Source organism: Polyodon spathula, chromosome 9 (assembly GCF_017654505.1).
Source record: "Polyodon spathula isolate WHYD16114869_AA chromosome 9, ASM1765450v1, whole genome shotgun sequence".
NCBI classification, from domain to species: domain Eukaryota; kingdom Metazoa; phylum Chordata; class Actinopteri; order Acipenseriformes; family Polyodontidae; genus Polyodon; species Polyodon spathula.
This window is the reverse complement of record NC_054542.1, coordinates 15,795,133-15,909,556: the sequence shown is the minus strand read 5'-3', so window position 1 is coordinate 15,909,556 and position 114,424 is coordinate 15,795,133. Positions and strand designations below refer to the sequence as shown.

The 114,424-nt window shown below is 40.9% G+C and overlaps 1 protein-coding gene across 1 annotated transcript; it reads left to right on the top strand.

Annotated features, from left to right (window-relative positions):
* Positions 1-27,954: 27,954 nt before the first annotated feature.
* Positions 27,955-113,528, top strand: LOC121321046 (heat shock transcription factor 2 binding protein). Its single transcript, XM_041259958.1, has 8 exons — positions 27,955-28,045; positions 47,147-47,250; positions 48,160-48,309; positions 62,124-62,256; positions 68,101-68,218; positions 96,282-96,385; positions 108,611-108,645; positions 113,403-113,528. Exons 1-8 carry the CDS (start codon positions 27,955-27,957, stop codon positions 113,526-113,528), a joined length of 861 nt encoding a protein of 286 aa, XP_041115892.1.
* The last annotated feature ends 896 nt before the right edge of the window (positions 113,529-114,424 follow it).

Genomic DNA, 114,424 nt, shown 5'->3' with positions numbered 1-114,424 from the left:
TGAAACAAAACACACAGTAGGACGACACCATCAGTAATAATTGTAGGCAAAGTTCTTTAGGCATTTCAAGGTTAGGGGAACAATGTATTGATTTCGGTCACTTACTTTCTAATTGGGGAGTCCACCTTTGACAGGAAAGAGCATTATCATGTATTTCACATGAAAGGCGTATCATTGTTGAAATAAAACACATAGTGGGATATCTCCAAAAGTAATGACTGCAGACCTAATTCTGTTGGTATTTAGTTATTGGGGAAACACACTAGTGATTTTAAGGTAGTTAGCTTTCAATCGCCTAATCTGGTTTTTGGAGGAGATGGCATTGTCATGTATGTCACAAGCGATGTTTGATATAGTTGAAACAAAACACACAGTAGGACGACACCATCAGTAATAATTGTAGGCAAAGTTGTTTAGGCATTTCCAGGTTAGGGGAACAATGTATTGATTTCGGTCACTTACTTTCTAATTGGGGAGTCCACCTTTGACAGGAAAGAGCATTATCATGTATTTCACATGAAAGGCGTATCATTGTTGAAATAAAACACATAGTGGGATATCTCCAAAAGTAATGACTGCAGACCTAATTCTGTTGGTATTTAGTTATTGGGGAAACACACTAGTGATTTTAAGGTAGTTAGCTTTCAATCGCCTAATCTGGTTTTTGGAGGAGATGGCATTGTCATGTATGTCACAAGCGATGTTTGATAATGTTGAAACAAAACACACAGTAGGACGACACCATAGTAATAATTGTAGGCAAAGTTCTTTAGGCATTTCAAGGTTAGGGGAACAATGTATTGATTTCGGTCACTTACTTTCTAATTGGGGAGTCCACCTTTGACAGGAAAGAGCATTATCATGTATTTCACATGAAAGGCGTATCATTGTTGAAATAAAACACATAGTGGGATATCTCCAAAAGTAATGACTGCAGACCTAATTCTGTTGGTATTTAGTTATTGGGGAAACACACTAGTGATTTTAAGGTAGTTAGCTTTCAATCGCCTAATCTGGTTTTTGGAGGAGATGGCATTGTCATGTATGTCACAAGCGATGTTTGATAATGTTGAAACAAAACACACAGTAGGACGACACCATCAGTAATAATTGTAGGCAAAGTTGTTTAGGCATTTCAAGGTTAGGGGAACAATGTATTGATTTCGGTCACTTACTTTCTAATTGGGGAGTCCACCTTTGACAGGAAAGAGCATTATCATGTATTTCACATGAAAGGCGTATCATTGTGAAAGAAAACACATAGTGGGATATCTCCAAAAGTAATGACTGCAGACCTAATTCTGTTGGTATTTAGTTATTGGGGAAACACACTAGTGATTTTAAGGTAGTTAGCTTTCAATCGCCTAATCTGGTTTTTGGAGGAGATGGCATTGTCATGTATGTCACAAGCGATGTTTGATAATGTTGAAACAAAACACACAGTAGGACGACACCATCAGTAATAATTGTAGGCAAAGTTCTTTAGGCATTTCAAGGTTAGGGGAACAATGTATTGATTTCGGTCACTTACTTTCTAATTGGGGAGTCCACCTTTGACAGGAAAGAGCATTATCATGTATTTCACATGAAAGGCGTATCATTGTTGAAATAAAACACATAGTGGGATATCTCCAAAAGTAATGACTGCAGACCTAATTCTGTTGGTATTTAGTTATTGGGGAAACACACTAGTGATTTTAAGGTAGTTAGCTTTCAATCGCCTAATCTGGTTTTTGGAGGAGAGAGGCATTGTCATGTATGTCACAAGCGATGTTTGATAATGTTGAAACAAAACACACAGTAGGACGACACCATCAGTAATAATTGTAGGCAAAGTTCTTTAGGCATTTCGAGGTTAGGGGAACAATGTATTGATTTCGGTCACTTACTTTCTAATTGGGGAGTCCACCTTTGACAGGAAAGAGCATTATCATGTATTTCACATGAAAGGCGTATCATTGTTGAAATAAAACACATAGTGGGATATCTCCAAAAGTAATGACTGCAGACCTAATTCTGTTGGTATTTAGTTATTGGGGAAACACACTAGTGATTTTAAGGTAGTTAGCTTTCAATCGCCTAATCTGGTTTTTGGAGGAGATGGCATTGTCATGTATGTCACAAGCGATGTTTGATAATGTTGAAACAAAACACACAGTAGGACGACACCATCAGTAATAATTGTAGGCAAAGTTCTTTAGGCATTTCAAGGTTAGGGGAACAATGTATTGATTTCGGTCACTTACTTTCTAATTGGGGAGTCCACCTTTGACAGGAAAGAGCATTATCATGTATTTCACATGAAAGGCGTATCATTGTTGAAATAAAACACATAGTGGGATATCTCCAAAAGTAATGACTGCAGACCTAATTCTGTTGGTATTTAGTTATTGGGGAAACACACTAGTGATTTTAAGGTAGTTAGCTTTCAATCGCCTAATCTGGTTTTTGGAGGAGATGGCATTGTCATGTATGTCACAAGCGATGTTTGATAATGTTGAAACAAAACACACAGTAGGACGACACCATCAGTAATAATTGTAGGCAAAGTTCTTTAGGCATTTCAAGGTTAGGGGAACAATGTATTGATTTCGGTCACTTACTTTCTAATTGGGGAGTCCACCTTTGACAGGAAAGAGCATTATCATGTATTTCACATGAAAGGCGTATCATTGTTGAAATAAAACACATAGTGGGATATCTCCAAAAGTAATGACTGCAGACCTAATTCTGTTGGTATTTAGTTATTGGGGAAACACACTAGTGATTTTAAGGTAGTTAGCTTTCAATCGCCTAATCTGGTTTTTGGAGGAGATGGCATTGTCATGTATGTCACAAGCGATGTTTGATAAAGTTGAAACAAAACACACAGTAGGACGACACCATCAGTAATAATTGTAGGCAAAGTTCTTTAGGCATTTCAAGGTTAGGGGAACAATGTATTGATTTCGGTCACTTACTTTCTAATTGGGGAGTCCACCTTTGACAGGAAAGAGCATTATCATGTATTTCACATGAAAGGCGTATCATTGTTGAAATAAAACACATAGTGGGATATCTCCAAAAGTAATGACTGCAGACCTAATTCTGTTGGTATTTAGTTATTGGGGAAACACACTAGTGATTTTAAGGTAGTTAGCTTTCAATCGCCTAATCTGGTTTTTGGAGGAGATGGCATTGTCATGTATGTCACAAGCGATGTTTGATATAGTTGAAACAAAACACACAGTAGGACGACACCATCAGTAATAATTGTAGGCAAAGTTGTTTAGGCATTTCAAGGTTAGGGGAACAATGTATTGATTTCGGTCACTTACTTTCTAATTGGGGAGTCCACCTTTGACAGGAAAGAGCATTATCATGTATTTCACATGAAAGGCGTATCATTGTTGAAATAAAACACATAGTGGGATATCTCCAAAAGTAATGACTGCAGACCTAATTCTGTTGGTATTTAGTTATTGGGGAAACACACTAGTGATTTTAAGGTAGTTAGCTTTCAATTGCCTAATCTGGTTTTTGGAGGAGACAGCATTGTCATTTATGTCACCAACGATGTTTGATATAGTTGAAAGAAAACACACAGTAGGACGACACCATGAGTAATAATTGTAGGCAAAGTTCTTTAGGCATTTCAAGGTTAGGGGAACAATGTATTGATTTCGGTCACTTACTTTCTAATTGGGGAGTCCACCTTTGACAGGAAAGAGCATTATCATGTATTTCACATGAAAGGCGTATCATTGTTGAAATAAAACACATAGTGGGATATCTCCAAAAGTAATGACTGCAGACCTAATTCTGTTGGTATTTAGATATTGGGGAAACACACTAGTGATTTTAAGGTAGTTAGCTTTCAATCGCCTAATCTGGTTTTTGGAGGAGATGGCATTGTCATGTATGTCACAAGCGATGTTTGATAATGTTGAAACAAAACACACAGTAGGACGACACCATCAGTAATAATTGTAGGCAAAGTTCTTTAGGCATTTCAAGGTTAGGGGAACAATGTATTGATTTCGGTCACTTACTTTCTATTTGGGGATTCCACCTTTGACGGGAAAAAGCATTGTCATGTATTTCACATGGAATACGTATCTTTGTTGAAATAAAACACATAGTGGGATATCTCCAAAAGTAATGACTGCAGACCTAATTCTGTTGGTATTTAGTTATTGGGGAAACACACTAGTGATTTTAAGGTAGTTAGCTTTCAATAGCCTAATCTGGTTTTTGGAGGAGATGGCATTGTCATGTATGTCACAAGCGATGTTTGATAATGTTGAAACAAAACACACAGTAGGACGACACCATCAGTAATAATTGTAGGCAAAGTTGTTTAGGCATTTCCAGGTTAGGGGAACAATGTATTGATTTCGGTCACTTACTTTCTATTTGGGGATTCCACCTTTGACGGGAAAAAGCATTGTCATGTATTTCACATGGAATACGTATCTTTGTTGAAATAAAACACATAGTGGGATATCTCCAAAAGTAATGACTGCAGACCTAATTCTGTTGGTATTTAGTTATTGGGGAAACACACTAGTGATTTTAAGGTAGTTAGCTTTCAATCGCCTAATCTGGTTTTTGGAGGAGATGGCATTGTCATGTATGTCACAAGCGATGTTTGATAATGTTGAAACAAAACACACAGTAGGACGACACCAGGAGTAGTAATTGTAGGCAAAGTTCTTTAGGCATTTCAAGGTTAGGGGAACAATGTATTGATTTCGGTCACTTACTTTCTAATTGGGGAGTCCACCTTTGACAGGAAAGAGCATTATCATGTATTTCACATGAAAGGCGTATCATTGTTGAAATAAAACACATAGTGGGATATCTCCAAAAGTAATGACTGCAGACCTAATTCTGTTGGTATTTAGATATTGGGGAAACACACTAGTGATTTTAAGGTAGTTAGCTTTCAATAGCCTAATCTAGTTTTTGGAGGAGATGGCATTGTCATGTATGTCACAAGCGATGTTTGATAATGTTGAAACAAAACACACAGTAGGACGACACCATGAGTAATAATTGTAGGCAAAGTTCTTTAGGCATTTCAAGGTTAGGGGAACAATGTATTGATTTCGGTCACTTACTTTCTAATTGGGGAGTCCACCTTTGACAGGAAAGAGCATTATCATGTATTTCACATGAAATGCGTATCATTGTTGAAATAAAACACATAGTGGGATATCTCCAAAAGTAATGACTGCAGACCTAATTCTGTTGGTATTTAGTTATTGGGGAAACACACTAGTGATTTTAAGGTAGTTAGCTTTCAATCGCCTAATCTGGTTTTTGGAGGAGATGGCATTGTCATGTATGTCACAAGCGATGTTTGATAATGTTGAAACAAAACACACAGTAGGACGACACCAGGAGTAATAATTGTAGGCAAAGTTCTTTAGGCATTTCAAGGTTAGGGGAACAATGTATTGATTTCGGTCACTTACTTTCTAATTGGGGAGTCCACCTTTGACAGGAAAGAGCATTATCATGTATTTCACATGAAAGGCGTATCATTGTTGAAATAAAACACATAGTGGGATATCTCCAAAAGTAATGACTGCAGACCTAATTCTGTTGGTATTTAGATATTGGGGAAACACACTAGTGATTTTAAGGTAGTTAGCTTTCAATCGCCTAATCTAGTTTTTGGAGGAGATGGCATTGTCATGTATGTCACAAGCGATGTTTGATAATGTTGAAACAAAACACACAGTAGGACGACACCATGAGTAATAATTGTAGGCAAAGTTCTTTAGGCATTTCGAGGTTAGGGGAACAATGTATTGATTTCGGTCACTTACTTTCTATTTGGGGATTCCACCTTTGACGGGAAAAAGCATTGTCATGTATTTCACATGAAATGAGTATCATTGTTGAAATAAAACACATAGTGGGATATCTCCAAAAGTAATGACTGCAGACCTAATTCTGTTGGTATTTAGATATTGGGGAAACACACTAGTGATTTTAAGGTAGTTAGCTTTCAATCGCCTAATCTGGTTTTTGGAGGAGATGGCATTGTCATGTATGTCACAAGCGATGTTTGATAATGTTGAAACAAAACACACAGTAGGACGACACCATGAGTAATAATTGTAGGCAAAGTTCTTTAGGCATTTCGAGGTTAGGGGAACAATGTATTGATTTCGGTCACTTACTTTCTATTTGGGGATTCCACCTTTGACGGGAAAGAGCATTGTCATGTATTTCACATGAAATACGTATCATTGTTGAAATAAAACACATAGTGGGATATCTCCAAAAGTAATGACTGCAGACCTAATTCTGTTGGTATTTAGATATTGGGGAAACACACTAGTGATTTTAAGGTAGTTAGCTTTCAATCGCCTAATCTAGTTTTTGGAGGAGACGGCATTGTCATGTATGTCACAAGCGATGTTTGATAAAGTTGAAACAAAACACACAGTAGGACGACACCATCAGTAATAATTGTAGGCAAAGTTCTTTAGGCATTTCGAGGTTAGGGGAACAATGTATTGATTTCGGTCACTTACTTTCTAATTGGGGATTCCACCTTTGACGAGGAAAGAGCATTATCATGTATTTCACATGAAAGGCGTATCATTGTTGAAATAAAACACATAGTGGGATATCTCCAAAAGTAATGACTGCAGACCTAATTCTGTTGGTATTTAGATATTGGGGAAACACACTAGTGATTTTAAGGTAGTTAGCTTTCAATAGTGTATTCTAGTTTTTGGAGGAGACAGCATTGTCATATATGTCACCAACGATGTTTGATATAGTTGAAAGAAAACACACAGTAGGACGACACCATGAGTAATAGTTGAGGCAAAGTTCTTTAGGCATTTCGAGGTTAGGGGAACAATGTATTGATTTCGGTCACTTACTTTCTAATTGGGGAGTCCACCTTTGACAGGAAAGAGCATTATCATGTATTTCACATGAAATGAGTATCATTGTTGAAATAAAACACATAGTGGGATATCTCCAAAAGTAATGACTGCAGACCTAATTCTGTTGGTATTTAGTTATTGGGGAAACACACTAGTGATTTTAAGGTAGTTAGCTTTCAATCGCCTAATCTGGTTTTTGGAGGAGATGGCATTGTCATGTATGTCACAAGCGATGTTTGATATAGTTGAAACAAAACACACAGTAGGACGAAACCATGAGTAATAGTTGTAGGCAAAGTTCTTTAGGCATTTCGAGGTTAGGGGAACAATGTATTGATTTCGGTCTCTTACTTTCTAATTGGGGATTCCACCTTTGACGGGAAAGAGCATTATCATGTATTTCACATGAAATGAGTATCATTGTTGAAATAAAACACATAGTGGGATATCTCCAAAAGTAATGACTGCAGACCTAATTCTGTTGGTATTTAGTTATTGGGGAAACACACTAGTGATTTTAAGGTAGTTAGCTTTCAATCGCCTAATCTGGTTTTTGGAGGAGATGGCATTGTCATGTATGTCACAAGCGATGTTTGATAAAGTTGAAACAAAACACACAGTAGGACGACACCATGAGTAATAATTGTAGGCAAAGTTCTTTAGGCATTTCGAGGTTAGGGGAACAATGTATTGATTTCGGTCACTTACTTTCTAATTGGGGATTCCACCTTTGACGGGAAAGAGCATTATCATGTATTTTACATGAAATGAGTATCATTGTTGAAATAATACACATAGTGGGATATCTCCAAAAGTAATGACTGCAGACCTAATTCTGTTGGTATTTAGTTATTGGGGAAACACACTAGTGATTTTAAGGTAGTTAGCTTTCAATCGCCTAATCTAATTTTTGGAGGAGACGGCATTGTCATGTATGTCACCAGCGATGTTTGAAAAAGTTGAAACAAAACACACAGTAGGACGACACCATGAGTAATAGTTGAGGCAAAGTTCTTTAGGCATTTCGAGGTTAGGGGAACAAAGTAGAGATTTGGGTCAGTTAGCTTCCACTTGGGGTTTCTATTTTCAAGAAAATCAGGATTGTCATGTATTTCACTAGCAACGTTTGAGAAAGCTGAAACAATACACACACTGGGACCTCACCAACAGTAACCATTGCAGGCGAACGTCTGGAATTTCGATGTTAGGGGAGCACAGTAGTGATTTGGGTCAGTTAGCTTTCACTTGGGTTTTCTACTTTTCAGGTGAAATCACATTGTCTTGTAGTTGAGAAAAATACATTACAGCAGTGAATCAAAACATAATTAATCAAAACGCATGGCTGAAGACATGGTGCACACGGGAATGCTTCACCTATCTTGATCATTGGACCACATTCTACAACGAGGACTATCTGTATAGACGGGATGGACTGCATTTAAATAACAAGGGAACTAGTCTACTCGGAGAAAAGATCCTCGAGCAGGTTCAGAAGCATTTAATCTAGAAAGGAAGGGGGGAGAAATCAACAAAAAAACAGAAGGGAGACCGCATCAAAACAAGAAAAAAAACTCAGGTAAGACAACCATTAAATGTATTTATCTAAATGCTAGAAGTATCAGAAACAAAATTCTAGAACTTGAAGCTACTGCACTAACAGGTAACTATGATGTGATAGGTGTTACAGAAACGTGGTTATCTGAGAGTGATGGGGACGAATATAATATTTGTGGGTATACACTGTATAGGAAAGACAGGCAGGACAGAAGAGGAGGAGGGGTAGCGCTATACATAAGAAACAGTCTTGAAGCCCAGGTGTTAAACCTGGACAAAGAAAATAAAACCGAATCAATATGGGTCAGAATAACAGACAAAAATTCAAAGGGCATAATAATAGGAGCATGCTATAGACCGCCAGATTCAGACGGTGAGCACAATAATCTGTTATACAATGACATTAGAAATGTGTGTAGCAAAGGAGAAGCCATACTAATGGGGGATTTCAACTTCCCCCAAATAAAATGGGAAAACCCAATGGGTAGCGCGAAGGATGAAATAGAAATGGTGGAAATGACAAATGACTGCTTCCTAACACAATTTGTCAAGGCACCCACTAGAGGGGAGGCATGCCTTGATTTAGTCTTTTCAAATAACGAAGATAGAATAACTAAAACAGAGGTCAGAGAACCACTGGCAAACTCAGACCACAACATGGTCTCATTTGAAGTGTTTGTTAAAACCCCAAAAGTAAAGACTAAAGCTAAGGTTTACAATTTTAGAAAAGCAAACTATGAAGGTATGAAACAGAGACTAACAGAAGTAGATTGGAGTAAAATAGAGAAAACACCCACAGAAGAAGGATGGTTGTTCTTCAAAAATGTAGTACTAGAGGCGCAAAACAATTATATCCCTAAAGTAGACAAATCTAAATGTAAAACTAAATTGCCAAAATGGTTTAATAGATCAATTAAAAAAAATATTCAGCGAAAAAAGGCACTTTACAGAGCATTAAAAAAGGACCAAAAAGAAAGTACGCAGAAAGAGTACACAGAACTGCAAACGCAAGTCAAAAAGGAAGTTAGAAAGGCCAAGAGAGAAATAGAAATGAACATTGCTAAGGGAGCTAAAACCAATTCCAAAATGTTTTTCCAATATTACAACAGCAAGAGAACATTCAAAGAGGAGATTAAATGTTTAAGAGATACAAATGGCAAAATCGTAGAGGAAGAAAAAAAAATAGCAAATATGTTAAATGATTACTTTTCACAAGTTTTTACAAAGGAAGATACTGACAACATGCCCCACATGTCATCCAGTTCCTATCCAGTTTTAAATAACTTTAGCATAACTGAGGCAGAAGTGTTAAAGTGACTAGGAGCTCTTAAAATAAACAAATCCCCTGGGCCGGATGAGATCCTCCCAGTAGTACTCAAAGAAATGAAAGAAGTAATTTACAAACCGCTAACCAAGATCATGCAGCAGTCTCTTGACACAGGGGTGGTACCGACAGACTGGAAAATTGCAAACGTAATACCGATCCACAAAAAGGGAAACAAAACTGAATCAAGTAACTACAGACCAGTAAGCCTGACTTCTATTATATGCAAACTTATGGAAACTATAATAAGATCCAAAATGGAAAATTACCTATATGGTAACAGGGTACTGGGAGACAGTCAACATGGTTTTAGGAAAGGGAGATCGTGCCTAACTAACTTGCTTGATTTTTTTGAGGATGCAACATCGATAATGGATAATTGCAAAGCATATGACATGGTTTATTTAGATTTCCAGAAAGCTTTTGACAAAGTCCCGCACAAAAGATTAATTCTCAAACTGAACGCAGTTGGGATTCAAGGAAACACATGTACATGGATTAGGGAGTGGTTAACATGTAAAAAACAGAAAGTACTGATTAGAGGAAAAACCTCAGAATGGAGTGTGGTAACCAGCGGTGTACCACAGGGATCAGTATTAGGTCCTCTGCTATTCCTAATCTACATTAATGACTTAGATTCTGGTACAGTAAGCAAACTTGTTAAATTTGCAGACGACACAAAAGTAGGAGGAGTGGCAAACACTGTTGCAGCAGCAAAGGTCATTCAAAATGATCTAGACAAGATTCAGAACTGGGCAGACACATGGCAAATGACATTTAATAGAGAAAAGTGTAAGGTACTGCACGCAGGAAATAAAAATGTACATTATAAATATCATATGGGAGATATTGAAATTGGAGAAGGAATCTATGAAAAAGACCTAGGAGTTTTTGTTGACTCAGAAATGTCTTCATCTAGACAATGTGGGGAAGCTATAAAAAAGGCTAACAAGATGCTCGGATACATTGTGAAAAGTGTTGAATTTAAATCAAGGGAAGTAATGTTAAAACTGTACAATGCACTAGTAAGACCTCATCTTGAATATTGTGTGCAGTTCTGGTCACCTCGCTATAAAAAAGATATTGCTGCTCTAGAAAGAGTGCAAAGAAGAACGACCAGAATTATTCCGGGCTTAAAAGGCATGTCATATGCAGACAGGCTAAAAGAATTGAATCTGTTCAGTCTTGAACAAAGAAGACTACGTGGCGACCTAATTCAAGCATTCAAAATTCTAAAAGGTATTGACAGTGTCAACCCAAGGGACTTTTTCAGCCTGAAAAAAGAAACAAGGACCAGGGATCACAAATGGAGATTAGACAAAGGGGCATTCAGAACAGAAAATAGGAGGCACTTTTTTACACAGAGAATTGTGAGAGTCTGGAATCAACTCCCCAGTAATGTTGTTGAAGCTGACACCCTGGGATCCTTCAAGAAGCTGCTTGATGAGATTTTGGGATCAATAAGCTACTAACAACCAAACGAGCAAGATGGGCCGAATGGCCTCCTCTCGTTTGTAAACTTTCTTATGTTCTTATGTTCTTATGTAGTGGGAGATCACCAAAAGGAAATACTAGAGGCCAAGTTATTTGGCATTTCGAAGATAGGGGTGCACTATAATGATTTTAAGGCAGTTAGCTTTTAATAAGGTATTTTAGTTTTTTGGGGAAACTTTATTTTCATGTATTTCACTAGAACATAACAACACAAGAACGTTTACAAACGAGAGGAGGCCATTCAGCCCATCTTGCTCGTTTGGTTGTTAGTAGCTTATTGAACCCAGAATCTCATCAAGCAGCTTCTTGAAGGATCCCAGGGTGTCAGCTTCAACAACATTACTGGGGAGTTGATTCCAGATAGCAAAGAGATATAGGTATATCTCCAATATAAATCAAAATTACTTCCTAATAATTTCATACAGCAGTTTAGTCTTGAGTGGATGCTGTTCATCAGAAGTTTGGTATACTGGTATACTCCAAGTAATCATTATGTTTCCTTCCAAGTTATCATTATTAATCATAAAATCATTATGTTGATGATTAAGGAAGATGTCCTTTTTGTGTTACATTTGTCATGAAATACAGCACTTGCATTTTTAATCTTTACACAGCGCATGTATCCAATTATTTGTTACTTAAAAGTTTTCACAAGTTTTCACAAAGGAGGATACAGACAACACGCCCCACATAACAACCAGTTCCTATCCAGTTTTAAATAACTTTAGCATAACCGAGGCAGAAGTGTTAAAGGGGCTAGGAGCTCTTAAAATATACAAATCCCCTGGGCCGGATAAGATCCTCCCAATAGTACTCAAAGAAATGAAAGAAGTTATTTCCAAACCGCTAACCAAGATCATGCAACAGTCTTTGACACAGGGGCTGCACCGAAAGACTGGAAAATTGCAAACGTAATACCGATCCACAAAAAGGGAAACAAAACTGAACCAGGTAACTGTAGAACAATAAGCCTGACTTCTATTATATTCAAACTTATGGAAACTATAATAAGATCCAAATCGGAAATTAACTATATGGTAACAGTATCCTGGGAGACAGTCAACATGGCTTTAAGAAAGGGAGATCGTGTCTAACTACCTGCTCGATTTTTTTCAGGATGTGTGGCAATGTTGCCTGTTGGAAAACATGGATCGAGAATTGATTAGCAGTTTGCTACAATGTGGACTGGCAGAGCTACACTGGTGTTTTTTTCAGAAAAGAGACTAATATTTCAGATAGCAGACTATTTGGTTCAAACTGTATGTACTGCTAACAATTGATAGAGCCCTTGCGACTACAAGCTTCTTGCCCAGCATTGACTGCAAGCTAACAAGCTAACAATGCTGTGGACCAGAAGGGGCCAGGCTCTAAGACTTTTGGAATGCAAAGCATAAAGGGGCTAAAAGGCTCCCAGGGACTGGCGTTGGACCCAAAGAAATCCAAAGAGATAATGCCACTGGAATCAGGGTTTCAAGAAGATGACAAAAACCTGATGTATGGACCTTTTGGGGACCAGGGGTCTGAAGAATGTACTGAGTTCAGAGATCGTCACACTAGACTACACACAGACACACACAGTAAATTAAACATATGGTAACAGAATAATGTGCTGTACCTTTGCTATTGGTTAAGTGTCAGAAAAAGAGGAGGTGGACCATCTATACAGAAGGGTATTTAACATCATGCAAAAATTAGAAGGACGAGTATTCTGTTTGTCCTGTACCTGGGACCAGACTCCCTGCATATTTCAATAACAACTGATTGAAGAAAAGGACTCTCTGCATTTTCTTGAATCTACTTACTCACCATCCTTTTTTTTAAGTTACATCATTGTCCCGCCCCTGTGTGTATTTCGGTGCTATATGTTACTTGTAGTGTGTTAATGTTGGTGTATCTTCATTGGTACACGGGATAATATGGTAATATGGGATATGCGCACAAGTGTTTAACATGTATATTTCTATTTAGGCACAAGGATTGCACAGCACATCATGTGCAGGTAAAATATGCGAGCATGGGGAATTGCACTTTATTAATTCATGTGCAGTTGTACCGAGGCTCCAATTGATTGCAATCGAGTCTCGGTACAGCTGCATAAAAGCAGCATGTTTCACTCACTCTGGTTGTGTGTTCGGTGAGTGGAGAATGGGATTGGAGACGGAGGTTATAATAATCAAAGTAAATAATAGCAGCTCACAGTGTTTGTCTGTGTAGTTCGTTTTTGTTTGTTTTGCTGCCAGTGCCGTGTTTTGTTTGTCTTTACAACCTTTTGTTTTTTGTCTGTTCAATTATTAAATGCTGAGCCAAAACAATCGCTCAGCTTCACCAAACTCCACCTCTCTGTTTATCCTGTGTTGGTTCCTGGTTCTGGTCTGACGTCACCCACTACAGCCGTCTTTGTGACAGGATGCAACATCGATCATGGATAATTGCAAAGCATATGACATGGTTTACTTCGATTTCCAGAAAGCTTTCAACAAAGTCCCGCTAAAAGATTAATTCTCAAACTGAACGCAATTGGGATTCAAGGAAACACCTGTCCATGGATTAGGGAGTGGTGAACATGTAGAAAACAGAAAGTACTGATTAGAGGAGAAACCTCAGAATGGAGTGTGGTAACCAGTGGAGTACCACAGGGATCAGTATTAGGTCCTCTGCTATTCCTAATCTACATGCAGCAGCAAAGGTATTTCAAAATTATCTAGACAAGATTCAGAACTGGGCAGACACATGGCAAATGACATTTAGAAAAGTGTAAGGTACTGCACGCAGGAAATAAAATCTGCATTATAAATATCATATGGGAGATACTGAAATTGAAGAAGGAATCTTTGAAAAAGACCTAGGAGTTTTTGTTGACACAGAAATGTCTTCATTTAGACAATGTAGGAAAGCTATAGAAAGGCCAACAAGATGCTCGGATATATTGTGAAAAGTGTTTAATTTAAATCAAGAGAAGTAATGTTAAAACTGTATAATGCATTAGTAAGACATATAGTGAGCTGTAAATGACATATTACTCAAATTATTAGTATCTCTCAGTACAAAGACATAGACACACAGCTTCAATTGCAGCATACCCGTGACTTAATCCACATCAAGTAGACTAAAACACGGACTAGAAAATCCTGCAAATCTATCTAACTAAATCCTGATTGCAGCGTACCAAACAAAGGATCCCGGTACCTGGTTTAACTGATCGGAACAAATGGAACAAGCTACATCAATAATGAGGACTAACATACAGCTCTGGCCAAAAATGTTGCATCACCAGCAATGGTTGCCAACCCTGGTTCCATTTCAAGTTAGCTATAACATTTTATAAATAACTTGTACTCTGCAACTGTTTAAGAGCTGAAAACAAGTAAAAGGTCTAATTAAGCAAATTAAGGGTCTAGTTAAGTAATTGAAAGCTCAGTTGGAATGAAAACCAGTTGACACAGGGGGTCCCCAGGACTAGGACTGGGAAGCCCTGATGTACAGTAACTATCATGTGCCACGCTGCCATGTAAGAGGTCTATGTAAAGTTTCACTAATTCTAAAGTTAGGACAGAGCATTTAAAGAGACTTACTATCAGTTTTTTTTCATTATCACATGACTATTAGAAATTGTGATTTTTTACCATTTCAAATTCAAAATGTGGTGCTACATGTTTATATTTATAGTAAATGTGTGAACAAAAATATGGGGATGTAGAAAATAATACAATTTACTACTATTATTTATAGTAATAGTCATAGTAGTAGCAGTAATATCTGTTTAAAGCCATAAGTTATATTTTTCCAGAGTTTACAGTGCAGTGGCTACTGAAAGTCTAAAACTTTGTTAGTTATTCATAGATCAGATGTAAACCTTTAATCTACCCAACTTTTTCTATTTATTGTAAACTTTTGGTCTCCTCTTTTATTTTGCCACCAAAAGCCCTCAATACGACTACAGACTTATTATGTACAATTTAGGGTATTTATTTGTTATAAATAGTTGTTAACGTTTACATTAGCTAGAAAAAGTTAAAGGTTTGGTTAACTAAGAATTGAACTGGAATTCAAAAACTACACAGTTTAGCATACACAGCATGTCATAGACACGACTTATGAAGAATAAACCTTAAGTCTTACAGCAGCAACTCTACTGTAACTCCGAAATCTATCGAGATTGTAATATTTATTACCCATGTCTCATACCATATTGATAAATAACTACACATGTGTAGTAGGCTATATTTCATTCAGGCATAAAGTGCAGTGTTATCCTTAAAGAATAGGAAAAACTGGATATTAAGTATAGTGATATTGCTCTTTAGTGAATATATTCATACTACACACTACACTTTAAAAGTAAAACACATACCTGTATGAGGTTTAAGAAAACAGAACTGAATGAGATTTCTGTCTAGAATACCACCCGTGAATCGTCCGTCATCTTGTACAGTTTGGAACAGGTTCATCCAGACTGAACATTTGGTTTTCTCAGTATACCCTACCATGACTCAGTGCACTGACTTGCTGTGCTAAGTCCGTAAAGAAAGTTAATTTCACCAGCAAAATAATCTGTGTGTTCCCTTCTTAGAAACTCTGCATTTGTTCAACATGACCATTTTCAGTACCCCTGTCAGCACGCATTTGTTCAGGGCAACCACCTTTAGAAGTTATTGATTCAATAAAGTAATTGGCAATAATGTTAGTTTACCTACCATAAACCTGGTTCCATGAAAGAGAATATGGCCACCAAAACATTGTTACGGGATATACGCCTGCCTATTGGTTGGTGTCACTGACCTCGGTGACCCCCTCGGTCTCGCCTCCCAAGGGTACATATCCGTCACACAGGGGAGCTCATCCTCTTTTCATGACGAAACCGTGATCGTGATCTTCTCTTTCAGGGAACCAGGTTTTTACGGTAGGTAAACTAATGTTCCCTTTCAATTCGAAGATGGCCACCAAAACATCGTTATGGGAAAACGAGTACCAAAGCCGTCGCAAGGGAGAGAAGAAAGGCAGCATACGAGGGATTCCTAAGCCCTGCCTGACCGAGGTCAGCAGTGCGAGAGTGCAACCTCAAGGACCCTAGTGCCTGTTGAAGGCAATGAGGGATTGTCACAAAGACGGCCGAAGTGGGCGGCGTCAGAACCAGGAAAGGAATACACACAGACAGGACGAATGAAATGAAACAATGATGGTGCCTGCTTGCGCCAATTTATTGCTCCAGGCGGCGCAAGCCAGACAATGGCCCCAGGTGAAGCAGTGCCGGCATCAGCCCCAGGCGAAGCAGAGGAGAGACAAGCAACCCCAGGTGAAGCGGGACCCTCGGCGACCCTAGGCGAAGCAGAGGAGAGACAAGCAACCCCAGGCAAAGCAGGACCCTCGGCGACCCCAGGCAAAGCAGAGGAGAGACAGGCAACCCCAGGTGAAGTGGGACCCTCTGCGACCCCAGGTGAAGCGAAACCCTCAGCGATCCCAGGCGAAGCGGAGGAGAGACAGGCAACCCCAGGCAAAGCAGGACCCTCTGCGACCCCAGGCGAAGCGGAGGAGAGACAGGCAACCCCAGGCAAAGCAAGACCCTCTGCGACCCCAGGCGAAGAGAGACCCTCAGCGACCCTAGGCGAAGCGAGACCCTCAGCGACCCCAGGCGAAGCGGAGGAGAGACAGGCAACTCCAGGCGAAGCGGGACCCTCAGCGACCCTAGGGGATAAAAGAGACAAAAGCAGCCCCAGGCGATGCGGAGTGGCTGGCAACCCCAGGGATGAGGAGTGGCTGGCAACCCCAGGCGAAGCAGTTCCAGCGACCCCAGGCGATGCGGAGCGGCTGACGACCCCAGGCGATGCCAGGCAGGCATCCTTAGGCGAAGCGAGGCAGGCATCCTTGGGCGAAGCGAGACAGGCATCTTTGGGAGAAGAGAGGCAGGCATCCTTGGGCGAAGCGAGGCAGGGAGTCAGGACAAGCTCATGTGCTGGCCCTCTTCGTAGCCGCTGCAGCTGGGCCGTTTTCCCCCGTGCTCCCCTCAGCAGACTATGTAGTGACTGCTGAGGTATGCCAGCATCAAGTCCTGGTAATCTTTCTTGTACAGGGAGAGGCAACTTCTGCTCCTATCCCCCTGATGGTGATGGAGGCAGAGGCAGCTCCAGCTCCTCTCCTCGTGAGGGTGGGGGAAGTGATACCAGCAGGCATTCATCCTCTGCTGGTGGAAAGGGACCCAGCAGGCATTCACCCTCTGCTGGTGGGGGAAGTGATACCAGCAGGCATTCACCCTCTGCTTGTGGACGGGGACCCAGCAAGCATTTACCCTCTGCTGGTGGACGGGGACCCAGCAGGCATTCACCCTCTGCTGGTGGACGGGAACCCAGCAGGCATTCACCTTCTGTCGGCGGACGGGGACCCAGCAGGCATTCACCCTCTGCTGGTGGAGGAGGCAGAGACAGCTCCTGCTGCTCTGCTTCTGGTGATAGAGGTGGCAGAGGGGGAGGCAGCTCCTGGTGCTCTGCTCCTGCCAGTGGAGGTGGGAGAGGTGTGTAGTCTCCTGGCAGCAGAGGTGGGAGCAACATGTAGTCTACCCTTGTTTCAGGGGACTGATCCGGCTCTCCCTCTCTTGCAGGGGACTGGTGTGGCTCTCCCTCTGGCTCTGGAGGTAAAACCAGCAGGCATTCTTCCTCTGCTGGTGGATATGGGAGCGGTGGACGCTCTGCCTTCCTCTTCCCTTTTCCCCTCTGCCTCCTCCTCACCTTCCTCTCCTGGGCCAGTTCCTCCTCTCCCTCTTGGTAAGGGCAGCGCACCACGGGGTGCCCGAACTCCCCACAGGCAAGGCACCAGCCTTAGTCCTCTAGACCACCGAGGAGGCCTTCCAGATCCTGGTAGCCATCTCTCCAGTTCCAGCCTTCCATTTTTTTTTTTTGATTGTTTTGCACAAAAACACCTCTCCTGGTCTGATGCTTGGAGGCGCTGTTTATCCCACCACGTGTCACAAGGACGGACGAATGAAATGAAACAATGATGGCGCTTGCTTGCGCCAGTTTATTGCAAAATAAAAGGGTTGAACAAACAGAAACAGGACACGGCACTCTACGCCAAAATAAAAGAGACAAACAAAAATGGACTATACTTAACAAAACGGTGCACGGACAGACACACTGACAAACACGGTGAGTTTTGAATACACAAGTATCGTGCTGGTCCCACCAGCACACAATAGCAATTGTTGTAAACAATTTCTACTCTCTACTCTCTCCTGTTCTACACTCACCGAACACCCAACTCCAAGTGGGTGAAAACATGTTTCTTTTATCAATCATTCAATTGGAGTCTCGGTAAACTGCACGTGAATTAATAAAGTGCAATTCCTCGTGCTCACATATTATTACTTTTTACTTGCATGTGAAGTGCTGTGCAGTCCTCGTGCCTAAATAAAATTATACACACGTGAAACACAGACCTGTTTATATCCCATGTACCAATGCCTATACATCAACATTTAACACACCACACGCAACATATAACAGAAAAATACACACAGGGGCGGGCACTTTGTTACAGGGATCTATCACATTCAGGTGATAGAACCTGGAAAATCTATACAGGGTAGCCCAGCTAGCAGCATCACAGATTTCAGCTATGGATGCACCTCTGAAGAGGGCCCATGACGTAACCACACCTCTCGTAGAATGTGCTGCTACCCACCCAGATGGTGGTAAGAATAAGAACATAAGAAAGTTTACAAACGAGAGGAGGCCATTCGGCCCATCTTGCTCGTTTGGTTGTTAGTAGCTTATTGATCCCAAAATCTCATCAAGCAGCTTCTTGAAGGATCCCAGGGTGTCAGCTTCAACAATATTACTGGGGAGTTGATTCCAGACCCTCACAATTCTCTGTTTAAAAAAGTGCCTCCTGTTTTCTGTTCTGAATGCCCCTTTTTCTAAACTCCATTTGTGACCCCTGGTCTTTGTTTTTTTTTTCAGGCTGAAAAAGTCCCTTGGGTCGACACTGTCAATACCTTTTAGAATTTTGAATGCTTGAATTAGGTCACCACGTAGTCTTCTTTGTTCAAGACTGAACAGATTCAATTCTTTTAGCCTGTCTGCCTATGACATGCCTTCTAAACCCAGAATAATTCTGGTTGCTCTTATTTGCACTCTTTCTAGAGCAGTAATATCTTTTTTTTATAGCGAGGTGACCAGAACTGCACACAATATTCAAGATGAGGGCTTACTAGTGCACTGTACAGTTTTAACATTACTTCCCTTGATTTAAATTCAACACTTTTCACAATGTATCCGAGCATCTTGTTAGCCTTTTTTATAGCTTCCCCACATTGTCTAGATAAAGACATTTCTGAGTCAACAAAAACTCCTTTCATAGATTCCTTCTCCAATTTCAGTATCTCCCATATGATATTTATAATGTACATTTTTATTTCCTACGTGCAGTACCTTACACTTTTCTCTATTAAATGTCATTTGCCATGTGTCTGCCCAGTTCTGAATCTTGTCTAGATCATTTTGAATGACCTTTGCTGCTGCAACAGTGTTTGCCACTCCTCCTACTTTTGTGTCGTCTACAAATTTAACAAGTTTGCTTACTATACCAGAATCTAAATCATTAATGTAGATTAGGAATAGCAGAGGACCTAATACTGATCCCTGTGGTACACCGCTGGTTACCACACTCCATTCTGAGGTTTTTCCTCTAATCAGTACTTTCTGTTTTCTACATGTTAACCACTCCCTAATCCATGTACATGTGTTTCTTTGAATCCCAACTGCGTTCAGTTTGAGAATTAATCTTTTGTGCGGGACTTTGTCAAAAAGTATGGAAGGACTCCAGTTCCACAGATTGATTCATGTGGAAGACTGAAACCACCTTGGGGAGAAAAGCTGGGTTTGCACGCAGTGACACTCTACTAGCATCATCCCAAATATGCTTGCAGGAGGTGATAGCCATTGAGGAAGGCTGTCTTCATGGACAAATACTTCAACTAAATGGAGTATATAGGCTCAAACGGGGCCTGTGCGAGAGCCTCCAGTACAATCTTCAGGCTCCATTTGGGAAGAATAGCTCTCCTAGGAGGGTGCAACCACCAAGTGCCAGAAAATGTGCGCCTGGGGAAACTGAGTCAACGGGGGCATGGCAAGTAGAAATAGCCACTAGGTATACCTTCAGTGTAGAAGGTGATCTACCAGCCAGGTGATTTTCCACACCCGGAACATGCATCGCCCGAAGGACAGCAGGTTCCCTTGTGCCCAAATCAGATGCCTATGCGTGCATCAGAGTCCAACCAGAGCCCCACATATGTTGTGCAATGGACCAGCATCAGCCGACTCTTGGCATCATTGATGGTGAAGCCCAGCCTCACTAGATGCTCCGTCACCAATACCGTGTGGGCCACCGCTCCCCCACGCGACTGGGAACAGATCAAACAGTCGTCGACGTAGTTCATCACTCTAACCCCTTGCAGACACAAGGGGGCGAGGATAGCATCTACGCACTTTGAAAATGTACAGGGAGCTAGGGAAGACGCTGCCCTGAAAGGCAAAGCAGAGATATTTCCTGTGCTGTGGACGAATGGGGATGTGAAAATATGCGTCCCTCAATTCCACTGTAGTAAACCAGTGGCCTGGCCGGACAAACTGGAGTCTGTGATGATGAGTCAACATTTGGAACCTCCTTTGTTTCAGAAACCGGATGAGGAACCGCAGGTCAGGATGGGGCGAAAGCCACCGTCCTTCTTCGGCACCAGAAAATATCTCGAGTAGAACCCCTCCCCGAGAGATGTGGGGTCTATGAGACAAATGGCGCGCTTGTCCAGCAAGGCTACCACTTCCACTACCACTACCACAGTCTGGAGCACCGAGCCCTATAGCGGATCGTTCACGTACGTAGTCATGGCGCTGCAAAAAGGAGGAGGTCCCAAGCGAAACTGAAGCGTACAACCGTATTGTGCGGTTGCAAGCACCCATGTATCGTTGGTGCAAGCGCGTCAGTAGTGCAGCTGATGTGCTGTAAACTGGGTCTGAGGCCTCAAGTCCTCAGGGGCCCTGCCGGGGCGGCTCAGGCGGGGCAGGCTGAGGTCGAGTGCCCTGGAATCGCCATCTAGGGCCCTGTTGTGTGGGCTGGCCATGGCCGCGCCCTCTACTTTGCGAGAAAGTCCCATCCCTCGACTGAGATAAGGCCTGTAGGCGATGCCTAAGGTTGTGGGAACTGGCATCGTCCTGGTGACTGTCCGCGTCGGGGGCAAGTGCCAGTGGCTCGACCTACCCCGCACTGGAGCTGGGGCAACTTGCTGAGACACCTTGCACTCTCAGAGAAAACGCTGTAGGATCTCCTCCACTACTGGACCAAAGGTATGGCCTGGCGATATAGGCGTGTCTAAAAGCGCAACCTTATCGGCTTCAGGCACCTGTGTCTGTGACAGCCACAGCTGTCTGCGTGTGACCACTAGTCCTGCCAAAATCCAGCCCAGGGCCTGCCCCTGCAGGCCGGAGATCTGGAGCAACGTGTGACAGCAATCGCAACTCTGTGGCCAGCGGCTCTGGGAGCGGGTCATCACGCAAGATACAATCCATATATGCAATCAGCATACTGGACGTATTGGTCAAGCGGGTGCTCTGGGTCCACGCCACATACAGTACTGTGAAAAAGTATTTGCCCCCGTCTGATTTTCTGCATTTTTGCATATTTTTGACATGTTATCAGATCTTCAACCAAAAGCTAATATTAGATAAAAGGGACCCTGAGTGAACAAATAACACAAAACTGTGATATTTATTTAATTTATTTATTAAAGATAAATGCAACACCCAATGAAAAAGTAATCGTCCCCTTAGACTCAATAATTACACCACCTTTAGCAGCAACTGCAACCAAACGCTTCCTGTAGTTATTGATCAGTCTCTCACAGCGCCGTGGAGGAATTTTGGCCCACTGCTTCATGCAGAACTGCTTCAACTCAGTGACATTTCAGGTCCTGCCACAACATCTGAATGGGGTTTAGGTCTGGACTTTGACTAGGCCATTCCAAAACTTTAAATTTCTTGTTCTCAACCATTCTGATGTAGACTTGCTTGTGTGTTTCAGATCATTGTCTTGATACATGACCCAGCTGCGCTTCAGCTTCAGCTTGCGGACGGATAGCCTGATTCAAGGTTCCTTCAATGGTGGCAAGTCGTCCAGGTCCTGATGCAGCAAAGCATCCCCAAATCATTAAACTACCACCGCCATGATTGACTGTTGGTATGAGGTTCTTACTGTGGAATGCAGTGTTTGGTTTTTGCCAAACATATCGGGGCCCATGTTGGCCAAAAAGTTCCACTTTTGACTCATCTGTCCACATAACATTGTCCAGAACTCTTGAGGATCACCCAGGTGCTTTTTGGCAAACTTGAGATGACCATTCATGTTCTTAATGAGCAATGGTTTCCGCTTTGCTACTCTGCCATGAAACCCATTTTTGCCCAGTGTCTTTTTGATGGTGGAGTCATGAACACTGACCTTAGCCGAGGTGAGAGAGGCCTGCCGATCCCTGGATGTTGTTCTAGGGTTCTTTGTGAATTCCTAAATGATTTCATGCCTTGCTCGTGGAAAGATTTTGGCAGGACGGCCACTCCTGGGAAGATTCACTACTGTCCCAAACTTTCTCCATTTGGACAATATGGCTGTTGTCCAGGGGACCTGCAGGTACGCTGCCATCCGCCCCATGAGCCCGGGCATCGACCCTGACAGTGGTGGCGTGCTGGTAACCTGAGGTAACCTCGGAATTAGGGACAGCGTTCATTGGGAACTCAGGTTGCACCTCGATCTCGATCTCCGCTGGAAAAGCGGACTCCCCCCACGAGGCAGCGTTAGCGATCACGTCCTCGTCAACGTGGTCGACCCCCTCATCCTTTTCTCCCATGCGGAGGTCAGGGGGAGGTGCAGCAACTCTGGTGGCGCCTGTTGCCTCTCCAAAAGCTCCATGATCCGGTCGATCTGAGCTTTCATGTCCATGATATCCCGTGCTTGCCGGGACTTCTTCAGTAGTCTAGCCGTAGGTGACTGGGAGAAACTACCGGTGAACACGGACGCCAGCACACAGGGGATCTCCCCAGAGGGGCTCTGTGACCGTCATCAGGAGGTGTGGCTGGGAGGGGCCCGCAGCAGGGGAAAAAGAACGCCCCCATGTCTCCAGGCGTCTAGCGAGCACTCGAGGCTGAAAAGCCGCGCAAACGTCACAAGAGCCTTGTAGGGCTGTAGAAGTGTGCTCAGGGCCTAAGCACCAGGCACACATGGTGTATTTGTCCTCCTGTGCAGTATTAGTCCCACAAGCCTCATGGAAACCAGCCCTGCTCAACATTGTAAGCCTGCGTGCAACGTGTACCGCGCACCACGTTTCCCAAGTACCGTGCAAAGTTGGATACTATACACACTGCGTGCACTGAAGCACCGCGCCATGCGCATCGAGCACCAACACACTGCGTGCACAGAGCACCGAGTGTACAGTGGTCACTAAGCACTGTGTGTACCACGCACACCGAGCGCCGTGTCGCACCTAGTATAATGCACACCGGGTGCACCGAGTACTGTGCAGCACCGATTCCCATGCGCACCAAGTGCACTAAGCACGGGGCAGCAGGTAAAGTGCGCACCGCATGCACCGAGAATCGCGTACATAGAGTGCCGTGCAGCACCAGTCTAATGTGCACCATTTACACCGAGTACCGTGCAGCGCCTGGCACTGTGTGTACCGCATGCACTGAGTGCACCGAGTACCGTGTAGCACCGACGCACTTTCCTGTAGCGGTATTGCGAGTCAATAAGCACTGTGCGCACTGTGGTACCTAAGTAGCACAGGCTTAGTCTTGCACACCGCGGTATTTAAAAAACACCAGGGCAGCTATGCAACGGTGTCTACCCTGATCACGTTGTCACACACCTGAGCAGCGTGTAACGTACAACAGGGGGACACAAGCCGCAGCAGGCGATTGACTGGTACAACACACAAAAATTTACAATAATATAAGATATATTACAGTACGGATGGGGGAGAGCACACTGTCTATTGGATTGAAAGCCTACACAAGGCTGACGCAGCCTGCGTAGATCTCAACTCAGCAACGGGGCAAGCCTCGGTGAGGAGTATATCGCTAGTCCGGCTGTAAGCAGCCGCACTGCAGATGGTCCTCTGCACAAGCATGGGGACGCGCAGCTAGAATTAAAACAACAAGGCCCGACCGGCGGTCTGCAGGAGGCTGGTGGGCTAGCTCAACAACAAGGACAAGGCAGGCCCAGCCCCATGGAGTAACAGCGCTCTCCCAAGTAAGAAAGGGTGACACACACAGTTCTTAACAATAATACTTACTGTTTCACAGTCAACTAAAAGAAGACAGACAGAGAGAAGCAACTCGACACGCGTAGCGAGCAGGTGATAGAGGAAACAGAAAAAAGGCTACGACTTAAGAGCTACTGATTCTGTAAAAGCGGCAGAGCCAGCTTTCAGCACGAAGTGCAGGGGAACCAGTAGCAACTATATGGTAACAGGGTACTGGGAGACAGTCAACATGGTTTTAGGAAAGGGAGATCGTTTAGGAAAGGGAGATCGTGCCTAACTAACTTTGCTTGATTTTTTTGAGGATGCAACATCCATAATGGATAATTGCAAAGCATATGACATGGTTTATTTAGATTTCCAGAAAGCTTTTGACAAAGTCCCGCACAAAAGATTAATTCTCAAACTGAACGCAGTTGGGATTCAAGGAAACACATGTACATGGATTAGGGAGTGGTTAACATGTAGAAAACAGAAAGTACTGATTAGAGGAAAAACCTCAGAATGGAGTGTGGTAACCAGCGGTGTACCACAGGGATCAGTATTAGGTCCTCTGCTATTCCTAATCTACATTAATGATTTAGATTCTGGTACAGTAAGCAAACTTGTTAAATTTGCAGACGACACAAAAGTAGGAGGAGTGGCAAACACTGTTGCAGCAGCAAAGGTCATTCAAAATGATCTAGACAAGATTCAGAACTGGGCAGACACATGGCAAATGACATTTAATAGAGAAAAGTGTAAGGTACTGCACGCAGGAAATAAAAATGTACATTATAAATATCATATGGGAGATATTGAAATTGGAGAAGGAATCTATGAAAAAGACCTAGGAGTTTTTGTTGACTCAGAAATGTCTTCATCTAGACAATGTGGGGAAGCTATAAAAAAGGCTAACAAGATGCTCGGATACATTGTGAAAAGTGTTGAATTTAATGTTAAAACTGTACAATGCACTAGTAAGACCTCATCTTGAATATTGTGTTCAGTTCTGGTCACCTCGCTATAAAAAAGATATTGCTGCTCTAGAAAGAGTGCAAAGAAGAGCGACCAGAATTATTCCGGGCTTAAAAGGCATGTCATATGCAGACAGGCTAAAAGAATTGAATCTGTTCAGTCTTGAACAAAGAAGACTACGTGGCGACCTAATTTAAGCATTCAAAATTCTAAAAGGTATTGACAGTGTCGACCCAAGGGACTTTTTCAGCCTGAAAAAAGAAACAAGGACCAGGGGTCACGAATGGAGTTTAGAAAAAGGGGCATTCAGAACAGAAAATAGGAGACACTTTTTTACACAGAGAATTGTGAGGGTCTGGAATCAACTCCCCAGAAATGTTGTTGAAGCTGACACCCTGGGATCCTTCAAGAAGCTGCTTGATGAGATTTTGGGATCAATAAGCTACTAACAACCAAACGAGCAAGATGGGCCGAATGGCCTCCTCTCGTTTGTAAACTTTCTTATGTTCTTATGTTCTAACTCAACACTGAGCTTTTTAAGAAGAAAAAAGGGCTCAAAGCAAAACAGAGAGGTCTTACCATACCAATCTTGAGAAGCAAAAAGAGGATGAGGCTACCCTGCGTGACGGTTATGTATCCTCGGTAGGTGGGACCGAGGGGAGGAGGCCTATCGGCAGCTTTGATAGAAAGAGCTCAGTGACACCCACCAATAGGCTGACATATAGCCCATAACTGTGTTTTGGTGGCCATCTTCGAATTGAAAGGGAACTTTGGGGTCATTATTGGTTGTGAATGCTTTCATCCAGATGACATAGCGACTGATTCCATCAATGCAGCCATTCATTATGATGCTATACGCCTTAAGCTATACGAATCCATATGCCAAATAGCATTTGGACCTCTGTATTGACGTCTTCTTAATCGGTGAGCTCTTCTGAGTTGCACACCCTGTGTATCAATGACATTCAGCACCTGTCGTATGGTATCCTGTGTCTTTTTCAACCTGATAAAAGAAACAAGGACCAAAGGTCACAAATGGAGATTAGACAAGGGGCATTCAGAACTGAAAATAGGAGGCACTTTTTTACACAGAGAATCGTGAGGGTTTGGAACCAACTCCCCAGTAATGTTGACACCCTGGGATCCTTCAAGAAGCTGCTTGATGAGATTCTGGTCAATAAGCTACTAACAACCAAACGAGCAAGATGGGCCGAATGGCCTCCTCTCGTTTGTAAACTTTCTTATGTTCTTAAGTTCTTACAACAAGCCCTCTTTGGATTGCTCATAGGTTTAACCATTGATATAGGCTTGCATCTGCCCAGCTTTCTCAATTTCATTTGTAGGAAAGCAGACACACCGAACAAATCTTAGTAGTTGCCTTTCAATGTCATGACATCCCTTACTGAATGGGAAGAGCCCTATCTGACCGCCAATCACTGAGCATATATAAAAAAGCTGCCCTATCAGGGCCCTGTCGTAAGGAGGAAGTCCCTCCCACCTCCTGCTGAAGAGGGACATCCTCACAGTAGCAAATCGCCATTTTCTCTCTCACTTCTTTGTCTGAATTGTCAAATTTAATTTCATCCACGGTAAAATCATGCTTTCGAGTGAATCGGCTACACAGCCCGGCATCGACCTCGCTTCTACCCGCCGACTTCAGGCTTGAAACAACGACTACCCGGCCCCAATTCACACGCACTGGTGTGACCATCTTCGGCGCTGGCTATAGCCCAGCACCAACCACGTTCCCCATCGGCACCGACCGATCTGCACCGACAACGCTCTCCTCGGCACTGACCCCAGTACAAATTGACTTGGCACCGGTGTGTCCACCTTTGGCGTCATCTACAGCCTGGCACTGATCACAGCAGCATCGCCTACGCATGCGCCATGTCAGTGCGTTCCACTGGATCCTCCACTGGTTTTCACCAGTGTGATCAGTGTGCGGCGAAGCTGCCTAGACGGGACGAGCACTTGTCCTGTGCCAGATGCTTGGGGCCAGACCATGCAGCCAAAGCACTGGCGGGTGAGTTGGACTGCTCTCCATGCAGAAAGTTCTCCAATAGAACTAAGCACAGCAGAGTAGCCCAATGCATTGGCTATACTGGTCCTGTACCAGACATAGCTGGCTGAGAGACTGCAGGAGCGGGCAACAGAGGCGGACACAGGGGAGTTACTGGCGGTAAAAAGAGAGATGACCGACCTAATGGGGGAGTTAGGTCAGGCATCAGGCAGGTCTCTAGCAGCACTGATAGCTGCGGGCAGACACCTCTGGCTAACCCAGGCCAAGGTTGTTGAGACAGAGAAGGTAGCGCTATTAGATGCCCCCATTACACCGGGGCAGACATTCGGAGCGACCATTGATGTGAGGCTTGAAAGGTCCTGCAAGGTCACAGAGGTTGCTTTGAAGTCACAAGGCTTCCTGCCTACTGTCGGCACCAATGTGGCCTCACAGCCTGAGGGGGCAAGAGGGCCTGAACGCCGTCCGCCACCCCAAAACATACAAGCAGGCAGAGGAAGAGCCGACGGCAAGTGACCACCACTGGCCAGGGGTAATCGGCTCTCCAGCTGGAGACCGAGACCGGGGCCTAAGAAAGACCCGCCCCCTCCCAAGCCCAAGGGAGACCGCTGAGGGACCCTGGCTTCCACCAACCCCCCTCACAAACGGACTGACCAAAGACAACGACCCATGGCAAGGCTGCACCCAGAACTCCTGGGTGCTATCCACAATGAGACACGGATACGCTCTACAATTCCGCTTAGGTCCGCCACCCTTCAAAGGTGTGCTCCTCACCACTGTCGAACCAGCGAGCACGATACTCCTTCAACAGGAGATCGCCAATCTTCAACAGAAGAACGCTGTGAGCTTGGTAGATCCAAGTGATGCCCTCAGCAGCTTTTACTCCCGGTACTTCCTATGCCCAAAAGGGGCGGTGGTTTCAGACCTATTCTGGACCTCAGGGTCCTCAATTTGTTCCTCAAACAAAGGAAGTTCAACACGTTGACAGCACAGTGTATCTCCCAGTCCGTCCAACCGTCTAGTCCGTTCACATTGATCGACCTGTAAGACACTTACTTCCATGTCCCGATCGGTCCAGCGCACAGAAAGTATCTGCGCTTTGCCTTTAAAGACAACGCGTATGAATTCTGCATGTTGCCATTAGGCCTCTCGCTGGCACCCCGCACATTTTCAAAGTGCATGGATGCACCACTGACTCCACTCAGGCTGCGGGGTATTTGGACGATTGGCTAGTTTGCACGCATTCCAAAGCACGCACAGAGGCGCACACAAAACAGGTCATAGATCATGTGACGAAGCTAAGGCTCTCGATACATCAACAGAAGAGCGACTTCTTACCGGCTGAGAAGTTTCAGTTTCTGGGGATCAAACTGAACTCTGTGAGCATGCTTGCCTCACTGTCGGAAGACAGAATTCGGTCGTTGGAAGCCACACTCTTCCTATTCAGAGAGGATGCAATATGCGCCTTGGATCTCGCCTTTGATCTCCCCTCGGATCCCCTCACAGAAGAGAAGTGGTCACTACAGACGCCTCCAGCCTGGGCTGGGGAGCGGTCTAGAATGGGAGAGGAATAAGAGGTCAGTGGAAGGGACATTGGCAGCAAGCGCACATGAATACCCAAGAGCTGCAAGCAGTGAACCTGGCGTTATCTCATTTTCGCCAGCAGTTAGTGCACAAACATGTACTGGTCTGGACGAACAATACCACAGTGGTAGCCTATATAAACCACCAAGGCGGCCTGCGCTTGCTGGGCCTTCACCAAGCAGCGCACAGACTCCTGTCCTGGACGCACAGAAACTTGCATTAAATCAAGGTGGTTCACCTCCCCGGTGTGGACAACAAGGCAGCAGACCTCTTGTCCAGAAGAGCTCCAGACAGCTCGGAATGGTACAACAGATTTGGGAGAGGTTTCAACCTGCATGAGTTAACCTCTTTGCCACAGCCGAGTCCACTCATTGCCCTCTATGGTTCTCCATGGAGGGAGACGGGGGACCCCTGGGAGTAGACGTGCTAGCTTACCCCAGGCCACAGGGGTTCTTGTATGCATTCCCTCCACTGCCATTATTACCCCTGACACTAGAGAGGATCAGGGTTGAGAGAGCACAGGTTTTGCTGGTTGCACCCAGATGGCCGAGATGCCTCTGGTTTGCTCTCCTCTCCGACATGTTGTTGGATCAGCTGTGGCAGCTCCCGCTGCAAAAGGACCTCCTGAGCCAAGCGGAGGGGCTATTATGGCACCCGAACGCAGCCCAGTTCCAACTCCAGGTCTGGCCGTTGAACGTAGCCGTCTATTCAGACGAGGTTTGCCAGATGCGGTAGTAGAAACACTACAGTCTGCTAGGGAGCCGAGCACTAGAGACCAACAGTCATATAAATGGAAAGTTTTCCAAGACTGGTGCCTTGTTGAAGGTCAGATCCTGTGACCTGCCCTAATGAGACGATATTAACCTTCTTACAACACCTGTTGGTTGCAGGAAAATCAGCATCCACTTTGAAGGTATACCTGGCAAATATCAGTGTGCCATGACAAAATTGACGCGGTGTTCCCTGGGGCACATTTCCTGGCAGTGCAGTTTCTTAAAGGGGCTCAGAGGCTTCATCCTCCCATGAAAGGTATGGTCCCCAAGTGGGATTTAGAACTGGTACTGCGGGTCTTTATGGGTCCCCCATTCGAGCCCATGGCGTCAGCAGAACTGCGCCCTGTTTCATTGAAGGTGATGTTTTTACTAGCCATTATATCTGCCAGACGAGTAGAGCTTCATGCGCTGTTCATTGATGACGCATACATGGCTTTCACGGGAAATGACTTGCGGGTAAAATTAAGAACAAATCCATCCTTTTTTGCCAAAGGTGGTATCCTCATTCCACATCAACCAACCAGTGGTTTTGGAAACTTTCAGACCTCCCCCGCATGAGTCAGAGGAGGGCCGTAGACAGCATACACTATGCCCAGTTCGGGCTCTGCGCTTTTATTTGGCTAGGACGGCGTCCTGGAGACAGTCCAACCAGCTGTTTGTCTGCTATGGGTCCCACTCTAGCGGTCAGGCCCTTTATCGAAGCAACGTCTAGCAGATGCGATACGTTTGGCATATGAACAGACAGACTCCGTTACTGGGGGACATTACGGCCCATTCTACCAGGGGCCAGGCAACTTCGTGGGCTTGCCTTCATGTTGCCTCCTTAGATGAGTTATACATTGCTGCTACATGGACAGATAGTCAGACATTTGTGCGTTTTTACCGCCTTGATGTTGCAAACCGAGCGAGACCCTCTCTGGGCTCTAGGGTGTTGCAGCAGCATGCCTTTAGGTGTCATCTGGGCTCTGAGGCTATCACCGTGGGGCTGTACTATCGGTAATCTGGAACCACGACAGCTTTGGTACAGCTTCCCATTCAGTAATGGTTGTCATTCAATTGAAAGGGAACATTAGGTTATTACCATAACCCTGGTTCCTGAAAGAGAATGACAACGATTACCCTTTGAGGTCGTTTTCCCAGCTGACCTCTGTTTTCCAAAGAAAATGGCCATGTGCTACTTACTATGTGGAAGTCCCTCTTCAGCATGAGGTGGGAGGGACTTTCCCCTCATAGCAGGGCCCTGATAGGGCAGCTTTTTTATATATGCTAAGTGATTGTAGGTCAGACTGGGCTCTTTGTTATTCTCTTTCAAGGAACCAGGGTTATGGTAATAAGCTAATGTTCTTTCTCCTGTACGGTCCAGGTTTCTTCAGTAATCTCTTTAAAGTTATAATTACACCGTGTCCATGTGCAAGCATTGCAAGTACGGATGTATAAAGTACAATGTTACAAGATAATTTCTTTGAGGCATTTTGTGAAGTACGGTATAGAACCAAAAAAATTTAGACTTTAAAAGACGTAATTTCAACTTTAAAAGGCAACATTTCTATTTTTTTTCTCTCACATGGTCCTGGCGCTCTTCCGTAGAAGTGGGTAAACGCTGATTTGCCCTAATTAAATTAAAATTAAAATTAAACTTCAAACGTTTTTGCGTGGGGCTCTCGAGATCGGTTATGTAGTGTGACCGATCCGAAGCACGTGCAATACTCACCTTCCGCCTCCCCAATATTTAAATAAACAAATATAAAATATTTTAAAACTAGTAAGAAATTACTGTGCGAGACTTGGCAACATTGAGGTTATCAGCGACTTTTTTTTTTTTTTTTTTTTTTTTTTTTTTTTTAAGACAACGCTGTTTGTTATTTCCTTGTATCTGTGCATGCGCAGTTAGGAAATACACACTACTACTAGAGACCTACAAGACCATGAGTACTGTTAAAACGCAAGCGGGAAAGAACAGAAAACAAAAGGTAGATACGTCTAGTTGACATTTTTTTTTAATACATCAGTTTAATGTTGTTTTGGAGAGTAACTAAGAAATGATATATTTGTATTATTAAGTTACCAAGGTACATTTTACGCGCAGGCCAAGTCAGTTTAATTCAATTCTGCCCGACGTATCGGTATCTGTAAACGTGTGTGTGTGTGTGTGTGTGTGTGTGTGTGTGTATATAATATATATATATATATATATATATATATATATATATATATATATATATATATATATAAAAACGGATTCATTTGGCAGTAAAGCTTGATATCGAACTAAACAATGTAAGATGACATTCGGGTCCAGCAAAAATTATCAATCAACTGACACAGCAACATCGTTTTTAAGCCTGTGGTGATGATACGAAGTGAGTCGGTATTCTGACTGTGTGACAAGGTGTTATATTTTTTGCTGGTGTAGCAAAATGAACAATTTTCATAAATTATAATTTATTAACGAACTACTGTAAAATGTTGCTTACGTTTCGTTCCCTTTTGTTGAATGAACTAAACTTACATGACTCAAAGCCTGAATTTGTAAACTGGCTAGCTAAGTTACTAACGATGTGTCATATGCAGTGCTCAAGATTTACTTTAAATAGTTTTAAATGTTCGTTTTATGTCCAATGCACATTAGCCTAGTCTTGGCTTCCTTACATTGACTTCCAGATAATTTGTTTTAAGGTCCTGTTTGGGACCTATTATAGAGGCATAAAATATTGCCTCATTGGTGTTCATGATTTTGTTGTACAGCATAAAGTATGCGTGTGGTGTTTTTCAAACAAGAGATCCAAATGGATTTTACCGATAAATTAAAATTGTTTACTCGAGTCATTTAAATACGTTTAAGATACTTGATTTTTCCTTGAAGTTCCTTCATCCCAAAAGCAATTATGTCACAGTTTAGTCATGCATGTGCTATCATTTTTGTGTAATTGATTTGTAAAGCCTAGCTGGGAGTCCTGTACACTTGAAATCCATACTAATTTAAAACAAAATATTTCTTTGTTAAACAAAAACCTGGACTGTGCAATTCTAGTGAAACTTTCTTCAGGGTTTTTTTTATTTTTTTTACTACGTTATCATAATCTGTAGGTATATGGATAGTGTTTGTTCAGCTGTCTCTCTGTATGTCACACTTAACATTTTTACACCTATCTGGATGAAACTGGAAAAGGACATTCAGTTTATAAGAGTATCAAAATGTGAGGGTATATGGAGAGGCACTACTTGTCTGTCTGTGTCACTTTTACATCTGGAGAGCACTTGGTTTGTATATTCTTTATTGGGAACTGTCGAATCTGGGGGTAAATGATTGACACATGTCTTTTTTAGAAGTAGGGCCTACTTTGGGCCACCCTTAAAAACAATAAAAAATGTTATCAATGACAAATGAAGGAAACTGAACACTGTTGAAGAACTTGCAATCTTAATGTGATTACTACTTTTATAAATTGTCTATTTTCCCTGATTGTGTTTTATTATTTTTTCAGGATTCTGGTAGCAAAGAGGAATTTGTTAAAGTACGGAAGAGAGATTTGGAGAGGTTAACTACAGAAGTAATGCAAGTTCGAGATTTATTACCTAGGATATTGAGCGGTAATTTGTTTGAAAGTCTTCTCAAACTGAGTTCTGCAGAATCAAGTGAGTTTTTTTCCCCTTGATGTGTTTAATTACATTTAAACTGGATTATCCCCGTTCTCTGGGAATGTTCAGCTACCTGTAGCTATTTTGATGTGAACATTTTTCCTTTTCAGAATCTGTATACAGGTTTACACAGCTGTCAGGCAGAACATTCTTCATTTTCAAAGGAAGGCCTCAGTGTGTAACAACAACAAAACTTACTGACTACAGGAGGCCACTTGGTCCATCAATGATTATCTGGTTATTAATAGCTAATTCATCCCATATAACTGATTCCCATAGCTAATTGATCAACCAGTATTCAGACTTTAAAATAATCATACAACTGTGCACCAGTGTTTTTGGTACATGCAGTGTGAAATGGTTGCCCTAAGACCAGTGCTCCAGCTAAGCTGCATACTGGGTGTTTTACTTGTCGAAAAACTATGAATTACACATGGTATGTAAATTTAATGGATAAAGAATATGCATAGCAATTTTGCTGCACAGCTTGAGTGCATGTTATCAAGCTTCATGTACTTCATTGATTTCCAAGTTGACTTGGAAAGGGAGATGTACAGAAAACAAAATAATTATAACAGACTAGTACTAATGGGAGGAGACTCGGTGAACGCAGCAACTAACTACACCAAGACAGGACTAAATGATGACTAAATAAGACCAAGTTTTTGTGCACTAGTTCAAATTAATGTTTCTAAAATGTAAGGGTATAGTTAATGCATACCCCATAAGTTAGCATTATGTACTGTGTTTATTGGAAGTACTTGTGACTTCAAGGTAATGTTGCGTTTATGCACATTGGGCAAAGTGGTGGCACTGGCACTGTTCACGCACTTTCAGACCATGCAGAATTTTGGTTGTCAGTGGATCTCGTGTTGATGTTAAAATTTAAAAGGGCAAGTGATCACAGAAGACAGGTGAACTAAACAAAAATTAAAATATGCAACAAACAACATTTGTATTTCACAATTGCAATAGTACACATTGCTTTAATAATTGATCTCCTAATGAACTTTTTGAACAACACACCGCTTAATCAGTTTTACAATTCATTTTTAAACATTATGGTATTGTTAGGAAAACGAACATTATCCATTTCTAGAAACACAATTGAAAGCTTTAAAAAAACAACAACCTCATAGCCATTTAAACATATTTTACAGTAATCTCACCATATCGATAACTCACCCCTCGTTGTAGTGATGTATGAAAACAAAACCTATGTGAGAAGGGTAATGAGAAAAGCTGAAGCTTTAGGAGAGTGGCAACACATTGGGTTGTGCTGCTGTCTATGGAAGGCCATCCGGGTGAAAAACGTGTTATTTAGTACATTGATCAAATATTTAGTACGCATATTGATTTGGACTAATCGAATACATAAAATAGCATGTGTTAGAACAGGTCGCGTTAACGTAAAATGCTGTGTCCTAGATGTAAATTAAATGAAAAATATTTTGTCTTATGTTTCACGGGACGCAGACAAAAATACTACTTTTTTTTTTTTTAATGGAAAAGAATTAAAACAGCATTTACCAAGTACACTCCAATCCTGATAGCATTAAGCCTGAGTACTGTATTGCTTTTCAGACGTTTTTGACGGTCGGACTAGTAAATGTGTGTCAAAATGGCAAAGCAGATGTCGATCGGGAGATTATTTTATAAGCAGTCAGCATCTAATGAAAAAGATCAGCAGCCTTCTACTTCTGCAGGAGAGTGTGTGAATACATCAGTGACCAAAGCAGCAGGCAATAATGCAGAAAAACGTAAGCGAAAAATCCGTTCATATAGCTTTGAATGGGAGAAGAGATACTTGTGGCTTGTTTATCGAGATGGCAAAATGTCCTGTCACATTTGTGAAAAAGCTGTGCAGAAGAATACATATACACGCAGATGTACAGATTTTCAAGAAGCTTCACTTAAAAGGCACAAACATGGTGATGCTGTTATAGGAATGCAAAAAAAAAAAAAATGAAAACGCTTGTAGATGAAGATAAAAAACAGAGCTCAGAATCCCGTCTGATTACCATGCGGACAGTCTGTTGGATGGCGCAATAAGAAATAGCAAATGAGAAGTTCTCTTCTATAATGCGACTTCAGAGCTTAAATACAAACCTCATACTTGATGATTTATATAGACACCACTCATCTGTGACAAACATGCAGCAAGCCTTAGCCGAGTGTAAGGGAAGAAATTATCCAGGAAGTAAGTGCAAGTCCTTTTGTTGGAATTTTGGTTGACGAAACAGTCAGTATAAATATTAAAAAGAAATTGATTTTTTATATACGCTACATGAAAGACGACAAAGCTGCTTCTCGGCTTATTGGTAATTTTGACATGCCTGATGGTACTGCTGAAACTATAACCAGTACAATTAAGTGTGTTCTACAACAGCGTAATATCCCAATAGTTAAAGTTGTCGGCTTTGGGTCTGATGGAGCAGCTGTGATGACCGGGACAGTGTCTGGGGTTAGCACTCATTTAAAACAACTGAATCCCCGAATGACATCTGTGCATTGTACAGCACACTGTGTAGCACTCGCCTTTGCAAAAGAAAAGAAAGATAGCAAAGCACAAAAAATTCCATTAAAAAAAAATACATATATATATAATGTGCGTGTTTGTATGTTTATGTATGTGTTTGTCGACATATATGTATGTGCATTTTAACTTAGTTTAACCTATTTAATTTATATAAGGTCAGAAAGCTAAAATAGGTTTTAAGCTTAGATTTAAAAGTGGATACTGTAGGTGAACCCCTGACATTGTTACTCTGCTTGCCGCTATGAAAGACTCCAAGAACTCAATCGAATTCTTGATGAAGGAGACTTCAGGAGTTTAAAAGAGCCATGTTCCGTGCGTTGGGTGTCGCTTAGCAGAGCAGTGGAAGGAACAGAAAGAAATTGGCCTGCTCTTGTACAGCAGTTATGTGAAGATGCACGGGCCAATGCGACAGCAGAGGGTTTACATAAACAAGTCTCAACCTACAGCTTTGTAACAACCACATACATGTTACTTGACGTGATGCTCATCATGGACAGACTCAGTAAAGTCTTTCAACTGGAGAATGTAAACCTTGGCCTGATCAAACCGTCAGTAAGGACAGCTTTAGATTTGCTTATCGATTTACTTACCTCTAGCGATGACAGAGAGGCAGACTTTGAGTGAAAGATCAGAGACCAGCACTTCAAGGGACATAAACTTAAGTTCTCTGGTCAGACTAATATAAGCAACTACAAAGCCACGAGACTGGAATTTATTCAAGAACTCAGATCAAACCTTGAGAACAGGTTTCAGCCTTCTGACACGATCAATGCTTTCGATATTGTTTTTAACCCAGTGGCATTTCCGACTGGCGGTGGGGAACTACTTGCCTACGGAAAAGAAGCTTTGGAACATCTGATTAGTGTTTTTACTGCAGAGACCAAGGCTTACCGCCGGTTAGAGATGCTGACGACCAAAGAAATTAAATTCTGCCCTTTAATCTTGCAAGAACCACGGCGGATTGAACTTCACACTTACTTGTCAGGCATGGGCAACAGACTGCAGATATTTTCCCACAGTTTTCAAGACTTTCAAACATATCCCTTGTCATACCTGTCTCTACAGTGGAATGTAGAGATGGGGATTGAACATTTTAACTTCACATGAGCAATTGAAATATTCACTGGTACTGCAGAAAGGCACAAATTTTGATTTATAACGGGAAACATTTTTAATTTTTTTATTTATACTAAAAGAATGAACATTCATAGTACATGGGTGTACTCTTTGACTGTTTTTAAAGGATTTTGCTCATATTTGTAAATGTATTCTTCCTTATTATATGCGCCACTGTTGCTAAGAAAGAAAAATGATGCAGCTAAACTGCTCTATACACACTTCTCATTAAGAATACAATTGTGATATTTTGTGAACGCTTTCAGATAGGATTTTCATCGTTGACTCAAGGGAACGTTTCTAATTAAGAACTACAGGATACAGTGACAAACATTCCACGATCAGACCCTCAAGACGTGTTTTTCTGATAACAAACAAGCTGGAACTCAGAGCAGCTGATTCAAATTCAGCGCCGTTTTGAGACACGGGGAAGGGAGGAGACAACAGAACAACACAGCTATAAATGAGGCAGTCTTCCCAGCGACAGCGAGTGGAAGCGACAGCGTGGGAGAAGTACAGGCGTGGAAAAGTGCAGAGCAGTTTAGAAGCAGGTTGAAAGCTGCAGAAGAAACTAAATTTCCAAAAAATAGAAAAATTAACATAGTCTTAAAGCCAGTAATCTGTGACACCTGCATGATGTGGGAAATCTGAGAAAACCGAGCAGAGCTAAACCAAGTGTGCGTAAAGTACCGCACGATCCAGGACTTGCATAAACTAGTAAATGTGCTAGAAATGGATCTGGAAGAAATGAGACAGCAACAGGATCTTGAGGAACTGGCACACCCACAATTCATAGAAGTCTGTACCACCACTAACAGACTGAAAGCCACCAGGGAGATAGACGGTCAGAACAGCTGGGTTCAGGTAGGCAGAAGCAAGGAAAAAAAGAAACTTTGTCAAACACCACCACCAGAAATCAAAACATCCAACAAATTTGAGCCACTTCAGAATTTGGATGAGCAAAACCAACATCAAGAGAATGAAAGGAACAACATCCAGGACCCTATTGACAGTGGTGGCCAGACAGCAAAAAGAAGGGAGTTCATGATTGTTGGGGACTCCATATAGAGAAACACAGCAAGTTCAATTTGCACTTTGGACCCCCTTACTACAATAGTGTGCTGCCTTCCGAGCCTCTGTCACGCACATCACTGAGAACGTGGACAGGCTCCTAGAACGAACAGGAGATGACCCGGTAATAGTTGTCCACATTGGTACAAACAGAGAGACCAAAGAGACAGACCAAAATCCCTGCAGAACAAATTCAGAGAGCTAGGAAGGAAATTAAAAGACAAGACCAAAACTGTGGTATTTTCTGGGATACTGCCGACACTGTGCAAAGGACCATATGGACAGCTAGAAATAATTAATCTAAACGCATGTCTGAAGACGTGGTGCACACGGGAAGGCTTCACCTATCTTGATCATTGGACCACATTCTACAACAAGCACTATTTGTATAGACGGGATGGACTGCATTGAAATAACAAGGGAACTAGTCTACTCGGAGAAAAGATCCTCGAGCAGGTTCAGAAGCATTTAAACTAGAAAGGAAGGGGGGAGAAATCAACCAAAAAACAGAAGGGAGACCGCATCAAAACAAGAACAACAACTCGGGTAAGACAACCATTAAATGTATTTATCTAAATACTAGAAGTATCAGAAACAATATTTTAGAACTTGAAGCTACTGCACTAACAAGTAACTATGATGTGATAGGTGTTACAGAAACTTGGTTGTCTGAGAGTGATGGGTATGAATATAATATTCGTGGGTATACATTGTATAGGAAAGACAGGCAGGACAGAAGAGGTGGAGGGGTAGCACTATACATAAGAAACCGACTTGAAGCCCAGGTGTTAAACCTGGACAAAGAAAATAAAGCCGAATCAATATGGGTCAGAATAACGGACAAAATTCAAAGGGTATAAATCATAGGAGCATGCTATAGACCGTCAGATGGCGAGCAAAATAATCTGTTATACAATGACATTAGAAATGCGTGTAGAAAAGGAGAAGCCATACTAATGACGGATTTCAACTTCCCCCCCATATGAAATGGGAAAACCCGACGGGGAGCACGACGGACGAAATTGAAATGGTGGAAATGACAAATGACAGCTTCCTAATATGATATGTCAAGGCACCGACTAGAGGGGAGGCATGTCTTTATTTAGTCTTTTCAAATAACGAAGACAGAATAACTAAAACAGAGGTCAGAGAACCACTGGCAAACTCAGACCACAACATGGTCTCATTTGAAGTGCTTTTTAAAACCCCAAAAGTAATGACTAAAACTAAGGTTTACAATTTTAGAAAAGCAAATTATGAAGGTATGAAACAGAGACTAACAGAAGTAGATTGGAGTAAAATAGAGAAAACATCCACAAAAAAAGGATGGTTGTTCTTCAAAAATGTAGTACTAGAGGCGCAAAACAATTACATCCCTAGTAGACAAATCTAAATGTAAAACTAAATTTCCAAAATGGTTTAATAGATCAATTAAAAAAAAAAATTCAGCGAAAAAAGGCACTTTACAGAGCTTTAAAAAGGGACCAAAAAGAAAGTACACAGAAAGAGTACACAGAACTGCAAACGCAAGTCAAAAAGGAAGTTAGAAAGGCCAAGAGAGAAATAGAAATGAACATTGCTAAGGGGACTAAAACCAATTCCAAAATGTTTTTCCAACATTACAACAGCAAGAGAACATTCAAAGAGGTAGTTAAATTTCTAAGAGATAAATGGCAAAATCATAGACGAAGAAAAAAAATAGAAAATGTATTAAATGCTTACTTTTCACAAAGGAGGATACGGACAACATGCCCCACATGACAGCCAGTTCCTATCCAGTTTTAGATAACTTCAGCATAACCGAGGCAGAAGTGTTAAAGGGACTAGGAGCCCTTAAAATAAACAAATCCCGTGGGCCGGATGAGATCCTCCCAATAGTACTCAAAGAAATGAAAGAAGTTATTTACAAACTGCTAACCAAGATCATTCAACAGTCTCTTTACACAGGGGTTGTACCGACAGACTGGAAAATTGCAAACGTAGTACCGATCCACAGAAAGGGAAACAAAACTGAACCTGGTAACTACAGACCAATAAGCCTGACTTCTATTATATGCAAACTATAATTAAATCCAAAATGGAAAATTACCTATATGGTAACAGTATCCTGGGAGACAGTCATCATGGTTTTAGGAAGGGGAGATTGTGTCTAACTAAGGCTGCTTGATTTTTTTGAGGATGCGACATCGATAATGGATAATTGCAAAACATATGACATGGTTTATTTAGACTTCCAGAAAGCTTTTGACAAAGTCCAGCATAAAACATTAATTCTCAAACTGAACGCAGTTGGTATTCAAGGAAACACGTGTACTTGGAATAGGGACAGGTTAACATGTAGAAAACAGAAAGTACTGTAGAGGAGAAACCTCAAAACGGAGTGAGGTAACCAGTGGAGTCTGAAGGGATCAGTATTAGGTCCTCTGCTATTCCTAATCTACATTAATGATTTATATTCTGGTATAGTAAGCAAACTTGTTAAATTTGCAGACGACACAGAAATAGGAGGAGTGGCAAACACTGTTGCAGCAGCAAAGGTCATTCAAAATGATCTAGACAAGATTCAGAACTGGGCAAACGACATTTAATGTGTAAAGTGTAAGGTACTGCACGCAAGAAATAAAAATGTGCATTATAAATATCATATGGGAGATACCAAAATTAAAGAAGGAATCTATGAAAAAGACCTAGGAGTTTTTGTTGACTCAGAAATGTCTTCATCTAGACATTGTGGGGAAGCTATAAAAAAGGTCAACAAGTGCTCGGATATATTGTGAAAAGTGTTGAATTTAAATCAAGGAAAGTAATGTTAAAACTGTACAATGCATTAGTAAGACCTCATCTTGAATATTGTGTTCAGTTCTGGTCACCTCACTACAAAAAAGATATTGCTGCTCTAGAAAGAGTGCAAAGAAGAGCGACCAGAATTATTCTGGGTTTAGAAGGCATGTCATAGGCAGACAGGCTAAAAGTGAATCTGTTCAGTTTTGAACAAAGAAAATTACGCGGCGACCTGATTCAAGCATTCAGAATTCTAAAAAGTATTATCAATGATGACCCAAAGGACTCTTTTGACCTGAAAATAGAAACAAGGACCAGGGGTTACAAATGGAGATTAGACAAAGGGGCATTCAGAACAGAAAATAGGAGGCACTTTTTTACACAGAGAATCGTGAGGGTTTGGAACTAACTCCCCAGTAATGTTGTTGAAGCTGACACCCTGGAGTCCTTCAAGAAGCTGCTTGTTGAGATTCTGGAATCAATAAGCTACTAACAACCAAACGAGCAAGATGGGACGAATGGCCTCCTCGTTTGTAAACGTTCTTATGTTCTTAACGAACCACTTCACTAAGAGCTGAATGTATGTACAGTGCTAACTCTGCTTAATTCGAATCTCTGGGGACCATACAAATAGTTTGAAATGTGCAAAATTCAAATTAAAGAAATTATTGTGTGGACATTTAGAGCTATTTCCATAGTAAATGTGCAGAAATAAGACACAGACGTTACTGTATTTTACGTTGATGTTTTTATTTATTTTTTCTTTCTGAAATCAATGAAATAATCACACATTACTATTTTAAAGTGCAGCATTAGTTATTTATAAATTATCTGCCATTACATTGGCGCTTTCAATGCAATTACATAGCTGCTGTACTGTAGCCTAACTGTAGTCTTATTCAGAAATACTGTTCAAAAAAAGAAATGCAACAGTAACAATTTTAAACGGTAACCGGTACTGTTACTACAGTAGTACTTTCCCTAACAAAAGATCCAAGTTGAACAACAAAACAAAAATATTGTACAAAGAGCATTTTCTTAAAATAATAAAATAAAATCTACAACAGAATAAGTGCCTGTATCTTGAACTGTAACGTTTCTTGCAGTTGCTCTGTTAACATTGTTACAGAAGCTAACTACTTAAACTGCAAAAGTAATCTAACATTAGTTGGATGGTACCTTCACGTCTTTGAACATCTTTCCCTATGGAAAGTGATAGGAGACGACAAAATAATAATTTAAGAAAAGAAGCGTTTTTTCTTTTCTTAGGAGGTTCCACGTTATTTTTCTTCAGCACTGCAAATCTACTATACACTATAGGCGCCATTTTTTTTTTTAAAGGGACAGCGCACATATAATGACCGTACAACTTAATTAATAAAATTGCCTTGAGAGGGTTCAGATTTGATCCCAAACATGTACAAAATGTATGTTAGGGAATTTTTATAAACTTTGATTGCTGTGTATTATTAATTTTCCCCCAAATTACATGTGCAAGTTTTTATGAATATTATTTCATTTTCTGAAAATGGGCTTTGGGGGGCCACACCAAACATCCTCATGGGGGCAGCATTTGGCCGCGGGCCGCACTTTGGGAACCCCTGCTTGTTTCATCCATTGCTTTCAAGTGCTATATCAGCAATTATTTGTGATGATTGAACCATGTTTTCTTTGGAAGCCTTTATAGTTGCTAGCAACTCTAGTTAATTTAGTTCCATTATACTCAACGGTTCCTTGAAGCATAGACTTTTGGTCCGCTGGTTTGGAAACTCAATCCGTTGAACTGTCTAGTAAAAACTCTACTCTCAGCAGTCTTCAATCCCACTTTTGGATCAAACTCGGCAACAAAGCTTTCAATTCTTGATAGAATCAACAAACAGTTGCAACAAAGTCTCCAGTCCTCAGTATAGGATCCACAACAGCGCCCGTCCGCTCTGTCTGGTTTGTCTGATAAGTCGCTGTAAGTTTTATGGCAGTCCTGCAGCCGGGCCTCCGTCTCGTTGCCTGTGGTAGCTGACTCGCTTGCAGCTTGCTTCCTTGTCTTGGGTCCGTTCTCAGGCAGAGTCCCATCTGGATTTGTTTTTAGGCAGAGTTGCAGCTGTGCTTAGCAGAGTGACAGCACCTTGTTCAGAATTTGATGTGGAGCGCAAAATGTTCAATTCCGTTTTGATTTTAATAGTATTTTTCACTCTGCTGATTAGCTACTTTCATGAGGTCATTTGTGTATCTTGCCTCTTTAAACTCCCAGTCCTTTGATGTTTTAATGCCCTTTTCCACCGGGTCATCGCTTGTTTATGTCTTCCTTGCATCAAAACGATTGTTGTGGCACGTGTGAATCATCTATATGTAATTTAACTGTCCGCTCAGCCTAATCCAGTTCAGGTGCCAGTCCTCTAATCAGTAGGACATATAGTTCATATAGTATAGGTCTGCAAACCAGAGGCCCATTTCTCAAGACACAGCAGTTTGCCGTATTTCTCAAGACACACAGTTTCATTAATAAATCCAGTTAAATTTCTAATACCCATTCATGTATTATCAAATTCAGGGAATATGTCCTACACACCCCACTGCTGAACCGATAAAGAATGGAAGGCTCTTTTTTAATGCCTACCCCATTACCATTAAAGATTGTAGAGTATTTATTGAGATACTCTGACTTCAAGGTAATGCATTTTACCCCTTAAAGATACATTTTACTCTCGGTGTTAAAATTAGAGGGCAAATTATTTCCTGAAAACCTTATCATAACTGACAGATGAAGTATTGTCTGTCCAATACAAAAATACAAAAAGCAAGAAAAGTGGATATCGAATCGTGCACGTATTTCAATATTGATAATTTTGAAGTCTTTTGAAGCCAAAACACACAAATATAACTAGAGTTGCTAGCAACTATAAAGGCTTCCAAAGAAAATATGGTTCAATCATAAGAACATAAGAAAGTTTACAAACGAGGAGGAGGCCATTCGGTGCATCTTGCTCGTTTGGTTGTTAGTAGCTTATTGATCCCAGGATCTAATCAAGCAGCTTCTTGAAGGATTCCAGGGTGTCAGCTTCAACAACATTACTGGGGAGTTGGTTCCAGACCCTCACGATTCTCTGTGTAAAAAAGTGCCTCCTATTCTGTTCTGAATGCTCCTTTGTCTAATCTCCATTTGTGACCCCTGTTCTTGTTTCTTTTTTCAGGTCAAAAAAGTCCCTTGGGTCGACACTGTCAATACCTTTTAGAATTTTGAATGCTTGAATTAGGTCGCCACGTAGTCTTCTTTGTTCAAGACTGAATAGATTCAATTCTTTTAGCTTGTCTACATATGACATGCCTTTTAAACCCAGAATAATTCTGGTCGCTCTTCTTTGCACTCTTTCTAGAGCAGCAATATCTTTTTTGTAGTGAGGTGACCAGAACTGAACACAATATTCAAGATGAGGTCTTACTAATGCATTGTACAGTTTTAACATTACTTTCCTTGATTTAAATTCAACACTTTTCACAATATATCCGAGCACTTGTTGACCTTTTTTATAGCTTCCCCACATTGTCTAGATGAAGACATTTCTGAGTCAACAAAAACTGCTAGTTTTTTTCATAGATTCCTTCTTTAATTTTGGTATCTCCCATATGATATTTATAATGCACATTTTTATTTCTTGCGTGCAGTACCTTACACTTTACACATTAAATGTCGTTTGCCCAGTTCTGAATCTTGTCTAGATCATTTTGAATGACCTTTGCTGCTGCAGCAGTGTTTGCCACTCCTCCTATTTCTGTGTCGTCTGCAAATTTAACAAGTTTGCTTACTATACCAGAATCTAAATCATTAATGTAGATTAGGAATAGCAGAGGACCTAATACTGATCCCTGTGGTACACTGCTGGTTACCACACTCCATTCTGAGGTTTTTCCTCTAATCAGCACTTTCTGTTTTCTATCACAGCAGCTTCTGCTTTGCAAGCAGGTTTGGATGGTGATAATATCTGCCAAGTGTCAGATCAGTCACTTAAATGGTGCCAAAGAAGAACATTTCGGGAGGTTTCAAGAAGAAATGCGGCACACTGCCATTTCGGTTTAACACCAGTTTCTTAAAAGTCAGTTGTATTGCTACAAGGATGATGTGTGTTAAGTTTTGAGTTAGTCAAATAAATCGTTTGTCAACTGAGGCAGTTTTGAATTTCAAATGTAAACTTATAACTGGTGGCCATCTTGTTTTATAAAACCTCACCTTTTTCACATTTGTATCCCATTGTTACTAGGACCATAACTACTAAGTTTGGAGTTTGTTGGTCAAACGGTTTTCAAACAGCAGCAGATTCTTGTTCAGGGCGCATTTCAATAAGATTTGTGGCAGCCATTTTGACATAAAAATTTAGCAAACTTGATGTGGGTTTGGATGCTGATGATATATGCCAAGTGTCAGATCACTCGCTTCACCGGTTCCCAGGAAGATTTCGAAAGGTTTTAACGAAAAAATCCGTCATGGTGCCAATTGCAGGGACGCAGCAGCACAATTTTTTCAGCATCTGACAGCCAATGTAGCCAGCTTGTTACCTGCCAAGTCAGAACCTGATCAGTCACGCAGTTTCGAAGCAGCAGCAGTTTAAAGTTTTGGGAAGAAAAAAAAAAAAATAACAATAACAAAAACAATAACAATAGGCTTCCCAACCGCCCACCAAAACTCACAGACCAGGCAAGGAGGGCATTAATCAGAGAGGCAACAAAGAGACCAAAGATAACCCTGAAGGAGCTGCAAAGCTCCACAGCGGAGATTGGAGTATCTGTCCATAGGACCACTTTAAGCCGTACACTCCATAGAGCTGGGCTTTACGGAAGAGTGGCCAGAAAAAAGCCATTGCTTAAAGAACAAAATAAGCAAACATGTTTGGTGTTCACCAAAAGGCATGTGGGAGACTCTCCAAACATATGGAAGAAGGTACTCTGGTCAGATGAGACTAAAATTGAGCTTTTTGGCCATCAAGGAAAACGCTACGTCTGGCACAAACCCAACACCTCTCATCACCCCGAGAACACCATCCCCACAGTGAAGCATGGTGGTGGCAGCATCATGCTGTGGGGATGTTTTTCATCGGCAGGGACTGGGAAACTGGTCAGAATTGAAGGAATGATGGATGGCGCTAAATACAGGGAAATTCTTGAGGGAAACCTGTTTCAGTCTTCCAGAGATTTGAGACTGGGACGGAGGTTCACCTTCCAGCAGGACAATGACCCTAAGCATACTGCTAAAGCAACACTCGAGTGGTTTAAGGGGAAACATTTAAATGTCTTGGAATGGCCTAGTCAAAGCCCAGACCTCAATCCAATGGAGAATCTGTGGTATGACTTAAAGATTGCTGTACACCAGCAGAACCCATCCAACTTGAAGGAGCTGGAGCAGTTTTGCCTTGAAGAATGGGCAAAGATCCCAGTGGCTAGATGTGCCAAGCTTATAGATACATACCCCAAGAGACTTGCAGCTTTAATTGCTGCAAAAGGTGGCTCTACAAAGTATTGACTTTGGGGGGGGTGAATACTTATGCACGCTCAAGTTTTCAGTTTTTTTGTCTTATTTCTTGTTTGTTTCACAATAAAAAATATTTTGCATCTTCAAAGTGGTAGGCATGTTGTGTAAATCAAATGATACAAACCCCCAAAAAATCAATTTTAATTCCAGGTTGTAAGGCAACAAAATAGGAAAAATGCCAAGGGGGGTCAATACTTTCGCAAGCCACTGTATTTCCTGGTCTTTACATCATCCACATGTCACCCTTACCACAGCCTATATAATAAAATACAATACTCCTTTTAAAACTAAATATTTGTAAATACATGCTTTACATAAGTCCAGTAGAATGAACCTTTTAATTATTCAGTAATTTAAAAGCCCTTCTATTTCATTAGCCTATATTACAAAAATACCCATGTCTAGCTATATCTATGGTGGATGTTGCCTAGGTCATAGTAATTGACTTTAACTCAGTTGTGTTTTTTTTTTGGTTTTTTTTTAAATGTGTAAATATGTGTATGTGTGCAGTATTCACGTTTTTTCATTCTATACATAGGCCATTGAATTCTAAATCCTATAACATAACAAACCCTCTCTTTTACCTTTACAGCAATTTACATGAATAACCACATGATTGAGCAACTGAAACACGACTGTGACCATTTACAGTCTCGACTAGAGGCGGCTAAGGCAGAATGCCATGGAGAAAGAGAGGTAATCATGCATGCTGCAGAGACTTGGTTGTATTCCACAAGGAGGGACCTACATAAAAAAACTTGTACCACATCTATTTTTTTTTAATTTATGTGAAAGTTCAACATAAATAATTTAATTTCATTATTTTTTTTGTTGTCACATTTTTCGATTCTGTGCCACTAGTCGTTGCCCGTAGGCATACATATGTATTCTTACTAGTAGCTTGTATGCTGTAACATTATTGAGTTCAAGTTTCTTTTAACACTGTTTATTTTGTGGCTACATTCTTAAATTGTCTTCATTCAGCATAACTTATCGAGAGTGTTCGATTTTAGGTATATATGCGTGTGTGTCTGTCTCTGTTTACATTCTTATACATGCCTATGTATCTGTATACAGTTATGGCCCAAATCACCTAGAATTCAGTGATATATAATTTATATATATATATATATATATATATATATATATATATATATATATATATATATATATATATATATATATACATAGTTAGATCATTTTATGTTTTATTTATCATCATGTAATCAAATAAACTATAAAATTATATTGCAAAAGTGTACCGGAAGCCAGAATAGTAGTATAGTATTTCATGGTAGATTTCAAAATGTCAAATTTTTTAATTTCTCAGTTTATTGTTAAGTATATGGAAAACTACAAAGGGGCATGTAGCTCATTATGTTAACATACATTATTAAGCAGGTTTCTTTTGACTTTATGAAGCCAAATTTGTTAATTCTATAGGGTGATGCAAAACTTTTGAACAATGCTATACAAGTGTACATAATATTCCAGCCAAATTCAAACAAAGAAATATGTTGCTCGACTATGTGGGTTGACAGTGCTAGTTGCTAGCACATATTTGTTACTAATGTGGTAATTGAAAATGTCCTGCATTTTTTTCAGGAGAAGCAGGTTTTCAGAGACCAGCTAGGAGAGGCCAGGTTCCAGCTTCAGCAGCAGTCAGAGTACTGTAATAAGATGGGGTCAACAGTTTGCACTCTACTTTGGGGTGCAACTAGAAATGTAGAAGCTGTGAAGAATATCCTAAGTGGGGTAGGTGTCAGACAAGCGAGACAAGAGTATTGCCTGATTCCGAAAGATGCCGAGACAACCATACCTCTATTAAATTCAACTTTCATTCCTTTTTGTTTATCTATTTTGCCACCTCAACTGCAATTTGTTCTTGTCTTGACCACCACTCTGAAGCATTGAAGTCTCCTTGCAGTCCACTGAAATGTAGGTTGAGTTCTTCTGATTTCATTGGTGGTGTACATTATCAGTAGTGTTTCTGCATTTTCTGTTTTTATCTTTAAAAAAAAATTCTGGGAATTTTTCAGAGATTATTTTACATATATTAAAATAGGGATAAAATGGGAACAAAATAGTTTTTAATTGAAACATCGGTAAAAATTGGGGCAAAAAACTTTACATGTGGAATATGATGAGGAGCATTTCTGGTTTCTGATTAGGTTCAATGGCCCTGGCATGTATGATGAAGCAGAATCTGCAAGTGGAAGCCACATTTTCCCAAGTTAGCTGGTACTTTGCGAATGTTTGGGCAATCGCTGTGCTGACGAAATAGTATCTACAGAAGGTATGAACATGACTTCAACACAAAACAAGCCATGTTTATTCACCTTCAAATCATAAAAGAAATTTGACAACTAAAGCATCACCATTTTCTGTCAAATATTTATGATTAAGATTAGATTAAGATTCGGCGTTAGGCAGTGTTTTACTACAGACAGTACTTTCGCACAAAGTCACCAATACCCCCCTCTCTGCAATAAACAGTGGCTGTCCAGCAAAGCAAAGCACTCTGACAAACTCATTAACACAGTGCCCGCCCCTGTGTGTATTTCTGTGTTGTACGTTGGTGTATAGTCATATGTACACTGGATGTAATGTGGGTTACGAGCACAATGTATATTTGTATTTAGGCACTAAGGATTGCACAGCACTTCACGTGTAGGTTAAAGCATTTAAGGATTGTACAGCACTTCATGTGCAAGTAAAAGCATTTAAGGATTGCACAGCACTTCACGTGCAGGTAAAAGGTAATAATGTGCGAGCACAGGGAATTGCACTTTTATTAATTCACGTGCAGCTGTACCGAGACTCCAGTTGAATGATTGATCCGTTTTGTTTGTCTCTGTTTGGCTAAAGTGCCGTGTCCTGTGTTTTGTTTGTCTTGCAGCCTTTTGTTTTTCTGTTTGTTGAATCATTAAGAACATAAGAACATAAGAAAGTTTACAAACGAGAGGAGGCCATTCGGCCCATCTTGCTCGTTTGGTTGTTAGTAGCTATTGATCCCAAAATCTCATCAAGCAGCTTCTTGAAGGATCCCAGGGTGTCAGCTTCAACAACATTACTGGGGAGTTGATTCCAGACCCTCAATTCTCTGTGTAAAAAAGTGTCTCCTATTTTCTGTTCTGAATGCCCCTTTTTCTAAATTAAATTAAAAAATTAAAATTAAAATTAAAATTAAATGCTGAGCGCAACCAAGCGCTCAGCTTCACCAAACTGCACGTCTCTCTGTTTATTCTGTGTTGGTTCCTGGTTCTGGTCTGGCGTCACCCACTACAGCCGTCTTTGTGACACGTGGTGTTAGAGTGGGATTTGAACCCAGCCTCCATTTGGAGACCAGAACTGGAGCCGCAGTTTTTGGGGGAAAAAAAAAAGACTGCTGTGTTTTTTTTTGTGTTTTTTGAAAAAAAAAATTAAAAAAAGGAAGGCTGGAGAGACTGCTGCACTGAGCTAGAGGAGCTCCTCGGCAGTCTGGAGGACCAAGGCTGGTGTCTCGCCTGCGGGGTGTACGGGCACACGGTGGTTGTCTGCCCCTTCCAGGAAGAGGAGGAGGAACCAGCCCAAGAGAAGAAGGTGGGGAGAAGGAGCAGGAAAAGAAGGGGGAGAGGAAAGCTGCAACAGCAAGAGGAGATCGGGGATGACAGCTTGAAGGCCTTTTTCAAGTACCTTCCGGCGGAGTTGTGCCTCGGCTGTGGGGTATATGGGCACGCGTTGGCCCTATGCCCCACGCAATACACAGAGGGGGAGGAGCCCGTGCGTCCAGCTCCCAGATGAAGAGGACTGTGAGTGTCCAGCGCCCAGACGGGGGGGACCGTGAGCGTCTAGTGCCCAGAAGGGTGGATTGCGGGAATCCAAAGCCCGAGGGACAGCTTTTTACATCTCCACCAACAGAGGAAGAATACCTGCTGTTTTGACCTCCACCAGCAGAGGAAGAATACCTGCTGTCCCCATCTCCACCAGCAGGGGAAGAATGTCTGCTGGTTTCGCCCCCAGAGCAAGAGGGAGAGCCGCACCAGTCCCTGCAAGTGAGGGAGAGCCACACCAGTCCCCTGCAAGTGAAGGGAGAGCCACACCAGTCCCCTACAAGTGAGGGAGAGACGCACCAGTCCCCTGTAACAAGGGTAGACTACATGTTGCTCCCACCTCTGTTGCCAGGAGTCTACACGCCGCTCCCGCCTCCGTCGCTAGGAGGCTACACGTTCCACCGCTTCCAGGAGCTGCCTGTACCTCCACCGCCAGGAGCAGAGCAGCAGGAGCTGCCTCTGCCTCCGCCACCAGCAGGAGCTGCCTCTCCCTTCACCAGAAGGACCAGGACTGGATGCTGGTGGTCCTCAGCAGCCCTTACATAGGTGGCTGAGGGAAGGATGGTACGATGGTTGCAGGGTACGAGGGAGAAGTGGAGCTCCCGCTGCCACCTCTATGGTCAGGTGCTCCCCTCCTGAGGGACCGCTGCTGCCTTCGCCTGGGGTCGTCGGAACTGCGTTACCAGGGGTGGCCGTCAGCTCTGCTTGGCCGCAGGGGTCAGTGTGGCCTGAGACCCTAGAGGGAGCTGCCAGCTATGGAGAAGGGGGGAGAGGTCAGGAGACTACTTCCTCCCCGCAGCAGTTTCGCTGCCGGAGATCTTGGAAGAAGTCTGGAGACCACCACCCCCAGCAGCCTTTTCGCTGCGGAATTGCCCCGGCTGATGGAGTCAGCCTGGGAGCTTTCAGCACATCTGCTGACAGCCGCACCGTTGGCAGCATTTCTGCTGCCAGTGGTACAGCGGGAGGAGAGATTCGGCCCACTGTCAGCACGTCTGCTGACAGCTGGCCAGTAGCTGCCTGGCTACTGGCAACATTGCCGCCCATCAACCCCTTAAAAGTCCCTGTTCTTGGCCCAGGACTTTGGTCGAGACTTTTGGGATTTTAAGGGGGGATGTGGCCATTGAGGCCATGTGTGCTTTGCACAAGGGGGGGGTATATGTGGCAAACTGCCCGCCCCTGTGTGTATTTTGTGTTGTATTGTGTGTGTTAATGTTGGTGTATAGTCATTGGTACATGGGATATAGACGGGTCTGCGTAACACGAGTGTTTAAAATGTATATTTGTATTTAGGCGCGATGATTGCACAGCACTTCACGTGTAAGTAAAATATAATGATATGTGAGCACGGGGAATTGCTTTATTAATTCACGTGCAGTTGTACCGCGACTCCAATTGAATGATTGATTAGCAATTGAGTCTCGGTACAGCTGCATAAAAGCAGCATTTTTTCACTCGGGATTGTGTGTTCGTTGAGTGGAGAACAGGATTGGAGATGGAGGTAATAATAATAGTAATAATAATAGTAGTTAAAAATATCTGCTCACCGTGTTTTGTTTGTATAGTCAGTTTTGTTTGTCTTTTTGTTTTGGCGAAAGTGCCGTGTCCTGTGTTTTGTTTATCTTGCAACCTTTTATTTTCTGTCTGTGCACTATTAAATGCTGAGCAAGACATTCGCTCAGCTCCACCAAACTCCACCTCTCTTTGTTTATTTCCTGGTTTCTGTTTCTGGTCTGACGTCCCCCACTCCAGCCGTCTTTGTGACACTGCCTAATACACTGCTGATTTTAAAATGTAATCTTCATATAAAATAAATATGCGGTCATGTTGCTGTTGACAGTATACACTGACTAGCAAACTTCCTTCTTCTTAAAGTAACTTGCTGTAAATGAATTAACATATTTTTTATTTATTTACATGTTCAATATTCTATTATGTATGTTAAGTGTGTGCAAATTTATTAAAACAACCCTGTACATTTTGTAATTTGATTTATTGTACAATGTATAGCACTTACAAAAAATGAACGTAGTATATTTTTGACAGTTACCATACCGTAAAAATTTTATACTGTCACATCCCCATATGGCATTTGAACATAAATATAATGTTGCTAGTTAAAATATTTACATTTAGTAAATATTGTTTCTGTAATAGTAAGTAAAGCACCTGAAGACACATAATTCAAACCTATTCAAACCTATCAGAATGTTTATAGACATCACTTGGCTCATTGTTGGCATTAAAAAGCAGGAAAACCTAAGACTTATATTACAATAGTTCAGAAAACCAAATGTCCAGCACAGTTGTGAGAATTATATTTACAGTCTTCCACTAACACAGTAGTTCAGTCTACAAATAAAGCTGTTTTGAAAAGACCTGTTTATCTTATTGCTGGCATTTGCAATGACAACAAAAATATGAAACAGTTTAGTAACAGTCCAGCAATGTCATAGAGAGTAATCCTATGTACAGTACTCCACAAATTAAGTTTAGAGTTTTACTGGCATTATAATAATAACCAGAATAAAATATGAAACACTGATAGGTTGACTGCTATGTATTGCCCGAATGTAATTTAAATAGCGCCCCTTTTAATATAAATGCATAATTAATCCTCTCAATTGTTTCTTTCCTAACTCTAGTGTTATTTGCAAGAGGCGTGTCTCCAGACAGAATAAGAACATAAGAAAGTTTACAAACGAGAGGAGGCCATTCGGCCCATCTTGCTAGTTTGGTTGTTAGTAGCTTATTGATCCCAAAATCTCATCAAGCAACTTCTTGAAGGATCTCAGGGTGTGAGCTTCAACAACATTACTGGGGAGTTGGGTCCAAAAAAAGTGCCTCCTATTTTCTGTTCTGAATGCTCCTTTGTCTAATCTCCATTTGTGACCCCTGGTCCTTTTTTCTTTTTTCAGGTCGAAAAAGTCCCTTGGGTCGACATTGTCAATACCTTTTAGTATTTTGAATGCTTGAATTAGGTCGCCGCGTAGTCTTCTTTGTTCAGGACTGAACAGATTCAGTTCTTTTAGCCTGTCTGCATATGACATGCCTTTTAAACCCGGAATAATTCTGGTCGCTTTTTTATAGCGAGGTGACCAGAACTGAACACAATATTCAAGATGACTTCCCTTGATTTAAATTCAACACTTTTCACAATGTATCCGAGCATCTTGTTGGCCTTTTTTTATAGCTTCCCCACATTGTCTAGATGAAGACATTTCTGAGTCAACAAAAACTCCTAGGTCTTTTTCATAGATTCCTTCTCCAATTTCAGTATCTCCCATATGATATTTATAATGCACATTTTTATTTCCTGCATGCAGTACCTTACACTTTTCTCTATTAAATGTCATTTGCCATGTGTCTGCCCAGTTCTGAATCTTGCCTAGATCATTTTGAATGACCTTTGCTGCTGCAACAGTGTTTGCCACTCCTCCTACTTTTGTGTCGTCTACAAATTTAACAAGTTTGCTTGCTATACCAGAATCTAAATCATTATTGTAGATTAGGAATAGCAGAGGACCTAATACTGATCCCTGTGGTGCTCCACTGGTTACTACACTCCATTCTGAGGTTTCTCCTCTAATCAGTACTTTCTGTTTTCTGCATGTTAACCACTCCCTAATCCATGTACATGTGTTTCTTTGAATCCCAACTGCGTTCAGTTTGAGAATTCATCTTTTGTGCGGGACTTTGTCAAAAACTTTCTGGAAATCTAAATAAACCGTGTCATATGCTTTGCAATTATCCATTATCGATGTTGCATCCTCAAAAAAATCAAGCGGGTTAGTTAACACGATCTCCCTTTCCTAAAACCATGTTGACCGTCTCCCAGGACCCTGTTACCATATAGGTAATTTTCCATTTTGGATCTTATTATAGTTTCCATAAGTTTGCATATAATAGAAGTCAGGCTTACTGGTCTGTAGTTACCTGGTTCAGTTTTGTTTCCCTTTTTGTGGATCGGTATTACGTTTGCAATTTTCCAGTCTGTCGGTACCACCCCTGTGTCAAGAGACTGCTGCATGATCTTGGTTAGCGGTTTGTAAATTACTTTTCATTTCTCTGAGTACTACTCATCCGGCCCAGGGGATTTGTTTATTTTAAGACCACCTAGTCCCTTTAACACTTCTACCTCTGTTATGCTAAAGTTATTTAAAACTGGATAGGAACTGGATGACATGTGGGGCATGTTGTCAGTATCTTCCTTTGTAAAAACTTGTGAAAAGTAATCATTTAATATATTTGCTATTTTTTTTCTTCATCTACGATTTTGCCATTTGTATCTCTTAAACATTTAATCTCCTCTTTGAATGTTCTCTTGCTGTTGTAATATTGGAAAAACATTTTGGAATTGGTTTTAGCTCCCTTAGCAATGTTCATTTCTATTTCTCTCTTGGCCTTTCTAACTTCCTTTTTGACTTGCGTTTGCAGTTCCGTGTACTCTTTCTGCGTACTTTCTTTTTGGTGCCTTTTTTCACTGAATATTTTTTTTAATTGATCTATTAAACCATTTTGGCAATTTAGTTTTACATTTAGATTTGTCTACTTTAGGGATGTAATTGTTTTGCGCCTCTAGTACTACATTTTTGAAGAACAACCATCCTTCTTCTGTGGGTGTTTTCTCTATTTTACTCCAATCTACTTCTGTTAGTCTCTGTTTCATACCTTCATAGTTTGCTTTTCTAAAATTGTAAACCTTAGCTTTAGTCATTACTTTTGGGGTTTTAAAAAACACTTCAAATGAGACCATGTTGTGGTCTGAGTTTGCCAGTGGTTCTCTGACCTCTGTTTTAGTTATTCTGTCTTCGTTATTTGAAAAGACTAAATCAAGGCATGCCTCCCCTCTAGTCGATGCCTTGACAAATTGTGTTAGGAAGCAGTCATTTGTCATTTCCACCATTTCTATTTCATCCTTCGCGCTACCCACTGGATTTTCCCATTTTATTTGTGGGAAGTTGAAATCCCCCATTAGTATGGCTTCTCCTTTGCTACACGCATTTCTAATGTAATTGTATAACAGATTATTGTGCTCACCGTCTGAATCTGGCGGTCTATAGCATGCTCCTATTATTATGCCCTTTGAATTTTTGTCATTATTCTGACCCATATTGATTCGTTTTTATTTTCTTTGTCCAGGTTTAACACCTGGGCTTCAAGACTGTTTCTTATGTATAGCGCTACCCCTCCTCCTCTTCTGTCCTGCCTGTCTTTCCTATACAGTGTATACCCACAAATATTATATTCGTCCCCATCACTCTCAGACATCCACGTTTCTGTAACACCTATCACATCATAGTTACCTGTTAGTGCAGTAGCTTCAAGTTCTAGAATTTTGTTTCTGATACTTCTAGCATTTAAGATAAATACATTTAATGGTTGTCTTACCTGAGTTGTTGTTCTTGTTTTGATGCGGTCTCCCTTCTGTTTTTTTGTTGATTTCTCCCCCCTTCCTTTCTAGTTTAAATGCTTCTGAACCTGCTCGAGGATCTTTTCTCCAAGTAGATTGGTTCCTTTTTTGTTTAAGTGCAGTCCGACCCGTCTATACAGATAGTCCTTGTTGTAGAATGTGGGCCAATGATCAAGATAGGTGAAGCCTTCCCGTGTGCACCATGTCTTCAGCCATGCGTTTAGATTAATTACACTATGTAACACAATTTTTGTTCCTGGGTAGTAAGTGTTATTTCTTAATTGCTTTTGCCTCAAAAGTTTAGAAAATGGCTATTATTCCCCACAAACTTTGCTTTTGTGACCAGGACAGTGATATTTTGAAATTGACCTATTTCCAATGAGAAAACGGGCGAATTTGTGTCTTCGTTCACATAAAGTCAGAAAAAACAACATATGAATCCAAATTAATATGTATTTATACTAAAGTAATACAAAAATGACTACAAAAGATTTAGAAGTGAGTAGTTTTTCGAGATTTACGATTATACTGTAAATCACTTTCACGATTCAGCCCCCAAATGTAGTCTCCCATCATGTTGGTAGCGGCGTTCAAAGTCCAGTATATCCTGGTGGAAGCCAGTATATCCTGGTGGAGTATGCTCCCATGTTCTCCTTGAATTTATCAAGATGAGCATCAAGCATATGGACTTTGAGGGACATCCTACAGCCCATTGTGCCGTAGTTCTTCACCAGAGTCTCAACCAGCTCCACATAGTTTTCGGCCTTGTGATTGCCCAGGAAGCCCCGAACCACTGCGTCAAAGCTGTTCCAAGCCGCTTTCTCCTTAATAGTGAGCTTCTTGGGGAATTCATTGCACTCCAGGATCTTTATCTGTGGTCCGACGAAGACACCGGCTTTGACCTTTGCCTCAGACAGCTTAGGGAAGAAGTCTTGAAGGTACTTGAAGGCTGCCGACTCCTTATCTAGAGCTCTGACAAATTGTTTCATAAGGCCCAATTTGATGTGCAGCGGTGGCATCAGCACCTTCCGGGGGTCCACCAGTGGCTCCCACTTGACGTTGTTCCTCCCCACAGAGAACGCGGTCCGCTGTGGCCAGTCTCGCCTGTGGTAGTGCGCCTTGGTGTCCCTGCTGTCCCAAAGGCAAAGATAGCAGGGAAACTTGGTAAAACCGCCTTGGAGACCCATCAGGAATGCCACCATTTTGAAGTCTCCTATGACCTCCCAGCCGTACTCGTCATACTTAAGGCGTCCAGCAAGGTGTTGATGCTGTTGTAATCCTCTTTGAGGTGCACCGAGTGAGCCAGGGGAAGAGACGGGTACTTGTTACCATTATGGAGCAGCACGGCTTTGAGGCTCCTGGATGAGCTGTCAATGAAGAGGCGCCACTCTTTCTGGTTACAGGCGATTCCGATTGCCTCGAACAGACTGGTCACATTGTGGCAGAAGCAGAGCCCATCTTGACGGGTGAAGAAGCTGGAAAAAGGTTGGTGACGCTTCCTCTGATCTGCGACTTGCACACTTTCATCAACAAGTTCCACTGCTTGAGCCTAGACGTCAAAAGCTCGGCATTGGACTTGGTGAGACCAAGATCTCTAATCAAGTCGTTGAGGTCTTTTTGGTTGGGGTAGTATGGGTTTCTCTCCTCAGCTCCACCTCTGAAATTGTCATCTGGATCTACAACGTCTTCCTCGCTCTGACTTGCTGCTCTCTTCTAAAGATGGCTGCTCTCTCTCCGGAGGAGTGGGTACAGGGAGCTCATGGCAGTGTGGCACCGGGGCGATGGATGAAGGAAGGTCCGGATACGTTATAGCAGGTGCATTCTTGCCAGTCTGACGTTTGGAAGGGTCCACCATGCAGAAGTAGCAGTTGCTTGAGTGGTCAGTGGGTTCCTGCCAAATTCTTGGGATAGCAAACTTCATGGCTCTCTTTTACCCTCTGTACCATCCTACAAAAATACATTTATTTCACCCATGACTAATGTGTAAGAGATTCTCGCAACATTTTTCATATATGATATATTTTTTCAATAACATTGAAAATTTTGTAAAACATTTTAAAATTAAAAACTTTTACAATTTAAAAAATTTTAACAAATTTTATAACATAAAATTCCGAGCAACAATTGTCCATCTTACCTTCCAGAGGTTTTTTTGCAGTGCTCGCAGGTGAAATGAGGTGTCCAGGGTTTGTCTTGATCTCCGACAGGCATGCCGAAATATGCCTTGTAGGCCTCACGCATCTTAGCAGATGCTTCCACGGAGTACTTTTTCACTCTTGTCTTGATAAATTGGCCGCAGACATAGCAGAATGCGTCTGCCTGATGCTTGCAGCCTCTTGATGGCATCTCAGAAAAATGCAGATATATATCCACTTAGGCAGCTGGAACTAAACTGAACTGGTGGGCTTAAGGCCCCTGTATTTATACTACTATTTATATTACTGGAAAGTTCTAGAAATATCTAGAAGTTACTCCAAGTTTACTCAGCACTGAATCTATCTGGAATGTTCTGGAAAATGGGTAAATTTCAAAATATCACTGTCCTGATCACAAAAGGTTTGTGGGGAATAATAGCCATTTTCTATACTTTTGAGGCATAAGCAATTAGGAAATAACACTTACTACCCAGGAACCAAAAAAAATATATATTTTGTTACACTGTGTTATTTCCAGCTGTCCATATGATCCTTTGCATGGTGCCGACAGTATCCCATTGTCTCTTCCAATGTTGTTTCTGCCGATGTGGACGACTACTACCGGGTCATCTCCTGTTCGTTCTAGGAGCCTGTCCATGTTCTCAGTGACATGCGTGACAGAAGCTCCTGGAAGGCAGCACACTGTTGTTGTAAGGGGGTCCAACCTGTGCATTGAACTTGCTATGTTTCTCAACAATCGTGACCTCCCTTCTTTTTGCTGTCTGGTCACCACTGTTAATAGGGTCGTGGATGTTGTTCCTTTCGTTCTCTTGTTGTTGGTTTTGCTCATTAAAATTTTGAAGTGGCTCAAATTTGTTGGATGTTTTGATTTCTGGTGGTTGTGTTTGACAAAGTTTCTTTTCTTCCCTGCTTCTGCCTACCTGAACCCAGCTGTTCTGACCTTCCATCTTCCTGGTGGCTTTCAGTCTGTTAGTGGTGGTGCAGACTTCCATGAATTGTGGGTGTGCCAGCTCCTCAAGATCCTGTTGCTGTCTCATTTCTTCCAGCTCCATTTCTAGCATACTTACTAGTTTATGCAAGTCCTGGATTGTGCAGCACTTTACGCACACTTGGTTTAGCTCTGCTGGGTTTTCTCGGATTTCCCACATCATGCAGGTGTCACAGATTACTGGCTTGAAGACCATGTTAATGTGTTTTTTTTTTTTTTTTTTTTTTTTTTAATTTAGTTTCTTCTGCAGCTGTCAACCTGCTTCTAAACTGCTCTGCACTTTTCCACACCTGTAATTCTCCCACGCTGTCGCTTCTACTCGTTGTCACAGGGAAGACTGCCTCGTTTATAGCTGTGTGCTGTGCTGTTGGATCCTCCCCTCCCCCATGTCCCAGAACGGCACTGAATTTGAATCAGCTGCTCAGAGTTTCAGCTTGTTTGTTATCAGAAAAACACACGCAGCTGTTTGACTGAGCAGCAGTGTTTTCCCAATGTCCTGTGTTTTCTGATTAAAGCAATTAAAGATGTAATTTCTCCTTACTGCTTCTAAACTGCTCTGCAGTTTTCCACGCCTATACTTCACCCACGCTGTTGCTTCCACTCGCTGTCGCTGGGAAGACTGTCTCGTTTATAGCTGCGTTGTTCTGCTGTGCTGTTGGCTCCTCCCCTTACCAATGAAACGCATTGATCCCTCTAAATGTGTTTTACTAGGTTGATCTGTGAGCTGAATCTCAATTGGCAAACCGCTATTTGATTAAAGCACAGAACGTTATCTTGTTATAGAGTAAAAAAAATTGGATTGCACATCGGGCAAGCAGCCAATAAAAAGACGTTATCAGACAGATTTTTTTGGTTGTCCTGGAACTTCGGGCTAGCGATTTTACGAGCCCTGTGTCACATGACTGAACATTCAAGGTTATTGCAAAACAACTGTTTCAAAGCACAAGACACTTAATAAAACAATATTATTAACCCCTTCACCCCCTCCATTATGGGGAGTGACAATAACAACTGTCACATACCCACAAGCCGTCACTCAGGTGGCACATGAGGTAGTAGGTTGCATATTAGACGTCTTCCCCCGCCTGAGAAGCTCACCGGCTATTCCAGGTATTAGGCGACTTAATGAGCTTTATTCCAACGTGCATCTGTCAAGAACATAAGCAGTGCAGCGGTTTGGGCTCCCCCCCCATACTTTTACTAGGTTCTACCAACTGAATATCGTAGATCCGCATATCCCGGGTTTCAAGCTCAGGGCAGCTTCCCAGTCCACCGTCACAACATTAGGTGAGTCTTCATATTATGTCTCTTCAAGCTATTGTTGGATATTGATTAACTAGCACAAGGGTTATTATCATAATTCTGGTTCCTGAAATAGGAATAGTAAACATTAACTTCGTTGAGTAGAGGTGTTCATGGTCGCTATTCTCGGAGGAAAATTACATTGTTGTCAGTGCGCGCAGCTCCTTAAGGGTCTCGGGGGCAGAGCAGCATGTGCGTCACAATGCTCTGACGTGAAGTCTTTGGTATAAAGTTTCAGGTTCGGGTGTCTAAAGAGGAAACACCCATTTGTAATGGCTAATATTCCTATTTCAGGGAACCAGGGTTATGATAATAACCTAACGCTTTCTGTGGATTCATAGCACTAACTGTGGATTTGTTAATCGGCAATTTATCTGCCCCGCACTCCCTTCTCTTCAAAGCCAATCAGCCACTTTTAGTTAGAAGATTTGTAGAATGAATCAATAGATCGAAGGTTGACGTCACAGAATTATTATTATTAAATTTATTTATTTATTTTTTAGTAATCGCCGATTTATTTTAATTAGTGTCTCCCAATTTGGCATATCCAATTATTATTATGCTCAGCTCACCACTACCATGCCCATGCTGCCTCGGGAGCGGTGAAGACGAGCACACGCTGTCCTAGACTACAGAGGTCACTGGTGTGCGGTGAGCCAAGAACATCCTAGCTGACCTAAGCCTTTGACCCTCGCCCCCCCGGGCGGCACTCGTTGAATTGTGCGTCTCCTCCTGGGAGCTCCCGTCGGCAATAGAATAGCCTGAACTCAAACCAGTGACCTACAGGCTATAGGGTGCATCCTGCACTGTTTTCCAGATTCACCTCGGGAGCCCCTCCCTCACAGAAGCTCAAATTCAGGAGAAAATCTGTAAAAAAACGGTCAGGATAATTTCTAAAAAAGTGTACATTTATTTGTGAATCTGTAAAAACTGAAAACAAAGAACACTAAATAAACCCTACAAACCAGAAGCTGTGGCTTTTTATTGGGTGAGACCGATAGCAGCCAAATGAAACCAAAAATATAAAAAAAAATAAAAGGGCGTATCTCATAGCCCAATGCACTACAGAGATAGCATAGACATAACAAAGGAGGTAGCTGCTTATGCATCCAGCGCTCAGAGAATATCACTGACATTTGCAGAGCTTTTTGAGATGTTATAGTAATTAAATAATGACTTGGAGGAGGAGTTTGGTGATAAAATGAGTGATCTGGAGGGGATTTATCAGTATGCACGTCTTTAAAGAGGTATGTGAAAGATACAGCGAACGAGGAGTGGAGCTTGGCTGTAGATGCAGTACTGAGTGTCCTTTTGTGATTCAATGCCTTTTAAACCTGTTTTACTCTGGAAAGAAATGTATTTTAAACAGTGCATGTGAAAATAAATTGGACCTGATGTGCCTGACAAAATGTGCCTAAATGTGGTTTTGTAGTGCTAAGCATTTTTTTAAATATTTTATTTATAAAAAAAAATGCAATGAACAGTAAGGCCTTTAAAATGCCACAAACACAAATATGAAATACAAAAATAATTATATTGTATTTGCAAATGTACAAAAAAGTAAAGAAAACTGTTTGTCAGCACATATCTCTGCTTCAAAATGAAGTGGAATTGCACATTAAGCAGTGCAGTAATTGTGGTATGTGAAACATTTATATTTTTTCGAACCACGGAGGGCAGAACGGGGTGCTGATGCACCCCAAAATATATCAGTTTCCCGAGTCGGACAAGGACGTTCTTGGTGTCAAACCAAACGGTAAGTGATTAAAGTTTAACCACATGTAAGGATATGCTGTGATGTTTAAAGTGTTATGATATGTAATTTTAAACATGCTGTGGTGCAGTCATACCTCTTGCTGCTGACAGAGGGTTACCAAAAACATTTTTATTTATTTTTACAGAGAGAAACAGAAAGGTTCTTTAATGTTGCTGGACAGACACTGGAGACCTTTGTCAAGTCACTTGATGCAGATATCAGACCAGAGCAGCATGATGAAACTCAGTTTGTGTTAGCTTTGGCAGGCATAATTACAAGTAAGCAAAGTCACTGTCAATTTCACATTTAAGCAATCTTTGGTAAGATTAAACAAAAACACGTTCATGTAATTACTTTTTGTGGTGGTGTTTTTTTGTTTGTCATTAAAGATCCATAAGGCCTTTCTTTTTTTTGGGTGGGGGGGGGGGGGATTCATCAGTGTTTATTACAATAACAAAAAAAGGGTTAAAATTGGAGCAAATAACTAAAGCCACATTTTTCTGGGGAAATGTCTATGTTAATTTGGGCGGATGGGAGGACAGCAGAAAAAAAAAAAACTACAGAAAAGTAAGAGTATTGAAAGTGAAAGGAGTTTAATGCTGTGGTAACAAACATAATGTGGTTTGCTGTGAAACTGAAACTAAACTCAAAACACAGTACGCAACGTCTGAGTTTATGAAACCATTATCTCCAATAAAAATCAAACTTTTCTTTTTAATAAACAATTTACTGTTGGTGACTTACAACCATTTAGCTTATAAACATTTTCATTAACACTAGAAGGACCGGAGATATACTATATACCTAGGTAAGGGCCATGGGCAAAAACGGGCAATAAGCGAGGGTGGCGTTATACTGAGGGTCAACAAAAAACAAAAAAAACAACACACACACACAACCATCTGTGTTTGCAATAAATTCAAACATTTTATTGTTTTTAGTTATACAATTAGTTACTTTTAAGGAACAGTTTATAGTTAAAAATAAATAAATAAATAAATAAATAAATAAATAAACACTCATTTAGTGTCTTACAATTCCATAAAAACAAAAAAGCGTTTTTTACTTTATTGTACTGGTCGTTTGAACTTTACTGTTTGTGGCACGACTGTTAGACTGATGAGTACTATCCCTTATTGAACAATGCCATCTATTTATTTCACAAAGCAATTTAAGCTCAACAGCATTCCTTTTTAAGTATTTAAAAAAAAAAAAAAACTATTCTGTTGTTTACAAAACTGACACTTTAGTTTAAGTGAGCCTTCATTTATGTAAAACTTTAACGCTTAACATGCAGTTTATATAAAAGCCACTTATTTTAGACTTCGTCGAGCCTTTTTCAGGTTAAACAAATCCACCCGTTGTATCAAGGTAATCCATTCGGTTTTATTCGGCTCCTATTGGTCTCACTCGGACATGTAGATGACATGTGGAAAAAGATTTTGTGGTCAGACGAGACAAAAATTTTACTTTACGGTCTAAATTCCAAGTGTTACATCTGGCGCAAGCCCAACACTGCACATCACCCAGTCAACACCATCCCAACTGTCAAGCATGGTGGTGGCAGCATAATGTTATAGGGATGCTTCTCTTTAGCATGACTGGGAAGCTTGTCAGATAGAGGGGAGAATGGATGGTGCAAAGTGCAGGCGAATCCTTGAGGAAAACCTGTTTGAGTCAGCCAAGACTCAGAAACTGGGGAGGAAATTCACATTTCAGCAGGACAATGACCCGAAGCACAAAGCCAAAGCCACACTGGAGTGGTTGAACAAATAGAGAATTCATGTTCCCAGTTAAAGTCCTGACTTGAATCCAATTGAAAATTTATGGTGAGACTTGAAGATTGCAGTCCAATCGAAGATCCCCAACAACTTATCGGAAGTGGAGCAATTTTCCTGTGAAGAATGGGCAAAAATGACACCATCCTGCTGTGTAACGCTAGTAGAGACCTACTAGCTTCTACAAAGTACTGACTTAAGGGGCGGAATACTTATGTAACCAGTACGTTTCATTTTGTACATTTTCTTTGCAAGTTTTGCTGACATTTAACCTCCTACTCATATAACAATGTTCAGTTTAACCACTACAGCTTTGAATAAAAAAAGTTTGTTTGAAAAACAGTACACACATTATTTGTAATGCATCAAAATGCGAAAACTTTGAAGGGGGTGAATACTTCTGCAAACCACTGTGCCTCAGAGTTTCATGCATTTAATGAGGATTTTTTTCCCACTTATCTACACACCATACTCCATATTGTTAAGGAGAAAAAAGTTTTTATTGAGAAAAAAATTATATATTAAAAAAAGATCCACCCCCCCTGAGAATACTTGGTGGAAGCACCTTTAGCAGCAATTACAGTTGTGAGTCTGTTGGGATAGGTCTCTACCAACTTTGCACACCTAGATTTGGCAATATTTGATCATTCTTTACAAAACTGTTCAAGCTCTGTCAAGTTTCTTGGGGAGCATTGATGGACAGCATCATGTTCAAGTCATGCCATGAATTTTCGATTGGATTTAGGTCGGGGTTGTGACTGGGCCGTTCAAGGACATTTGCATTTTTGTTCCTTAGCCAGTGTAGCTTTGGCTGGGTGAACTTCCGTCCCAGTTTTAGCTTTCTTGCAGAGGGCTGCAGGTTTTCCTTAAGGACTTCTCTGTACTTTGCTTCATTCATTTTCCCTTCTATCCTGACAAGTGCCCAAGTCCCTGCCAATGAGAAAGATCCCCATAACATGATGCTGCCACCAACATACTTCACAGTAGGGATGGTGTTCTTTGGGTGATGCGCTGTGTTGGGTTTGCGCCAAATATGATGATTTAGGCCAAAAAGTTCTATTTTAGTTTCGTCAGACCACCGCATTTTTTGCCACATGGCTACAAAATCTCATGAGTGTTTTTTTTGCATACTTCAAACAGGATTCAAGGTGGGCTTTCTTGAGTAATGGCTTTCTTCTTTCCACCCTACCATACAGGCCAGATTTGTGGAGTGCTTGGGATATTGTTGTCACATGCACACTTTGACCCTTCTTGGCCATAAAAGCATGTAGCTCTTGCAAAGTTGCCATTGGCCTCTTGGTAGCCTCTCTGATCAGTCTCCTTGCTCGGTCATCCAGTTTGGAGGGATGGTCTGATTTAGGCAGGGTCTTGGTGGTGCCATACACCTTCCACTTTTCAGTAATTCTCTTAACCTCCAAGGGATATTCAAGGCCTTTGATATTTTTTTTATACCCATCCCCTGATCTGTTCCTTTCAACAACTTTGTCCAGGAGATCTTTTGAAAGTGCCTTGGTGTTCATGGTGGAGACTTTGCTTTGAAATGCACTACCCAGCAGAGTGAACCTACAGGAACTGCTGAATTTATCCAGAAATCATGTGGATCACTGTAATTTAATACAAGTGTAGGCCACTTAACTTGGTGTGTGATTTTGAAGGTGATTGGTTATACCTGAGCTAATTTAAGATTGCTGTTACAAGGGGGGTGGACACTTATCCAACCAATCTATTTCAGTTTTTATTTTTAATTAATTTTCTACAAATGTCTAGTATATTTTTTTCACTTGGAAGTTGTGGGGTAGGATGTGTAGATAAATGAAAAATAACTTTTAATTTTTTTTTTAATTCCAAGCCATAAGGCAACAAAATATGAAAAATTTGAAAGGGGGTGTAAACAAGAAAATGTAAATAAACATCTGAACAGACATCGGTTTACAACAAACATATTTATAAAACTGAAATGATAGCAATACATTTTTAACTTTTCATCGGTTTATTACACCGTGTAACAATTTTTTATTTTTTTTTTGTTCCTGGGTAGTAAGCGTTATTTCCTAATTGCTTATGCCTCAAAAGTATAGAAAATGGCTATTATTCCCCACAAACTTTGCTTCTGTGACCAGGACAGTGATATTTCAAAATATCACTATTTCCAATGGGAAAACGGGCAAAATTATACTGTAAATACAGTATAATCGTAAATCTCAAAAAACTACTCGCTTCTAAATCTTTTGTAGTCATTTTTGTATTACTTTAGTATAAATACATGTTAATTTGGATTCATATGTTGTTTTTTTTTACTTTATGTGAACGAAAAGACACACATTTGCCCGTTTTCTCATTGGACATGGTGATATTTTGAAATATCACTGTCCTGGTCACAAAAGCAAAGTTTGTGGGGAATAATAGCCATTTTCTATAATTTTGATACATAAGCAATTAGGAAATAACACTTACTACCCAGGAACAAAAAATGTGTTACATAGTGATCAGATGAGCAAAAGCAACTGAACAATGTAGATAAATAAACTTAAAAGAAAACGTTTTACAGAAGCGCACAGCACAATAAAGTTTAATGTCTTTTTCTTTTTTTCGACAAAAGGGTATTACCTTGAGTCTAAGGCTGTTCGCAATCAACACAAATAATGTGCTTCTCCACGCCGCCTTTCTGCACAGGGCACAGCTGTACAAAGTTTTATTTCTTTTGCACTTGTCAATCTGGCATTGGTGTCTCGCGGATGTCAGCGGGGTTGCCAGCTTCTCAGTCTCTCTCTGTTCCAAATGCTTCTTGTGAAGTTCCTGTGCTAACTGTAAAATATATTCTCTCCTTGGTAAATTCTTCTCCATGCATTATTTGTAAAGTACCCAGGAGTTGATGGCTGCTAGGACCAACACATTGTAAAACACCTGAACAGGCTACCGCCAGGAGCCAGCTTTCACGGAATACTTCCGTGCCATCTGATCCAAAACATCAACTCCATATTTTGTTACATTGTAAAATTCCACAGCTTCTGGTATTTATTTTCACTAGTTCACTAGATCTGTCTCGTGAAATGTGTACGTGGAGGGCGTGAGAGTTATAGTATGTACAGATGCCCTCGTGCCTGTATTGCATGTGTGTATATCTTCCCTTGCCTTACTTTAACAGACAGCTTGGCATATCCATGTAGCCTAATTTATTATTAACATAAACACATATCTAATGTATTGTATTTTCTTAACATAATCGTCTGTTTTTATGTACTTGAGTGGACCAAAGTTCGAATGAAAATCGGTAAAATAAATAAAAATACATAAATATATTTTTTGTAAAAACCCAGGAATTTTTCTGTAAAAATCGATATAAATCGCAAACGAAGGGCTCTGAAGATCCAGGAATCAAGATTTACCTTCTCACTGCAACAAAAATAGCCAACCAGTCAAATACTGCCACCTTATCAGAGGTGGAATTACTTAATAAATTGCCTACACAAGATGTTAGAATTACAGTTTGGAATGACCAGGCTTCTGGTTAGGAAAAGTGTACGAGATGACAACACTGGTTCTGACTCAGTTCACAAACAGTGATCTTGGTATTTAATTTACTGTATACAAATTACCAGTGCAGTAGGCATTTTACGAAATGTTGTATTTATGCTGTCTAAAATACAAAAATAAAACATGTCTAACAGATAGGCCACTGAGTTCATTCACCCCAGATAACACTCCTGCAGGTGATGCCAGGCAGATCGTATCTTAGCAACCTAGACAGTTATTGTCTGTAACAGCCTGGGGAATTTTTGAGTGAGAATAATAGGTGCTTCTGCCGACTTTTATTATGGTGCACTTGCGACTACCTTACAGGAAAGAATGAAGACGTTAATTCTGGGACTTCAGCCAGAAATGTAAACTTAATACCAAGCTTTGGGATAGAACACAAGAGACTAGAATTGAACACAGTGTTCCAATGGAGTTTCAACAATGCAATATACAGCATTCTCAAAACCTGATTTGTACTGTATACTTGACTGTATAAGATGTATTAACAGGATTATGTTTGCGTTTTTCATTTGCTTCACCAGAAATATAGTCTGGTGTGCAGCTATGATTTGTCTCCATGGGAGTATCAAGCCCAATTGTGAATTATGATATCAGTATTTTTCCTTGTGAATTTAACGGACTAGTGAATGTAATTAGGAGGTGTGGTTCAAGATTTCTGAATATTTGGCTTGAAGAACACAATCCCCCAATGTTATACAATGTAGGCTTGTAAAAAAATATTTTGTATGAACTCTTACTGTGCATGTAAAATGTGATATCTGTTGTCAGCTCACAATTCTTACCCTGGTGTTTGCATATGTACTCCAGATATTGCAGCTGTGACCTGTGGTAGGGATTTGTTGTCCAGCTCACCTCAGGTTCTCTTGGATACTTTGGTGAAACTCCTAGAGGAAATTAGACCAGGAGTCTGTACTGAACTGAAGGTGTAAGTAAAAAACGTATTCTTATTAAGCCTCCCAGTAAGAGCTGCTTATAACTTTCTGGTAATAAGTTGCCTGTTTTTCACCTACTCATAAACCGCATGAGATGCTGAGTTCATATTTTCAGTTTTTTGGATATTCCTCGTGCAGAATTTGACGTGTGGCCAAATTACCACTTTGTGACAGTAATTGTACCTGTAATTTCCCAATGACACATTGAGTTTGTTAAAGATTTGCAATGGAAATTAGAATGTAACAGTTAACATTTATTAGTCCCTCCAGAAAACCGCGATCATGGGGGAAAAAAGCGCTGCATTAACTCCTACTTGCAAATGTTTAATACATAGCAAAAAACTGAAAAGTTGTGAATGGTACCTACTGCTGCTGTTAAGTCACTAGAGTAGCGCATAAACACTATTTGTAGTGAGAAGTGTAACAGGATTCAGTGCAACCATCAGCGTGAAGCAATTTATAAAATGGCTTGAACAATGCTATAATTGGCTAAACAAGATCACATGACTGTGCCGTAAGAACTGTCTTATTTTATCTATTTCACTTATAAATCTTTTGTAGTCATTTTTGTATTACTTTAGTATAAATACATGTTAATTTGGATTTATATGTTTTTTTTTTCTGACTTTATGTGAACGAAAAGACACAAATTCACCCGTTTTCTCATTGGAAATAGGTAAATTTCAAAATATCACTGTCCTGGTCACAAAAGCAAAGTTTGTGGGGAATAATAGTCATGTTCTATACTTTTGAGGCATAAGCAATTAGGAAATAACAGGAACAAAAATTGTGTTACATAGTGTTATTAGTCACTGCATTGTTCTCCATAACATTTAGTATGTCTTTTATATTCATCATAATGTTAAATTACCTTTCTAATTTCAATGTTACCTAAGTTTGGATTCCTTTTTTTGGCACACATGTTAAATGGCTGAAGTAACATATATTGAAAGGCTTCGGTTAGCCACTTTCTTTTGAGAAGTGGGCTTGCTTTGGTTACCATACGTAGTTAGAAACATACTGAAAATAAAAAATAAAAAGTATGAAAAAAATATACAAATATACTGGGTCAGATAAAATTGCATCCGGGAAAACCTTCCAATGGCCGAGTGAGACCGATTGGAGCTGAATGAAGCTGAAAAAAAAGAAGGGCCGTATCTCATAGCCCCATGCACTACAGAAATAACACGGGCATAAACAAAGGTGATAGCTGCTTCTGCATCCAGCGCTCAAAGAATATCACAGACATTTGCAGAGCTTTTTGATATGTTATAATAATAAAATAATGACTTGGATCGCATTTATTGAGGAGTGGTGATAAAAATTAATCTATAAAGAGGTTTGTGAAAAATACAGCGAACAGGGGGGGGGGGGGGCGGCTGGAGATACAGTACTGAGTGTCCTTTTGCAATTCAATGCCTTTTAAACTTGTTTTACTCTGAAAAAAGATATATTTTAAACAGCGTGTGTGAAAAGAAATTGGACCTGACGCACCTGACAAGCACTGAATAAATGGATTGCAAAGGGTTAATGACTTAGATTCTGGTATCGTAAGCAAACTTGTTAAATTTGCAGACGACACAAAAATAGGAGGAGTGGCAAACACCACAGCAAAGGTCAATAAAAATGATCTAGACAGTATTCAGAACTTTAAGAACATAAGAACATAAGAAAGTTTACAAACGAGAGGAGGCCATTCGGCCCATCTTGCTCGTTTGGTTGTTAGTAGCTTATTGATCCCAAAATCTCATCAAGCAGCTTCTTGAAGGATCCCAGGGTGTCAGCTTCAACAACATTACTGGGGAGTTGATTCCAGACCCTCACAATTCTCTGTGTAAAAAAGTGTCTCCTATTTTCTGTTCTGAATGCCCCTTTTTCTAAACTCCATTTGTGACCCCTGGTCCTTGTTTCTTTTTTCAGGCTGAAAAAGTCCCTTGGGTCGACACTGTCAATACCTTTTAGAATTTTGAATGCTTGAATTAGGTCGCCACGTAGTCTTCTTTGTTCAAGACTGAACAGATTCAATTCTTTTAGCCTGTCTGCATATGACATGCCTCTTAAGCCCGGAATAATTCTGGTCGCTCTTCTTTGCACTCTTTCTAGAGCAGCAATATCTTTTTTATAGCGAGGTGACCAGAACTGCACACAATATTCAAGATGAGGTCTTACAAGTGCATTGTACAGTTTTAACATTACTTCCCTTGATTTAAATTCAACACTTTTCACAATGTATCCGAGCATCTTGTTAGCCTTTTTTATAGCTTCCCCACATTGCCTAGATGAAGACATTTCTGATTTCTGTCACGTATTGCAGATACGTGACAAATGACATTTAACAGTGTAAGGTACTGCACAGACAATACAAATGTCCATTATAAATACCATATGGGAGGAATTTATGAAAAAGATATAGGAGTTTATGTTTACTCAGAAATGTCTTCATCTTGACGGTGGGGAAGCTATAAAAAAGGCCAACAAAATGCTCGGATATGTAGTGAAAAGTGTTAAATTTAAATCAAGGGAAGGTAATACTAAAACTTTACAACTGATTAGTAAAACTGGAATACTGTGTTCCTTTCTGATCAGCTTGCTACAAAAAGGATGTGGCTGCTCTAGAAAGAGTGCAAAGAAGAATGACCAGAATTATTCCTGGTATAAAAGGCATGTTATATGTAGACAGGCTAAAATAATTTAATCTATTCAGTCTTGAACAAAGAAGACTACACGGCGATCTGATTCAAGCATTCAGAATTCTGAAAGGTATTGACAATGTCAACCCAAGAGACTTTTTCAACCTGAAAAAAGAAACAAGGACAGGGGTCACAAATGGAGATTAGATAAAGGGCATTCAAAACAGAAAATAGGAGGCACTTTTTTTGTAGAGAATCGTGGGAGTCTGGAACCAACTCCCCAGTAATGTTGTTGAAGCTGAAACCCTAGGATCCTTCAAGAAGCTGCTTGATGAGATTCTGAGATCAATAAGCTACTAACAACCAAACGAGCAAGATGGGCCGAATGGTCTCCTCTTGTTTGTAACCTTTCTTATGTTCTTATTCCATAATTTTGGAGCTCTACAAGTAAAAGCCCTACCTCAGTGTTGCTTTTGTTGACCATAGGAATAACCAGCAGCCCCGCATCCTGTTATCTCAGAGTGCGGTTTGGAAGATACGGGGTCAGTAATCCTGCAAATAACTAGGCATTGTACGTTAACGGCAAAATCTTAAAATCAATTCTATACTGCACAGGGAGCCAGTGTAAAAAGGCCAAAACAGGGTGTGGAAGGGTGATGGGCAATTCACTGACACACACTGGAGACAGAAGGTTTATTTGCAACACTGCACTGGTGCCCAGTTTTATTATTTTCTTTTTATTTTCTTTATTTTCTCTTTAGCCCGCAGAGGGCTGTATTGTCTGTGGCCTGAATACCAACAACGGTAGCCAGGTCCGCAGTAATACCAATACCGGTACAGTCCAATGCTTTCGCACTCACAGGTGCTCAAAAGAATTATGAAAACAAAAGGAAAAAGAGTAAGGGAAAATAAAATACAGTAATAAAACTACAAAATAAAAGTCCTGCACTCTGCAGCGTTACCGCGACAGTCGCTATCCGCATGGCTTGGGTCTCCGTCCTATGCTCACCCGTTCCCTCAATCTGCTGATACTTTTCGGGGTTCTGCCCAAATTACTAAAAATTCATTTTCTTTTTTTAATTAGTTTGTTATTGTGCTCATTACATAAGAACATAAGAACATAAGAAAGTTTACAAACGAGAGGAGGCCATTCGGCCCATCTTGCTCGTTTGGTTGTTAGTAGCTTATTGATCCCAAAATCTCATCAAGCAGCTTCTTGAAGGATCCCAGGGTGTCAGCTTCAACAACATTACTGGGGAGTTGATTCCAGACCCTCACAATTCTCTGTGTAAAAAAGTGTCTCCTATTTTCTGTTCTGAATGCCCCTTTTTCTAAACTCCATTTGTGACCCCTGGTCCTTGTTTCTTTTTTCAGGCTGAAAAAGTCCCTTGCGTCGACACTGTCAATACCTTTTAGAATTTTGAATGCTTGAATTAGGTCGCCACGTAGTCTTCTTTGTTCAAGACTGAACAGATTCAATTCTTTTAGCCTGTCTGCATATGACATGCCTTTTAAGCCCGGAATAATTCTGGTCGCTCTTCTTTGCACTCTTTCTAGAGCAGCAATATCTTTTTTATAGCGAGGTGACCAGAACTGCACACAATATTCAAGATGAGGTCTTACTAGTGCATTGTACAGTTTTAACATTACTTCCCTTGATTTAAATTCAACACTTTTCACAATGTATCCGAGCATCTTGTTAGCCTTTTTTATAGCTTCCCCACATTGTCTAGATGAAGACATTTCTGAGTCAACAAAAACTCCTAGGTCTTTTTCATAGATTCCTTCTCCAATTTCACTATCTCCCATATGATATTTATAATGTACATTTTTATTTCCCGCGTGCAGTACCTTACACTTTTCTCTATTAAATGTCATTTGCCATGTGTCTGCCCAGTTCTGAATCTTGTCTAGATCATTTTGAATGACCTTTGCTGCTGCAACAGTGTTTGCCACTCCTCCTACTTTTGTGTCGTCTGCAAATTTAACAAGTTTGCTTACTATACCAGAATCTAAATCATTAATGTAGATTAGGAATAGCAGAGGACCTAATACTGATCCCTGTGGTACACCGCTGGTTACCACACTCCATTCTGAGGTTTTTCCTCTAATCAGTACTTTCTGTTTTCTACATGTTAACCACTCCCTAATCCATGTACATGTGTTTCCTTGAATCCCAACTGCGTTCAGTTTGAGAATTAATCTTTTGTGCAGGACTTTGTCAAAAGCTTTCTGGAAATCTAAATAAACCATGTCATATGCTTTGCAATTATCCATTATCGATGTTGCATCCTCAAAAAAATCAAGCAAGTTAGTTAGGCACGATCTCCCTTTCCTAAAACCATGTTGACTGTCTCCCAGTACCCTGTTACCATATAGGTAATTTTCCATTTTGGATCTTATTATAGTTTCCATAAGTTTGCATATAATAGAAGTCAGGCTTACTGGTCTGTAGTTACCTGGTTCAGTTTTGTTTCCCTTTTTGTGGATCGGTATTACGTTTGCAATTTTCCAGTCTGTCGGTACCACCCCTGTGTCAAGAGACTGCTGCATGATCTTGGTTAGCGGTTTGTAAATTACTTCTTTCATTTCTTTGAGTACTACTGGGAGGATCTCATCCGGCCCAGGGGATTTGTTTATTTTAAGAGCTCCTAGTCCCTTTAACACTTCTGCCTCAGTTATGCTAAAGTTATTTAAAACTGGATAGGAACTGGATGACATGTGGGGCATGTTGTCAGTATCTTCCTTTGTAAAAACTTGTGAAAAGTAATCATTTAACATATTTGCTATTTTTTTTTCTTCCTCTACGATTTTGCCATTTGTATCTCTTAAACATTTAATCTCCTCTTTGAATGTTCTCTTGCTGTTGTAATATTGGAAAAACATTTTGGAATTGGTTTTAGCTCCCTTAGCAATGTTCATTTCTATTTCTCTCTTGGCCTTTCTAACTTCCTTTTTGACTTGCGTTTGCAGTTCTGTGTACTCTTTCTGCGTACTTTCTTTTTGGTCCTTTTTTAATGCTCTGTAAAGTGCCTTTTTTCGCTGAATTTTTTTTTTAATTGATCTATTAAACCATTTTGGCAATTTAGTTTTACATTTAGATTTGTCTACTTTAGGGATATAATTGTTTTGCGCCTCTAGTACTACATTTTTGAAGAACAACCATCCTTCTTCTGTGGGTGTTTTCTCTATTTTACTCCAATCTACTTCTGTTAGTCTCTGTTTCATACCTTCATAGTTTGCTTTTCTAAAATTGTAAACCTTAGCTTTAGTCTTTACTTTTGGGGATTTAAAAAACACTTCAAATGAGACCATGTTGTGGTCTGAGTTTGCCAGTGGTTCTCTGACCTCTGTTTTAGTTATTCTATCTTCGTTATTTGAAAAGACTAAATCAAGGCATGCCTCCCCTCTAGTGGGTGCCTTCACAAATTGTGTTAGGAAGCAGTCATTTGTCATTTCCACCATTTCTATTTCATCCTTCGCGCTACCCACCGGGTTTTCCCATTTTATTTGGGGGAAGTTGAAATCCCCCATTAGTATGGCTTCTCCTTTGCTACACACATTTCTAATGTCATTGTATAACAGATTATTTTGCTCACCGTCTGAATCTGGCGGTCTATAGCATGCTCCTATTATTATGCCCTTTGAATTTTTGTCTGTTATTCTGACCCATATTGATTCGGTTTTATTTTCTTTGTCCAGGTTTAACACCTGGGCTTCAAGACTGTTTCTTATGTATAGCGCTACCCCTCCTCCTCTTCTGTCCTGCCTGTCTTTCCTATACAGTGTATACCCACAAATATTATATTCGTCCCCATCACTCTCAGATAACCACGTTTCTGTAACACCTATCACATCATAGTTACCTGTTAGTGCAGTAGCTTCAAGTTCTAGAATTTTGTTTCTGATACTTCTAGCATTTAGATAAATACATTTAATGGTTGTCTTACCTGAGTTGTTGTTCTTGTTTTGATGCGGTCTCCCTTCTGTTTTTTTGTTGATTTCTCCCCCCTTCCTTTCTAGTTTAAATGCTTCTGAACCTGCTCGAGGATCTTTTCTCCGAGTAGACTGGTTCCCTTGTTATTTAAATGCAGTCCATCCCGTCTATACAGATAGTCCTCGTTGTAGAATGTGGTCCAATGATCAAGATAGGTGAAGCCTTCCCGTGTGCACCACGTCTTCAGCCATTCGTTTTGATTAATTATTTCCAGCTGTCCATATGGTCCTTTGCAAGGTGCGGGTAGTATACCAGAAAATACCACAGTTTTGGTTTTCTCTTTTAATTTCCTTCCTAGCTCTCTGAATTTATTTTGCAGGGATTTTGGTCTGTCTCTTCCAATGTTGTTTGTACCGATGTGGACGACTACTACCGGGTCGTCTCCTGTTCGTTCTAGGAGCCTGTCCACGTTTTCAGTGATGTGCTTGACCGAGGCTCCCGGAAGGCAGCACACTGTTGTAGTAAGGGGGTCCAAACTGCGAATTGAACTTGCTGTGTTTCTCAATATGGAGTCCCCAACAATCATGACCTCCCTTCTTTTTGCTGTCTGGTCACCACTGTCAATAGGGTCCTGGATGTTGTTCCTTTCATTCTCTTGTTGTTGGTTCTGCTCATCAAAATTCTGAAGTGACTCAAATCTGTTGGTTGTTTTGTTTTCTGGTGGTTGTGTTTGACGAAGTTTCTTTTTTTCCCTGCTTCTGCCTACCTGAACCCAGCTGTTCTGACCTTCTATCTCCCTGGTGGCTTTCAGTCTGTTAGGGGTGATGCAGACTTCCATGAATTGTGGGTGTGCCAGTTCCTCAAGATCCTGTTGCTGTCTCACTTCCTCCAGCTCCATTTCTAGCATACTTACTAGTTTATGCAAATCCTGGATCGCGCGGCACTTTACTTACTGCACACTTGGTTTAGCTCCGCTGGGTTTTCTCGGATTTCCCACATCAAGCAGGTGTCACAGATTACTGGCTTGAAGACCATGTTGAGGTTTTTTTTTTGAAGTTTAGTTTCTTCTGCAGCTGTCAACCTGCTTTCAAACTGCTTCGAAACTGCTCTGTACTTTTCCACGCCTGTACTTCTCCCACTCGCTGTCGCTTCCACCATTCTTCTCCCGCCGTGCTCGGTCCGGCCGCAGAGCTTCTGCCAGCTGGCTCGTTTCGTCTTAGAGGGGCAGGCTGAGGGAACAATAGAGTGTTATCTTATAGGATCAGCAATCCCCCAAGGCTGCCCCTCAACCACTCAGAGAGAGGGAAAGCCAACATGCCCTTCTCCCCACCTCTCCGTGTTACTGCCATGACTGACAGGCAAATCTACGAGGCTTCTGCCCCCTTCTTGCAGTACCACACATACACCAAACAGTCAGCATGGATCTCCCCTGTTACACAGGAATAATATATTCACTTTTCCTGTCTTTAGTCAGAATTCTAGCGGCGGTATTCTGAACAAGCTGCAAGCGGAATACCACACACTGGGACACCAGAATAAAGTGCATGACAGAGTATCTGCATCCGGGAGGGAAAGGTAGGGACGGACTTTGGAGATATTTCCAAGATGGTAGAAGGAAGATTTGACCACGGAGAAGTACTGGCTTCGTACAGTGGGGGAAGGCAGCAGCAGCAGCAGACAGTTTCCGTGGTTCAGGGTTATATTGAGCTTCTTAAGTTGAGTTTTAGATCCTACTAGGAGTTCAGATTTGCTAGTGTTGTGCCTTGATGTCTTGAATGCAAGCTGAGAGCCGGACTATGACAGAAGGGCTTTGAGGGTCAAGTTTTAAGTAGAACATCTGCATGGGAGTGAAACATGAATCTACGTTGGCAGATGAGGTGACCCAAGGGAAGCATGCAGATGTTGAAGAGAAGAGGTCCAAGAACAGACCCTTGAGGGACACCACAAGGGACTGGGTTTGCAACACCACAGCATCCAGCATAGAAAACAGACTGCATGCGTCCAGATTGGTAAGAGGACATCCAGGAGAGAGAGGTTCCAGAGATCCCAGCATACTTCTAAGAATCATGAGTCAAGAAGAATGCTATGATCATGGTGTCAGAAGCGGTTGTTAGGTCAAGGAGGACAAGCACAGAGGGACCAGCAGCATCAGCATTAAGCAGGACATCATTTATAATCCGAAGCAAAGCAGTTTCAGTACTGTGATGCGGCTGGAATCCACTTGTTATCCGTGAGATGTTTCATCAGCTGACTGGCTACAGCCCTTTCGAGAGAAGAGGGAGATTGGAGATGGGATGGAACTTAGATAAGACAGTGGGGTCAAGGGAGGGTTTTTTGAGTACCGGCATATCTTGGGCAAGCTTGAGGGCAGCAGAAACAGAGTCCAGGGACAGGTTGAGAGTATGCATAATGGAAGGAGCAAGATCAGAAGCTCAGAGACGGACAAGATTAGACGGCCAGGGGTCCAGGGCGCACGTGGTAGTAGTTGATTTCAACAGTAGGCCGGAGGCATCAGCAATGGAGAGAGGAGAGAAAGAGGGAGCTGGAGGGGCAACCGGAGGCAAGTCAAGGTGATGTCAGGATGTGAGGGGTGTGGTGTGGATGGTGATGTCAGAACCAGGAAGCAGTACACAAACACACTGAAATACGGGGCCAAAACTGCGCCGAAAGCGAGACCTTATGTTTTAGATGGTAAAGATCTAATGAGACAGTTGGCAATCACTTATCTCCTGACCACCTGCAGTCTACACATGTAGGCAGGGAGAGGAAGTTAACCCTCTCCCTGCCGAAACAAACAATAAAATGCAAACCAAACAATAATAACCATAATCATAACAGATCGCAGTAATAAAGCCAATACAGATAGTTGCAGTATCAAAACAAACAAATAATATAGTGTACATTTATGTTGCAAATTTTGTTCTGAAAAAAAGAGGAGAAATCATGACAGGTAAGATAGGAGGATGAACAGGAGATGACTCTATCGGTGGCTGGATGTAGGATTTGGTCAATGCTCTTAAAGAGAACATCGGGGTTACCGTGTCCCATAGTTATGATTTCAGAGAAGTACTTCACCCTGACAGCGGTGAGTGCACGTCTGTAGCTATCGAGATGTTCGGTCTAGAGCTCTCTGTGAACCGTTAGTTGAGACGACCTCCACTACGCTAAGTTTGCAGCAGGCAGACATTCGAGGGTATACCATGGCCAGTTTCGATCTTTCTTCACTGTTCTGGTTGTAACGGGGCAATGGGTCGATGATCTGAGTAAGGGTGGCGTTGTAGACGGTCACAGAATCGTATGCTGAAGACAGGAGAGTACGTTAGAGGGGGTGAAGAGAGACATTCCGAAAGTTTCACAGGATTCAGCAGATTCTTGGGACTGTATCAGTAGCGGAGAAAGGAGAAGGAAGATTAATATTAGCAGTGATTTAAGAAATGGTCAGACAGAGAGAGATACCGAGAGAGAGATTGGAGAGGTTAAGACCCCTGGTGATGAGCAGATCCAGGGTGTGTCCTTGGGTGTAAGTGGGGATGTTGACAGATTGAGAGAGTCCAAAACAACCCAGGAGCGTGTTGAAGTCGGTCACTAGGGGGGATGAAGGCAAGTCAGCATGAATGTTGAAGTGATCTAGAATAGGATTTTGTCAGTAGAAGTGCAGACAAGGGAGAGAAATTCCCAAAAACTCAGCAATAAAAGCCAAGTTATTCTTGGTGGACAGTAGATAACAGCAAGGGTGAGGGACATGGGATAGGGGAGCATGATGGCAAGATGCTCAAATGAAGAAAAGTCTGGCAAAGAAAGAACTGAGGAAGTGAGGACATAATTTGCAGTAACAGCAGTGCCCCCGCCTCGGCCAGTGAGACGAGATTTGTCAAAGAGGGAATGGCCATTTGGGGTGGCTAGATGCAGCGAGTGCATGTCGTTTACAGAGTGCCAAGTTTCAGCTAGACTGAGAAGGTCAATATTGGCATCAGTTATAAGTTCAGTGAGAAGCAGAGATTTGTTAGTCAGAGAATGACAATTGAAAAAGAAGAGTTTCAAATTTGTAGCAGGCAGCGTAGGGGGAGAAGGAGTTATTAATGGTATCTGCAGCAGGTACTTACCAGTGTTCATTCTAGGAGAGGAGAAAAAGTGAGCTGTTTGAAACTGGCGAAAAAGCCAGTCTTATAATGTGTAGTCGGTGGGGGTGGGGTTAAAACTCCTTCCCTAGAACTCTCATGGGAATGTGACTGGAGCCTTAATAAGGTAATTATATTAGTAGGTAATTAAGGCTCCAGCCACAAATATAAAATAACCCACTCTTGGCTCATAAGGAGGAGAGTGTCAGAGGAGAGAGAAAAGGTGGTGAAAAGTAAACATTTGCTACTATTGCTGGTTTCGCAACCAGCATACTTCTTGTTACTGTTTGTTTGGCTCTTGTGCCCTTTTTGTTTGCCAATTTATACTGTCCTGTAGGTGGAGTAGTTTACACGCTATCAGAATTCACTTTAATCTAGCAGCACACTGAACACTTTGGAAAATTAATTACATCACACAGCTGATGTAGTTACATAGCAAACAAGCGTTCAAATTTACTTACCAAACAAGCATTCAGATTTACTTACAAATCACTATTTTGTTTTGTTTCTTCTGACTGCAAGCAGCAGCAGAATCCACGTGTTAAACAGGTCAGTCACTTGAATCAGTAATTGCTATTTTGTTTTGTTCCTTCTAACTGCAATAAGTTTTTATCAGAGACTGCAAGGGTCAAACTCTTGTAATCCCACATTTCCTTTTAGTTGGTTCCGTGAGCCCTCTAGCATAACCTGATAACCCAAGGGACAATGTTGACCCAGGGGACTTTTTCGACCTGAAAAAAGAAACAAGGACCTTGGGCATTCAGAACAGCAAATAGGAAGCACTTTTTTACACAGAGAATCGTGTGAATCTGGAACCAACTCCCCAGTAATGTTGTTGAAGCTGACACCCAGGGATCCTTCAAGAAGCTAGTTGATGAGATTCTGGGATCAATAAGCTACTAACAGTCAAACGAGCAAGATGGGTCAAATGGCCTCCTGTCGTTTGTAACACCTCCTCCGTGTCTGCGGATAACGTCACCTAACGATGTCATATATAATGAAAACAGCAAGGGACCTAGAATGGAGCCCTGTGGAACACCACACACAACTTCCAGTAATGCCGATTTTACCTCCCCAATAGAGACTGAAACCTATCAGAAAGATAACATTTGAACCAGGATAGGGCAAGGCCAGACAGTCCCACTGTGCCTTCAATACATTTCAGTAGGATGGAATGGTCTACAGTATCACTTAGATCTAGAAAAGTTAAAACTGATAGAAAGCCCCAGTCAGAACATATCAGCAAATCATTCACAACTCTTGACAAGAGCCGCCTCGGTGCAACGTGCAATATGAAAACCGGACTGAAACTTCCTGAATCTACCATTCTACCATCTATCTACTTCTCTTGATTTATTCAACACTTTTTGCAATGTATCCGAGCATCTTGTTGGCTTTTTTTTTTATTCTGTCCCAAACCAGCAATTTGTCACCCAAACTTTGTGACATTACATTTTTTATTAAATAAACGATAGGGGGGGTGTTCATCAAATTATTATTCTAGATGATAGATATATACTATTTGAAAGAAAGCAGTACACTGCTACAGAAAAAAAAAACAGTTCATACATTCGTGCATAACATGATAATTCATATAAAATAATAACCCATAGTTTGTTATATTAGTACAGCAAAATACCACGTTATATTTTAATTGATTGGTATGGAAAGAAGATCTCTTTCTCTCTCTGATCCTAATGTTAAAAATGCCTGCAAGCTTTTCCACTCGTGTGATGACATTCATGTGACAGACATGGACCAATCAAAACGCGAGGCTGTTATGTGGTTCCATCCCAAAAACTGGGCCTCTGTCATACCTCAAGTGCTCTGTCGGTGTTTGGCTCTCCGAACTGCAGCTGCCCACCCCTCACCCATAATGTTTATGCTATACATAAGAAACAGTCTTGAAGCCCAGGTGTTAAACCTGGACAAAGAAAATAAAACCGAATCAATATGGGTCAGAATAACAGACAAAAATTCAAAAGGCATAATAATAGGAGCATGCTATAGACCGCCAGATTCAGACGGTGAGCACAATAATCTGTTATACAATGACATTAGAAATGTGTGTAGCAAAGGAGAAGCCATACTAATGGGGGATTTCAACTTCCCCCAAATAAAATGGGAAAACCCGGTGGGTAGCGCGAAGGATGAAATAGAAATGGTGGAAATGACAAATGACTGCTTCCTAACACAATTTGTGAAGGCACCCACTAGAGGGGAGGCATGCCTTGATTTAGTCTTTTCAAATAACGAAGATAGAATAACTAAAACAGAGGTCAGAGAACCACTGGCAAACTCAGACCACAACATGGTCTCATTTGAAGTGTTTTTTAAATCCTCAAAAGTAAAGACTAAAGCTAAGGTTTACAATTTTAGAAAAGCAAACTATGAAGGCATGAAACAGAGACTAACAGAAGTAGATTGGAGTAAAATAGAGAAAACACCCACAGAAGAAGGATGGTTGTTCTTCAAAAACGTAGTACTAGAGGCGCAAAACAATTATATCCCTAAAGTAGACAAATCTAAATGTAAAACTAAATTGCCAAAATGGTTTAATAGATCAATTAAAAAAAATATTCAGCGAAAAAAGGCACTTTACAGAGCATTAAAAAAGGACCAAAAAGAAAGTACACAGAAAGAGTACACAGAACTGCAAATGCAAGTCAAAAAGGAAGTTAGAAAGGCCAAGAGAGAAATAGAAATGAACATTGCTAAGGGAGCTAAAACCAATTCCAAAATGTTTTTCCAATATTACAACAGCAAGAGAACATTCAAAGAGGAGATTAAATGTTTAAGAGATACAAATGGCAAAATCGTAGAGGAAGAAAAAAAAATAGCAAATATGTTAAATGATTACTTTTCACAAGTTTTTACAAAGGAAGATACTGACAACATGCCCCACATGTCATCCAGTTCCTATCCAGTTTTAAATAACTTTAGCATAACTGAGGCAGAAGTGTTAAAGGGACTAGGAGCTCTTAAAATAAACAAATCCCCTGGGCCGGATGAGATCCTCCCAGTAGTACTCAAAGAAATGAAAGAAGTAATTTACAAACCGCTAACCAAGATCATGCAGCAGTCTCTTGACACAGGGGTGGTACCGACAGACTGGAAAATTGCAAACGTAATACCGATCCACAAAAAGGGAAACAAAACTGAACCAGGTAACTACAGACCAGTAAGCCTGACTTCTATTATATGCAAACTTATGGAAACTATAATAAGATCCAAAATGGAAAATTACCTATATGGTAACAGGGTACTGGGAGACAGTCAACATGGTTTTAGGAAAGGGAGATCGTGCCTAACTAACTTGCTTGATTTTTTTGAGGATGCAACATCGATAATGGATAATTGCAAAGCATATGACATGGTTTATTTAGATTTCCAGAAAGCTTTTGACAAAGTCCCGCACAAAAGATTAATTCTCAAACTGAACGCAGTTGGGATTCAGGAAACACATGTACATGGATTAGGGAGTGGTTAACTTGTAGAAAACAGAAAGTACTGATTAGAGGAAAAACCTCAGAATGGAGTGTGGTAACCAGCGGTGTACCACAGGGATCAGTATTAGGTCCTCTGCTATTCCTAATCTACATTAATGATTTAGATTCTGGTATAGTAAGCAAACTGGTTAAATTTGCAGACGACACAAAAGTAGGAGGAGTGGCAAACACTGTTGCAGCAGCAAAGGTCATTCAAAATGATCTAGACAAGATTCAGAACTGGGCAGATACATGGCAAATGACATTTAATAGAGAAAAGTGTAAGGTACTGCACGCAGGAAATAAAAATGTACATTATAAATATCATATGGGAGATATTGAAATTGGAGAAGGAATCTATGAAAAAGACCTAGGAGTTTTTGTTGACTCAGAAATGTCTTCATCTAGGCAATGTGGGGAAGCTATAAAAAAGGCTAACAAGATACTCGGATACATTGTGAAAAGTGTTGAATTTAAATCAAGGGAAGTAATGTTAAAACTGTACAATGCACTTGTAAGACCTCATCTTGAATATTGTGTGCAGTTCTGGTCACCTCGCTATAAAAAAGATATTGCTGCTCTAGAAAGAGTGCAAAGAAGAGCGACCAGAATTATTCCGGGCTTAAAAGGCATGTCATATGCAGACAGGCTAAAAGAATTGAATCTGTTCAGTCTTGAACAAAGAAGACTACGTGGCGACCTAATTCAAGCATTCAAAATTCTAAAAGGTATTGACAGTGTCGACGCAAGGGACTTTTTCAGCCTGAAAAAAGAAACAAGGACCAGGGGTCACAAATGGAGTTTAGAAAAAGGGGCATTCAGAACAGAAAATAGGAGACACTTTTTTACACAGAGAATTGTGAGGGTCTGGAATCAACTCCCCAGTAATGTTGTTGAAGCTGACACCCTGGGATCCTTCAAGAAGCTGCTTGATGAGATTTTGGGATCAATAAGCTACTAACAACCAAACGAGCAAGATGGGCCGAATGGCCTCCTCTCGTTTGTAAACTTTCTTATGTTTCTTATGTTTCTAATGCACAGCAACCTATGGAATAGCCAAATAAAGCAATGGACCACAAGATGGGTGTATGACGTATTTACACAATTAATTTACAGATGTGTGGCAACACACAGCAAATATAACAGACAGGACCACCCTCCCCTCTTCATCCTTCTCTCAGTCATCATTTCCATACTTTGATGGTACAAGTTGAATGCCGATATGCTTCTGGAGCAGTGAAGAACACATATACAGTGGCTTGCGAAAGTATTGACCCCCCTTGGCATTTTTCCTATTTTGTTGCCTTACAACCTGGAATTAAAATGGATTTTTTGGGGGTTTGTATCATTTGATTTACACAACATGCCTACCACTTTGAAGATGCAAAATATTTTTTATTGTGAAACAAACAAGAAATAAGACAAAAAAACTGAAAACTTGAGCATGCGTAAGTATTCAACCCCCCAAAGTCAATACTTTGTAGAGCCACCTTTTGTAGCAATTACAGCTGCAAGTCTTTTGGGGTATGTATCTATAAGCTTGGCACATCTAGCCACTGGGATTTTTGCCCATTCTTCAAGGCAAAACTGCTCCAGCTCCTTCAAGTTGGATGGGTTCCGCTGGTATACAGCAATCTTTAAGTCATACCACAGATTCTCCATTGGATTGAGGTCTGGGCTTTGACTAGGCCATTCCAAGACATTTAAATGTTTCCCCTTAAACCACTCGAGTGTTGCTTTAGCAGTATGCTTAGGGTCATTGCCCTGCTGGAAGGTGAACCTCCGTCCCAGTCTCAAATCTCTGGAAGACTGAAACAGGTTTCCCTCAAGAATTTTCCTTCAATTCTGACCAGTTTCCCAGTCCCTGCCGATGTGTTCTCGGGGTGATGAGAGGTATTGGGTTTGCGCTAGACATAGCGTTTTCCTTGATGGCCAAAAAGCTCAATTTTAGTCTCATCTGACCAGAGTACCTTCTTCCGTATGTTTGGGGAGTCTCCCACATGCCTTTTGGCGAACACCAAACATGTTTGTTTATTTTTTTCTTTAAGCAATGGCTTTTTTCTGGCCACTCTTCCGTAAAGCCCAGCTCTGTGGAGTGTACGGCTTAAAGTGGTCCTATGGACAGATACTCCAATCTCCGCTGTGGAGCTTTGCAGCTCCTTCAGGGTTATCTTTGGTCTCTTTGCTGCCTCTCTGATTAATGCCCTCCTTGCCTGGTCCATGATTTTGGTGGGCGGCCCTCTATTGCCAGGTTTATTGTGGTGCCATATTCTTTCCATTTTTTAATAATGGATTTAATGGTTTTCCGTGGGATGTTCAAAGCTTCGTATATTTTTTTATAACCCAACCCTGATCTGTACTTCTCCACAACTTTGTCCCTGACCTGTCTGTTTCGCAAGCCACTGTATTAATTCACGTGCAGTTGTACCGCGACTCCAATTGAATGATTGATTAGCAGTCGAGTCTCGGTACAGCTGCATAAAAGCAGCACGTTTTCACATACTCGGGGTTGTGTTCGGTGAGTGGAGAACGGGAGAGAGAGAGGAGAAACATAAATTATATCAATTGCTACGAGTGCTGGAAGAACCAGCACCTTACTTATTTTGTGTAGCGTTCGTCCACTCTGTTTTGTTAGTGTTTACTTGTTTTGTTTGACTATTTATTTTGGCCAAAAGTGCCGTGTCCTGTTTTGGTGTCAGTGTTTTTGTATAACTTTTATTTTCTGGAAAGAATACCGCGCAGCAGCGCATGCATTTATCATTTCCTCTGGCAGTACTGTGTGTTTCTTCTGGTCTGACGTCCCCACTACAGCAATCTTTGTGACAGAAACCAACTAAGAGCTTTCTAATATGGCTTGGACATTGACCTTTGACCTCCCGCTATTGGTCAAACTGGACAATTGACTGTTTTAACAGCTTAAATCACTTTACATACTGCAGGTAGACTCATGTTTACTATTGCACATGTATAAGAAACTAACTGGCTATTGAAACTACTTCTACCATACTTTTAAAATTACCCGCTATACAAAACAACCATTCAACACACACAAAGTTTCTTTAGAAACTTCCAATCTAGTCTAGCTTTTGGTTTGTTTGTACAGTTTTAAACATTTTTTCTTCTATTAGCAAACTTTGCTGGCATTTATTTTTTACCTTGCTGTTACCTGGAAAAAAAAAAAGCCATTATGTTTTGATTCGACTGGCAGTTGTTTTTTGAGAATTATTTGCTGCACATGGGTCCTGTGTTTTCTTGTAACTGGCGCACCTACGGACAGCCACACAAACCGGACCGAATCAGACTAAACTGATTTATTATTACTTTGACCGCGGATGTTTTTGTTTCCTTGGATATTTTTTACTTTGTTTGTCCTGAGTTAGATTACAAACACGTTTTGATTTGTTGTGCTGCTTTTACCAATGTGTTTTTTTGCTGTTGGACTATTTTTTTAGAATGGTTTAACAGGACTATAATTCGGGACATTGTTTTGTATTGCTTGATCGCTATTGCTTTGTGCATACTGATACGTTGTTGGAGAGCTAAATGGTCATGCTAACCTTTTGTTTTCTTTGTGTTTCTTACCTGTGTCGCAAGTATTTTTTATTTTTTTCCATCCTTGTTCTGCGTTTACTGGTGGTTATAAAATTACTCAGATAATAAGTAGCAAAATTCTGTGTGCTGCCTTGTATGTGGTTTGGAAATTAAAAGTTTTGCAATCAACAAACCTAGCAATCCTATTTTTGCTGTCAATCTGCCTTTCTGCCGTCTGCCTTTTACAGTATTATTTGATGGGTTTTTGTTCACGGGCGGAAACTAGAGCTGCGTTTTAAACTGTTAGTAGCCTGCGGGTCAGGGCAAAGGAATGTGTCCAGACTTTATACTGCAAGAATCTTGTAATGTGGACGTCAGCTCCATGGGCCCCTGGGGCCCCTTAAAACTTAGAAATCCTCTGACTGCGGAGAATCCTTGGAGCTGCGGCCTCGTGGACTGGGCCATGCCCTGAGAGGACGGAAAGGTTCATAACATAAAAAGAAGGAAGGAAAGAAAATCCCTGTCTCCAGGCGCAGCCCTCAAAGAGGTGAGACAAGTCGTCCAAGGCCAGGCACTGGAGTGTGCCCTCTGCGGTATCTGAAAGGTAGAGTTTTGTTAGTATTTGGTTTTAGTATTTAAGAATTGTAGAAGACCACCGGTCCTACTGGTACAGTGAAAGAGAAACGAACGTCTGGGTGAGACGAGAAATAGCGCATGAGCTGCGAAAGAATAGTGTGGCTGGTGGTCTCCTCTGACTCGCTGCGACAAGGACCCCCCTTTTTAACGAATGTGTGAGTAGCTGCAGCTGACTCGAGTCTGTGGAAGTGAGACTCACTATCCCCCTGTAGGGGAGACCGGCGGAGAGGCAACGCAGCAATTGAAATATAGAGGAGGAGGAAAAAGCAAAACGCAAGAGAAGGAAAATAGATTGTGACATGGTTTAAATAGGCAGATAACTTTGATAGGCAGGAGGAAAACAGGAGGAGAGCAGCTCCAGCTCCCACCCCCGAACTCCAATTTAAAGTTAACATGTAGTAAAATATTCTGGGAATATTGTCTTGGCCTTTTGGTCAAAGGTTGATTGTTGCAACTTTTTCATTTTTTCAGACATATGTAAAAAATAATGAAAAATGTAATGAGCAGTAACAACTTTTTTCCAGCAAACATAGCTTCGAAAGACTATGTATATTTTGCACTGGCTGAAGATTACATAGGTGCTAGGTCAGGGGCAGATTCCGCTATACTTAGGGTAAGGAGAAAATGTAAAAATAATCTCTAAAAGCATTGTTTTTAAACAACGAAATGTAACAATTTTCATTAAACCCAATTACTATTGGATAAAAAGTCTATCTTATGTAAAACTGTCGTCGCTGTGTACTTACAGTGTAAAATTTTTGTGTGTATATGTTGCTATGACTAGGTCCCTACCAAATTTACGGCCGTGAAAAATGCACCACGGACCGTGAAATCTGGTCTTCCCCATTCTAGCCTTTGTAAACAACGAAATGTAACCAAATCTCGTCTTTTGTGTATTTTTACCTTGTAGTAATATCCAATTTAGTTATATGTACCGTTACAGGTTCCTGATGCTATTGTTAGCTTGTTTCAATTTAAAAAAGAAAGCTCATCATGAACAGGAGAGGATTTAGTGATTGACACAACAGCCAATAACTGGGCTCTACTCACTGATTGGTAGATATGGGCATCTGGGCCGGGTTTAGTGTGACTGTGGCAGGAAGTGGCGTTGCGGTGATGTCAGGCCAGAAGGCGGAACAAAAACACAGAGGTTGGGTCTGCAGTTCACAAGTGCAGCGTGTGTCGTTTTATTTTAAATCCAAACATAAATAAAATATTTAAACAAAAATGAACACTTCTCACAGAGCAGAAAAATAAAAGGTTTAAACAAAACAATCTCAAACACAAAATAATAACTTAAACTAAGGTCAAGCTGGGCAATCGCCTTCACTGATCCTTTAAGTTTCACTTTCGTTTTTAAATCACCTCTTCCTCTCGCTCTCCAGTTCCTTCTCTGAACATACCACCCAGAGCACTTGTCCCTCTCGGTTATATGTTGGGGGCAGACCCCGTTTCCCTAACTAGTAATTAATGTGATGTGTTGAACACAACTTTTGTTCCTGGGTAGTAAGTGTTATTTCCTAATTGCTTATGCCTCAAAAGTATAGAAAATGGCTATTATTCCCCACAAACTTGCTTTTGTGACCAGGACATTGCTATTTCAAAATATCACTATTTCCAATGGGAAAATGGGCAAATGTGTGTCTTTTCGTTCACATAAAGTCAGAAAAAAACAACATATGAATCCAAATTAACATGTATTTATACTAAAGTAATACAAAGATGACTACAAAAGATTTAGAAGTGAGTAGTTTTTCAAGATTTACAATTATACTGTATTTACAGTATAATTGTAAATCTTGAAAAACTACTCACTTCGAAATCTTTTGTAGTCATCTTTGTATTACTTTAGTATAAATACATGTTAATTTGGATTCATATGTTGTTTTTTGGTTTGTGCAGAAGCAATTAGGCCAATAAACATTACTACCCAGGAAGCAAACAAAAAAACAAATTTTTGTTACCGTGTTATATCTACCATCGGCCCAATCTTTTGGCGTTTACAAATTGTTATTCTATTACCCGGCCGGCCACAATCTGCACGCGTTTATCTCATTCTTAACTGGCAGAGGACGGGCGCCACCCTTGCCTCTAGCCAGAAACAAACATTTAAACAAAACAAACGTGGCACGCTTCGCCATTACGCTAAATGGTCAATAAAGAACATACAAAAAAGCAATTATGCCACGTGCTTATTCAGCGGTCAATAAATAATAACAAATCATAAAACAAAACATAAATACAGCACAACCGGGGGCGGAGGAACGGAAACCTGTTTGTTGTAAATAAATTACTGAACGGGGCTGCTTGCCCCGCGTATAAATAAGAACATAACATTATCGTTACAATTTATGTTTTAGAGTAGTTCGGTGCGCCATTCGGCCCATCTTGCTCGTTTGGTTGTTAGTAGCTTATTGATCCCAGAATCTCATCAAGCAGCTTCTTGAAGGATCCCAGGGTGTCAGCTTCAACAACATTACTGGGGAGTTGATTCCAGACCCTCACAATTCTCTGTGTAAAAAAATGCCTCCTATTTTCTGTTCTGAATGCCCCTTTTTCTAAACTCCATTTGTGACCCATGGTCCTTGTTTCTTTTTTCAGGCTGAAAAAGTCCCTTGCACACTGTCAATACCTTTTAGAATTTTGAATGCTTGAATTAGGTCACCACGTAGTCTTCTTTGTTCAAGACTGAACAGATTCAATTCTTTTAGCCTGTCTGCATATGACATGCCTTTTAAGCCCGGAATAATTCTGGTCGCTCTTCTTTGCACTCTTTCTAGAGCAGCAATATCTTTTTTATAGCGAGGTGACCAGAACTGAACACAATATTCAAGATGAGGTCTTACAAGTGCATTGTACAGTTTTAACATTACTTCCCTTGATTTAAATTCAACACTTTTCACAATAAATCCGAGCATCTTGTTGGCCTTTTTTATAGCTTCCCCACATTGTCTAGATGAAGACATTTCTGAGTCAACAAAAACTCCTAGGTCTTTTTCATAGATTCCTTCTCCAATTTCAATATCTCCCATATGATATTTATAATGTACATTTTTATTTCCTGCGTGCAGTACCTTACACTTTTCTCTATTAAATGTCATTTGCCATGTGTCTGCCCAGTTCTGAATCTTGTCTAGATCATTTTGAATGACCTTTGCTGCTGCAACAGTGTTTGCCACTCCTCCTACTTTTGTGTCGTCTGCAAATTTAACAAGTTTGCTTACTATACCAGAATCTAAATCATTAATGTAGATTAAGAATAGCAGAGGACCTAATACTGATCCCTGTGGTACACCGCTGGTTACCAAACTCCATTCTGAGGTTTTTCCTCTAATCAGTACTTTCTGTTTTCTACATGTTAACCACTCCCTAATCCATGTACATGCATTTCCTTGAATCCCAACTGCGTTCAGTTTGAGAATTAATCTTTTGTGCAGGACTTTGTCAAAAGCTTTCTGGAAATCTAAATAAACCATGTCATATGCTTTGCAATTATCCATTATCGATGTTGCATCCTCAAAAAAATCAAGCAGGTTAGTTAGGCACGATCTCCCTTTCCTAAAACCAATGTTGTTGTCTCCCAGTACCCTGTTACCAAAATAAATAAAAAAAGATTCTAGTCAGATTAGACATGAGTGTCCCAAATAAATAAAAAAAGTGCTACAATCATTACTCCAGCAGATCATGTAAAATTATTTGGAAGGCAAATATATACCAAGTAGTAGAACAATACATAAAAAACACAGCAGGGCAAAAAAAATTCTAAAATAAATGTGCCAGGAAATATGCCAGTAAGGCTTCGCGTTTATTTTTTAGCCTCTGGATATATTGTCCAGCTACAGACTCGTCCCTAGCTCAGCACTGTCTGTCATTTCAACAAACTGCATGGATGCAGAGAGAGCTGTGTCTAAGTACGGACAGGTATTTACACCGCAGGGACAGGGAATGAAGAAATACAGTATTTCAGAATAGTTTTTGAGTTACTGTTGCATACAATGACATTTAAAACCAGAAGATTTTTTTTTTTTTTTTAATAATAACAGTAACAGAAACACAACAATCACAGAGTGATCCTCTGGATTTCAGTTTTATTTTCTCTTAGCTTTTCTAATTTGTTAACTTCGGGGCTTTAAGTGTTTATATTATGCCATTTTTAACTACATCTTCATACTTACACCATTGTGAAATTTAAGATTTAAATACCTGAAACTGAAATTTAAGGTTTTTTAAAATGTTATCACCAGGAAATTTACACCTTGAATTTGGTAGAGACCTATAAATGACACATTGTCTGCACTATAAAATGGTGTATATAGAGGATAAACGACAAAGCCCCATTGAATATGGAAAATATACAAGAAAGCGGTTGGATGTATAACCCACAGTGTGTTTATCTGCTTTAATTTCTGAAAGAACCGCGAGATTCAAGTCACTCAGTCTGATCGAGTATATTTAATACCTCAACTCAATAACTAGTTTTTAAGCAGCAGCATAGAAGGAATAACTCAAAATTCTATAAAAAGCTACACAGTAATAAATCTCAATTACTGTAAATAAAACATAAGAATAAAACCAATAAACAGCGAAAATATGAATACATTTCATTCCCTTTCAAGTAGCGAATATTAACAATTAAGACACCCGAACTTTATATCAAAGGCTCTCGTCAGAGCAGTGTGATGCAGCTGCTGCTCCGCCCCCGAGACCAATATAGGAGCTACGCACACTGACAATGATGAATTTTCCTTTTTAGCTGAGCCTGAAATACATCCGAAAGTGTTGATAAAAATGTTATCATCTTTCTAATTACCTTTTTTGCATTTTTTAGCTTTCGTTGATGTTAAAATCGTTTATTTCTAGCTTTTCTTGTGTTACAGCCAAGTGCTGGTAAAGTCCCACCACGGCCTATTGCTCCGCAGGAAGCCTGCAGCTCAAAAGCCGTCCTTCCTGGGATCCTTAGCAAGTCGGTTTGTGCTCTCTGTTTTTCTAAACGAATACAACTACTTTAGCAGCTTGTTGCTGTAATTAGTGTAGCTATCAGCTCACTTTTACATAGGTTTGTTTACAAGCAGGCTGCTTCCAGTCACTTGTCTGTGCTGACTGGAAGGTTAGCCAGTGGCTGTTTTTACAGGTGGGCATCCCTGTTAACACACCATTAATGGTAACTGCGTCACTGTTGCTTCCGCTTCCGGTATCAATAACAGGACCAAGGTTGCCGTTCGGTACCGGGTACACTGTACCGGTACTGAGTGTTAGTACCGAATGCACTATCCCCGTTCTGAGTGTCAGTGCCGAGTTCACTGTGTCCTGGTATCGAGTGGTGGTAGTGAGTGCATCATCCTGGTACTGAATGCCCTGAGTACCGGTACAGAGTGACACTGTCTACTGTGTGCACTAATACCTGATACTGTCTATTGTGTGCATTGGCACTGCATACTGTGCACCCTGGCACTGTCTCCTGTACACAGTGGCTGTCCAAAGTATTCACCCCCCTTTTCCACATTTATTGTGTTACAACATGGAATCAGAATGGATTTCATTAGGAGTTTTTGCCACTGATCAACATAAAAAAAGCCCATAATGTCAAAGTGAAAAATAAAATCTACAAATTGTTCTAAATTAATTACAAATATAAAACAGAAAATGATTGCATAAGTATTCACCCCCTTTGCTATGACACACCTAAATAAGCTCTGGTGCAACCAATTGTCTTTAGAAGTCACATAATTAATTGAATGGAGTCCACCTGTGTGCAATTAAGGTGTTTCACACGATTTCAGGTTAAATACACCTGTCTCTGGGAGGTCCCACAGTTGGTTAGTACGTTTCCTAACAAAAACTACATCATGAAGAAGAAGAAACATTCAAAGCAAATCCAGAATAAGGTTCTTCAAAAGCACCAATCAGGGGTAGGATATAAGAACATTTCCAAGGCTTTGAATATCCCCAGTAAATTAAGAACTCGGAGAATATGGCACAACTGTGAATGTGTCTAGAACCAGCCTTCCTCAAAAACTGAGTATCTGGGCGAGAAGGGAACTAGTCAGGGAGGCCACCAAGAGGCCTATGGCTACTCCAAAGGAGTTACAGTCTTCCACGGCTGAGCTAGGAGACATTGTGCATACGGCAGCAACAGCCCGGGTGCTTCACAAAACTGGCCTTTAAGGGAGAGTGGCAAAAAGAAAGCCATTGTTGAAAAAATCTCACATCAGATCTTGGCTAGAGTTTGCCAGAAGGCATGTGGGAGACTCTGAGACCAAGTGGAAGAAGATTCTATGGTCTGATGAGACCATTATAGAGCTTTTCGGCCTCAATGCTAAGCGCTATGATTGGTGCAAGCCTAACACCGCAAATCATCCTGAGTACACCATCCCTACCGTGAAGCATGGTGGTGACAGCATCATGCTATGGGGATGCTTCTCTGCGTCAGGGCCTGGAAAGCTTGAGGGCAAAATGGATGCAGCAAACTACAGAGAAATCCTGGAGGAAAACCTACTGAAGTCTGCAAGAGACCTGGGACTTGGGAGAAGATTCATCTTCCAGCAGAACAATGACCCCAAACATACTGCCAATGCCACACTGGAGTGGCTTAAAAACAAAAAGGTCAATGTTCTGGAGTGGCCCAGTCAAAACCCAGACCTCAATCCAATTGAGAATATGTGGAAAGAGTTGAAAATTGCTTTTCACCAAATGTCCCCATCCAACTTAACGGAGCGTGAGCAATTTTGCAAAGAAGAATGGGCATAAATTGCAGTATCCAGATGTGCAAAGCTGGTAGAGACTTATCCAAATAGACTCATGGCTGTTAATGCTGCCAAAGGTGCCTTTGACTGAAGGAGGTGAATACTTATGCAATCAATTATTTTCTGTTTTGTATTTGTAATTAATTTAGAACAATTTGTAGATTTTATTTTTCACTTTGACATTATGGACTTTTTTTGTGTTGATCAGTGGCAAAAACTCCTAATTAAATCCATTTTGATTCTATGTTGTAAAGAAAAGTCCAAGGGGTAAATATTTTTGAGAGCCTGTGTGTGTATGTGTATGTGTGTGTATATATATACTGGGTGCATTGACACGCTGCTGTCTGCACTCACACTGTCTGGATTGTCTTCTGTGCTTACTGCTGTGTGTAGTGATACTATTTAATGTTACTACTGTGTGCACTGCTACACAGTACAGAGCCCGGCTGTTTCTTGCATGTGTTTCTTGCAAGACCATGTTGCCTTCAGAAGACTGACATGATAAATTAATTGTCTGTCTGGGTCTTGAGCACGCTCAAGAGACTATGGTTGCCGCATTTTTGTGTGATTTTTGTACCCCATCCACCAAGCGTACACTTGAGAGTCGGTGGCCTGTCATTCCAGGGAATGCTCCCTCGCATCCGCTCGGCATCGCCACGCTCTGTCAGTGAGACTGGACCTGTCTCCCGGGGTTCTGTGTCAAGGGAGGGTAGGTGTCTCATTGGAAGGAGTCCAATCGAGAAGCCATGTTCCTCGCCTTTCCTTCTCATCTTCCTCCCCAAGTTCTCCCTTGCCTTCTCCCCCTCAAAAACAGGAGGAAGAAAGCAACTTATTCTTAATGAACTACTGCAAGTGCACTCTACACTACCAGTTTCCCCCTCACTTGCTCCACACGCTCTTGTATAGGTAATGGCATAGGGTATCTGTCATCTCTGCATCTGAGAAGGCTGATGAGCAGGTTAATAGCATTCCCATCTGAAGATCCACACTCTGACAGCACCCTGGTAACACATCTCTCCTTATCAGCAGAGGTTATGCTTCTGCTGCAGCAGGCTACTGCAGTCTTGCACATGCCCTGGCCTGCTGCGAAGGAGGAGAGGCACTCTTATCTACGATGAGCAGCCTTCTGTTGCTACTGCTACCCCTCCGGTCCACCCGAACTTCCTATTTGAGCTGCATCTGGGAACACCCAGCTACAGCCACGGCCGTTTTGTGCTCAGTGGACTTATACAAGGTGACTGAAGTGGACAAACTAGGTCTGACTCTTTTTCCACCAGTAGAGGTACCTACTGCAGCACAGGTTCAGCCAGCCAACCTATCCTTGCTGTCCAAGGACGCAGCGTGCCCAAACAAGCAGTGAAGGGTGACGGAGGTCATCCTCAAAAAGGCTTATGCAGCTAGTGTGTTTACCGCACGCCTGGGAAGCTATAATAGCATATCCTTGGACGAGCTGCGCTTGATCTCCAGGAACCTGTGCCGGCTGTCCAAAGCTGTCACAGGCAGCTTTGGCTTTCCCAGGCACGTGTTCTTGACAGGGACAAGATGTGGACGAAATGGTGCAGCGATCCCATCGCGAAAGGGAGTCTACCAAAGAACTTGTGCTTCTTCTCCCTAAGTGCCTGCCTCCACCATGTAAGCCTGCAGCACAGTGGCACCCTAAGCCCCAGTTTCCAGTTCTGTCTCGTTTGGTTTTCCATAAAAGGAAAGGGGGACCTCTAGGGGTAGACGCATTGGTTCATCTGTAGCCAGCACATATACCCATTTTCACCACTTGCGCTGCTCCTGTTATGCCTGGAGAAGGTCAGGCAGGACCGGGCCCCATTCTGGCCCAGGAGAGTATGGTTCTCCTCCCCGATGCAGCTTTTGAGCGGCCAACTGCGGGAACTGCCGATGCGCCACAACCTGCTGAGCCCAGCGGAGGGCACTTTGTGGCACCACAACCCATCAAGCCTACAGCTGTGGGTCTGGCCCCTGAACAGGCCTCTACCCGTTCCCATTATGGGTACAAGTGGGGCATGTTCCAGGCATGGTGCTTGTCTCATAGTTTTGAACCCACAACATGCCCTGTGGCAGTTATACTATATTTTTACAGAACCTTTTTGATGAAGGGAAATTTCCCTCTATTTGGCAGCCATCTTGGTGTAGCCATGTAAAAATCGATTGTCTCCCAGGAGCTTATTTCCTGGCAGGGCAATTTTTGAAAGGCACCCAACGGCAAAGGACAGAGTGAAGGTTACCCTTCGTACTAACCCAGCTTTTTGCTGAAGACCGTCTTGTCTTTTCATGTTAACCAGTCGGTGGAATTGGTGGCTTTCCATCTCCCGCCTTTCAAATCTGACAGGAAGCGCCAGCTCCATAAGCTTTGCCCAGTGCAGGCATTAGCGTATTATGTTGACAGGACCAAAAGCTGGAGGCAGTCAGAACAATTCTTTGTTACAGAGCTAAGTCCCAAGGACAGGCTCTGTCTAAACAGCAACTGTCTAAATGGTTGACAGGCACAGTTAAGACTTATGAACTGGCCAATCTGCCCCCACCAGAGAAGTTCACCAGCCATTCCATGAGGGGTCTGGGTACTTCATGGGCTTGGTTCCCAGGTGCATCCCCCCCCCCCCCCCCCTATTCAGCAGTGTGGCCCCCCCCCCCCCCCCCCCCCCCCCCCCCCCCCCCCCCCCCCACTTTTACTAGGTTCTACTGACTGAATGTTATAGATCCGCATAACCCTGGGTTCGGCACTAGAGTGCTGAGGGTGTTCATGGTCGCTGTCCTCGAAGGAAAATGACATCGTTGACAGTATGTGCAGCTCCTTCAAGCTCTCTGGGGCAAAGCAGTAGCCACATCACACTGCTCTGATGAGTTGTCTTTGGTATAAAGTTTCAGGTTCTGGTGTTGTAAGGGAAACATTCATTTTGTAATGGTTAATATTCCTATTTCGGTGAACCAGGGTTATGATAATAGCCTAACGTTTTCTTTCAGGTTACTGTTAAAGTCCCTGTACAATGTGAGCATTAATGTGAATGGACTGAAGTACATCAGTGAGCGTCCTGGGTTTATTCGCCTGCTCTGGTGTCATTTACAGGGTAAGTTTTTTCTTTTCATTCTAAGAAATACTTAGAGTAGCAGCATCTTCCTGATATACCTGGATTAAATTTCCCTTTTTGGTGTTGCTGTAAAGTAGGGTTGGCCATGCTCTGACTCCAAAGCCCTGGAGCCGGGGTGGAGCCTGATAGATTTCTGAGTTGGATGTGTGGATGCCTGAGCCAGAGCTGCACTGAAGCTGGGGTCACCGGAATGCTCCGGAATATGGAGCCAGAGCTGAGGTTCTGGAGCAGCTCCACTGTTTCCTGCCTTTCACCTTTAAAAAGATCCTTCCTGAATAATTCAGTTTAAACATTTGAATTAGCAAATTTAAAAAGTATATACAATAACTAAGTGATAATTCAGAAGTACTTTAATGTACATAATGTTTCTATTGATTTAAGGTGTTGTCCAAAATTATAAACTAAGTCATGTTCAACCATTACCTAGTATGAAAACACAGTGCAGGCTTATGAGAGGGTCCTCATAATCACTTAGTAAAGAGGACAGAGAATGAAAGATTATAGTCAAATGCAATCCGAAAACATAGGATTCTATGATTAATTAATAAAATAAAAGTTTGAGTGGTAGAAAATCTGTCATGTTCACAATGTAGTGAGTCACAGACAGACTGTTAAATGAAATGTGTAGTATAGTAATACTTAACATATGACATTAGAATTATTATATATATATATATATATATATATATATAATATATATATATAGTACTGTGAAAAAGTTTTAGGCAGGTGTGAAAAAATGCTGTAAAGTAAGAATGCTTTCAAAAATAGACATGTTAATAGATTATATTTATCAATTAACTAAATGCAAAGTGAGTGAACAGAAGAAAAATCTACATCAAATCAGTATTTGGTGTGACCACCCTTTGCCTTCAAAACAGCATCAGTTCTTCTTGGTACACTTGCACAAAGTCAGGGATTTTGTAGGCATATAGTCAGGTGTATGATTAAACAATTATACCAAACATGTGCTATTGATCATCAATTCAATATGTAGGTTGAAACACAATCATTAACTGAAAGAGAGACAGTTGTGTAGGAGGAATAAAACTGGGTGAGAAACAGCCAAACTCAGCTAACAAGGTGAGGTTGCTGAAGACAGTTTACTGTCAAAAGTCATACACCATGGCAAGACTGAGCACAGCAACAAGACACAAGGTAGTTATACTGCATCAGCAAAGCCTCTCCCAGGCAGAAATTTCAAGGCAGACAGGGGTTTCCAGATGTGCTGTCCAAGCTCTTTTGAAGAAGCACAAAGAAATGGGCAACGTTGACGACCGTAGACGCAGTGGTCGGCCAAGGAAACTTACTGCAGCAGATGAAAGACACATCATGCTTACTTCCCTTCGCAATCGGAAGATGTCCAGCAGTGCCAGTGAACAGTTTGTTTGCTGAAGGGCTGGAGAGCGGTACACGAATGAGTGTCTGCAGGCAACAGTGAAGCATGGTGGAGGTTCCTTGCAAGTTTGGGGCTGCATTTCTGCAAATGTTGTTGGGGATTTGGTCAGAATTAATGGTCTTCTCAGTGCTGAGAAGTACAGGTAGATACTTATCCATCATGCAATACCATCAGGGAGGCATCTGATTGGCCCCAAATGTATTCTGCAGCATGAAAACGACCCCAAACATACAGCGAAATTCATTAAGAACTATCTTCTGCGAAAAGAAGAACAAGGAGTCATGGAAGTGATGGTATGGCCCCCACAGAGCCCTGATCTCAACATCATCGAGTCTGTCTGGGATTACATGAAGAGAGAGAAGCAACTGAGGCTGCCTAAATCCATAGAAGAACTGTGGTTAGTTCTTCAGGATGTTTGGGCCAACCAACCTGCCGAGTTCCTTCAAAAACTGTGTGCAAGTGTACCTAGAAGAATTGATGCTGTTTTAAAGGCAATGGGTGGTCACACCAAATATTGATTTGATGTAGATTTTTCTTCTGTTCACTCACTTTGCATTTTGTTAATTGATAAATATAAACTATTAACATGTCTATTTTTGGAAGCATTCTTACTTTACAGCATTTTTTCACACCTGCCTAAAACTTTTGCACAGTACTGTGTGTATATATATATATATATATATATATATATATATATATATATATATATATATATATATATATATATATATATATATATATATATATATATATATATATATATATATATATATATATATATATATATATATATATATATATATGTATGTGTATATATATATATATATATATATATATATATATATATATATATATATATATATATATATATATATAAAAAATGGAAAATTACCTATATGGTAACAGTATCCTGGGAGACAGTCAACATGGTTTTAGGAAAGGGAGATCGTGTCTAACTAACCTGCTTGATTTTTTTGAGGATGCAACATCGATAAAGGATAATTGCAAAGCATATGATATGGTTTATTTAGATTTCCAGAAAGCTTTTGACAAAGTCCCGCACAAAAGATTCATTCTCAAACTGAACGCGGTTGGGATTCAAGGAAACGCATGTACATGGATTAGGGAGTGGTTAACATGTAGAAAACAGAAAGTACTGATTAGAGGAGAAACCTCAGAATGGAGTGTGGTAACCAGTGGAGTATCACAGGGATCAGTATTAGGTCCTCTGCTATTCCTAATCTACATTAATGATTTAGATTCTGGTATAGTAAGCAAACTTGTTAAATTTGCAGACGACACAAAAATAGGAGGAGTGGCAAACACTGTTGCAGCAGCAAAGGTCATTCAAAATGATCTGGACAAGATTCAGAACTGGGCAGACACATGGCAAATGACATTTAATAGAGAAAAGTGTAAGGTACTGCATGCAGGAAATATAAAGGTGCATTATAAATATCATATGGGAGATAATGAAATTAAAGACGGACTCTATGAAAAAGACCAAGGAGTTTTTGTTGACTCAGAAATGTCTTCATCTAGACAATGTGGGGAAGCTATAAAAAAGCCAACAAGATGCTCGGATACATTGTGAAAAGTGTTGAATTTAAATCAAGGGAAGTAATGTTAAAACTGTACAATGCATTAGTAAGACCTCATCTAGAATATTTTATTTGGTCACCTCGCTACAAAAAGGATATTGCTGCTCTTGAAAGAGTGCAGTGAAGAGCGACCAGAATTATTCCGGGTTTAAAAGGCATGTCATGTGCAGACAGGCTAAAAGAATTGAATCTGTTCAGTCTTGGACAAAGAAGACTATGCGGCGACCTAATTCAAGCATTCAAAATTGTAAAAGGTATTGACAGTGTCGACGCAAGGGACTTTTTCGACCTGAAAAAAAGAAACAAGGACCAGGGGTCACAAATGGAGATTAGACAAAGGGGCATTCAGAACAGAAAATAGGAGGCACTTTTTTACACAAAGAATCATGAGGGTCTGGAACCAACTGCCCAGTAATGACACCCTGGGATCCTTCAAGAAGCTGCTTGATGAGATTCTAGGATCAATCAGCTACCAACAACAAAACAAGCAAGATGGGCCGAATGGCCTCCTCTCGTTTGTAAACTTTCTTATGTTCTTTATATATATATATATATATATATATATATATATATATATATATATATATATATATATATATATATACAGCTCTGGAAAAAATTAAGAGACCACTGCAAATTTTTCTTAAATCAGCATCTCTACATGTATGGCAACCATTCCATTCCAGTGTCTGTTGAATTCCAACACAGGCACACCTCATTCTACTGAATGAGGTACTGATTAGGGGATCACCTGAACCAAATCTTATTTAACGAGGAAAAGTATAAAAACCACTCCTGTGGTCATCACTATCCTCTTGCAATAGGACCAGCTGGATGGCAAAACAGTGCTAGTAGTACCTCAAAAGTAATTGGAATAAAAAAATAACTATTGACCATGCCCAAAGAGTTGAAAAGGAAAGTTTTGAGTGAGGAAAAGAAGGGTTCAATTCTGGCTTTACTGGCAGAGGGATACAGTGAGCGTCGGGTTGCTTCCATCCTTAAAATTTCAAAGACGGTGGTTCATAAGAACAAGGTCAAGCAGCACACATTGAGGACAACAAAGCTACAGACCGGCAGAGGGCGAAAACGACTCTCCACTGACTGGGATGACCGCCAACTCATTCGAATGTTACTCAGCAACCGTAGGATGACATCAAGTGACCTACAAAAAGAATGGCAAACGGCAGCTGGGGTGATGTGCACGGCGAGGACAGTTCGAAACAGGCTCCTAGGGACAGGGCTGAAGTCTTGCAAAGCTAGAAAAAAGCCCTTCATCAATGAGAAGCAAAGAAGAGCCAGGCTGAGGTTTGTAAAAGACCATAAGGATTGGACCGTAGAGGACTGGAGTAATGTCATCTTCTCTGATGAGTCCAGTTTTCAGCTTTGCCCAACACCTGGTCATCTAATGGTTAGACGGAGACCTGGAGAGGCTTATAAGCCACAGTGTCTCGCACCAACTTTGAAATGGGGTGGAGGATCGGTGATGATCTGGGGGTGCTTCAGCAAGGCTGGAATTGGGCAGATTTGTCTTTGTGAAGGACGCATGAATCAAGCCAAGTACAGCTTGTCCTGGAAGAAAACTTGCTTCCTTCTGCTCTGACAATGTTCCCCAACTCTGAGGATTGGTTTTTCCAGCAGGACAATGCTCCATGCCACACAGCCAGGTCAATCAAGGTGTGGATGCAGGACCACCAGATCAAGACCCTGTCATGGCCAGCCCAATCTCCAGACCTGAACCCCATTGAAAACCTCTGGAATGTGATCAAGAGGAAGATGGATGGTCACAAGCCATCATACAAAGCCGAGCTGCTTGAATTTTTGCGCCAGGAGTGGCATAAAGTCACCCAACATGGATGTGAAAGACTGGTGGAGAGCATGCCAAGACGCATGAAAGCGGTGATTGAAAATCAGGGTTATTCCACCAAATATTGTTTTCTGAACTCTTCCTAAGTTAAAACATTAGTATTGTGTTGTTTAAAAATGAATATGAACTTACTTTCATAAGTATAAGTATTCAACCCCTGTGCTGTGGAAGCTCCCCGTTTGCACCGACGAAAGAAATTGCCCTAACGAGGACATAATTCATTACCATTGGCCTCCACCTGTGAACCATTAAAGTTGCTGTCACATTTTCTGGATAAAAACCCCACTGTTGAAGGATCATTGGTAAGGCTGTGAATCTGATGGAAAATAAAGACCAAAGAGCATTCTACAGAAGAGATAAAGTAATACAAATGCATAGATTAGGGAAAGGGTACAAAATAATATCCAAGTGTTTGGATATCCCAATGAGCACAGTTGGATCAATAATCAGGAAGTGGAAGCTGCATCACACCACCCAGGCACTGCCAAGAAAAGGCCGTCCCTCAAAACTCAAACAAAAAGGAGACTTGTGAGAGAAGCCACAGAGAGGCCAAGAATCACTTTGAAGGAGCTACAGAGTTCAGTAGCTGGGAGTGGAGTAATGGTACACCAGTCAACCATATCAAGAGCTCTGCATAACACTGGCCTGTATGGGAGGGTGGCAAGAAAGAAGCCGTTACTCAAAGCGCTATGTGTGGCGCAAACCTAACACTGCCCATGCCTCAAGACACACCATCCCTACAGTGAAGTATGGTGGTGGCAGCATCATGCTGTGGGGATGCTTCTCATCAGCAGGGACTGGGCATCTTGTTACAATTGAAGGAAGAATGGATAGAGCAAAATACAGGAAAATACTGCAAGAGAATCTGCTTCAGTCCGCTAAAAAACTGAAGCTTGGGAGGAAATTCACCTTTCAGCAGGACAATGATCCCAAGCACAAGGCCAAAGCAACATTGGAGTGGCTCAAGAACAAAAAGGTGAATGTCCTACAGTGGCCCAGTCAAAGTCCTGATCTCAATCCCATCGAGAATCTGTGGCACTATTTGAAAATTGCGGTCCACAAGCGTCGTCCAACCAACCTGAACAACCTGGAGCAAATCTGCCAAGAAGAATGGGCCAAAATCACTCCGACACTGTGTGCAAAGCTGGTACATACTTACCCCAAAAGTTTTTTATTTTTCTTAAAAATATTTCCCAACTTAAAACCAATGTCACCTTACAATAATTGATTTTGAGTTTAAGTGTTTTATGATAATTTAAATGTACCATTTGTAATTCAGTAATATGAGAGAATTGGTCAGGGGTCTGAATACATAAGAACATAAGAACATAAGAAAGTTTACAAACGAGAGGAGGCCATTCGGCCCATCTTGCTCGTTTGGTTGTTAGTAGCTTATTGATCCCAAAATCTCATCAAGCAGCTTCTTGAAGGATCCCAGGGTGTCAGCTTCAACAACATTACTGGGGAGTTGATTCCAGACCCTCACAATTCTCTGTGTAAAAAAGTGTCTCCTATTTTCTGTTCTGAATGCCCCTTTTTCTAAACTCCATTTGTGACCCCTGGTCCTTGTTTCTTTTTTCAGGCTGAAAAAGTCCCTTGGGTCGACACTGTCAATACCTTTTAGAATTTTGAATGCTTGAATTAGGTCGCCACGTAGTCTTCTTTGTTCAAGACTGAACAGATTCAATTCTTTTAGCCTGTCTGCATATGACATGCCTTTTAAGCCCAGAATAATTCTGGTCGCTCTTCTTTGCACTCTTTCTAGAGCAGCAATATCTTTTTTATAGCGAGGTGACCAGAACTGAACACAATATTCAAGCTGAGGTCTTACTAGTGCATTGTACAGTTTTAACATTACTTCCCTTGATTTAAATTCAACACTTTTCACAATGTATCCGAGCATCTTGTTAGCCTTTTTTATAGCTTCCCCACATTGTCTAGATGAAGACATTTCTGAGTCAACAAAAACTCCTAGGTCTTTTTCATAGATTCCTTCTCCAATTTCAATATCTCCCATATGATATTTATAATGTACATTTTTATTTCCTGCGTGCAGTACCTTACACTTTTCTCTATTAAATGTCATTTGCCATGTGTCTGCCCAGTTCTGAATCTTGTCTAGATCATTTTGAATGACCTTTGCTGCTGCAACAGTGTTTGCCACTCCTCCTACTTTTGTGTCGTCTGCAAATTTAACAAGTTTGCTTACTATACCAGAATCTAAATCATTAATGTAGATTAGGAATAGCAGAGGACCTAATACTGATCCCTGTGGTACACCGCTGGTTACCACACTCCATTCTGAGGTTTTTCCTCTAATCAGTACTTTCTGTTTTCTACATGTTAACCACTCCCTAATCCATGTACATGTGTTTCCTTGAATCCCAACTGCGTTCAGTTTGAGAATTAATCTTTTGTGCGGGACTTTGTCAAAAGCTTTCTGGAAATCTAAATAAACCATGTCATATGCTTTTGCAATTATCCATTATCGATGTTGCATCCTCAAAAAAATCAAGCAAGTTAGTTAGGCACGATCTCCCTTTCCTAAAACCATGTTGACTGTCTCCCAGTACCCTGTTACCATATAGGTAATTTTCCATTTTGGATCTTATTATAGTTTCCATAAGTTTGCATATAATAGAAGTCAGGCTTACTGGTCTGTAGTTACCTGGTTCAGTTTTGTTTCCCTTTTTGTGGATCGGTATTACGTTTGCAATTTTCCAGTCTGTCGGTACCACCCCTGTGTCAAGAGACTGCTGCATGATCTTGGTTAGCGGTTTGTAAATAACTTCTTTCATTTCTTTGAGTACTACTGGGAGGATCTCATCCGGCCCAGGGGATTTGTTTATTTTAAGAGCTCCTAGTCCCTTTAACACTTCTGCCTCAGTTATGCTAAAGTTATTTAAAACTGGATAGGAACTGGATGACATGTGGGGCATGTTGTCAGTATCTTCCTTTGTAAAAACTTGTGAAAAGTAATCATTTAACATATTTGCTATTTTTTTTTCTTCTTCCTCTACGATTTTGCCATTTGTATCTCTTAAACATTTAATCTCCTCTTTGAATGTTCTCTTGCTGTTGTAATATTGGAAAAACATTTTGGAATTGGTTTTAGCTCCCTTAGCAATGTTTATTTCTATTTCTCTCTTGGCCTTTCTAACTTCCTTTTTGACTTGCGTTTGCAGTTCCGTGTACTCTTTCTGCGTACTTTCTTTTTGGTCCTTTTTTAATGCTCTGTAAAGTGCCTTTTTTCACTGAATATTTTTTTTTAATTGATCTATTAAACCATTTTGGCAATTTAGTTTTACATTTAGATTTGTCTACTTTAGGGATGTAATTGTTTTGCGCCTCTAGTACTACATTTTTGAAGAACAACCATCCTTCTTCTGTGGGTGTTTTCTCTATTTTACTCCAATCTACTTCTGTTAGTCTCTGTTTCATACCTTCATAGTTTGCTTTTCTAAAATTGTAAACCTTAGCTTTAGTCTTTACTTTTGGGGATTTAAAAAACACTTCAAATGAGACCATGTTGTGGTCTGAGTTTGCCAGTGGTTCTCTGACCTCTGTTTTAGTTATTCTATCTTCGTTATTTGAAAACACTAAATCAAGGCATGCCTCCCCTCTAGTGGGTGCCTTCACAAATTGTGTTAGGAAGCAGTCATTTGTCATTTCCACCATTTCTATTTCATCCTTCGTGCTACCCACCGGGTTTTCCCATTTTATTTGGGGGAAGTTGAAATCCCCCATTAGTATGGCTTCTCCTTTGCTACACACATTTCTAATGTCATTGTATAACAGATTATTGTGCTCACCGTCTGAATCTGGCGGTCTATAGCATGCTCCTATTATTATGCCTTTTGAATTTTTGTCTGTTATTCTGACCCATATTGATTCGGTTTTATTTTCTTTGTCCAGGTTTAACACCTGGGCTTCAAGACTGTTTCTTATGTATAGCGCTACCCCTCCTCCTCTTCTGTCCTGCCTGTCTTTCCTATACAGTGTATACCCACAAATATTATATTCGTCCCCATCACTCTCAGATAACCACGTTTCTGTAACACCTATCACATCATAGTTACCTGTTAGTGCAGTAGCTTCAAGTTCTAGAATTTTGTTTCTGATACTTCTAGCATTTAGATAAATACATTTAATGGTTGTCTTACCTGAGTTGTTGTTCTTGTTTTGATGCGGTCTCCCTACTGTTTTTTTGTTGATTTCTCCCCCACTACTACCGGGTCGTCTCCTGTTCGTTCTAGGAGCCTGTCCACGTTTTCAGCGATGTGCTTGACCGAGGCTCCCGGAAGGCAGCACACTGTTGTAGTAAGGGGGTCCAAACTGCGAATTGAACTTGCTGTGTTTCTCAATATGGAGTCCCCAACAATGACCTCCCTTCTTTTTGCTGTCTGGTCACCACTGTCAATAGGGTCCTGGATGTTGTTCCTTTCATTCTCTTGTTGTTGGTTCTGCTCATCAAAATTCTGAAGTGACTCAAATCTGTTGGTTGTTTTGATTTCTGGTGGTTGTGTTTGACGAAGTTTCTTTTTTTACCTGCTTCTGCCTACCTGAACCCAGCTGTTCTGACCTTCTATCTCCCTGGTGGCTTTCAGTCTGTTAGGGGTGATGCAGACTTCCATGAATTGTGGGTGTACCAGTTCCTCAAGATCCTGTTGCTGTCTCACTTCTTCCAGCTCCATTTCTAGCATGCTTACTAGTTTATGCAAATCCTGGATCGCGCGGCACTTTACGCACACTTGGTTTAGCTCCGCTGGGTTTTCTCAGATTTCCCACATCAAGCAGGTGTCACAGATTAAGTGTGTATATATATATATCCTGTTCAATATATGTGAATCCTTAGCAGGTCATTGTTGGATCAGTGGGTTTGGTTCTTGGTCAGTGGTGCTTTGAGAAAGATGAGAAGAGAGGCTATTTTGACCTACATGTATTTGTGATTAGCGGATATACTAAACAAGCACATAAGAAAGTTTACAAACGAGAGGAGGCCATTCGGCCCATCTTGCTCGTTTGGTTGTTAGTAGCTTATTGATCCGAGATTCTCATCAAACAGCTTCTTGAAGGATCCCAGGGTGTCAGCTTCAACAACATTACTGGGGAGTTGGTTCCAGACCCTCACAATTCTCTTCACTTCAAATGTAATAAGAACCAAGTTCTTGCCTAACTGTTTAATTCTAATACAGTTTTATCCAAGTCAGACCATCTAATGCTATCTTGGTACTCTATGACCATTACTTGAAGGTCCAAATCAAAGGTTTCCCACAATCCTTAGCTATGCTTTAGTCTACCTGTGTGACGGGCTTCAGATAATTGCAGGAAGAGTCTACAGCGTGATCTTTCAAGGCCCCATCCCCCCCACCCCCCAAAAAGCCTACATGAAAATGCTGACATTAGAGCAGGTCCTAGGTTTTCAAAATGTAATTACAACACAGTGAAAGTGAAAAAAGTCCCTTTCGACTGGTTTGCAGTATCCTGTATTGTACACAAACACATAGGCATTGCAGAGTAGGAGCACCAGCTCACAATGTTATAATAATCTTTTTCTCTGTGTGCCGGTAGAGGATCATAATCTGTAATTTGATTGGTAGATGGATTTCCAAAGTGGTAAAAATATGTTTTTCTGTGTGTCTTAAAGAAACCAAAAAAACACTTTTTCATTCCTATATGGATCACTGTCCGTGTGTGGAAAGCAGGTACTACTAAAATATTTTTCATAGCATTTGAGAGAGGCATCTGAAGTCCTTTTAAGGTAATTTATATTTTATTACAAACCCCCAACACATATGTGTGTGTGTGAGAGGGTAGTGGACTGAGTCAAATGGTGGTGTTAATGGGACTGGCAGAAAAAATACTCAGGAGGCTTGACTTAGTTCTCCCCGCAGCAGGGTTTTATTAAGTTTGGTCATAAAAATGACCACCGACCAGTAATTCAACCAAAAAGAAAGTAAAACAAAGTAATGAAAATAAAAATAAACAAAAATAATTTCCCCCATCAATATCAACAATGATAAAGGAGGAGGTGCAAAATAAAAGGTACCATTAACGAAGTCCCGCACACAATAAAAATTAAAATAGACATAAATTTGGTGCTCCCGCACTGGTCTCTAGGGGGCTCCCGGTCCTGGGTAAGATTTTTAGCGGTGAGGTCCCGGTCGTTCTTCCGGGTAACACTCTAGAGCGCCGTCTCCAGACTCTGAAAAACAACACACTATTGTACACAACCAAAAACAACCATTCAACAACACGTCTCGTTTCTCTGTTCCCAGGACTGAGCAACCGGGCTTAGATCGTACCGTCCTTTAAATACTGTTCGACCCCGCCCTTAGCCTCGGCCCCGGTCTCTGCTGTACCCAGTCGGCGTACGTAGTAACTCCGACTGAGGTACGTGGCGCGGCGGCCGCGGACTTCCACATTCGGGCAGAACGAGCAATCTTTCTGGAATTCCCAGACGGTTCGACCTTTGTCTTTTCGCCGGTCTTGTCCCGTTTTATGCAACGCCACCAGCGATCGGGAGGATCGACCACAGCTCCGACCCGTTGCACCCCCGTCACAGTGTGTTTACTATTTAAATTGAAAAATACATATTTGTGTCAAACAGTATTGTATTTTTCTAGGCCTAGTTAGTTCCCTATCAAGTTAGTTAGTTCCCTAAGTCATTAATCTACTACGATTCTGGTATAGTAAGCAAACAAATGACACAAAAATAGGAGGAGTGGCAAACACTGTTTCAGCAGCAAAGGTCATTAAAAATGATCTAGACAACATTCAGAACTGGGCAGACACATGGCAAATGACAGTTAACCCTTTGCGGTCCATTTATTCAGTGCTTGTCAGACGCGTCGCGTCCAATTTATTTTCACAGGCACTGTTTATTTTAAACGCGCTGTTTAAAATGTTTTTTTCAGCGGAAAACAGGTTTAAAAGGCACTGAATTGCAAAAGGACACTCAGTACTGTATCTACAGCCAAGCCCCACCTATAGTTTGCTGTATTTTTCATTCTTTATAGATGTGCATACTGATAAATCCTCTCTTGATCACTCGTTTTATCACCAAACTCCTCAATAATGCGATTCAAGTCTTTGTTTTATTACTATAACATCTCAAAAAGCTGTGCAAATGTCTGTGATATTCTTTGAGCGCTGGATGCAGAAGCAGCTGTCTCCTTTTTTATATCCATGTTATCTCTGTGGTGCATGGGGCCATCAGATACGCCCTTTTTTTCGGCTTCATTCGGCTCCTATCGGTCTCACTCTGCCATTGAAAGGTTTTCTCTGCTTTTTCTGGAGAAAAAAACAACTGGAGACCTGTGCTTACGTCTTTTTGACAGGGTCCGACATCGGACTGGAAACGAAAGTGTCTAAGGTACTGCACGCAGGCAATAGAAATGTGCATTATAAATACCATATGGGAGACACCGAAATTGAAGAATCTATGAAAAAGATCTAGGCGTATATGTTGACTCAGAAATGTCTTCATTTAGAATGTGGGGAAGCTACAAAAAAGGCCAACAAAATGCTTGGATATATAGTGAAAGTGTTGAATTTAAATCAAGGGAAGTAATGTTAAAACTTTAAAATGGATTAGTGAGACCTCATCTAGAATACTGTGTTCAGTTCTGGTCACCTTGCTACAAAAAGGATATGGCTGATCTAGAAGAGTGCAAAGAAGAATGACCAGAATTGTTCTGGGTTTAAAAGGCATGGCATATGCAGACAGGCTAAAATAATTTAATCTATTCAGTCTTGAACAAAGAAGACTACGCAACGCTCTGATTCAAGCATTCAAAATCTAAAAGGTATTGACAATCATGGTGTTTCCATGCAAGTGTAAAATGCTTTTTGGGGTTTCCGTTCACTCAGTTTATTTTACTTGAGTAAACCAGGCTTTTCATTCAACGTCATGCAAATGATCTGAAAGGTTGGGCTTCATTAATTAGCTATGCGTAAAGTACTTGTGCTGTTTCTGAAGATTACTAGTGAAATTTTGTGAAAATGTGGTTTCCATGCACAGAGAAGTAGTGAATACTGTTTCAACTAATTTATCTTAAAAATGAAGTCTGAGGTGTAAGATGAAACTAACCAACAGATACTGCAGATCGCCATGGCTGAAAACCAACGGAGAGACACACACATATGTGTGTGTGTATATATATATATAATATATATATATATATATATATATATATATATATATATATATATATATATATATATACACACACAGTGCCTTGCAAAAGTATTCAGACCCCTGACCAATTCTGTCATATTACTGAATTACAAATGGTACAATGAAATTTCGTTCTGTTCGATATTTTATTTTAAAACACTTAAACTCAAAATCAATTATTGTAAGGTGACATTGGTTTTAAGTTGGGAAATATTTTTAAGAAAAATAAAAAACTTTTGGGGTAAGTATGTACCAGCTTTGCACACAGTGTCGGAGTGATTTTGACCCATTCTTCTTGGTAGATTTGCTCCAGGTTGTTCAGGTTGGTTGGACGATGCTTGTGGACCGCAATTTTCAAATAGTGCCACATATTCTCAATGGGATTGAGATCAGGACTTTGACTGGTCCACTGTAGGACATTCACCTTTTTGTTCTTGAGCCACTCCAATGTTGCTTTGGCCTTATGCTTGGGATCATTGTCCTGCTGAAAGGTGAATTTCCTCCCAAGCTTCAGTTTTTAAGTGGACTGAAGCAGATTCTCTTGCAGTATTTTCCTGTATTTTGCTTTATCCATTCTTCCTTCAATTGTAACAAGATGCCCAGTCCCTGCTGATGAGAAGCATCCCCACAGTATGATGCTGCCACCACCATACTTCACTGTAGGGATGGTGTGTCTTGAGGCATGGGCAGTGTTAGGCTTGCACCACACATAGCGCTTTATGTTTTGGCCAAAAAGCTCTACTTTGGTCTCATCTGAACACAAAACCTTTTCCCACATCGCAGCTGGGTCACTCTCATGCTTTCTGGCAAACTCCAGACGTGCTTTCAGATGGTACTTTTTGAGTAACGGCTTCTTTCTTGCCACCCTCCCATACAGGCCAGTGTTATGCAGAGCTCTTGATATGGTTGACTGGTGCACCATTATTCCACTCCCAGCCACTGAACTCTGTAGCTCCTTCAAAGTGATTGTTGGCCTCTCTGTAGCTTCTTTCACAAGTCTCCTTCTTGTTTGAGCACTGAGTTTTGAGGGACGGCCTTTTCTTGGCAGTGTCTGGGTGATGTGATGCAGCTTCCACTTCTTGATTATTGATCCAGTAGTGCTCACTGGGATATCCAAACACTTGGATATTATTTTGTACCCTTTCCGTAATCTATGCATTTGTATTACTTTATCTCTAACTTCTGTAGAATGCTCTTTGGTCTTCATTTTCCTTCAGATTCACAGCCTTACCAATGATCCTTCAACAGTGGGTTTTTTATCCAGAAAATGTGACAGCAACTTTAATGGTTCACAGGTGGAGGCCAATGGTAAGGTAATTGTGTCCTCGTTAGGGCAATTTCTTTCATCTGTGCAAACTGGGAGCTTCCACAGCACAGGGGTTGAATACTTATGCAAGCAAGATATTTCAGTTTTTTTATTTTTCTTAAAAATATTTCCCAACATAAAACCAATGTCAGCTTACAATCATTGATTCTGAGTTTCAGTGTTTAAAAATAAAATGTCAAACAGAATGAAATTTCAATGTACCCTTTGTAATTCGGTAATATGAGAGAATTGGTCAAGGGTCCGAATACTTTTGCAAGCCACTGTGTGTGTGTGTGTGTGTGTGTGTGTGTGTGTGTGTCTACACATATATGTATGTGTGTGTGTATGTATGTATATATATATATATATATATATATATATATATATATATATATATATATATATATATATATATATATATATATATATATATATATATATATATATACACACACACACACACACACACACACATATATATAATATCAATCAGCTTTTCTCAAACTGGGGGTCCTGACCCAAAAAAGGGGGTCGCATGGCTGTTGCAGGGGGGTCACGTTATCACAAAATACTGTCCTAAGCTTCATTACAATGCATATACATCTATTAATCCCTAACAGTAAAATATGTATTATGAAGCCAGCCAGCCAGATATACCATAAGCACACAGCCCTTAACAGCATCACCTCCCTCCACCCACCTCACACTGCAAGCCGTTTGAGTGACAAGTTTCGAAACAGATGCGTTTGGTGGGAAGGTGAGTGGAAGTCAACCGTCTGTATAAAATCATATTTGTTATAAAAGTAATTTGTTTTCTACAAACCCTGTCAGGAACTTACCATGTATGTTTAAACCACAAATACCTTATCATATTTATGCAGAAAAAGCTTTAAAAAATAATAATGATAAATAGAAAACGGATCTCGGTCTGTGGGTTTTTTTTTTTTATTTATTTTTTATTTTTTTGCATGCTTTCTTACTACGCCACATGCACTGTGTGACACAGACTAATACAGTTACAAATACAATGTAGAAAAATTTCGTCAATCACAGCTGCCAAGTCCGCTTTTCATTTTTTTATTTATTTATTTTTTTTTTTTAAAGTTGCTTTAATCTTTTGAGAGCGGGTCATGTGATTGACTGGTATCAATGTATATATGTATCCTATCCTATCGTATCCCCACCAGTTCAACTAAGAAAAACTAGAACTACAAAAAAAAAAAAAAAAAAAATAGAACTAATAAAACATTTTTTTTTTAAAAAATGGAATTTGTATAAACACCCGCTCCCTCTGAAATGGGTTGGGCTTGTTCTGGGCTAGTTTTTGCTTTTTTCTTGTGAGGTTCAGCACTGTTGGCACTAGCAGTTTATTATGCTTCTTTTTGGTTTGGTAGATTATACGCAATAATTTCTTTACACGGTTTTTCCAAACAAACATGTAAAAGTGTGGCTGTTTTGATCCACTGGACTGGCAGATTATTTGCATTTCTTTTTCGTTGAGTATACGTGTCCGAGACGAGTCCGTAAATCAAAACACTTTTCTGAAGTTAGTTTTCATTTAGGTAAGGGACTGGGTCTAGAATTGGGTTTGTGAAACGAGGAAGGTTTTTTTGTATCACCCTCTCCTTTGTCAAAATACTATAAATGGAAGTAGCTACTGTAAAAAGTAGTGTAGTTTTTACAGCAAAGGGTATTCTCAAATAGCTGCTTTAATACTATACAAGGGCATGACACAGTTCACGGTAAGTCATTTTATACAGAACTGTAAACCCACAAGAGATATACAATATGACAGTCCATACAGCAAAAAACAATGATAATTCAAGTGACTTTTTTTATCATTAAGTTGAGCTACACCACTGCTAACCATGAAATCTCCCATCAGCCACTACTTCCTGCCATCTTGGAAACCACAGTAACAACTGACCTGCTCCCTTGAAATATTTATAGTTAAGGATAAACACGCTCATTAACGTTTACACGTGAAATGTTTCCAATCCGAAACTTGGCATGGATTTCCGTGTGTTTCGTCATTTACACGAATAAATAAGATTTATCCTATCCCTCTCTTTGGCTGTTTTTTTCAGCCACAAACTTGATTTACACAAGTAATTCTCCCAAATGTACACAAGCATCACCATTTCACATGTAAATTGACCTGCATGGAAACCCTATGACTATCGACCCATGGGACTTTTTCGACCTGAATAAAAAAACAAGCACTAGGGGTCACAAATGGAGATTAGATAAAAGGGGCATTCAGAACAGAAAATAGGAGACGCTTTTTTTACACAGAAATCGTGGGAGTCTGGAACCAACTCCCCAGTAATGTTGTTGAAGCTGACACCCTGGGATCCTTGAAGAAGCTGCTTGATGAGATTCTCAGATCAATAAGCTACTAACAACCAAACGAGTAAGATGGGCCGAATGGCCTCCCCTCGTTTTATAAACTTTCTTATGTTCTTAACTGAGTGCCATTTTTCCTTTCAAGACTGACCTGGCCGGAGAGCCTTGTTCACATAAGTACATTGTTGCTTCTCTCTGTATATAGTTTGCTTCTATTGTGTTTTTTATACAAATGATATGTGATATTTTAACTAATCAATACAATAGTTTTTACTAATTACGCATTTTGTGTGCACTATAGGCTGCTGCTTGTTACATCCAGCTGCTGCCTGATGCCCTGCGTGAAGCCAGCAGCAAGAGTCGCTCCTTCCCAGGGATTCAGCAATATAAGTCAGCTGACTTTGTGCTCTCCTCCCAGGCTACATAGCGCCGGCTGGAGTTTATTTTAATACTCGTTTTTGCTTTTTAGTACCATAGAGACGGTTTATTGGGCATTCCAGTTTGGAATGCCCAATTATTATTATTTTTCTCCTTCACCACTGCGATTCCCCACACAGCTCAGGGACCTGAGGCTCAGTTGGCGTCCTCCAATCCACCAGGCCAATCGGTGTCTTTTTACACCCAGGAACTTGAGAGCGGATGTCTGTAGGTTACCAGTTTCTGGAGGACAAAGACCAGCCCAGAAAATCTCCACTCCCAAGTTTACTCGGTGCTTGGCCTATAGGGGACACCACTGAGCGGTGAGGACAAACAGTCTAGCCGGATCCCACCTCCCCAACCCTGTCTGTTTTCTCTCTACACTTCTGCATTTGTTGGAAGAAATGCGCGACTTTTGAATTGCTTTCTGATTTTGTTTTCAAAAGTATATCCTGTTTTTAGACTCGTTTGGCCACTTATTGGTCAGGATTTTGAAATAATTTTACATAGCATTTTTAGTTTTAATTGTATTTTATTTAAATTAGTTTTAACAGAAGTTTTCCATGAACAGTAATTGGCCGAACTCTAGCCCCTCCTTCTTCCCTGTGCCTTCTGAGCCAGCAAATCGAGTCCTGTTTATTTTGTATTTTTTTAATGACTCATTTAAATTTTTTTGTATCTTGAAGTCCTGTTCGTTCATTTTAAAATACAGAATAACATACCCTTGTCTAGGGGCTGCATTGTTTACTAATCAGGGTCTAGCTTTATTGAAATCTGTGATAAAAAGCAGGCACATCCATCCCATTTGTAGGTAAGCATTTAAAAAAAAAAATATATATATATATATATATATATATATATATATATATATATATATTGTAAACGATCCTCGCACTCACGGAGTTC

Bases quoted from the DNA above. Each gene is read 5' to 3' on its own strand.
- LOC121321046 (XM_041259958.1), top strand. From the start codon at position 27,955: ATGTGGCCTCACAGCCTGAGGGGGCAAGAGGGCCTGAACGCCGTCCGC. The intron at 28,046-47,146 runs GTGACCACCACT...TTACCTTTACAG, and splicing joins AGAGGAAGAGCCGACGGCAA to CAATTTACATGAATAACCAC. The intron at 68,219-96,281 runs GTAAGTAAAAAA...GTTTTCTTTCAG, and splicing joins GTCTGTACTGAACTGAAGGT to GTTACTGTTAAAGTCCCTGT.